Source organism: Macaca fascicularis, chromosome 7 (genome assembly GCF_037993035.2).
Source record: "Macaca fascicularis isolate 582-1 chromosome 7, T2T-MFA8v1.1".
In the NCBI taxonomy this organism is placed as follows: Eukaryota; Metazoa; Chordata; class Mammalia; order Primates; family Cercopithecidae; genus Macaca; species Macaca fascicularis.
The window spans coordinates 18486666-18629076 of record NC_088381.1 but is presented as its reverse complement, the minus strand read 5'-3'; the positions used below and the strand labels follow the sequence as shown (position 1 = coordinate 18629076).

General features: G+C 48.9%; 2 protein-coding genes across 8 annotated transcripts in view; both read left to right on the top strand.

The window, feature by feature from the left end:
* PLA2G4E (phospholipase A2 group IVE) overlaps positions 1-55343 on the top strand; it is a 64044-nt gene extending 8701 nt beyond the window's left edge. The window contains exons 1-20 of one of the 5 annotated variants that reach the window (XM_045395337.2): positions 16342-16440; positions 23609-23681; positions 29472-29608; positions 31228-31359; positions 32326-32366; positions 34744-34786; positions 36260-36323; positions 37199-37377; positions 37482-37568; positions 37924-37961; positions 40155-40290; positions 41858-41994; positions 44345-44567; positions 46972-47086; positions 47643-47780; positions 48755-48862; positions 49496-49699; positions 50878-51044; positions 52272-52455; positions 52917-55343. In XM_045395337.2, the coding sequence (XP_045251272.2) occupies positions 16345-16440; positions 23609-23681; positions 29472-29608; positions 31228-31359; positions 32326-32366; positions 34744-34786; positions 36260-36323; positions 37199-37377; positions 37482-37568; positions 37924-37961; positions 40155-40290; positions 41858-41994; positions 44345-44567; positions 46972-47086; positions 47643-47780; positions 48755-48862; positions 49496-49699; positions 50878-51044; positions 52272-52455; positions 52917-53137 (2523 nt within the window). In that variant the 5' untranslated portion in view covers positions 16342-16344 and the 3' untranslated portion in view covers positions 53138-55343. The other 4 variants (XM_005559276.5, XM_073995586.1, XM_073995587.1 and 1 more) reach the window with 4 other exon arrangements.
* Positions 55344-64308: 8965 nt separating this feature from the next.
* On the top strand, positions 64309-138504 carry EHD4 (EH domain containing 4). Of its 3 annotated transcripts, XM_005559275.4 has the most exons (6): positions 64309-64607; positions 82002-82178; positions 92941-93038; positions 118883-119295; positions 128850-129014; positions 135779-138504. In XM_005559275.4, the coding sequence occupies exons 1-6, from the start codon at positions 64372-64374 to the stop codon at positions 136313-136315; spliced, it is 1626 nt and encodes a 541-aa protein (XP_005559332.3). In that variant the 5' UTR covers positions 64309-64371; the 3' UTR covers positions 136316-138504. The 3 variants fall into 3 exon arrangements, with proteins under 3 accessions (XP_005559332.3, XP_073851684.1, XP_073851685.1); XM_073995583.1 differs by lacking the exons at positions 128850-129014; positions 135779-138504 and adding an exon at positions 122237-122577; XM_073995584.1 differs by lacking the exons at positions 64309-64607; positions 82002-82178; positions 92941-93038 and adding exons at positions 115885-115991; positions 117739-117879.
* Positions 138505-142411: the final 3907 nt, after the last annotated feature.

The following is a 142411-nucleotide window of genomic DNA, read 5'->3' as shown; positions in this document are numbered from 1 at the left end:
AATATATATTCAGTACAGACATTAGAAAATTTGAAAAATGTAATAAACATTCTCAATAACATCATCCAGAAATAACTTCCTGAACCCTTAATACTTCCTTCCAGCTTTTTTATAGGCATATATATAAATAGAAATAAATTTTCTTTATATATATGTATATTGATATAGGTAAACTTAAGCTTGTAATATAACACTTGTCATTTCTACAAAACAGTGAATAGTGATAACTTTTCTCTGCTATTAAAAACCAGGTTTTTGAAAATGGCTACATAACATAGCATCATATCATCTAGGTTGTTTCCAATTTCTGATGCTATGACCATTTGGGGTATGCTATGAACACCCAAAAGCCTGGAAAATATGTCATTGATACACAAATTACAATGATTCCTCTCCCCTCCTTGTCAAGTTGGCAGAGAAGTCAAGATTTCTCTCCAAATAGCCCAGAGAATTCCCATGGCCATTGTCCCCGTCCATGAGTCAGACCCCCCTCATTTGTCTGCTGACTGGAAACTTCACAAAAGACTCTCTGCTGACTTGTCCAGGCTAAAGAATGCATCTGTCCTGTCAGGAGCAACGGGGAGGGTCCCTCAGCAAAGGGACCTGGTGACCAAGTATCTTTCGATAATGGTACAGCTTTGTCCCTCCACACACACACAGAGCCAGTTCCCCACAAAGAGACTCATGGTAGCAAAGTGAGTAAGCATGAAAGAGTTTCAGTATTATTTCTGTGCCTTAGGTTCTGATAAGCTAAACCCTAATACTGAGTGCAGGACACTGGTCTAAACTTCCCTCTTTAGGGCACATTTCCTCTCTGGAACTCCCAGTGCATTTCCTTGTCATCTGACCTCAATGGGTCTCTTGGGGAGGTCTCTTTACTTCATCATATACACTGCAATAACTTGAATCCTCAATGAGGAGTCCGAGTCCCAACCTCTTTCCCTGTCCCCAGGAGGCTCGTCTGCTCCTATGTAAATTTATGGACGCAACTTGATTCATAAGGGAGGGTGCTGCCCAGTTCCACTTGCCAGTATCCAACACCTAGATGTCATGGATACATTGGTGGGTGCGAGTGGAGTGGAGGCACTGCTATTTCCATCCATCAACAACTTTTTTTTTTTCCTTTTATCCATCAACCACTGCTAAGCCCTATCCCTCGTTAAACCAAACAGGCAAATAACAACAAAATTTAAAATATTATGGGAATAATACCAAATCAAATATCTTTGAGGATTCGAACAAGTGTTTGTATACAATAAATTCCTGGAAATACAGTTGCTGAGTCAAAGGCAGTGCAAAGTTTGCATATTCATAAGATTACCAAATGGCCCTCCAAAAACTTTGCTCTAATCTGCATCCTATCACCAACATTTTACTGACTCTTTCTCACACCCTTACCAACACTATGTCTTATCAATTTTTTATCCTTGCCAATCTGATAAATGAAACGTGGCGTCTGTTTGTTGTTTTAATATAGTCTTTAAATTATTAGCAATGATCTTTTATATAGACTTATTGCATAGTCCATTGATTCCCAACCTTTATTGAACTTTAGAATCATCAGAGGAGCTTCTAAAATTTCCAGTGCCCAAGTTATATACCATACCAATTACATCAGAGTATCTGGGAGTCAGGCAACAATACATATTTTCAAAGATCTCCAGATGACTCCAGTGTTCAGCAAAGTTCTGACATACACATTACTACCATGAATTGCCTGTTTGTATCTTTTGTCAGTTTTTATGTTGTTTACGTTTTAGTATTTATGTGAAAGAGATTTTAGTTTTTTGGGAAAATTAACCATCATAAGTTTAGTAAATAATTTTTACAAATTAGTCTTGTATTACTGTGTATGTGTTTTGACATAGAGAAACTTAATAGCTGAAAACTGTATGGTCAGAATTATCCATTTGTTTTCCTTTATTGCATCTCAATTTCATATCTTGCTTTCTTACTAATAATGATAAAACAATACCAGTACATCTGGAATTTATTTTAGTACAAGGAGATATGGAACCAGCTTATTTTTTCCCAAATGACAAAATGATTATTTTTTTCAGAAAACTTATTTTTTCAACATAATTTATCAAATAACCTGTCCTTCCCCTATTAATTTGCAATGTTGTCATTTGTACATGTAAATGTCCTGTATGCACTTGGATTTGTTTCTGGATGCTCTAGGCCTTAAATACTGTAACGTGTGTGTGTGTGTGTGTGTGTGTGTGTGTGTGTGTGTTTTAAAGTTTTGTAGAATGGTGGAGGGGGTCTCACTATGTTGCCCAAACCGGTCTTGAACTCCTGGCCTCAAGCAATCCTCCCACCTCGGCCTGCCAAAGTGCTGGGATTACAGGCAGAAGCTGCCACAACTGGCCAAATACTGTAGCTTTAAAATACATTTACTAGATAGAATTAGTTTTCTCTCCTTAATTTTATCTGTTTTATAAATTCACTGAACATTTTTTCATTTTCATTTTTCTGCATATATTTTACAACTTTTGGTTAAGTTCCCCCAAAACTTCTGGTTGGAAATTTAATTGGTTATTGTACTAAATAAATAGATCAATTTAGGAAGAATTGATCATTTTATTTTCCCATTTAAGAACAATGTATGTATCTTAATTTTTTAAGCTGTTTTATGTCTCTTAGGAGAGTTTTATAGCTTTCTACATAGTGTCTGTGAATTTCTTATTTATTTTTCCTTAGGCTTATTTATTTTATTTTTCATTGCTATTTTGTATGTGATCTTGTTTTCTTCTGTGGCTATGATTTTTATGGAAAAATTAATATTTTTTACTTATTTATCTTTATAATCCAGTCTTCTTATATCCTGAATTCAAGTATACATATATATACATGCATAGCCAAATTCAAGTATTCATATATATATACACACACACACACACATATGTATATATGTATACTTGGTTCTATTTGGAGATATTCATTCTATTCTGTTGATCAGTCTGCTAATCAGTATACCAGTATCACACCATTAACAAAAGTATTTTTTCATGTTGGTACATTCTCTTTAGAGTTCTCTTTCCAAGACTACATAGAATTCAGTCATAGAAATATGCAATCATTTACTAATATTTCTTTTTTTTTTTTTTTTTTTTTGAGACGGAATCTCGCTCTGTCGCCCGGGCTGGAGTGCAGTGGCCGGATCTCAGCTCACTGCAAGCTCCGCCTCCCGGGTTTACGCCATTCTCCTGCCTCAGCCTCCTGAGTAGCTGGGACTACAGGCGCCCGCCACCTCGCCCGGCTAGTTTTTTGTATTTTTTAGTAGAGACGGGGTTTCACGGTGTTCGCCAGGATGGTCTCGATCTCCTGACCTCGTGATCCGCCCGTCTCGGCCTCCCAAAGTGCTGGGATTACAGGCTTGAGCCACCGCGCCTGGCCTATTTACTAATATTTCTACCAATATTGAGCATATAAGTGATTTTCAATTCTTCACCATCAAAAATTTTAAATGAAATTTTTGAACAGGTAGCATTTGTATTCCTGGTTGTGAGTTTCCAAGAGTGTAATTACTTGGGCATAAATAGTCTTGTAGCTTTGGAAAACTGCTGTATTTTCATAAGTGTTGATGGTGCTTAGATTAGACTATGGTAAGGGAGGTTAAGAAGCTTGCAGGCAGTGGGTGGGGGCAGTGGGTGGAGTCCATGAAGAGTTGGTCCCAAGAATATGGGTTAGTGAAAGTAAAAGATCTTGAAAAGATGCCCAAGATCCCTAATAATAAGGAAAATGCCTATGAAAACCACAATGAGATATAATTTTATATCCACTGGATTAGCAAAACTCAAAAAGTCAGATGATACCCCATGGTGTAGCCCAATGGGAACTCTCGTACCTAGTGTTGGAAGTGTGAATCAGTAACAATTACTTTGGAGAATGCTTTGGTAGTATCTAGTAAAATTGGTGATAATATCCCTTATAACCCAGCAATTTATTTCCTAGGAATATAGACACTAAAGAAACATGACGTGTACAAGAAAGCACACAGTAGCATTGTACTCCCTGCCCCCACACTGCTTTCAAGCCTCTTATCCTCCCTTACCATAGTCAATTCTAAGAAAGCTCAGAGCACTAGTACCGGTCCGTGGCCTGTTAGGAACTGGGCCAGACAGCAGGAGGTGAGCAGCAGGCTGGTGAGCATTAGCGCCTGAGCTCTGCCTCCTGTCAGATCAGCAATGCCATTAGATCCCCATAGGAGTGCAAACCCTATTGTGAACTACCTAGGTCACACGCTCCTTAAGAGAATCTAATGCCTGATGATCTGTCACTCTCTCCCATCAATCCCAAATGGGACCATTTAGCTGCAGGAAAACAAGCTCAGGGTTCCCACTGATAGTACATTATGGTGAGGTGTATATTTTATATATTACAGTGTGATAATAGAAATAAAGTGCACAATAAATGTAATGCACTTAAATCATCCCTGCCCCCACCATCCATTGAAAAATTGTCTTCCACAAAACCAGTCCCTGGTGCCAAAATGGTTGGGGACCACTGATCTAAGATATATCAATACCTTAGATATTACACATCGGAATATTACACATTATAATTTTTTAAAAAGTATTTCTTATTTCAGAGATTTTAAAATGGGAAAAAATATGTACCTTGGAATTGATGAAATACAGTAACAGCAAAAACTTAGTGTTATGGGATCTTTGGGGTGTCACTTTTCTGGCCAGAAACCTGTGGCTAGTGGCACCTTTGCCCGAGTTTTGCTTGGGTCCGCTGGGTTCGTTCTGCCCACTCAGCCTGGCAGGCTGCACTCAGCTCACACTACCAGCCTGGATCCCACACCTGCCAAGGGAGACTGCATGGAGCAGCAGTGGGTGTATGAGCAAGTGTGGAGTCTGGCTACATGCCAGCTGCTGCAGTGAGGTGGGCAGCTCCAGGTGCACCTCAAGCAGCTTCCACAGCTGGCTCCGGGGAATGCGGTGGTACCCAGAAGCTTGGAGATGCCAGGAACCACAGGGCCCCGAAGAGGGAGTCAGAGACCTGGCTCCGTGTGCTCCCAGGTCTGGGTTCCCTGAAGGGCCGCAGCTCTTCTCTCCTTCTCTTCACCCACAACGAAGTGAGCAAGGGGCATGTTTCAGCCCTGTTTGTGTTATAGTTCTTTTAGCCCCGCCCTTGGACAGGTACCAAGTTCTCGTCCTGTGACCAGGAAGAATGAGGTACACAGACAAGTGCGGGGTGAGAAAGAAGATGAGGAGCTTTATCGAGCAATAGAACAGCTCAGAGGAGACCCGCAGTAGGTAGCTTCTTTTCCAGCCAGGGTGTCCCTACCAGTGTTCAACTCCTAGCAGAGAGGAGGCCCTAGAGTGGGAAGCTCCCCTCAGCAGCTGGTCATCCTGATGACTGCCCTGCTCTGGCTGAGCCCAGGGCTTTGAGGGGAGGAAATGCGCGCACATGGGTCCATGGGCAGCCATGGGTGAGCCTGGAAAAGGTACCACAAGTTCCCACTCTGGTCTGCAGGACTGGCAGCCTGGCCTGAAGGTAGGGCCTCTCCAGGGACCCACCCCCTTCTGCCTAGGAGCCTGCCTTCTGCTGCCACCTATGGTGCCCAGGCTGTTGGTACCAAGGGGCACCTACAGGCCAGCACGGAGCTGCCCTAAGCCCCCCACCCCCCACCCCTTGGCTTCACCCCCCACCCCATGCTCATTGGCACCCAAAGTCTGGAGGGGGCTGAAGCGGCAGAGGGCTGGCATATCTGCACTGCCCCAAATATGTGCACCCCCGGTCAGGCTGCACAGCACCCGGCTCGGCCACAGGGTGCTCCGAGATCGGAACCGGCGCTGACAGCGGGGAGAAGCCAGGCAACGGGAGCAGGCACTTCCAAGCCTGCAAGGCCGGGAGGGCGGTGGTACTACCCGGGCCCCCAAGAGCACACAGAGGCCCAGGTCCACAGCCCAAACTTGGGCTGTTGCCTGCTCCCGGCTCCCGCCAGCTCCGTGGAGGATGCAGCCCCATCCGCCCCTCCTTCGCAGCCTGGGGCAGGGGCTCCCGGTACTGGCTGGGCCCCGGCCCGTGTCCAGGGCAGGGGCGACATGGCTACGAGCTCCCTCCTATTGCCCTGGCACCCAGGGGCGGTCTGGGATGGAGTGGATGGCAGGCCCTGGCCCAGCCTTTGGGAGTGTCAGGCTTGGCGGTCACCCAGATGCAGGGTGGACCTGGGAATGCGCCCCTAAGCAGCGCCGCGCAGAGCCTCCTTCCGAGGCACAGGAACACGGCATCCTTGGCGGGTGGGAGCAATGGCTGCCCCGCTGGCTGGTCCCCAAAGCGGGCACCGCTCCCACTTTCAGCCCTGGGCCCCAGAAGCGCGTCCGCAGTTCCGCCTCCCCGGGCCGCCCGCTCGCTGTGCAAGAGCAGCACCGCTCCAGGCCCAGTTCCGCCTCAGGACCGCGCTCTTCCCAATCGCGCTGCACCCCAGCTGCGCTGCTCCTCCGCCAGCGGGCGACCTGGCCCAGCCCCATCGCCGCCGTCCCCAGGGCGGTGGGCTGCAGAGGAGGCTGTCGGCCTCCTCCCCGCACCCTCCCTGCTGCGGCCCGTGATGGCAGCTGCTCCAGACGGTCCGCCGCTGCCGTCATAAGGAACAGCTTAAATGTCTATCACGCAAAAACATAAGTTGTGGAATAGGTCACAACTGTGAAAATGAATGAACCAGATCTATTCCTACCAGTATAGGTGAATCTTACAAGCCTAATGTAGAGTGGAGAAAAAAACATGTTAATAGCAGAATGGATATTTGAATGTTATCTAGCTTATACAAAATTTAAAAACATGTGAAATAATACCAAGTATAGCTTGGGAATACACACATAGGTAGAGAAAGAATAAAGAAATGCCTGGGAGTGATAGACATGAATTCAGGTTGCTTTTTAAAAGTATTAAGCAATATTTATGATACACAAAATGTATAGAGAATAATGAAATGAATACCCATGACTCCACTGTCCAGCTTAAAAAAATCACATTGGTGACAGAGTCAAAAGCCCCAGTGTGCTCCTTACCCAATCACTTCCCCTCTCTCTCTTCCTAGGGATAGTTTTTAACCTTTGGTTAAAAAATTAACCTGAAGCCCAAGTGCTGAGTTCATTTGCAAATTCTTATCCTGACTTGCATATGACATGATTTCCATTTCCTGTGGCTGATTAACCACATCCCCTGGGCCTGCCCCATCCTGTCTGCCTTTCCCTTCCTTCAACTCAGCCTTACTTGCTGGGAGAGCATGGTTGACTCTCCATCCCCAGCAGGGGAACAAGGGTGAGTCCCCACTCTCTAGCCCCTAGGCATGGACAATAACCAATGCTCTTTATCTGTCCCAGTTTACAGGTGTTGAAATGCAATGTTTCAGGTGCTGGTTGCTCCTCCCATGACTGGAAGAGGCTTTCCCTGTGCAGAGGATGTCACCAAGGCAGTAAGGTATGTGAGTGGTGGGTGGATGTATGACAGCGCTGACTTCAAGTGAAGGACAAATGAGAGAGCGGAGCAAATCCTGGAAATGAGGCGAGAAGAATGGGAAGATGAGAGAAGAAACTTGGAAGATTTCTTCCCCCATGATTCCCAGAAGAGGGCTCCTGAAGGCAAACGCTCAGACATGTGCCTCCCACCCTAGGTGTGCCCTAGAGGAGCATATGCCCTAATTTAAAGGCACAAGGGACTCAGTTCAGGGGACAGTGAAAGGCACGGCCCCTGTGATCCCCTGCACAGAACCCTCCTGCAGATGTGGCAGCCAGGCGGATCAGGAGTCTGTGTGGAGTTCTGTTCCGCTGCAAGTGGCAGAGTGACTAAAGCTGAATTCAAATAAGTTTAAGCAAATAAAAAACCTTTATTGTCTCATGTAACTGGGAAGTCCAAGGGGCATATAGGCTTCAGGCATAACTGGATCTAGCAGTCCAGATCCTGTCCTCAGAATTTTGTCTTCTCTCCTCTCAACTTTTTAAGGCTGAGTCCTTCCACATGGTGACAGAGATGGTGACTAATAACTCAAAGCTGACCTCTTCCTCTCTCTTTCCCAACATTCATATAATCCTTAAAAGGAGGAGGTAGAAGAGGAGGAGGCAGAGGAGGAGATTTCATTGTTCCTGAACCAATCACTGAGTCTAAGAGGATGAGAATGAGACTGGCCAGACTGGTCGGGGCCCACCTTTGAGAAAGGAGGATGATTCCCTGATGACAGCTGCATAAGATCCCAAAGGCAAACAGTGCTCTCTTATCAGAGAAAGGGGAAAGGGACTCTAGGGGTCATGAGTCCACTATACCAGCATCCCACATGCAGACACAGTCAACCCTTAACCTCAGGACTGGCTTATGTACTCAGAATCAGCACATACAGATTTTCTTCATATTCTCCAAAATGAAATCAGAAACTAATCAAATTATTTTGCCTCGAATAATTACAAAGCCTAGGAGTACTCTGGGTCTGGCATACCAGGTATGTCTCTACTTCCAAAAATACTTTCAAGAGAAATTAGAAATAAGTGATCTGATCATCCCAGTGTGCCTGGAACTTTCCAGTTTTAGCACTAAAAGTCCTGAGTCCCAGGAAACCCTTTAGTCTTGGACAAACCAGGATGTTTGATTACTTTCAAATGAGTCTTTGGTTATTGTTTGCGGCAGACGGTTCCTGAGGGCTACAAGGCAGGTACTACAGGGGGTCAGGTCTGCGATCTTGGAGCCCAGAGTCCTTCCCTCTGAATTTCTACATCACCAGAAAAAGGACTGGAACTCCTCACTCCCACTCCACCCAGTCCCTACACATACATGTGCACAGAGGGAAGCAGCAGCTGAGAGAGGTGAAGTGTTATTTGCACCTTGGCAAGGGGTCTCTGCCATGCCTCCAGCTCCCCTACACAGGACAGGAAGCCTGAGCCCAGCCCCACCAGGGCCCACTCTACCCGGGGCCAGGGGCTGCTTTACAGGCTGCGGGGAGGCCGCAGGGAGAGGGTTCCAGGTGGTGACTCCTGTCCCTCTCCTGCTCCTCACAGACCAGAGGACCCTCTTCTGTGTTTGGTGCTTGGTCATCCATGTGTTCAGCCTCACCCAGGCGCTGCCTAGATGACAGAAACCAGGACTGCAGAGTCACCCCAAAGGACCTGCCCCTCCCACCCCACCCACCCAGGATGTCCTTTGCCCCAGTGCCTCCTCCAGGTGCCTGGCATCTCACCATGCTGGCCCTGGAGCCCACCAGTCACCAACCAGACAGAGTACAGAGGCTGGGCAGGGCCCCTCCCGGAAGCCCTCATTGTGTCACAAGAGCCAGCTCAGCCACTCCTCTATTTCCTCAGTGCAAATTCTTTAACTCAAACCTTAAAACCAACTACATGGCACTGAAAAAATCCTCAGAGTATTTTGCCTTTACTGGCCACAAGACTTGCACTCATTCTTGTCTGGCAGGGCAAGCAGGGCTGAGGCTCATCGGGACAGCCAGAAACGGGGCTCCAGGACCACATGGCCAGCACCACAGGGCTGCTGACTTTAATCCATCTCCGTGCAACTGGAATTTATTCCCCAGCAAGAGCTCAGGGGCTTTCTTCTTCCTAAAGGTCAAGGCAAGAACACATGAGCGTCCCCTCCCAAGTAATCTCACACAACATATTCACACAGCACACTCATACAACACACACTCGCACACTTACACAACACACCACTCAGACACGCTCACAGCATACTCACATACACACCTGTTCTCACACTCACACACTTCTCACACACACACACGCAGTGGGGAGGAGTGGGGGAGTCCCCTGCCCTGGATCCTGCCAAGGACAGGCCACAGGTTCTGTTTTCACATAACCCAAATGCCCTCCCCAAAAGATCTCGGTCCCCTCATTAAATATCAGCCTATTTTCAGTTACTTAAAGCTCTTTCCTGGCTGTGTTCCTCCTTTCTAACATCAAACACAATTTTCAATCTGTGTCTTCCCACGAATCTTGCACCTTATTCTCTCTCTGTGCCCAAGCATGGTATAGCCTCACCGGGCAGCAAGGAACAAGCCAGACCCCAGAAATCAGTAGTGAGAAAGGCCTCTGAGGTCAATTGGTTGGATGGTCCACACCACGGCTGCCTCTCAGACTCACCTGAGACGGTGAAAATATACAGAGGTCTCCCCACCCGGTGTTCTGCCCATCCCCACACTGCCTTCCTAAATGCAAATGGACATTGACCTAAAGTCAGTAGGGAGCCGAGGCCCTCTTCAGCTGTGCTGTCCTTGTCAAACCCAGGATGTGATCTGAAGGCATCTCCTGCTCATGTCCCTCCCAGGCCTGACACTGTCCCTTCTGCCTCCCCTTCCCTGTGGGGTGGTGGGCAGGGACCCTTGACTCCAGGATTTGAACCAAATGGAGCCCATGGGGAATTATTTTTCTCTGTTAGAACTTGGCTAGAACCCAATTCAGTCAAAACATAGAGCACCAGTGAATGGCGTAGTATACTAGTCCATTATGCATTGTATAAAGGAATATCTGAGACGAGGTAATTTACAAAGAAAAGAGGTTCTGCAGGCTGTACAAGTATGACACCAGCATCTGCTTGGCTTCTGGTGAGCCCTCAGGAAGCTTTTACTCATGGCAGAAGGCTGACAGGGAGCAAGCATGTTGGGTGGCAAGAGAGGAACCAAGGAGGTGTTGGGAGGGCAAGTCTTTTTTAACAACTAGATCTCACTTGAACTCAGAGCGAGAACTCACTCATTACCACCAGAAGGCACGAAGCCATTCATGAGAAATCCATCCTGTGACCCAAATACCTCCCACTAGGCCCCACTTCCAACATTGGGGATCACGTATCAACATGAGATTTGGAGGAGACAAACATCCAAATGATATCAGGTAGACTCGAACCATCTGACATGGTTCTTAAGACAGTGGAACTAGGAGAAACCCAGCCTTGCTAAATTACTGCAGGGCTGAACTTGCCAGAAGGCCTCCCCTTCCCTCTCCCTGTGAAGTCTGGGAGTCTCCCAGAGGTGCCCTGGCTCAGGAGCTGATGTCAAGAAGCTTGGCAGAGTCTAGTTATGGGTGCTTGGTCAGCCAGCCTTGGACCAAGCAAATGTGAGGGCTGCCTGTTACAACCACCCCTATGTGGGAGAACCCAGGAGCCTGGCAGGAGAGAACTGTGGGATGGAGGAGGGAAAAGGGAAGCCAATGGGAGAAAGAGGAGGATGAAGGGAGAGGAAGAGAGGAAAATGAGAGGAGGAAAAATGGGAAAGTGCCAAAGAGAGGAGGCTCTGTGCGGGAGGCTGGGATTTTCAGAGGAGCCCAGATACGCCATCACTCTGTAAAAACGTCAATCAGACCCAGCCATTTCATGTCTGGAGATTTAGCCACAAGAAATGAAAACGTATATTTATGCAGAAACCTGCATGCAAATGTTTACAGCAGCTTTATTTATGATTGCTAAGCATGAAGGGAAGGAGCTTTGTGGCTGTGTGCGGTGGCTCATACCTGTAATCCCAGCACTTTGGGAGGAAGAGGCGGGTGGATTTCTTGAGCCCAGAAGTTCAAGACCAGCCTGGGCAACATAGTGAGACCCCGACTCTACCAATTTTTTTTTAATTAACTGGACATAGTGGCAAATGCCAGTGGTCCCAGCTACTCAGGAGGCTGAGGTGAGAGGATCACTGGAGCCACGGAGGTCAAGGCTGCAGTGAGCCCTGATTGTGCCACTTACTCCAGCCTGGGTAACAGAACAACACTCTGTCTCAAAAAGAAGAACGAAAAGAAAGAATTTTGCCCTTCAGCTGATGAATGGATAAACAAATTGTAATAATTTTACAATGGAATACTACACAGCAATGAAAAAGTAAACTCTTGTTACACACAAAAACCTGGACAAATCTCAAAAGCCTTATGCTCAACGAAAGGGGCCACACACAAAAGAGCAAACACTGCATGATTCCATTTATGTGAAACTTCAGAAAAGACGCACCTAATCTACGGCAACAGGAGGCAAATGAGTGGTTACTTGGGCCGAGGGGGAAGCGCAAGGCTGTGAGACCACCTCAACACAGATGGAGCAGGACTCTGATCTGGCTTAATGGGGGACGCCCAGAGGCAAAGTGAAGAAATGAATGAAGCCTGCCACCTGGCCTCCCACCATCTCCCTCTCACACAGGCCCTGCTCCAAATTTCTCCTCCTCCTCCACAAACGTGCAGATTTCTCTTTCCTGAGCTCTATCCCGTCGGGGCCCAGAGTGATAGTTGGAGAGCCTGATAATAAGCGTGCCCTGCTCTGGGAGCCTATAGTGTATTTGGAGAAAACTAAACCTGGTGGCCATTCCTTGTAGATAAAGAGGGAAAGGCATTGATCTGGGGCCTTTTGCAGGCTACCACTTGCTCCAGGAGCCCCATGATGGCTGATGAAGGTCTTCCAGCTCACCCTAACCACACAGTGCTGAGGGTCATTTGCTCTACTGTAGAAGCAGGATTTGCTCTCCTTCTTAAACTCTCTCTGCTCAGAAACCTTCCATGAGTACCACTGCCAGCTGAAGAAAGATTGTGATTCTTTCACTCCATAGCCATGAATCTCCTTAATCCCCTTCTCCAACCTTCATTCCTTTACTCATGCCACCTCACTTGAGAAAAATGTCCTCTCCCCTCCTCTTCATCTGTCAGGCCCATACCCTTCCTTCTTCAAGGACAAGTTCAAATTCTTCCTCCTCCAGGCCCTCTTCTGACCTCCCCAGCCCTGAGTGGCCAAGCTCTCTGAGCAGCTTCTTTTTACCTCTCTTCTCGTATATGACATGATTGTCCTGAGACTATTTGTGTGACCCTCCTGTCTCACCCCACTTAAATTGGGAGGTCCTTGGGCCAGCGACGATGTCTTTGTATCCCTGATGTTACTGTACTGTGGATCTCTTACAGTAAATCAGTGCCAGTCATGTGCTAAGTCCTTTATCTCATTTATTCTGGACAACCATCCCGTGAGGTAGAAACTGCTATGCTTCCCGCTTTACAGATGGAGAAACTCAGGCTTAGAGGGATAACCTTACCCAAGTCCATGTAGTTTATATGTAACAGAATGAAGGTACAAACCCAGGTCTATTAAAGTCTAGACTGCTATACCACGCTCAGTCTTGAGACAATGACGATGTCATCCTCCCCAAAGTGATGGGTGATAAGGAGTAAACTCAGTGTGCAGAAGGCTCTTGGCACCTCATTGTGTGAGCAAGAGAGTCCAGAGCAGGGAAATGAAGCCTGGCATGTAGCTGAAACCAGAGGCCACAAGTTTTAATGGCAGGAACTTCATGAAATGAGAAATATTGAACTGTGGATACAAGTGCTTTGAAAATGAAAAGGGCCAGTCACCATAGCTCATGCCTGTAATCCCAGTACTCTGGGACGCTGAGGCGGGCAGATTGCTTGAGCCCAGGTGTTTGAGACTGGCCTGAGCAACACGGCAAAACTCCATCTCTACAGAAAAAAAAAAATACAAAAATTAGCTGGGCGTAGTGACGTGTGCCTGTAATCGCAGTTACTCAGGAGGCTACAGTGGGAGAATCACGCTTGAGCTTGGGAAGCAGAGGTTGCAATGAGCTGAGATTGCACCACTGCATTCCAGTCTGGGCAACAGACTGAGACTCCATCTCAAAAAAAAAAAAAAAGAAAGAAAGAAAAAAGAAAAGCACTAAGCTGGCCCTTAATATTTTGTAAAGACAAAGCAAGGCAGAAAATATTCATGAGCCAGATATGTTGATGACGCTAAGAATATAAACATTACCTACACTGGGGTGAAGGCCCTTTCTTGTAATGTTTGTACTTTGTTATCTTGTCATCATGAAATAGAGTCATATTGAGTTTGTGGGCCAGAAGTTCTGGGACATCTCAACATATTAACTTCCGTGGTTGATTTTTTTAATCTCCTCTTACCCAGAGAAGCTATAAGACTTGTTTTACTTTATGTCATGAAAATTATATTCCTCATTGTACATTCATTTTAGGAAATTGGATTTTATTTATCAAGGAACATAGGCACATAGAGGAAGCCTTTTAAAAAGACAGTGCAGGCTGGGCACGGTGGCTCACGCCTGTAATCCTAGCACTTTGGGAGGCTGAGGTGGGTGGATCACCTGAGGTCGGGAGTTTGACACCAGCCTGGCCCACATGGTGAAACCCCTTCTCTACAAAAAATATAGAAATCAGCCAAATAGGAGGCCTTGAGGAATGCCCTGGTGTTTGGGGCTCAGCCTGGGCCTTATTTGATTGGGAAGAGTGGAGGAGTGGAAGGGATGGGGAGACAGGTGGGACCCATGGCTTTCAGGACAGTATAGTGCTATGGGTTGAGTTGCCACGGAAGTTCCTGGACTTAGCTTGTATAGCCTGTTCTGGCCTATCTCTCCCTTAACTTCCCACCCTACTTCCCCTGTCCCAGATGGTTCACATCTCACCTCCTAATTGATCGCTTGTTTCAACATCAATCATCCTTGCCTTCTTGAAGTTCAGCTTTCCTGCTCAAAAACCATCAATAGCCCCCCACTGCTTAGAGACTAAGTCCAAATGTAAAGTATGACCTTTTAGGGTCATGATTATGGGACCCTAATCTAGTATGGAATGAAGGGTGACCTCTGAACGCAGGGCAGACTGGATCAGTACCAGTCCGTGGCCTGTTCGGAACTGGGCCACACAGCAGGTGGTGAGTGGTGGGTGAGTGAGTGACGCTTCATCTGTATTTACAGCTACTCCCCATCACCTGTATTACCACCTGAACCCCATCTCCTCTCAGATCAACAGTGGCATTAGATTCTCACAGGAGCACAAACCCTATTGTGAACTGTACACTCAAGGGATCTAGGTTGCACATTCCTTATGAAAATCTAATGCCTGATGATCTGTCACTCTCTCCCATCACCCCCAGATGGGACCATCTAGTTGCAGGAAAACAAGCTCAGGGTTCCCACTGATTCTACATTATGGTGAGTTGCGTAATTATTTCATTATATATGACAATGTGATAATAATAGAAATAAAGTGCACAATAAATGTAAGGCACTTGAATCATCCCAAAACCATCTCCCGCCCACCCGTGGAAAAATTGACTTCCCTGAAACCAGTCCCTGGTGCTAAAAAAGGTTAGGGACTACTGCTGTAAACCATGGATCTTCACAAATGGGAAGGATTGTTATTGATCCTTCTAAGATGTCCCCTGTCACCACAGGGAAACTTGGATCTCTGAGCCTTTGAGGGGTTAGATGCATCTGGCTCTCCATCCACACTGTCAGCAACTTCAAGCTTGGGATTTCCTCTCTTAGTAGGATGTATACAGCAGATGCTTACTAGGTACATGAACTAAATTGAATTTGTAGAGTTTGCTGAGGGATATGGTGCTGAGTCTCCGTCCTTGGCAGAGGAGGGGAGGGCAGGGCAGGAAGGAAGCTGTGAGAGCAGCAGGCTAAGGCCTCTCCACTTTCTGGAGGGCCAGGCACGTGAAGAGATCCCACAGGTACCTCCAACCGGGTTCCATCCCTGCGTTCAGGCCCAGTCTGTCCCATGTTCAGATCTCATCCTAATTTCAAAAAAGCACTTCTATCTATGGGCCAGAAAAGCCGGTTGTGGGGCCCCAGGCAATAGCTCAGGCAGGAAACTCCCAGTGTACACAGTCAGGCAGCAGAGCAGGCAAAGCTGCCCTTGTCAGGCCCCTCAGTGAGCCACTAGGCTAGAGATAGGAATCATCTGGGAGGGGCAGGAGCATCCTTCAGGCTGTCCTGAGACCAGGCAGGGGCTGGACACACCCTCTCTCCACCTGGCCTCCCAGGAGGGAGGACAGGGGGTGGTTGCCCCAGACCCTCTTTTCATGAAATATTGGGCAATTATTTTCTTTCTTCACCCTCTAACTTTGGGAGCCCTGACCCTAGTCTCTTTGGGAGTTGTGGCCAGGGACCCCATGAAGCGACCCCATGGGCTTGGTATCCATGAAACTGAAGTGGAGTTGGGAGCGACGGTCCCATCCTCCTAGAGGGGCATCTATGAGCCATGACCTCTACAAGCTGAAGAGATAGAGCTTTCCCAAATTATGGCGGGCTAGTCCTACAGTCATGCGGGTCCAGTGTCCTCTTCTTGCCACCCACTGTGTCCTCGAAGGCCTGGTCATTCTGAGTGGCTGGGGGCTACGGACTGCTGACCCCAAGGCCCAGAGCCCTGCAGGTCCCTGTATTTCTATGACCTGAAGACCTGTGATTTCCTTGATATGAAGAGATCTAGGCCCAAGCACCGTATCTGTCTACCCACTCAAACCACTCCCAGAGCAATCCCAGCCACTGCCAAGCTGTGGCCAGGAGGGTGGAGCTCTGAGTCAGAGTATAAGTTACTGATCTTGCCACCCAGCTGGAGAGCTGCCGTGATGCTCCTGAGGCAGATGCCCGCCTGGGTCTCCCACCCCCTGCCAGACCCATGCCAAGCAGAAGATGGCAGGCCCTCGGCCACCTGTGCCTTGAAGGTGAGGGGGGGTGCTCCGTGGCTGGGGCCAGAGGCTGAGGGCCAGGGAGGCATGGCCAGGAAGTGAGAGGCAGGGGTAGGGAGCTGGGGGCAGGAGACGAGGTTCAGGGAGGGCTGGTAGGCATTGGACATCCCAGGGACCTGGGTTCGGGCAGCCTCATCCTAAAACCTGGGGGAAGTGGTTTAGCCCAGCTGCGGTCAGGGCTCCTGCATGGGTGGCCCAGCTGAGAGTACCCTCAAGCTTTTCAAGGCACCATGAAGTGGCTTGGGGCCATCCTGGGGCCAGGCTAGCACCCAGGGTAGACAGTATGCCGGGGGGATTCACATTTGGCCTGCCCTAATGGCAAGCAGGTATTAACCCTGCAAACATCCTAAGCTCCTATGCTGTGCGAGAGTATGGTGTAGTGTATGGTGAGAATTGGTGGCATTGTCAATCTGTTGCCATCAGCTGCCCACCTGGGTTTACAGTCAAGGTTCCTGGGTCTATCCAACTCCTCACAGCCTCACAGGGAGACCTCTGGGTTCATGGATCAGGTTGCCAGGGCTCTAGACCAACCCTGCCTCTGTTTCCCCATCTTGGCAATAGGGAGATGGCCTCAATGCTTCAATCTGCCATAGGGGCAGATTGAAGGGGCTGATCAGTCTGAAGGGGGCAGTGAAGGATCGTTAGTTGGCTCCTCGAAGGCAGCACTTCTTCCTCATTCCCCTCCCCAGGGCCTCCTCCCCAGCTCAAATTAAATCGTCGAATGACATGGGTGATGCCCTGAAAGTGCTTTGTCTCTTGGTGGGGCAGATGGAGACCCTGTTCAGTCTCCAAGGAGCCCAAGGCAGGGAGCTCTGTGCTGGGTGGTGGCCGGTGCCCCCGCTGCCCAGCCAGGTGGACACGGCCTCCTGGGGTGTGCCCTGGTTTCCCTGCAGCACTTGGGTGGCTGGAAGGGCCTCTGGCCAGCCATTGTTCCTGCCAATCCTTTTGAGCCTCCAAGAGCTTGGGCCAGGAGAGATCTTCCACAGAGGTGACAGAGCTTACCTCCAAGGGGGCAGTGAAGCAGCTGAGAGCCCAGAGCCCCAAGTGTGGCTTCATGAGCCTCTCCATGAGCTGCATCTGTCCCTGCGGGATTTCTTGCCCTGACCACTCAACTAGCCTGGTGATAAAAAGGAAAACAGCAGTAGTAGCTCCTTCCAGGTGACACTTAGTCTGGGATGTTGCTCAGAGTGGCTGGGACATATATTAGTGTCCCATGATGTCCCCTCCCAATGATCTCCTTAAAGGAGGGCCCACATGTTCTGGAAGACAGCACCTGGCTGGTCTAAGCTCCGACACAGGTGTTGCAAGGAACTGAAGGGTACACCCAGCTCTCTAGGGAGGAGGAGGTGGCATCACCCCGCCTGGCCTGACCTGAGAAGCCCTGGGGAGGGAGTTCCTGCAGGCTCCCCAGGAGCCATCTTCCCCTCTCTCCAGGCTCCCCAGACTTCATGGGATGGTTTGCTGAGGGTATGTCTGCCCCAGGATGGGCATCAGACCCACCACTTCTGAAACATGGTTGTCAGACCCTTCCCCAGACCCCACTCCCACCCAGGTGCCTGACCCTGGGAGCCCTTCGGTCATTAAGTATTCTTCTGACTGATTTGTGGTGATGGCTAGATTCTTGGGGTATAGGGAGAGCTCCAATGTGGAGGCTGAGGCTTTTCCTCCTGTCTCTGCTACTGACTAGTCTAGCATGTGGCCTGGAGCAAGCTGCCAGCTGGTGCTGTACATTCACGGTGAGAGCCAGGTGGATGGAGTGAGAGCCAGGTGGATGGGGTGCATGGGTCCTGGAGACCTGCGCCCAAGTCCCAGCTCTGCCACTCCCAGACTGTGTGAGCCTGTTTGAGATGTAATCTCTCTAAACTCAGCCTTCCCCTCTGTAAAGCAGGGATAATGATGCCTTCCTTGGCGGTGGTTGGAGGGTTAGATAAGAGCATATGCCCAGCACCTAGAGCACAGCCCAGCTGAGCCTGCCAAGAGCGGAGTCATACATTTTGTTCCCCACCCCCACCCCTGCTGAAGGTCATATCTATAAAAGCAGGGGTGGGAAGGGGCAGCATTGGATTACATCATAGCCAGTCCTGAGATTGAAGGGGCTGCCTCTTTTCCACATGAGCTGGCATGGTCCCCCAGTCCCCAGTAGGTCCCCAGGGGACAGTGGAGTCCTGGCAAGATCAACCCCAGAATCCAGGCTGGGGAGGGGGCTGGGACTGTGTGTCTGCAGCCTGAGCAGCGGGGCCCTCTCTCTCCCCTGGCTTCCCAGAAAACTGCTGTCCAGGCTGTCCTCCCCATCCCAGCTGTACTGGTTGTCAAAGTGGCTAAATATACCTCTGTACGGTTTGCCAAATAGTTCTTGCCTTGAGCTCCAAGTCCCCAAGTGCTCCCTGGTCCTTACCCCAGGGCCCTCCCAGTGCCCCCCTGAAGGATGAATGCCTGTCCCTACTCCAGGGCTGCAGCCCAGCTGGCATGGTGCCTGATCATGTATGTTCTTAAATACTTTGACTCTTCACCCTGATACCCAATCCCAGCCAGGGAATCCTGTTCTAGAGACGAGCTTGTCTGAGTCCTTAAAGCTTTGGCCCTTACCACAGCATGAGCAACCCTGTAAACATGGGTTCCTCGGCCTCCCTGGTTTCTGGTTCCCACACACACATCACAGACACTGTGCTTTGCTCTGTTGCATCTTTCCACTCTAGATTAATTACCTCCAGGTCATGAATTTTTGCTCATCTCTAGCAACACTGATCGAACAGATTATATCAGAAGCAAAATAGGTACATTCATTGCAACCCAAGAAGGCCATTTCTCATAGACCTGGTTCCTGGAATGATTCTGGGCCCCAGAGCTAAGTCCCATATTCCTGCTGCCTTCCTCCCGGCATGGCCCAGCTGGGAGGTCTCTCGAACCCCCTTCCCAGTCCCAATTCCGTGCTGGCAAAATGTGGTTGTCTCCTGAAAACTGGGTCTCTCCTGAAAATTCATGAGCTGGAGGGTGTGATCTGAGGCTTAAGTGGAGCAATCTGTGGCCACTGGAAAGTGGGGACCTCTCCAAGGACCTCACGGCTCTGATGTTCTCTAGGTGTTTAAAAAGAGAGGGATATCCTAGAATGCGTTGGTAGAAACAGCCAGTAAGAGTGCGGGCCATAGAAGAATTGTCAGAGTTTGGTGGTTATTTTTTAGCCTTGGGGAAGTGCTGAGTGAAAAGAAGAATCTGTCAGAAAAAATTGTTTTAAGGAGAAGAAAAGCAAGGAAGAGGAGATGAGGGCAAGCAACATTTGTCTTCCTGTTTGCCAAGTAAACAGATAATCCCAGTGGGAGAAACACAGGCTTAAGAGGTAGCATTGGATGTCTCTGATTCCAGCTGTGAGCCCGGCGTCAAAGGGCTTAGCCTCTGATTCTCTGTCTGTAAAGACGAGGCTAATAATAATTGCTTCGTGGATGGTTGTAAGGATTAAGCAAGATAATGTACGGAGAACCCATACACAGCACCTGCGTATGGCTGGCACGCAGCAGATGCCAGCTGTTATTGTTGCTGAGTTAGAGCAGGAAGAAATGGTTACCCGCATTGGAAGGCACTGAGGTTAGATGATGGGAGTGAACTTGTCCTGGAAGGCAGGACACCTGGAGTGAGGTCCCGAGGGAGAGTGTGGCTATGCCTTCCCTGCCAGAGCAGATATGGAAGGAGGCAGGTTGGGCCACAGGCAGCCCCTCCTGGAGGCGGGAGAAGGGCTGTGATGGCTGAGAGGACCACGAGACCTGGGTTCAGAGCCCTGAAACACTGGAATATCCCTCAGGACGGACTCCTCCTGGGTTGAAGCCCCCACAGCTTGGACTCTAGTTGCCCTCTGAGAAAGTGGGCCGGTGGGCACAGGTTTTGCCAAAACCGCTTGCTGGTGACAGTTGACCCTGCCTCCTCACCGCGCCAGCCCAGGGTGCATGCTGCGCTCAGGCAGAGTGAGAAAAGAGGAGTGAACCGTGCCTCGGAGGTCTGGCCAAAGGCCAAAGGCCATAGCCACGTCTGCAGCACAAGAAGAGAAGCAGTGTGCATGGCTTTTGGCCCAAATCTTCGGCTCCCAACAGAATGCTGTTAGAGCAAGTTATTGACCATGAAATGTTCAACATTGCAGAGTTGACCTCACAAAATAAATCTCCAGACCTATAATTGAGTGTGAGTTTGACTTTTGCCCTGATTTTGAGGCAGCTGTTGAGGAGAGGAGGAGACCTTAAAAGGAGCTAAATAACGTGACCTTCCCAGAATTGGCATTCTGTTGCTGATCAGAATTAAACCCCAGGGGCCGAGCACGGTGGCTCACACCTACAAACCCAGCACTTTCGGAGGCTGAGGCAGGCAGAATCACCTGAGACCAGGAGTTTGAGACTAGCCTGGCCAACATGGTGAAACTTCATCTCTACTAAAAATACAAAAATTAGCCGGGTGTGGTCGTGAGTGCCTGTAGTCCAGCTACTTGAGAGGCTGATGAGTGAGAATTGCTTGAACCTGGGAGGTGGAGGTTGCAGTGAGCCGAGATCCTGCCGCTGCATTCCAGCCTGTGTGACAGAGTGAGGCTCTGTCTCCAAAAATAATAATAATAATAATTAAGCCCCAGGAAACCCCAGGAAAGTCTGAAAGGACCAACATCAAAAGATTGCCTAGCCTGGGCAACAGAGTGAGACCCTGTCTCAAAAAAAAAAAAAAAAAAAAAAAAAAGGAAAGATAAAAAGATTGTCTCTGAGTGGTGGGATTATAGAAACTTTTTTTCTTCATACCTTGTTTCCCCTGTCCCCAATCCCAACAGTATTTAAAGAGAGAAGAATTGCATCCTCTTAAAAAGGTATAAAGCGATTCTGGCAACACGGAGTAGAACATGCAGGGTGGCGTGTCGAGGGTGCCAGTTCAGAGGCTTCTATAAACATAGACATTCGGTTGGTAGGCATTTACCAGGGGCCCAGGCAGGGAATGGATGACAACAAAGACTCATCTAAGCCCGGATAAAACTCTCAGTGAAGGGGCTTCAAGGCCTGAGATTCCAACAGGAAAGGCATGAACCAAGAATAGAACCAGGACTCCTGAAGAGAACAGGCGCGAGACTGCCCCTTCAAGGGTGTGCCAGCCGAGTGGAAATGCACCTCAGCTTGGCAGCCTTGGGCCCCTGGGGACCAGAAGAGGTTTCCAGAGTCCAGGAGTATGATTGATGGTGGGGAGACTTCTGCAGCCAGCGAGAGGTCGCAGGCCTTGACAGCAACAGTCTGTGGCCAGCTTGACCTGCTCTCCCCATCAAAGCCACTGGCCGCCATTGCCTTTAACCTCTCTGTCTCCGACTCGTATTCACCCCTAACTCCCTAGCATCTAGCATAGGGCCTGGCACACAATAGGTGCTCAAAAATATACTCTAGAAGATGATTCATTCATTCAGAGGAACAATCAGAGGGCTGGCACCCTCAGGGCAATGGAGGCAGGGCAGTGAGCACGCAGGCCCTGAGCTCTGAAGACAGGCCATGGAAGAGATGCCGGCCAGGAGAGGGGTGAAACGAAAGCGGCTCCCACAGGCTTAACGCCTGGGGCCGAGTGAACAGGCAGAGGGGCACTGGGAGAGAGCTGCGGTCCCTTGGTAGGCAGGAAGGGTGATCCCGCGACACTCTGCAGCTGCAGGGTCCGGAGAAGCTGGTGTGGCTGGGAAAGGTGGTTTCAGGGCCTCTGGGAGGCAGAAAGTAATGGGTCCAAGGGGGACAAAGTAGAGCAGTGGCTGCTGCAAGACTCAGAGTGCTGGGGCAGCTCGGGAGGGGCGCAGGGCCTTAAGGAACCACAGCCACTGCTCCGGACACTGTGGCCCGGGGAGGGCTCTGGGTGTTCCTTGAGGACATGGGCTTGAGATGATGGCAGAGCCCCCAGGAGGTGATCAGAACTAGAAGAGGGGTGGGACGGCAGGAGGAGCCATCAGCACCAAGGGGGCAGCGCTGGGGGTGTTGCTGCACCCCAGTTGTTAGGACAAGGTGCTAGGGGAGGGGGACACCTCAGGGCTCTGGTCCCCTGGGGTTATCGTGACCTGCAGAGGCGTCTGACAGGAGCCAGTCATCAAACCAAGGACTACTTGAGCTTTTGCCATCAGGAAAGAGAGGTCACCGCAGACCAGCCAAGACTCCACAAGGACCTCTTGTGAGAAACGGAGGAGTGGCGAGAGGCGGACTGTTTCCTGGGAAGGAAAAATAGAGTGACCAGAAGGACTTGCGGGAGGATACCCTGGGGAAGAGGCCCAAAGGGCAAGGGAGATGCAAAGGTCTGGGCTGGAGCTAAATAAGTACCAGTGGGGGTGATCCCCTGGCACATGGTCTCCCAGTGAGTAGATGTGACCGTGCATGATCAGTGTCTGTCAGCACCCCCTTCCCACAGCCACACTGTGCCTGCCTCCCAAGCAGGCTGCCATCTGGCCTGGGCAAGGGCAAATATCTGCACGTGGGACAGTAGGAGGAAAGTGCTAATAAGCAGTGAAGAAAGGAGAGGGAGAACACCTCAGGACTCCCTTGCCGTGGGCATTCATTCTGTGCATGGGGCTGGGACATTCATTCACTCACTTAATGCACATGTATTGAGCACCTTCTAAAAATGAGCATGCTGTAGGTACTGGAGGTACAAAGATGAAAAACCAGTCAGGGTCCCAGGCTCTCTGGAGCTTCCAGGACCTTCCAGGCTGAAGAACAGACAGAAACCCCAGCAAACAATGACAAAACAGCATGGGGAGCCTGGCAAGGTGGCTCACGCCTGTAATCCCAGCACTTTGGGGAGCTGAGGTGGGTGGATCACCTGACATCAGGAGTTCAAGACCAGCCTGGACAATATGGTAAAACCTCCTCTCTACTAAAACTACAAAAAATTAGCTGGGTGTCTGGCAGACATCTGTACCTCAGCTACATGGGGGGCTGAGGCAGGAGAATCGCTGGAACCTGGGAGGCAGAGGTTGCAGTGAGCCGAGATGGTGCCATGGCACTCTAGCCTGGGCAACAAGAGTGAAACTCTGTCTCAAACAAAAGACAACCAGCCTGGGGGTTGCTGTAATGCAAGTGGGGAGGCACAGAGGGAAAGTCTCCCCCTGAGCAATGGCCTTGGGGTGATGCTTGAAGACTGAGTCCTCTGTCCTCTCCTTCCACAGGAGGGGCTGTCTCCATGCCACCTGTTGACAGTGCGGGTCATCCGGATGAAAAATGTCCGGCAGGCTGATATGCGTAAGTATCCACTTCGTTTCTCTCTTTCTCCTCTGCTTACAGGGTCTGGATGGAAGAGGCCCTGGCTGGAGAAATGGTCAGGTGGATCCGTGTGTGTGTGTGCGCTCGTGCATGGTGTATAAGTGTATGTGTGTGCATGCATGTGTATTCTGTACTCAAGTTGTAGTTCAGACTTCGGGGTTTCTGTCACTCTTCCAGGCCCCTCATTCATGCTCTTCCCTCGGCACTACCCAAGAGCTCTGTTTGCCCACTGTCTCCTCCCCACTCTCTCTTCCTGGAATCGATTTCCAAGAGCACCAGCTCTGCCCACACAGAGCACTCCTTGCTTCTTCTTTCGTTTAGGGCCTGTTGGGCTGAAGTGGAAGGGGAGGTGCTTAGGCATCATGGAACCAGCTGCCAGGTGACTCCCGGAGCCCCTTCTCAAGACAAAGATCTGAAACGAGGCTCTGGGGGCCAGGCCAGAGCCCACAGTACCCAGTTCTACAGTTCAGCCCGTGGATGTGGCTTGACTTAGCAGGGCTGTTTGTGCAGTGCTGGTTCCTGGCAGCCCCAGCCTCCCACTTCATCCCAGAGCCTGCTGCATTTCCAGGCCACAGGGGTCAATGGAGGCATCTCAGTGGGCAGAATCCTCCCCACCCCTGTTTTGGGTGGCATTTTAAGACATCATGAGAACCAAAAGCCCCTCCCCACACTGCCCACCCCTGGCCCCATCCAGAGAGGAAGTTGGCCCCCAAGGGGGAAAAAGCTCTATGTCCAGGCCCCACAGGTAGGGAGCATCCCTGCTCACCGGTAACCACACAGGAATGACTCAAGGGCCGCAGGGATCCCCAAAGGCCAGGGAGGGCCTGAGAGGGGCAGAGAAGACACAGAGCCCTGAGATTGAGCGTACATTTTAACAAGAGGAGCTATCTATGTCCAGAGCGGTTATAGAACAATAGGAGACAGCATTTCCATCTTGTCACCAGGGAGTTTAGAGGCAGAGGAGAACGCTGAGAGCCGGGAGTGGCCAAGAAAAGCTGCACAGAAAACCTGGGGTCTGAGAGGGGCAGGGCCTGAGCATCTAGAGGCCTTGGGAGTCCTACCTTGGGGAGAGGCTGTCCTGAGGGAGGGAGCCACACCTTCTAAGCACCTGCCTGGTTGACCTGTGGCCAGACATCCACACACTACCTGATGCTCCCAACAACTTGACTGGAGGCCCATTTTGTAATGAGAGGTTAACGATTGCCTAAGAGGGAAGTAGGGTCTGATCCCAGGTCTGGAGAGTGTGGGAAGAGAGGAGGCAAGCCAGGTGTGGAGAACCAGGAAGTGAGGCAGAGGAGGGATTGGATGCCTTCAAAGTGTTGGGGTGCCTGAGGTCTTGAGGAAGAGATTGCATGACTTCCTGAGGGCTTGTATGCAGCTTGTGCTAGAGTGCAGGTGCGGAGACTCTGGAAACTTGTAGGAAGCTGTCACTCCAATGGAGGGCTAAGTGTGAATGGGTGAGTGTGGGAGGGCCCTGAGCCCCAGAGACAGCAAAGAGATCAAGCAGGATTCCAGAGACAGAGCCTCTGGAGAGCAACATGTCCAGAGCCTGCGCCAGCAGCAGTGGCTCCAGTAACCTCTAGTTTGGGTCTGTGTCTGCCAACTGGCCAACCAGAGGGCCAGGGACTTTTCCTCAAGCTTCTTGGGGTCTTTCCCAGCCCATCGGTGAACAATCTGAGGAGCCAGGGAATGTCCTCTGGGTCCGAGACGTGGCCACTTCTCTTGCCTTTCTTGTCCATACCTCGGTGGCCAATCGGACACCTTCCCACTCTTGGGCAGAGTTCACCCTCCTCTTTGGGACAGTCCAGCTCCCACATATCCACAGAAGTGCTTACCTTCCTCCAACTCCTTCTGCTTTTTCTTTTTTATTTTATTTTATTTTATTTTATTTTGAGACAGAGTCTCACTCTGTTGCCCAGGCTGGAGTGCAGTGGCTCAATCTCATCTCACTGCAGCCTTGACCTCCTGGGCTCAGGTGATCCTCCCACCTCAGCCTGCCAAGTAGCTAGGACTACAGGCATGCACCACCGCAAATGGCTAACTTTAAAAAAAAAATTTTTTTTGTGGAGACAGGGTTTCACCATGTTGTCCAAGCTGGTTTCAAACTTCTGGGCTCAAGTGATCCTCTGTCTCAGCCTCCCAAAATGCTGGGATTACAGGCATGAGCCACTACACCCAGCCCTCCAACTTCTTTTGAGATGTATCTGTCCCAGCCCCTCCAGTCACCTGGCTTCATGTCCCCATCTGCATGCCTGCACCTTCATGCCCAGACCGCCTATTGTCCAGGGCCCTTTCTTCTGTCTTCTTCCTGCCACACCTGCCACTCAGCAGGTGATGGGGTGTGAGGAAGGGCAGGCAGCTAGAGAAACAGGCTGTGGTCTGGCTCTACAAGCCTCCTCCTGCCTTCCCTACATGCTCATCGGGCAGGCAGGCTGCCTTTGGGCGATACCTGGTCCTCTTTGGAAACCCCCTTGTTTCTTACGTTTTCCTCATTTCCCCTGAGGAACAAGGCAGAAGGCACATGTGGCATCTCAGGGTGCCAGCCCCGGTCATGTCCGGTCTGGATTCCACAGTTGCTGCAGGCTGGGCTGTGTTGCTACCTTGCCCGGGTTAGATTAAGACTATCCTGAAGTCTTTTAGGTCCTGGGTTACTCTTGTCCCCAATTTTTCCCTTCTGGTTTGAATCCAAAATAAACAGCACTTCCATTTAGTCTTGTAACTTGTGCCTGAGTTTCCTAAAATTTCGAAGAGGCCGAATGGCAGTGAATACTCAGATTCAGGGCTGACTCCTCGATAACCGAAAGAGCCCTGGGCCAGGACGGAGGGACAATCAGGCCTGGAAACCTCCCACTGGTCAGGAGTTTTTGTTTCTCTTGGGAAAACGAATTAAAACCCAAACCAGCACCCCAAGGGATATCAGACAGGTGTCTCCAGAGGTATTAGAGAGACAAAGTTCTGAACATCTATAGAGATGATTGAGTCATCTCTGCCACCCACATTCCAGGAAAGGAGAGATGTCATTCAGATGACCAAGCCCTCTGTCACTCCACTAGGAACAAGGATTAGAACCTATCTGTGCCTAAGAAATCCCCATAGTCCATGAAATTCTCAGAACCAGGTCACAGTTGCCTAACCATTCATTGCTGGGGGTGGGCAGGGGAAGCAACTCTCTGCAAAAGAACTGAAAAAGTAGTGCTTGGAATGTGGGTGTCTGATCAATCTTGTCTCTGCCAGGAATATTTCTTTATCTTAACTAGACATTTAAGCCTTAGGCCAAAAATACTGAGTTTTTATTTAATGGGCTTCATGGGAGAATTTTAGGCATGGACTAATGATAGGAAAACAATTTTAGAGGGAAGGGACTCTTACAGGGTCCATTAAATTGTGCGTGCGAAGCGCGTTACAGAGCCAGTAGGTGTAGAGCTGGCCGGTCCCTGCCTGCAGGCTGCCAGCATACAGGAGACAGACCTGAGGGGTGTGGTCCAGGCCCGGGAGGAGGGGCCAGTGTTCTGGAAAAGCTAAGGGAGGGGTTCAAGAGGGCTGAGCAGGTCCCCGGTGAGTCTCCCTACCAGCAGAGCAATGAGACGCGCTGACCTCTTACCTGTATCTGCGGTGATGTATCTGTACCTGTATCCTGTGGCCACGTGTATAGAGACAGCTGAGTCTACCTGTTGTTGCAATGCAGCATAGGGGCGCCCCCCAGGGGAGGAACAGAGGACCCTGGGCTCAGGGGTACCTGGCCCAGACTTGGGTGCTCAGGGAAAGCTTCCAGAGGAGGTTCCTTCTGAAGCCCCAAGGGGCTAGCCAGGAGAAGGGTGGGTGAAAGTGGAAGAGTGTTCTGGGCAGAGGGAGCTACATGTACAAAGGCACTTTTGAATACAAGTGACTGTGTTTGGCTGGAGTCTGAAGTGTGAGTGCGTGTGTGTAAGTTTGAGTGCATGCGTACGCGTGTAAATGTGTGTGAATACGTGTGTGCACACGTACACATGCTCACACACAGAGGGCAGGGGTGGGGTATTAGGGAGGGTGGAGAGATGAGGCTGAGGTTGGGGAAGTGAGCAGCACAGCCGCTTTGAGTGGCTGGGACTCCTTCCTGAGGGCAGGAAGGGAGGGAGCCCCTGGAGGATCTTAAAGTGGGGAGTGGCACGGTCATATCTAAAAAACTCCCTGTGGCTTCTCTGTGGAGAAAATATCAGAGTAGGGCAAGACAGGAGATGGGAAGCCCATTTGGGAAGTGGCCCCAGAAATTATGGTGGTCTACACCAGGGCAGTGGCAGGACAGATGACAAGTTGGGGGGCCCAAGAGAGACAAAGGGTTAAATCAACTGAATGTGAGAGTCAAAGATGACACTGGTTTCTGGCCTGGACACGTGAGTGATGGTAAGGAAGAGCAGGTAGAGCATAGACGGGAAGAGTAGGGTGATGAGGTCATCATTTTCTTTTGATTCTGTTGGGTTTCAGTCATTCTTTTTGTCTGGATTAAGTGATTATCATGACATCTAAAGGGTAGTGTTATCTCACCTTTCTTCAATAGGAGGAGGGCTGTGAATTCCAATTCACTGAATGATGAGGCCTCAAAGATCAACCAGATTTCAGGGATGAAATCAGAAGCTAGGAACGCCTGTGATTTAGATCAGGGCTCTTGATTCTGATAAACCTTTCAGTGTGGTGACAATGTAGGGTGAAGAAAGCCCTGGCTCCACTCTCATCAGTGACTATTAATAATTAAAAACTAGTTTGAATCAGTCCTACTAGTGTAGAACTCCCATCCTCCCACCAGCTTAACTGTCGAGAGGATTCTCTGACGCTGGAAACTGTGTTGGCTTTCACCATTTCCTATGTATCTGGTGTGTACCCTGGGACTCACCCTCACTGACTGCCAGGAGAGTGACAAGGGCAGTCATGGCCCCTCTGTCTCCCTCCTCCCAGGTAGAATAGAGCAGGGAGCCAGCCTGGACTGCTATTTTCACCCTATTCCTTCTGCTGCTCCAGGTGGAAGACTTAGGAGACCTTCTGTCATTTTGGGAGGGCTTGTTGGAGTCAAAGTCTCTGTTCCTTCTCCAGAGCATATCCAGCAACATCACCCTTGGGTTGTTCATTTAGAATGAAAAAGAAGTACGTGGCCACAGAGGGGAGGGTTTCTTGGGCCATAACCTCACGCTGTAGATCAGGGTAGGTATGAAGAGCCTGGCTGGATGCAGTGGAGGCATTAAGCCATATGGAGATGGGAGTTCCTGCTCCTCAATCTTGCTGAATAGCTAGTTTCACTCAAGCCCTTGCCCACTGGGGCCCTTCTTCTTGACCGACTCACGAAAGACTGTTCCTTCTCAACCTCACTTCTCCGCAGCCCAGAGGGAGCGCTTGGCCCTACTTTGGTTTTCCTGGTCCCTGGGCTAAGACAAGAAGTAATCCAGACCCTTGGGGGCTGGTCTTCCAGATCTTACCTTGGCAGAGGGAAAACTGTGTGACCATACCTTGTCCCAAACCAGCACGTGTTTGCTCAGAGACAAGGGTGCTTCTAATAAGAGCCGGAGGCCATCTGTGTCTATGAGAATGGCCAGTGGGACTGGGTCGCTCTCTGTGAGATCCATAGCCTGCAGTCTGTGACTTCTTGGGGATCTGGGTCTCTGGAAAGTTAGACCCATGAGTGAGGAGAGGAACTGGAGCTGAGATGGGGCCTGGCTCTAAAAGAGGCTTGCCTGAAGCTCCCTTTTGACTCCACATGTTCTCTCTGAACCTGGATTGGTTCCATTTATCTTTCTCGGACAGTGAGCCAGACAGACTGTTTTGTGAGCCTCTGGCTGCCCACCGCCTCTCAGAAGAAGCTGAGGACAAGGACCATCTCCAACTGCCCAAACCCAGAGTGGAATGAAAGCTTCAATTTCCAGATCCAGAGCCAAGTGAAGGTGAGACATGGAGGACTGCACCTGTCTGCCCCGTCTGCATTTCTACTCCCCTCTCGCCCACTTGTCCTTCTCTTTGCCTCTGTGTTCTTATGCCTCTTTGTTTCTCTTTCTGCCTACTTCTTGTCCTACAAACCTGTCTTCCCACTTACCTACCACTTCCTTCTGCTTGTCTCATGTTTGCCCCTCTCTGAGTCTATTTATCTTTCTAGCTTTTTCTCCTGGTCTCTGTTGTCCTAATTGTTGCTGAAACTAGGTGTCTCTTAATCCAAAACTTTGTGTTTCCAGAGTCTTCTCCAAGCAGGGGAATACACAGAGTGGAAGAACCATTCTATTCACTAGGTCTGAGGCCAGTCTAATTCCAGCCAGAGGGTTCTCTGCCTCTTAAATTATTTTCATATTGCTTTATTATTTCCATTTCTTTGGGTGTGTATTCTTTTATTTGTTGAGTTGTTTCATAGGATTGGTCTTCAGATATATGATGACTCTAAGTTGAGTTCACATCTCCCACGGGATAATTATCCTTTGAGCATCCTGAGTTGTGACAGCCTCAGAAGAGATCCCTTAAGACAAATTTGGCCTCATCATAGTGGCATCAGCCCCAGTATGGAGGTGCTTGAGGCTTGACAGCTCCACCTTACTGCCTCCATGTTTTAAGGATACTTATTTATTTTTGTTACGTGATGTATCCTTTTTGTTTTTAAGAAGGGCTTTATACTTACTATTTTGTAAATATCTTTTCTATCATATATGTGAGTTTGGTAAGGGAGGAGGATTTGGATGTGGGTTCAGTCTGCCATCTTGAAATCAGAATTTGAGCTTCCTTTGGATTGTGGAGCTGCTGGGTTGGTTCTGGGACATACTTGGGTTTCTAGTAATTACAAGATCAACAATCACATCCAGTTGGGAACCTACAGAACCACCTTATGTCCACTAGATGTATTTAAGAGGCAGCCTCAACCCGCCTCTCCCAGGATCCTTGGATCAAGAGGCCTTGGAGATTAGTCCATGTCACCTGAGAACATTGACCTCAGAGTTCAGCCAGATGACAGGGTAGCTGCTTTGGGACCATCCATGAGACATTACCAGGGACTGATGAGTCAAAGGATAGAGTTCATATACCTCACCCCAACCCCACCAATTATCAGAATCCCTACAAGCTTTGCCACATCACTCCCTGGAGTGGTAGATGTTAGCTTCCCCCATCTGGATTTTCTAGCACAAAGGGGCTGTCTTCAGCGCCCAGGGGCCCAGTGCTGGCCGATTCTATATCTTGGCAGGGGTCTTGCTTGCTCTTTCCCATCCATCCTTCCCCTCAGGTGAAATGAAATCCTTCCATACTTCACAGGTCTCTGCCAAGCTTATAAAAGAGGCAAAATTCTCTAGTAGGAGAGTGAGAGCAGAGGCCAAGAAGGCTTCAGGGAGTTGAAAAGGAGGGAATAGACACTTTACTTCCTTAATTCATTTCCCTACAAATGTCTCTCACGTCTAAGCAGGGACTTCTGGGCTGTCTCCCATCCCCCAGACCTACCTCCTTGCTAGGACAGAGGTCAGGCCCCTTGTTCTGGGAAGGGGTCAATGCAACCGTGGTAACCAGACTGGCATCCTTCCTTCTCCCCTAGAACGTGCTAGAGTTGAGTGTCTGTGATGAAGACACAGTGACACCAGATGACCATCTCCTGACAGTTCTCTATGACCTCACCAAGCTCTGTTTCCGAAAGAAAACCCACGTGAAGTTTCCACTCAACCCGCAGGTGGGTGCAGGGGTCCCGGCCCTCAGACTCCGGCCTCATAAAAACCTCAGAGCTGGTGCTGATTCCCCAGGGTCTTCTCTGTGTACACAGTCAAGTTGAGAAAAGATGGTGCTGCTGGTTTAAATCCCAGCACTGTCACTCACTATGATGTGATGCCGTAAAAATAACTTCCTAAGTTTCTGTTTCCTCATCTACAAAATGGTGATCCTAATACCTACCACAGAAGGTTGTTGTGGGACTTAAATGAGAAACCATAATTCAGGCAACTAGCAGTATTCATAGAACACAGTACAGATGCAGTAAGCCTTGGTTCCCTTCCCTCCTTTTCTTCCCTCAGAGTCCCGTTGCTGGGATGGCCCCAGGAACAGAGGACAGATGAGGGTAAAGGCGGGCGAATCTGCAGATCAGAGACAGCCGGAGCTGGAGCCCCCAGGATGCTGTCCATTCAATCATTCAACCAGCACTTGAGTGCCTGCGAGGGGCCGGCACTGTTCCAGGCACTGGGTCCCCTCGGGAACTAGCATCCCTGCCCTCACCTAGCCCTGGCTTGCCTCCAGTTACACAGCAAGAGGTGTGAGGGACTCAGTGAAGGAAGGAAGGGGCTTTCTGAAGGCGTATCTCAGCGCTCCCTTGCCACAGGCACTGAGCCCCTTGGGAAGGCAGAAGAGCAGTGGGAAGCCAGGGAAGTGACAAAAAGGAGATGTTCTGGGGCAGAGGAATGCACATGCTGGGGCTGGGGGTCAGCTCCATACCTCGACCTCCCCTGGGCTGTCAGTGATGCTCCTGATGTCAAAGACCTGGGGACAGAGATTGGCAGAGGAGACCACAAGCGCACTCCATGGCAGTAGGCAGCCGTGGGGGAAGGACGGAGGCAGGTCCACAGGGGCTCTCCAGGAGGCAAAGGGTTCTGGTCAGCAGAGATGTGCAGACGCCACTCACAGCCGCCTTCTCTCCCTCCCCTACCAGGGCCTGGAAGAGCTGGAGGTGGAGTTCCTGCTGGAGGAGAGGTGAGTGGGCCCGGGCCCCGGGGCCCACCAAGGTCCTGGCCATCAAGTGGCTTCTGGGAATGAGCATTTCAGAGTCAGGTCAGCCTTTATGCTGCCCCACCCTCTTCCAGTCTCACTCCTGGCACTAACCCTGACTCTTCACGGTGCATCAGAATCACCTGTGAGCTTCTCCATAGTGTAGGAGCCTGGGCCCCACCGCACTTACCCAGTTCTCCTGCCCTCAGCATTGCTTTAAGGATCTAGTACTCTGGCCAGATAGCCTGCCAGGCCCCCTGCATTCCCAAGGGCGGCTTCTGGGAAGATTTCCTGCCACCATGGCGATGGGGACCTTGTTGAGGCCCAGCTGAGAAAGAGGTCAGAGCCCAGGGGTCTCCTCCTTGACCAGAACTGTTAGAACAAACACCCCAAACCCTGGCCACAAGCAGAGGCCACCCCCTCTGCAGCCAACTCTGGAACCACGTCAGTGGGAGGCTCAGGCCCATCTTGCAGGGTTCTTTCCAATCTTCTTTCTTGCCTGCTTGCCTTCCTTCCTCCCTCCCTCCCTCCCTTTCACCCTTCCTCCCTCCTTCCCTCCCTCCCTCCCTCCCTCCCTCCCTCCCTCCTTTCTTTCTTTCTTTCTTTCTTTCTTTCTTTCTTTCTTTCTTTCTTTCTTTCTTTCTTTCTTTCTTTCTTTCTTTCTTTCTTTCTTTCTTTCTCTCTCTCTCTCTCTCTCTTTCTCTCTTTCACTCTTTCTCTCTTTCTTTCTTTCTTTCTTTCTTTTCACTCTGTCATCCAGGCTGGAGTACAGTGGCACAATCTCAGCTTACTGCAACTTCCACCTCCTAGATTCAAGTGATTCTCCTCCCTCAACCTCCCAAGCAGCTGTAATTACAGGCATGCACCACCATGCCACGCTAATTTTTGTATTTTTGGTAGAGATGGGGTTCCACTATGTTGGTCTTGAACTCCTGACCGCCTTGGCCTCCCAAAGTGCTGGGATTACAGGTGTGAGCCACTGTGCCCAGCCTCAATCATTTTCAATTAGGAAAATGACCCAGGATCCTGGAGATATGACTGTGCTGAGGAGTCAGAGAACTGGAGGTCTGGACAGAGAGAACAAAGAGGGAAGGAAGGGAGGGAGGGAGGGAGGGAGGGAGGAAGGAAGGAAGGAAGGAAGGAAGGAAGGAAGGAAGGAAGGAAGGGAGGGAGGGAGGGAGGGAGGGAGGGAGGGAGGGAGGGAGGGAGAAATCCTGCCTCAGGCCGGGCAGAGTGCCCTGTAACTGGGCACTCTTCCTTCTTCTTCACCTGGCAGGGCTGGGCCCCCCATACTTGTGATGAGTCCAGGCACAGAAGGAGGATGACAGGTGGGAGACAGGACAAGAGGGTTCGTCAGCTGCCACTCGGAGAATCCTCTGCCTAGAGGATCTTCAAACTATGTGAGGGAACTTACTTCCCATCAACAACTGATTAGCAAATTAAGATCAACTTTATGTATTTCACATTGAAGAAAATCAAAGCTCTCCCCTCCAATTCTTGATTTGACAGGATTTTTAGAGGGCGGAGAAAGCTCCTGGGTTGAATTAGAAAGTGGCTTCCAAAATGAAACGTGGCACACTTGGTAATAAGAGTTGCTCTGGTGAAACCCTGTCTCTACTAAAATACAAAACACTAGCTGGGCATGGTGACACGCACCTGTAATCCCAGCTATTCAGGAGGCTAAGGCAGGAGAATTGCTTGAACCCAGGAGGTAGAGGTTGCAGTGAGCCCAGACCGCGCCATCGCACTCCAGCCTGGGCAACAGAGTGAGACTCCTTCTCAACAACAACAAAAAAGTTGATCTGGAGACACAGTCACCTAGGGCTTAATTTTGACAAGGGATGCTGTGGACCCTGCCAGGCTAACTGAAATCTTGGAGGCTTATGTTCTCAACTTTATAACACAAGGGCAATTAACATTCACCCTCTCGGCTGGGTCAGACTGTTAAATGCATAAGTTCGATAAGGCACAGAATGGAGAATGGATCATTTTTGCTACGGAAACTGTTGTGTCTGCTCTAGCTGGCAGGTTGCAGCCATTTCTTGCAACCTATTTATTCTTCTAACCCCATGCATTTGCATCTGGTTGGACATAAAAAACAGTTATCTTTAAAAACAAAAATTGAACTCTCCTACTCTTCTAACCTATAAATCTATTTTTTTCCTGGACATTCTATTTCAAATGTATGCCAGCTTCCTCCCTGACAACCTGTAAGGCTAAGGTTTCTGAAGCTAATATTTTTTATGAGAACAAAGAAGGCTCTGATATTCTGTTATTGACCCTATTCATTCCCTTTGTCACCGTTAGAAGAAACCAGTCAAGAATGCTAGAATTGACCAGGAGTTCTCCTTTTGTTTTTCAGTCCCTCTTCACCTGAGACCCTCGTCACCAATGGCGTGCTGGTGGTAATTGTCTTCCTGGGTTCCTGTCACTCCAGAGGCCACAGCTGGCTGCTGCTCTCAGGGGAACAGGACCAAGGGAGAAAACACTGGGCCCAGCTTGGTCTCTGTCCTATCCTGACCTCTGCAGGAGTTAGACTAATCGAGGCCAGCCAAATGGTGCACAGGCAGCACTGGGGCGTGAGCTGGGGCTTCTGTACAGAGGGAAGAGGTAGCTGGGACATCACGCTGGCCTGGCACTCCATATCCCAAAAGTGACCCTTCCCCTTAAGAACCTCCCCAATAAAAGAACCCACTAAGTGCAGCCTCCTCTCAGACTCAGTCTTGGTCCTGTACCCCACGACCCCAGTCATTCTACAAGCGCAATTTACCTTTTTTTTTTTTTTTTTTTTGAGATAAGGTCTCACTCTGTCACCCAGTGCTGAAATGCAGTGCTGCGAACTCAGATCACCGCAACCTCTGCCTCCTGGGTTCAAGCACACTGCCATGCCCAGCTATTATTTTGTATTTTGTATTTTGTATTTTTATTTTGTAGAGACGGAATTTTGACATGTTGCCCAGGCTGGTTTCAAACTCCTGAGCTCAAGCAATCTGCCCGCCTCAGCCTCCCAAAGTGCTGGGATTACAGGTGTGAGCCACCATGCCTGGCCTACAAGCACAATTTCTGTATTAAAAATTGTTTCATAGCCAGTCACGGTGGCTTATGCCTATAATCCCAGTACTTTGAGAGGCCGAGGTGGGGGGATCACTTGAGCCCAGGAGTTCAGAACAAGTCTGAGTAACATAGTGAGACTCTATCCCTATAAAAAAATACAAAAATTAGCCAGGCATGGTAACATGTGTCTATAGTCCCAGCTACTCAGGAGGCTGAGGTGGGAGGATTGCTTTAGCCCAGGAGGTCGAGGCTGCAGTGAGCTGTGATTATGCCACTGCACTCCAGCCTGGGTGACAGAGTGAGACCCTGTGTCAAAAACAAAAATTCATATTTTAGCTGTTGGTACAGCTATTTTAATTAAATGCATCCAGTGCCTCAGGGTCCAAGGAGACCTCTCCCTCAAAAAGAAGAGTCTGGGAATGTGTGGCAAAGGAGTATGGTCTGCCTCAGCACCTTGACAAGGCTGTTTTATTGGAAGCTCTCACTTTGAAAGCTCAGAGTTGAACATTCCCTCAGGTCAGATCCCTGACCTGCAGCTGAGCACCTGACCCCTAGTAAACTGTGACCGTGGGTCACAGTTTCATGGTCCTAGAACAGCTTCATAGTCCTAGAACAGCTTCATGGTCAAGTGTCCTACCTCTGAGTGAGATGGCATGCCTTGACTGGGTTCAGAAAACGTGGTCAACACACTCTGCATTCTCCAGCATCAGCCCAGCCAGACCAGTGCTGAATTTATCCTCTGGTCCTTCCTCTCCCTTCAGCCTGGAAGAGCAAGGAGGTGGCTGGTGCTCAGACACTCAGTGACCCTCCCTTGTGTTTTACAGTCTCGACAAGTCTCCTGCCTGGAGGTTCATGCACAATCCAGGAGGCGGAGGAAGAGGGAGAAAAGTGAGCTGTTCTGCCTTTTCTGCCTACTGGGGGACAAGGGGGAGCTGCATCCAAAGCCCATGAGCATCAGACTCCGCCTGGTCTGGGGCTTTCCTGGGCTCGGGGTGATCAAAAGCTTGGCCACAACTCCTCAGAATCATCTCACCCCCAGGGGTCACGAGCCCTGGCCTCCCAGCCTGCTCTGTAAAGGGCACGTTCTCCCAAGCACCCACATAACCTTGGAATGTCCCGGGTCTGGGGTCCCAGTGCTGGCCCCTCTGTCCATGCTTGCTGTGCCGTGCCCTGTCAGGACCTCAGAGTGCCTGGGTCAGTGAGGTGGTCAGCACCCGATGCCCAAGGCCCCTCTAACTATGTCCCTTCCTCTAGGCAGATCACAGCTCACAAACGGTCCTAGCACTTTAGAGCTGGCAGAGACCTAAGAGATCCACGAATACCGTACCCCCACCCTGCTCCCCACCCCCCAGCCCCGTGTTGCCCATGCAAGGCTACCAGACATGAGGGAAGGAGGGAGGATAGAAGAGGAATCTACCTCAAAACTGGCAGTGTGCTGAGGGCCTGCCTCCTCAGCAGTGGGCAGGTTACTTTGGGGCATCTTCTGGCAAAGCTGAGCCAAGGACTGGTCCTGAGGACCTTCTCAGCATCTCAAAGGGTTTTCTGGGGACTACATTTGTCCACATCCTCATAAACCTCATTAAAATGCAGGTTCCTGGGCCCTGCCCTACCCTCTAGATTGACAGTCTCTGGGGAATTTGAACCAGTGCCCCAGGTGATTCTAAACTCTTCCTGGACACCTCCAGATAGGCTTTTTGCTGGACCAAGTTGCGGGTGGGGAGTGAGAGGCTCCTGGGGTCTCACCCTCTTGTCCTCTCTCCCAGTGAAGGACCTTCTGGTGATGGTGAGCGAGTCCTTTCAGAACACCCAGCGTGTCCGGCCCTGCTTGGAACCCTGCTGTCCAACCTCTGCCTGCTTCCAAACCTCTGCCTGCTTCCACTACCCCAAGTACTTCCAGTCCCAGGTGCACGTGGAAGTACCCAAGAGTCACTGGAGCTGTGGGGTACAAGGCGGCCGACACTGGGGAAGGTGTGGGGGACTGGGGCAAGTGGGGGGTGCCAGAGGAGCCCCCCCAGCCCCTCTCACAGAACCCGCCCATCCCTCCAGCTTTGCTGCTGCGGCTCTCACAAGAACGGCCCCGTCAGCCAGCCCCTCGACTGCCTTTCCGATGGTCAGGTGATGACCCTGCCTGTGGTGAGTGCCTGGGTCTGGGAAGGGCCCTTGAGTTACTTTCCCTGGAGCTCCCGTGGCAGGGAGATGGGGAGAGCCTGGGGAGGGCACAAGAGGGAAGGTGGCTTGTGAGGGTCTCCCTCGGGCAGGATGGAGGAGTCTTGTGAGGCAGGAGACTGATGAGCTACAGTGTGGTCCAAAGAGTGTATGGAGGCTGAGTTGAAGATGGTGGGGAGATCGTGTCCAGAACAGAGAAGCAGGGATGGGGTGCCTGTGTGTACATGTGTGTGCTGAATGGGGTCTGGGTGACAGTGTGGATCTGGGGTCACTTGGCTCTGAATTGTCACCTCTGACAAGCTTTTCATCTTTCCCTCCCCAGGGCGAGAGTTATGAATTACACATGAAGTCTACACCCTGGTACAGTACTCACATTCTGTCTGTGCCCCTCACTCATTCATACTAGTGGGTGTGCAGTGGCATCTCACTGTGTTTTGATTTGCATCTCCCCTACGGCTGAAGATGTTGAACATCTTTCCATGGGCTGATTGGCATATCTTCTTTGGAGACATTTCTATTCAGATCTTTTGCCCACTTTTTATGTGGGTTATTTGTGTTTATATTGTTAAGTTGTAAGAGTGTTTGACATATGCCAGATACAAATCCCTTGTCAGATATATGATTTGTAAACATTTCCTCTTGTTCTATGGCTTATCTTTTCACATTCTTGGTGGTGTCCTTTGAAGCACAAAGGACTTTACTTTTGATGAAATTTTTTTTTTTATCTTGTCACTTGTGCTTTTGGTGTCATATCTCAGAAACCAGAAATCATTGCCTAATCCAATGTCCTGAAATTTTTATTTATTTTATTTTATTTTATTTTATTTTGAGATGGAATCTCACTGTCACCCAGGCTAGAGTGCAGTGGTGCGATCTTGGCTCACTGCAACCTCCGCCTCCTGGGTTAAGCGATTCTCCTGCCTCAGCCTCCCCAGTAGCTGGGATTACAGGTGCGCACCTCTACACCTGGCTAATTTTTGTATTTTCAGTAGAGATGAGGTTTTGCCGTATTGGCCAGGCTGGTCTTGAACTCCTGACCTCAAGTGATCCACCCTCCTCGGCTTCCCAAAGTGCTGGGATTACAAGTGCGCACCATCGCGCCCGACCAAGGTCCTGAAAATGTATTCCCATGTTTTTTTCTAAGACTTGTTTAGTTTTAGCTTTCATATTTAGGTCTATGATCAATTTTTAGGTAATTAATCTATACAGTGTAAAAGAGGGGCTCAACCTCGTTCTTTGGCATGTGGATATCCAGTTGTCTCAGCACCATCTCCTGAAAACAACATTGTTTTCCGAAATCTTGACTGTCAGAAATCAAGTGGCCATGATTTCTATTTACAGTTTGATTAGTTATTTGCCCTTGGAAAAGCTCTTTACCCTTACTGAGTCTCCGTTTTCCTCATCTGTACATTGGGAGAATAACAAGGATCCTATGCATCACTGGGTTGCTCTGAGGATCCAGCTAGACAGCACATGCGAAGTACTCAGTAATCCATCTGGCAAGTGGGATGCTCAGCAAATGTCAACTAATGTTATTGTTATTATGGTTGTTGTATTATTATTCATTCCCTGTTGAGGCCAAAGAAAGAATTATTTTCTAACAGCTGTGTCTGTAGCCCTGTGCTAGACAAAGAGGAGACATGATGGAAATCTCCCAGGCCCTGCCTTCAAGGAAATGTGGCTTTGTTAGTGAGCCAAGGCTCAGTTGCAAATGGTCAAGGTACATTCATCTGGAGTCACTGGGGAGCTGGGCCTCGGAGGATGCACAGGCTGGAGGTGGGCAAAGGGAGGACGCTTCTGGTGAAGGCGGGGGCTCTGGGACCTGACCCAGAAGCTTCAAGGGTAGTTTCAGGTGAGCTTGGAAAGGTCAGGCAGGGTCTTGGATGCCAGGCCAGGAGCCTGGACTTGTTTGGGGCAGGGATGTGATTAAAAAAAAGAACACAAGCATTGGGCATGTCACAGAGGCTCCTGCCCCACCTGCCTGCAGACCTGTGAGGTGACACAGTGAGATCAGGGATGTGACGGTTTTTGTCAGTTGCACACACACACAGCAGAATTGTTATTCTAGGAACAGGAAGAGCTCATTGAAGAATGTGAGCTCCATAGGAACAGGGAGTCCATACCGTGGGGCCTTGTTCAGAGGGATTTGGCAAAATGATCTCAGAGCCTCTTGTCACCCATGCCTGGTCCTAGGCTAGAGAAGCCACCTGGGGGAAGACTTTCTGGACCTTCCAGATGTGGCCGAGGAGACAGAGGACTCAAAGTGTCCCTAACCCAGTGCCAATGGTTATCTTTTGTTGAGTAGCAGCTCGCATGGTGCCGGCTAAGGCTTTGGGGGCTTCGCATTTGTTATCTCTTTAAGTGCTGAAGACAGTGCTGAGAGTTCAGCACGATTCGCCCCACTTTACAGATGAGAAAGTGGAGACCCACGGTCGCAGAAGTGGTCCCTGGCAGAAGTAGGCTTTGAGCCTAGGTCCAGTGGACCCTAAAGCTGTGTCTACTCCAGTGGAGATAGAGGCTGCAGGCCCACTACAGAGTCCTCTCTCCCTCCAGCCCTGAGATGCTGGACGTGCGGCTGGGCTTCAGCCTGTGCCCAGCAGAGCTGGAGTTTCTGCAGAAGCGGAAGGTGGTGGTGGCCAAGGCCCTGAAGCAGGTGCTGCAGTTGGAGGCGGACCTGCAGGAGGATGAGGTGGGTAATCAGGGGTGTGGCCAGCCTGCGCCCAGCTGGTCCTTCCAGCACCACGCCCTGCCAGCCAACCCAGGCCCTGCCCTGCCCCAGGCGTCACCTCCGTGGATGCTTTTACTGCTGAGGTACAGGCGTCCTGGTGAGAGCTGTGCTGGAAGTGATTCCGTTTTATATTCACAAGAGAAGGGGAGAGCAAAATGGAGAGAGAGAGGACAGAGCCCCTGCGGTGGCTAAAGGGGCCTTGCCCAGGGACAAAATGCCCTCCTCACCCCAGCCAGGAAAACATTTTAAGCTGTACCACCTCCTGCACCCCACACCTCCACCCAAAAGGCCTTAGGTCCTTCTTTCCCCTGTTGTCTCTCCTCTCAAACCTGCACAGGTAGACACCCCCAGAAATAACAGCGCTAGGAAGCTGGAGACAAACAACTTGTACTCCAAGGGTCAGCCCCTTCTTCCTGCAGGGGCAGACGGTGGGCCTCTGTCACAGCCCTCTGTTGCCTCCCTTGTGTGGACCAAGGCCCACAATCCCTGGGCAGCAGGCAAGCCCTCCAAGCGCCTGCCTAATGAGGCTGACCCGAGGTGAGGACAGAGACCTGGCAGGGTGCCCGAGGAGGACATAGTGCTTTAGCCAATGGAAGGCTCTTACAGCCCCCACTCAAATGAAAACAGATGGAGTAAGTCTCGAAAAAGAGCCCCTTTCTCCCTCCTTTTTTTTTTCTCCTCCTTGAGATAGAGTCTTGCTCTGTTGCCCAGGCTGGAGTGCAGTGGCACCATCACAGCTCACTGCAGCCTCCACCTCCCAGGCTCAAGCAATCCTCCTACCTCAGCCTCCCAAGTAGCTGGGACTCCAGGAACAAGCCACGACGCTGGGCTAATTTCTGTAATTTTTGTAGAGATGGAGTTTCCCCATGTTGCCCAGGCTGGTCTTAAACTCCTGGGCTTAAGCAATCTGCCCACCTCAGCCCACCGAAGTGCTAGGATTGCAAGCATGAGCTACTGTGCCTGGCCCTACCTTTAGGGAAACATTCCAGGGGTCTCTTAAACCTCTGTCGACCCAGAGCTGGCAACCCTGCTCCTTCCCACATCACCAGTCCATTGACTCTTGGCCTTGCCATACAGTTCCTGCTGAGCAGGCGCCATGTGCCAGGCCTGGTGCCTACATCAGATCCAGCTACAGAAGATGTTGGTTTCTCCCATTGTGGGATCGCACATTAGTAGAGTTCTTGAACAAGCTGCCCACTCCCCTCGGACCCCAGTTTTATCACCTGTTAACTGAGGGCTGGACTAACAGTGCTAAGAACTCTGCTAGCCACAGCTTTCTGTGATTTACCAAGCCTGTGTTAGGCTTCCGAGTCCTTCACTGACACCAACCACTGTGTGTGGAGCTGAGGTCTGTTTCTAGACCCACTGCTCCGTGGAAAGGCAGGTGTCAGGTGGCTCAGCGCTGCACTCCCTGCCCTCTGTAGCCAGCTCTGCCTCCTCCATTGTTCGAAGCTGCTGTCATTCTGTGTCTTCTCCCAAGCTTTGCCTCTGGAGCCTTCCCCAACCACCTGCCTCTGTGTCACCCCAGGTGCCGCTGATAGCCATCATGGCCACTGGGGGTGGAACAAGATCCATGACCTCCATGTATGGCCACCTGCTGGGGCTACAGAAGCTGAACCTCCTGGACTGTGCCAGCTACATCACTGGCCTGTCAGGGGCCACCTGGTAAGGAGACGTGAGCCACTGTCTGTGGAGCCCAAAGCAAGCTGCAAACAGGCTGGCCTGGGGTCTCAGGTGAAGCTCCTCCCCGCCGCCCAAAGACAGAGTTACTCCTGAAGCCTGGGAAGTACCCCAGGTGCAGCGGTGTGGCCTTGGGCATGCAGCTTGACCATGCAGTGTGTGTGGCCTTGTATCTTCACAGTGGGGATGACAACAGCTCTAACTTCATGTGGGGGGTGTAAGAGGCTCTCCCGCTACTAAGTATGCCAGAGACGCTGTATGCGCTGGCCTTTCGTGTGTTACTGTTTCCCTGGGGCTGTGGTATGGACCCAGGAACATGACCCCATAGTGCTGGGGACATGCAACGGGCAGGGCCCTGTGGCTGAGCTCCCTCCTGCTGACCCTCTGCTGGTGAGCAGGGCCGGGAGCTGAGCACGGGGTTCCCCCACAGGGAGGCCAGGGTCAGGTCAGCTTCCCCACAGAAGGCACAGTGCCTGTAGCCCACTGTACCTTTAGGGGCCCCCCAAAATAGGTTAATTTCTTTTAAAATCAGGATTGTTTCATTAACAAACTTATAGGTTGAAGAAAATGTTTTAATAAATAATATGAATACATTTGTCTTTATGTAACACAGTCATCAAATATAAATTTTAATTTTTTTATGTGGCCAGGTATGGTGGCTCACATCTGTAATACCAGCACTTTGGGAGGCAGAGGCAGAAGGATTGCTTGAGGCCAGGAGTTCAAGACCAGGCTGGGCCACCTAGGGAGGTCTTGTCTCTAAAAAAAAATAAAAAATAAAATAAAAAATAAATCAGTGTTTTTTGTGGGGCCCATCAAAATCCTCCTGTGGCCCTGGTTCAGCGTGGCCTATCAAGCAGGACCGTGTCCTGTCTGTGACTGGTGGGCCTGTGAGCCCCAAAGTCCCTTGCTGTGCCTTGTATACTGGAAGAGTTCTGAGTAGCCCCCATGTGAGCAAGTGGATGTGAATGGGCCTTGGAAAGCCAAGGGCTCCTGTGCCAGACACTTCCCCAGGGGGCAGAAGCGCCAGCCCAGGTGGGACAGAAGGAGCTGTTTGCCTCTGGCTAAGCACTGGAGTCACTGCTTCCTGTGGCTTATCTTGTGTCTTCCTCACAAAAACTATCAGGGAGGCGCTGTTGTTATTTTTCAGCTGGAGAAACAAAGTAATTCGCCAGGGACGCTCAGTTAACAAGCAGTGGAGTGGAATTTGAACCCAGTCATGGGCCCACATCCTTAACCTCCACGCTAAATGGCTGTCCCAGGTAGTAGGTTAAGAAGGTAACTTGCTTCCAGCAGGCTGAGGGGCACCTGTGTCCTCCTGGACTATTGTGCGATAGACAGAAAGCGGGAGGAACTCAGGCCCAGCCAGCGTGGGATGGGTGGGGCCCCCTGGCCTGGGGAAAACACAAGTCATATTCTTTTAAAAACTCATTTGCAATGGCTTCTGGAAGCTTTTTTAAAGTGTAAAATTAATGGGTGAAGCTTATGGAGAGCAGGGTGCTTTTTGTTGAAAAGTCTCCTGACCACCTCCCACCTTCCCAAAAACAAGTCCTGTGAGGGAAGAGGCCCGTTTCCTTCCATGTGAAGCCGCAGACTAGCTCCACTGCCAGGGAGGTTGTTCTCGGGCACAGAATGAAAAGGACCTTTCCCTGTCCTGACATAGAAAAGCTGGATCCAGGCCACAGACAGGCAGACTGAGGCCAGACCCAGGGCTAGCGGGATCACCTCTTTGTGTTGCTCCCCCTGCAACCAACATGTAAGTTAAGAAGAGAAAGGGAAATAAATCCTCAGTCAACATGAGAATTACAGGAATTAACGTGGCAGAGTAGAAAGAGCCAGGACCTGAAATCAGCCGAGGCTGGGTTTAAATGTGGGCTCCAGCATTTATTTTGTGCCACGCACTGTTCTAACTACCCCACATCACCTTCGCTCATGTAGTCCATCAGAACTCTATGAAGCAGCTACAATTATTGTAATTCTCCCCATTCCACAGACAGGAAAACTGAAGGGAACTGTGATTAAGTAGCTTGCCCAAGATCACACAGCTAGTGAGCGGCAGAGCCTGGCTTGATCCAGAATCTTCATCTTAACCACTGTTATGTCTGGCACACAGTGGGCATTCGAGAGCTGGTAGCACTTGTGATTATGAGTAATAATGTTCACCTTCCCCTGCTCCTCGCTGCCTGCCAGGCCTCTGCCTCACCCCTGCTCTCCAGGTTCCCCTCCTGGCAGGTTAGGGCTCCCAGTGGCCTGCCTACCTTCCCTCCTGCCCGGGTCCAGGACTGATCAGACAAGGGCCAGGGCAGCCCTGTCAGCTGTGCCTGTCTCTCTCCAGGACCATGGCTACCTTGTACCGGGACCCTGACTGGTCCTCCAAAAACCTGGAGCCTGCTATCTTTGAGGCCCGGAGACACGTGGTAAAGGACAAGCTACCCTCCCTGTTCCCAGACCAGCTCCTCAGATTCCGGGAGGAGCTCCGGCAGCGCAGCCAGGAAGGCTACAGGGTCACCTTTACAGACTTCTGGGGCCTGCTGATAGAGACCTGCCTGGGGGACGAGGTAGGCGCTCAGCTTCTCCCGGGCCCCACCCTGCCCTGGCTGATGCCTGGCTCTCTCTTCCTCAGGGGAGTCAGGACTTACACTGCGCACAGGGAGTTAGGTTAGACCTGCCGGAGTATCCTCGGGCTGGAAGACCTATCAGGTGTCGGAATCTACGCCGGAGGAAGGTGGTGGGATTGTCTCCCGTGTGCCCTTTAGAGGACGGCTGAGACCCTCATGTTGCAGGCAAACCTGCCTGGAGACAGTGCGTCCTCTGAGAGCCAGGCCAAGACACCTGAGAGGGAAAAATGGAGAGGAAGCTGGGGAAGACTGGAAAGCAGTGACGCCGTGAAGCGACTCACCCTAGGGGTGGGGAGAGGAAGAAAGGTCAGGCGGTAGCATCCCAGACCACGGCGGGGTCTGCAAGGCCCTTGGAGGGTCCTCCAGCCAAAGCTGGCTGTCACAGGAGTCCCGCGTCTCCCAGAACGGGCCAGCCTCAGTATCCCTGCGCCACTCAGTCACAGGAAGTGCAGCCTCAGCACAGACTCAGCTGTGGATTTCAGAGCACAGCAGCTGGGGTCCTTAGTCAGTAACACTCTCTGCAGTTAGAGGTCTGCGGGGCTCATTCTCGCAGCCACCAATGGGCCCAATGAGGTTCCTTCCTATTCTGAGATCCAATGATCTGACTAATACGTGCCCAGGAAGAGGACCAGCCTGTCTTGGGTGGCTGCTGCTGTGAGAACTGTGACCCAACCAGGCTGGTCCTTTTCCTGGACAATTGGCAGAGCAGAGGGATCCCCAAGGGGTGTTGTGATCCTGGACATCCGGGTAGGCTCAGCTGACACCTGTGCCCTTTAGGCTGCACAAGCCGAGATGAACCAACTTTTGCTGTTGCTTGGCCCCAAAGCAGAGCTTCCCACCTAACCTCTATCCAGGCCCATGTTTCTCTGTTCCACTCCAAAGGTGTCTGCAGAGTTCTGAATTCAAATGAGAACTTGCTAGAAAATTATTGCAGCAATTATTTTTTATACTAGTAGGTCCCATCTTCCAGAAAGCCAGACAGTTTGAGCAACTGAGAATGACTGGACCTTCATCTTCAATCTTCCCTCATTCCTTCAATTAAATTACTTGAGTACCTCCTGCGTGCCAGGAACTGTGCTGGCAAATGGGGATCCAGAAAGGATTTGGACATGGCTTCCAAGCCGAGGCGCCCGCCACTTCTGACGGATCCCACCCACCCTGCCCCTGTTACAACCCACCACCTAACCTGTCCTCCCTATGAAGCAGAGCAGGCAGAGGCCAAGGGCGTCGGCTTTGGGATTCAGGCAGGATGGGGTTGAAATTCAGGCCCTGCTCTCTACTATTCCTTAAGTGGGAATTACATCAATAAGTGCTAGTTAACATTTTCAACAATATTGTAACAATCGTGAGTGCCGCATATGATGAGGAGGAAGCACCGAGTCTTCCGACATCAGGAGTCTCAGCATTCTGGCCAGGACAGGAGCCCCTTTCCCGTGGGGCCCCTTGACAAAGAATGTGGACCGGCTCTTCCCTGAGCCTGCAGCTTTACTTCCGGGACAGTCAGCTCTGTGATGCCCAGATCTCTGGGCCCAGTGATGACCCTGTTTGCTTTCAAAGGAGACCCACATGTCATTGGGCATATGCATGTGTTTGCCATTCCATACGGGTTCTGTAGCCTTCACACACTTGGGTGACCGGGGTTGGTCACCCAGAAGTCAGCTGCTTGGCCTGGGGTCAGAGCCTGGGCCTCTAAGACCTGGATTCCACCTCGTCTGCAGTGGCTGACTCACTTTGGGAGGCAGCCTGTGGCCCAGGCTGATCAGCAAGGCTTCCCACTCTGGGGATTAGAGGGACCTCAGCCACTGTCTAGTGCTCAAGTCCTAAGTCTTTTGTTAAAAAAAGAAAAAAAGAAAAAAAAGAAAGGGAGAGGAGGGGAGCAGAGGAAGGGAAACTTCTTTTTCACCCAAGTTTTTACCCCTCAATTGAGGGAGCTCAACATGCCAAGCTGGTTGAAAAAGAAAATGGAGCTGCTAAAAATGGAGCTGCTCCAGTTCTAGCAGAGGGAAGATGATGGGGCAGAAGATGGGCAGTGCTAACCTCTCCCACCCCTTCCTCTTTATCGGCTCACCCCGGAGACCAAGACCCTGGGACTCTGAGGGACTGTCCTAAACTGCGGATCCAGTCCCGGCCCCTGTCTAGTGGTGGGCAGCCCAAGAAGGTGGTTCCTATGCCATGGGTGCCTTTTCAGAGTGATTTGGCTGGTGTCAGCTGGGGCCGGTACAGCGTCCTGGTGAGCTCAGGAGCTAGGAAGTGGCTGCAGGGGTCCAGGTTGTCCTCTCATTCTGCACTGCCTCCCTCACACCCTGGGCTGCTGCTTCTCTTTAACCATTTTGTTTCCTCACAGAGAAATGAATGCAAACTGTCAGATCAGCGTGCTGCTTTGAGCTGTGGCCAGAACCCCCTGCCCATCTACCTCACCATCAATGTCAAGGATGATGTAAGCAACCAGGACTTCAGAGGTAACACCAGTGGCTGGTGATTTACAAGTGTCGGGCGGGGGGGTCCCTTCTTGGTGGGCAAAAGCACCCATCACCTCCAGGTCCCCCAATCCCATCCATCTTTGTCAGCCTTTACATCCAGACTGTGCACACAGCTGGAGAAATCACCTTTGCTATCTCCATCTGCCCTGCTGCAAGGGTGAGGCCGACAGGCACCGTCTGCAGCTTCCCTGGGCATGTATTTGATGGGACTGGGGAAGACAAAGGTTGTGAAAGGAAGATATTTCTAAGCTGCCCAGAGGGAGACTCGAGAGACCTGCCCTGCTTCGGGGTCAGTTTTTGTCCCATTCAACAGGCTCTGAGGTGCAAGTGAGCCATCCCCCTTGCCAAGCTGAGCCTTGCCATGCCAGCAGAAGCCAGCCAAGGGTGCCCCCATGTGTCCTTTGGGGGAACTGTGGTCTCCCTGTCCCAGGCTTCCCAAGGCCGCAGCCAGTGCCTGCAGGCAGGAGGGGGGCCTGGCTGTGTGGACAGCTCCCTGGCCTGAGACTGACCCCCTGTCCTGCTGCTTCATGTGCAGAGTGGTTCGAGTTCTCCCCCTACGAGGTGGGTCTGCAGAAGTATGGGGCCTTCATCCCCTCTGAGCTCTTCGGCTCCGAGTTCTTCATGGGGCGGCTGGTGAAGAGGATCCCGGAGTCTCGAATCTGCTACATGCTAGGTGACTGCCTTGGAATTGGCGGAATGACAGGGGGCTGCTGCCTCAGCGCTGGGCCGCCCTGGGTTGGCCCCTGATTATGTGACACTCGGCGCACTCGCCAGCATTGCCTCATCCTAGGAGAGGTCCCATGTCACTGGGAACCAGAGTTGGTCGGGGGCCTCTCCCAATTTCCTGGTCTCCAGCAGTCTCCCTGCTGTCTGCTCAGCACCACACTGGGAATAGCAGACTCAGACGGAAGCTTCTGTAACTCCCATCCACTCCCCATCTGGCTTCAGGCAGCAGCATGCCTACTTCCAGTGGCCAACCCAGACCTGGGACCCGAGGGTCCAGGGAGACCACAGGGTAAGGGGCAGGGTCACCAGGGAAGCCTGGCCCAGCCTCCCACCCTAAGAGCCTCGGTCCTTCAGGAGCCCGGCCTACCTAATGCAGGACCCACTCAAGTTCTTCCCTTCAGAGTCTTAGCTGTGCCTGTCAAAGGGCTTCTTCAGAAACAGACCCACATTCACAGCCTGAACATGCCCTTATTTAAATTAGTTGTCTGTGCCCTCCCCTTCCGTCTATCCCAAAGCAACCCATCCCGGAAGATCCACTTCAGTCCCATCATTTCTTCCCCCAGAAGCCCCCAGCCCACGGTGGCCTCTCCTTCCCCTGAACACTTATGCCATTGAGCATGTGGTTTACAAAACTGTAGTCAAAACACTTGGGCTCAAATTCTGAACTCTGGCTTCTCACTCACTTGCCAGCATTAAATCCCTGCTGGGGCAGTGAGGGGAGGGAAGGGAAGAGCTGAAGGCTGAGACTCTCAGTCACTGTGTTGAGCTGCACGGGGAAGGGGAGAGGCACGTGGAAGTCCGTCCCACCTGCGGAGCGGCCAGGCTTGTGGGGGGCCGGCGGGGAGTGGGGGAATCAAGTATCAGTGTCTGTGGGGTCTGGGGCTGCGGGGTGGAGCTGCTCATGCTGGCCCTGGCTCCCAGGCCTGTGGAGCAGCATCTTCTCCCTGAACCTGCTGGATGCCTGGAACCTGTCACACACCTCAGAAGAGTTTTTCCACAGGTGGACAAGGGAGAAAGTGCAGGACATCGGTGGGTGGCCCCCGGCTTTCCCTCATGGCTGGGTGATGGGTGGCCCCCGGCTTTCCCTCATGGCTGGGTGATGGGGGCCCCCAGCTTTCCCTCATGGCTGGGTGATGGGGGGCCCTCGGCTTTCCCTCATGGCTGGGTGATGGGGGGCAGGGTGTGGATCATGAACCGAGGACGAGGTCCCCTGCCACATGTTTCCGCATCGTCCCCTATGGCCTAAGACACAGGAAGGCAGCTGGGGCTACAGTGTCTTCCCTGCCTGGAGGGGAGGGTGACTGTAGGTGAGTGATGCCTGTGCCAAGGCCCGGAAGCAAGGCTCCCAGCACCCAGGAGAAGTGAGGAGCGTAGGATTTATGGCAGTCACGGGTTGCTCTTTGAAACTCTTTGTCCTCTCCAGGACCCTTCTTACCTGTCTCGCTCCCTCTCCCTCTCTACTGCCTCCCCGCTTTCTCAATGTCTCTCACCTGGGTCCTCCTAACCCCAGTGCCAGGGCCTTGAGAGCCCAGCAAGGAAGGTATGAGCTGCTTTTACAGTGCTCACTCCTGGGTGCCAGGCAACCATGTAGGGGCTTCATGTGGGCAAACTGGGGACCCCACCTCTCATGACCTGCCCTTCATCCCTCCCTCGTCCCTGCAGAAGATGAGCCAATCCTGCCCGAAATCCCCAAATGTGATGCTAACATCCTGGAGACCACGGTAGTGATCCCAGGGTCATGGCTGTCCAATTCTTTCCGAGAAATCCTTACCCACCGGTCCTTCGTGTCTGAGTTTCACAACTTCCTGTCCGGGCTGCAGCTGCACACCAACTACCTCCAGAATGGCCAGTTCTCTAGATGGAAAGGTAACCCTTCCTGGCTACTCCTTGAGGCCTGCCTCCATATGGAGGAGGAAGATGTGGATGTCAAGGCTGCCATGCAGAAAGAATAAGCAAACTTCTCTGGCTGTGTTCACTGGGCCAGGCAGCCCTCTCCCCACGGTGTTTTCCACATTTGGTGGTGTTGCCTTGAACACTGTACGGGTCTGGCAGCAGGGAGTGGTGTGGGTACTTAACTCACGGCATCTGTACAGCAATTCTATACAGAATCTGTACAACAGTCCTAGCAGGTAGAAGTTGGCCCCATGTTATAGATGGGCAAACAGGGGGTCTACCTTTCTGCAGTTGTGCTCTGGGGGTGCCCTTTAACATGAGTGGTGCCAGGCACAGTGACTCATACCTGTAACCCCAGCACTTTGGGAGGCCAAGGCTGGAGAATCTCTTGAGTCCAGGAGTTTGAGACCAGCCTGGGCAATGTGGTGAGACCCCATCTCTTAAAAAGAAATTGTTTTTAATTAGCTGGGCGTGGTGATGAGCACCTGTAGTCCCAGCTACTTGGGCACTGAGACGGAAGGATCATTTGAGCCTAGGAGGTCAAGGCTGCAATGAACCATGATCACGCCTGTGCACTCCAGCCTGGGCAATAGAGCAAGACCCTGTCTCAAAATAAATAAATAAATAAAGATACAGTGAGTGGTGCCCCCTTGGAACTGGGCAGGATGGCCCAGCTCAGGAACCCAAGTGGTAAGCAGCAGAGCCAGGCCTTGAACTGTGGTCCTGAAGCATCAACTCAGTGCTGCCTCCTCTGCTGCTGAGGCTCTAAGACATTGACCTTCACCTTCTTCAGTATTTTAATTGGCCATGGCCTGCAAATGGCTGCTTGAGCCTGACCTGTTAAGCCTCATCCTCACCATCTGGGACCAATGCGACAGCTGACTCAGGGCCCAGGGTTTACACTATTTGTGGGTGGTCTTAAGCCCCTCATACTCCACAAGTATGAACATCCCATAGAAGACTAGCTAAAAGCCCAAGATAGCGCTATTCTTCCTCAGCCCACCCAGAGGGTACTGGAACTCAGTGGGCATCCTGGTCAGGCTGAAGCGAAGGACGCTCCAGACAGGGCGCTCTGTCCCCCAAGGTGCCTCTGTCCATTGGCTGAGGTCAGGGCACCAGGTGTGTCGGTAACGGGAAGGCTTGGCTTTCAGACACAGTGCTGGATGGTTTCCCAAACCAGCTGACCGAGTCCGCAAACCACCTGTGCCTGCTGGACACTGCGTTCTTTGTCAACTCCAGCTACCCGCCCCTCCTCAGGCCAGAGCGAAAAGTCGACCTCATCATCCACCTCAACTACTGTGCTGGGTCCCAGACAAAGGCAAGTGCGCAGCCTCCATCCTGAGCACGGGCTGCAGCCTCTCCTGAGATGGGCCCCGCCGTCAGCGGCCTCACTCGCTGTGAGCTGGGAAGAGGCACGCTCTCGACAACCCCCAGACAGCATCAGAGAAATCCAAGCAGCAGTCATGATGGGCAGCCAGACACCCAGACCTCATGGGCAGCCAGCTGGCTCTCACACACCGCGGGGCCCACATTGACTTAGCAAATTCGAATTTTACTCTTGCCTTGGAGCATTTGCCATATTTGGCAATTCTTCAGCTACAAAAAATGAGTTCTTAAAAATAACCTTAGTAGAGCCCATTCCATTCAAGAGCTTGTAATATCCTATTTTCAAAATGATCACAGTCTGCCCTCCCCCAGGGTATATGACCCTCCATGAATTACACTCAAGTGCTCTCAGGTGGGATGGAACAGTGGCGGGGAGAGGAGGGCAGTTGTCAGGACCAGAGGTTTGTATTTATTTTTACTTACTTTGGAAAGTTCTATGTGTATACAGTCCTACCCTGAAGCCAGGGGAAGGAAAGTGTAGACAGACCAACAGGACAACAGTGGAAACAATCTAAGTTTGTAAATGGGTAACAGTGCAGTTTCCTACGTGTGATCTCGTTTCCTACGTGTGATACACCAGCTCTCAGAGGGAGATGGCACAACTGCTATCATTTCTCATGTTACGGATGAGGAAACCGAGGCACAGAGAGACTTGCTTAAGATCGCACAGCTAGTGAGCAGAGGAACGAGGGGCAGAACTGAGGGGTTCTGACACTCTAAGGCAGTACTCTTCCTGAGACATCATGCTTTCAGAGATGCCCTTGCAGAGTCTTTTCTAGCCCTGTACTACTGTCAGCTCCAAAGCCCATGCACATCCCACAGGGGCCTGGGTAGCTCTGGCTGTGTATGGCCTGGTTCCAGTTGCCCTTCCAGGCTACACATCACATCCACCCAAGTCTGTGTTTGGATGGGAACACCATCGAAAGGGCTTCTGTCCATTTTACCTGGGGAAGCAGCTTGCAGCTGGAGGCGCGTCAACCTACTACCTCGGGCCTTTTGTCCTGACCTGGCTTTAGTCTCAAAATACCACACACTGGCAAAGCAGCTGGGGAACTGAGTTGTGAGCTGGGGCAATCAGGAAGCTGGGGCTAAGAACTCTGTGCTGCTTCTCCACTCCCACTCCTCCTAATGCTCAAACACACCCTCTGTGCTATTCCAGCCCCTGAAACAAACTTGTGAGTACTGCACTGTGCAGAACATCCCCTTCCCCAAATACGAGCTGCCAGATGAGAATGAAAATCTCAAGGAATGCTACCTGATGAAGAACCCCCAGGAACCCGATGCCCCCATCGTGACTTTCTTCCCACTCATCAATGATACTTTCCAAAAATACAAGGCACCAGGTGAGCTGCCTCTGCACTCAGTTCCCAGCACCCACTGCCCTTGGCCCGGGAGTGCCTTTAGATCTGTAGAGTCTGCTAAGAGCACTAACGGGGAAGCTTGGCTCAGCTCCAGCCTGAGCCAATTTTGGCTTTCACAAAGAAGGGCCCCTCCCCTTCCCTCACCCCCATGGGCTGGTAATGTCATCCCCTCTTCTGTCAGTCTTTCTACATTTTCTGACATTCAGCCATGTGCCCAGTACTGTGCTTGGTGCTAGGGCAATCCTCCAGTGGGCAAGCCCGTACCCTGCCCTGAGGAGCTTGCTGGTGTGCAGGTGTGTGTGGAGGGTGTGCGTGTGTACACATTTTCATGCAGGTGTGTGTGTCCGTGAGTGCAGGTTAGTGGGCCTTGGGGAGAGATGTGGCAACAAGTCATTCCAACCTAACATGACAGAGTCTATAACAAGTCCTCCTGCTGCCCGCAGGTGTAGAGCGAAGCCCTGAGGAGCTAGAGCAGGGCCAGGTGGACATTTATGGTCCCAAAACTCCGTATGCCACCAAGGAGCTGACGTACACAGAAGCCACCTTCGACAAGCTGGTGAAACTCTCAGAGTACAACATCCTGAATAATAAGGACACTCTCCTCCAGGCTCTGCGGCTCGCAGTGGAGAAGAAGAAGCGCCTGAAGGGCCAGTGTCCCTCCTAGGCCCCAGGGAGTCTCCCTTATTCTGTGTCAGCTTCTACCGCCAGAGGCACAGGACCCATCAGGGCTGACCAGGTTACTACTCAGCCAGCTCTGCTCTCTGGCAATGGGTGTGAGCAGGTTGGCCTGGGCTTTCTAATGAAAAATAAAAATGTTTAAAAGTTAAGAAAGTCCCAGAGAGAGAGAGAGAGAGAGAGAGACAGAGAGAGGATCCCTGTTGGGGTTTTAGACCCACTAGAGTTTCTCTAGGTGTTTCCCTATAGAGAAGGTGGTCTCATAGCCACAGGCTCCTACACGTCTGTGGAGAGGAAAAGCCTGAGGAAGAGGCTGGGCCCCCAGAAACCTCGACTCAGAGGCAGATCCCAGGGCCGGCAGCCCTCCTCTCTTTGCCCCCCACCTCATGTGGCAGGCCTAGAGAAATGCACAGGAGGACCTGAGGGCACTCTGCATTTCCCTGGAAAAACACTCTAAAATTTAAGGCGGTTCTAGTCTTGTGATTTTTGGTTTTTTTAGACAGAGTCTCGCTCTGTTGCCCAGGCTGGAGTGCAATGGCACGATCTTGGCTCACTGCAACCTCTGCCTCCTGGGTTCAAGCAATTCTTCTGCCTCAGCCTCCCAAGTAGCCAGGATTACAAGCACCTGCCACCACACCCAGCTAATTTTTTGTATTTTTAGTAGAGACAGGATTTTGCCATGTTGGCCAGGCTGGTCTCGAACTCCTGACCTCAGATGATTCACCCGCCTCGGCCTCCCACAGTGCTGGGATTACAGGCATGAGCCACCGCGCCTGGCCCTAGTCTCATTATTTTTATAGGCAATTATATTTCGTGATTTTTATTTTTATGAATCGGGGTATTAATAGGAAACATGAAGCTAGAAGATCTGGATGGAGCCCTAGAGATAAACCAGTCTCTGCCACAACAAACCCAAATAGGTGGCCGGTTTCAGTGGCTCTCTCCAGCTACTCAGAGCTCCAGGGCTGGTGATCCATGTGATCATGACCAGGCAGCCATGCCCAAGCATCCAACTCCAAAGAAATGCCAGGCAAAGCCCAAGTCTACAGTCCAGGTTCACCAAATGAGGATCTGGGATGGAGTTCAGCAAGGTCAGGCAGGCTGCAGGTAAATGAGGTTGGGTGCCAGGCGGGTGATGCATCCAGCACTGCCCACTCCAGCTGTCGGTGCCACTGACGACCCTGCTCCAAGACTGTCTCTCAGCCTCTTACCGCCCATCTCTCTGGCTGCCAGACGGGATTACTTATTTCTAATTGTAATTCCTTTTATCTGTCATGTCACCACCATGGCCAGTGATTCAACCTTGGAGAGTCACCCAGAGAGACTGAAACTAGGAAGCATTAGTCAAAAAGGACTAGGTTAGTCCTCAGAGGAAGAAGCCCATCCTTGAAGACTGCTTCCTAATGAATCTCTGGGAAAACCGTGGGACACAGAGAAGCCCAAAGTCAGCAGGTCTCCCTTCAGACTGGGAACGTAACCAGGGAAATGCATAACCGGAGCCATGGACAGGCTCGGGCTGATAGAAGGTGAAAGCAGAAAGGCAGAAAGACAGGAGGTCTGCAGGAAGCCCAGCAACCCTGGAAGGCGGAGTCCCCTTTCTGGGCCACCACGCTCCCTAAGCAGTCTTTGGGTTGTGAGGAAACCAGTGGTGACAGGTACCAAAAGTTTAGAAAAATTGGCCTCCGATGTACATCCTTGCTACTCAAAGTGCAGTGGGGAGCTGGTTGGAAATGTGGAAGCTCAGACCTCAGCCCAGCTGTACTAAATCAGAAGCTGCGTTTTCAGGAGATTCCCACCCCCATGCCCCCCGTGATTCCTATGCGTACTAAAGTTTGAGAGGCATGGATTTATGCCACTCCCTCCCATGAGCTTGGAAAGTATGAATCAGTGCTCCCTTGAGCCACTGATAAACTGAGCTCTGGACCTGCAAAACTGGTCCCCACCCAGGAAATGCTAACCTGGGACACCAGCCCTCCCCTCCACCAGAGCAACTGGCTGCCTCCACTTTGACATCTTTTCTTTCTGACTGTAACAGACTCTCCTTCAAGTACCAAAGAGTGAGCCAAGCAACAGACAGGACTTGCTTATTGTAAGGTGAAGGCAGCCACGCCTTGGATTCATCAAAAGTTTGTGAAATGAGGTTCATAAAATCATCATATTATTTGTGCATGGAATAAAATGGCCACATGGGTGAATGCTGCTGACTCATCTGCTTTCATTATCTGATGCTGCAAAATATGCATAACCCTGCCCTCATCCCTCCAGGCTTCCTCCTCTCCACTCCTGGGGGAGTGAGTAGGCCATTTCCATCCCATCCCACCTCTTCTCATGCAGCTTTGTTTCCTACTGCAAGGTTCTCTTCTTGTGGTGAGGTGCTCCTCCATTTTCATGAAGCCATGTCAACAACTAGTGGGGCACCAGCTCGTACAGATTCATCCTGTTCCAAGCTCAGGTATATTTCAGGAAACATTGCTTGCGAGGAAGCAGAGGCAATTAACACCAACAACGCACCTATTTTGTGCACAGCAAGCTGTAAACAGTCTCTGCTTTCCAAGAACTTACATTCCGGTTCGGGAGAAAACCATAAAAAGATTGTTATGCATACATGAGAAGTTAAATGATGAGTTGGCTACGGAAATGACTAAAGTGTCATCAACTCTGACAGGGCAAGCGCACGGCGTCCTGCCGAAGTCAGGGGAGGCTTCCTCCCCGGTTCCCTGCTCTCTGCCTATGATGAAGATGATGAAATTGACAAAATAAATGAAACCCCTCCCTCCTTGTCTCCGCTCTTTCTTCCCAAAAGAGCAGCCAGTACCCTACCCGCTCCCACACGCCAGTTACCCTGTCCCTGCTGCCTCCCCACGAAAACACTTCCCAAGGTCACCAATGGCCTCCTCATTGCCAGATGCACTGAGCCAAACCCACCAGTCCTGTACAGTCCTTATCTGACTTGATTGTTCTCAGTGTTTGCACCGCAGACCACTCCCTCCTTCTGGAAACCTTCCCTTCCCAGGACTTTCTTGCCAAAGCAGTTCAATTCAGTTCAGCTTGCAAATAACTACTGCCTGCCCATTACATGCCAGTCACTGTTGTAGGCACTGGGGCCATAAGAAGAATTAACAATTGATCCCAAACTTTAAGGAGGTTCCTTCTGGTCCCATGGGGGAGGCCCACATGTAAAACAGAGCCCTTGTGATATGAAGAGAAAGCTGCATGTTAGCTGTGTCCAGAAGACGCATAGGAAGGGCTCCCAACCCAGCCACAGAGGGCAAGAGGTCAGGTTCACTGAACACCTTCTGTCTCGGGTTTCTTCCCCTGGAAAGGTGGGAGCCCCTCCTCTGGTCTCTCTTTTAACTGCTGCCATTCCTCGAGGCTCCTTAGCTCTTTCCTCTTCTCACTCCGTACTCCCCTTAAGCAATTTCATTTATACCCAGGACTTCAACTACTGCTTCTAATTTGAAAATTCTTAAGCTTTTAGCTTTAGCCAAGCCAATCTCTCGAGTTCCCCATGAATTCTAGTTCTGTGCCTATTCGCAATGCTTTTGTCATATAACCTGAGGATCTAAAATTACAGTGGCTTAAACAAGAGAGAAAGTTATTTCTGTATTATCAGAGACCAAAGCTCCTTTCTGCTGTCTTCTGTCATCCTCAAGATTACCATCTGGTCCAATATTGCTGCTGGAGCCCCACCCATCATGTCCACATTCCAGGCAGCAGGAAGGATAAAGGAATCTGCGTTCTTGCTGACTATAAAGTGACCAAACTCGTCCTGGACTGCCTATTTCTGGACTTCTTCTCTGTGAAAAAGAACTAAACTTTTATCTTAAGATAGTAGGAATTACCAGCTGTTCCAGTTTTCTACTGCTGAGCATCAAAAGCCCTCAACGTATAACGACATAAAATAACCACCAGTTTATTATGCTCACAGATTCTGTGGGTCAGGAATTTGAAAAGGGCATAACTGCTCCATGTTTGGGGCCACAGCTCAGATGATCTGAACTGCTGGGGAGGACTCAAATGGTTGGGATCTGGAAACAGCCTAGGCTGAAGGGCCCACATCCAACGACTCTTTCACTCATGTGTCTGGTGCCTGGGCTGGGAAGTCTGAGAAAAATGAAAGGCAGTCCCAGCTAGGAGTGTCAATCAGAGCACCTTGGTGACCCCAGCATGATGGACTCAGGATGGTCAGTCTTCTTAAATGGCACGCAGGGTTCCAAGAGTGTCTGTTACAGTGGCAGCAGCATGGCCCATTATGACTTAGCCTCAGAAGTTACGTAGCTCCACTTCCATGGAAATCTACTGGTAGAAGTAGTCACAAGTCAGTCCAGATTCAAGGGGAGGGGACCATGAGCCCATCTCTGGTTGGAGGGCATGTCAAGAACTATGCAGCCATATTTTAAATTCCAGCTACAATATCTGAATCCTTAATATTGACCTTCCCCCTTGTCCACTGAGCACATGTCACATTTTAGGTTCTCTTGTGGCAGACTCCATTTCTGGTAACACATTGATTATTGGTTAGGAGTTGAATGTTTATTTCTGAAAAATGGTGGCTTAAACACACTCAGGTAAAAGACATCCACAGGAAGGCAGTTCAAGGCATTTCTGCAATTCATCAGGGACCCTGCTTCTTCTGGCCCTTTGCTTTATCCACCCTTATGTGGTCCTTGGCTTCATGGGCCAGGGTGAGCCCTGGAGCTCCAGCTATCACACCCATATTCCAGGCCACCAGAAGGAAGGAAAAAAAAGATTGAACTCCTTCTTAAAGGGACTTCCTGGAAGTCCCACACATCCTGCAGCTAACGTATCACTAACCACACTTGGTCTCATCATCACACTTAACTGCAGAGGCTGGAAGTTTTTGTTTTTTGCATGGGTGGCAATATGCCCACCTAAAAATCAGAGTTCTGCTGTGAAAGGACAATTTATAGGCAGCTAGCAGACTTCCTGTAAGTACCTCCTAGCCATCTCCACCTGTGTGTCCTATAAGCCCCTCCTCTGGGTAGTGGCAGTGACCTGGGCGAGTGGCCACATAGAAGGGCCATCAGCATGTGAGAGCACCAGGCCACGGCACCACTTCTGGTCTTGGCATGAGAATCCCAGGCCTTTAACCACTCTGCAATCCAGTTTTCAGAGTAAAACACTGGACTTGATCATCATTTAAAGCCAACCACTGAATGTGATCTAGAGCAAATCTTCTGACCATTATTACCAGCTTCCTAATTTCAAGCATGCATCCCATACAATAGATTTCCAAACAACTGATGGCATTCTCTTGTAGAACTACCTGTGATAGGATTTAACCTGAAAAACAACTGGATTCAGATGAAAGAGTGACTGCAATTGGGACTGTTTAGTCTGAAGAAAGAAAACCAAAAAGAGTAGCATGATTTGCAAACAGATGCAACATGACTATGGCGGGGAGGATCCACCACTGTCCGGCTTCACTGAGGGCAGAGCAAGCACAAGAAAGCTGCCACTGCCCCATGAATATGCATACCTACTATGTGCCCACAAAAACAATAAATAAGAAAAAAAGCTGCCACTGCCCCATGAATATGCAAACCTACTATGTGCCCACAAAAACAATAAAATAAAAAGCTGCTGCTGCCCCATGAATATGCACACCTACTATGTGCCCACAAAAACAATAAAGAAACCTGACACTGCCCCATGAATATGCACACCCACTATGTGCCCACAAAAATAAGAAAGCTGCCGCTGCCCCATGAATGTACACACTTACTATGTGCCTACAAAAATCATAAATAAACAAGAAAGCTGCAGCTGCATGAAGGCAATCAGGGAGCAAAGCAAGATGGGACCAGTGCCTCCTCTGGGCCAGGTGCTTTTAGGACTTTCTCTTTTTTTTTTTCCTTTTTTAAGATTAAAGACAGTACATTTTTTATTTCCTGATAATTTTTTCTGCTTTTATAACAGGAACATGATGACTATGTAACATTTGAAAAATGCTACCGCTTATAAAGAGGAAACTAAGATCATTTACCAGTCCAAAACTCAGACATCATTATTATTTGGGGCTTTTTCCTTCCCATCTTTTTCTCGGATACTTTAAACTTCTTTAAACAAAAGTACAAAAATCCTGTACGTCCACTTTAAAAGAAGTGTGGTAAAAAATACGCACACAATTTGCCATTTTAATAATTGTAAGTGTATAGTTCAGCAGTGTTAGGCATATTCACACTGTTGTACAACAGATCTCCACAACTTTTTCATTTTGCAGAACTAAACTCTATACCCACTGAACAACTCCCCATTCTCCTCCCTCCAGCCACTGATAACCACGATTCTACTTTCTGCATCTGTGAATTTGAGTACTTTAGAAACCTCATATGAGTGGAAGCATACAGCATTTGGCTGTTTGTGACTGGCTTATTTCACTTAGCACAATGTCCTCAAGGTGCATCCGTGTTCCAGGGTGTAGCATGTACCAGAATTTACTTCTGTTTTAAGGCTGAATAATATTCCTCTGCGTGCGTGTGTGTGTGTGTGTGTGTGTATGTTACATTTCGTTTATCCATTCATCCATCAATGGACACTGGCTTGCTTCCACCTCTTGGCTATTATGAATGATGCTGCTGTGAACATGGGTAGACAAATACCTCTTTGAGAGCCTCCTTTTCTTTTAGATATATACCCAAATTGGGGATTGGTAAATCATATGGTAGTTTTTGTTTTGTTTTGTTTTGTTTTGTTTGAGACAGTCTTGCTCTGTCACCCAGGCTGGAGTGCAGTAGCACAATCTTGGCTCATTGCAACCTCTACCTACCTCCCAGGTTGAAGTGGTTCTCCTACCTCAGACTCCTGAGTAGCTGGGATTACAGGCACCCGCCACCACGCCCGGCTAATTTTTGTATTTTTAGTAGAGATGGGGGGTTGTCATGTTGGCCAGGCTGGTCTTGAATTCCTAACCTCAAGGGATCTGCCTTGTCCTTCCAAAGTGCTGGGATTACAGGCATGAGCCACTGCACCCGGCCAGTAGTTCCATTTTTAAATTGTTGCAGAACCTCCATATTGTTTTCCATAGCAGCTGCATGTACATTCACTTTTGTAATCTAGCTTTTTTCCACTTAAAAATATATTCTGAGCATTTTTCCACATCATTAATTTTAAACCACATAGGAATCCATAATTTGCTTAACTAATCCTCCATGATGATAGATAGCTCCATGCTGACAAATGTCCTCTTAGATAAAAATTTACATTCATCATTTCCTCAGTATAAATACCCTCAGGATAAATTTCCTCAAGATAAAAATTCCTGAGTCAAAAAGTATGACCATATTTAACAACTAATCAAGGTGTAATCAACATATGATCAACTGCACATATTTAAAGTTCATTTATCCCTGAGTCCAGGACCCCTGGGGATACCAAAACCATGGACGCTCAAGTTCCTTATATAAAATGGTATTGTATTTGCATATAGCCTAAGCACATCCTCCACATACTTTGTTTCAAACTTAAAACGCCATCCATCATGAACCCATATACTTTAAATCCTACCTAGATTACTTATTATTAATGTAGATGATAAGAAAATAGTTGTTACACTGTATTGCTTAGGGAATAATGAAAAGGAAAACCGGTCTGTATGTGTTCAGTACAGATGCAACCATCCATTTTTTCCCCAAATATTTTCCATCTGTGGTTGGTTGAATCCATGGATACAGAACACACAGATATGGAGGATCTAATGTACATAACTTGATGAGTTTTTACATATGTATACAATGGTGAAACCATCACCATAATCAAGGTAATGAATAAACCCTTCAGCCCCAAAACCTTCTAGTGCCTTTTGCAATCCTTCCCTCTGCTCCTCCCCAGCTGGGTCATGTGGTAAGTGTATGTTCCACTTTTTGAGAAACTGCCACACTGTTTTCCAAAGTGGTTGTACCATTGTACATTCTGACCAACAATGTGTAAGAGTTCCAGTTGCTCCACATCCTCATCAAGATTGGCATGATCAGTCTTCCTAATTTTAGACATTCTAATAGGTATGTAGTAGTATCTTGCTGTGGTTTTAATTCACATTCTCCTAATGACCAACATTGTTGAACATCTCTTCATGTAATTATTTGCCATCCATACATCTTCTTTTGTAAAATATCTGTTTAGATCTTTTTTCCATTTTTTAAAATTGGGTTTTTTACTATTAAGTTTTAAGAAGTTTTTAAGTATTCTGGATACAAGTCCTTTATCAGATATGTGATTTGCAAGTATATTCGGTGCCTTGTCTTGTCTTTTCATTCTCTTCACAGTACTTTCAAAGGTCAGAAGTTCTCGTTTGATGAAATCCAATTTACCAACTTTTTTTTTTTCCTTTAAGGATTGTGCTTTTGGTGTCATCTAAGAAATCTTTCCCTAACCCAAGGCCACAACAATTTTCTCCCATGTTTTCTTCTAGACGTTTTATAATCTTAAGCTTTACATTTAGTTCTACATTTATATTAGTTTTATGTCTAGTTCCATTTTGAGTTAATTTAATGATGTGTCAATTTAGGTTAGGTTTATTGATTGTAACGAAAGTGCACTTGGTGCAGGATGTTGACAGTGGAGGAGGCTGTGTGTCAGGGAGGGTGGGGGTATATGGGAACTCTCTGTACTTTACGCTCCATTTTGCTGTGAACTTAAAACTGATCTGAAATTCACAAGTCATTATCACTTACATTCACTCTTGGTGTTGTACATTCTGTGGGTTTTGGCAAATATCTAATGACATGTATCCATCATTATAGTACCATACAAAGCAGAGCCACTGCCATAAAAATCCTCTGTTCTCTGCCTATTCATTCCTTCCTCCTCCCTAACACGTAGAAACTACTGACCTTTTTACTTCCTCCATAATTTTGCCTTCTCCAGAATGTCATAAAGATGAAATTGTACAGTACATAGCCTTTTCAGATTGACTTCTTTCACTTAGTAATAGGCATTTAAGTTTCCTCTGTGCCTTTTTATGGCTTGATAACTCATTTCTTTTTAGTGCTGAATAATATTCCACTGTCTGGATGTACCACGGATTATCCTTTCACTTACTGAAGGACATGTTAGTTGCTTCCAATTTGGGGCACTTATGAATAAAGTCGCGGTAAACATCCATGTGCAGGCTTTTCTGTGGATATAAGTTTTCAACTCATTTGGGTAAATACTAAACAGCTGATTTCTGCATCATATGGTAAGATTGTATTTATATCAGTTTGTTTTTATGTATTCTAAAAAAAATACATTGAAGCTTTTACTTTTGTCGTCAAATATGCCAGCCTTTTCTTTCATAATTTCTGTCCTTAGTGTTGATTAGAAAGGCGTTTCCACCCCAAAACTGTATAAATCTCTTGTACCTTCCTCTGGTAGTGCAGTGGTTTCATTTTATTTTTACATTTCAGTCTTTGTTTTATTTTGACACAAGGCAGATGTCTAACTTTATTTTCCCTTGGCTTTCTTTTCACTTCCCTAGTTACATACAATTCCCTCCAACTATGTGACCCACACAACAATCCCAAAGGAGTTTCCATTTTGCTCATAAGGAAACTAATGCAGAGAGGTAACTCATCACATTTAAAGTCACACAGCCATTAATTTACACAGTCAAGATTCAAACCCAGATCTTTTGTTCTCTCATACGCAAAGTATGGTCCATGGATGGGTAGCATTGGCTATACCCAAGAGCCTCTTAGAAATGTGGAGTCATGGGCCCCATCCCATACCTACCGAATCAGAATCCGCATTTCTGTTAGGTTGGAGAAGCACTGCAGTGTGTACTGTTTCCCCAGACTTAGACCACATCAGAGTCACCTAGGACATCTGTTGAGCTCCATCTCTCCTCAATATTTTAACTCAGTAGGTCTGGACTGAGGACTAGGAATCTGTATTTTAACAAGCATCCCAGGTCATAAATGCATATATGCAGGTGGCCCCATGGATCACACCTGAGAAATGCTCTAAAACAACTGAGAAATATTCCTAAGCTACAGCTGAGGACACAAAAGGTGATTATTTCCCCCAATCTCAACTTAGATAAGTGAGTGTCCTTTTAACCTAGAAAAGAAACAGCGAGGCCGGGCGTGGTGGCTCACGCCTGTAATCTCAACACTTTGGGAGGCAAGGTGGGCAGATCACCCCAGGTCAGGAGTTCAAGACCAGCCTTACCAATATGGTGAAACCCCATCTCTACTAAAAATACAAAAATTAACTGGGCATGGTGGTGAGCGCCTGTAGTCCCAGCTACTCAGGAGGCTGAGACAGGAAAACTGCTTGAACCCAGGAAGTGGAGGTTGCAGTGAGCCAAGATCGTGCCCCTGCACTCCAGCCTGGGTGACAGAGCAAGACTCCGTCTCAGAAAAACAAAAACAAAAAACAATAACGACGACAACAACAACAAAACAGCTAGGAGGTGACAATAACTCACATGTCAATATGTGGAAATAAAGTTGTAATAATGAGGATAATGTAATAATGAGAGTAATGACTAAATTTTCGGCTTTACAGAAAATCAAATAATGAAAACTAAGGGGAAAAGGCCTTTAGTTGATCCAGAATTTAGTGAGGGCAACATGGACAAGTAGGAGACACAGCTACTCAAATAGATTCCAGTCTACTTCCCCTCCTTAAGATTGTGTCAATTATGCCCATGAGCCTGGGTCTCTTGGCCTGTAAAATGGGCTCATACCGACCCGCCCCCGGGAAGACAGAACCTGCCTGTCCACTTTCTGAACTTTTCATCCCCAGGATCGACGTCCAGAGGCCTGAATGAGTAAACGTTCCAGCAGATGGAGCAGCCTCCGGAGGCTTGCTTTGGGCAGCTCAGATTTACCCGGAAGCCGATGCCACCTGGCCAGAGGTGTGGCTTCGGCAACCAGAAGGGGGCCCTGGGTATGACCGGTCAGTGCCACCCGGCCGGGGAGACACCATCGCCCCGCCCAGTCCTCCAGACTGACTCCGTCATCAATAATTCATTAAGAACCTCCTCTCCATTGGCTGACGCCTTCAGTCCTCCCTGGCAGAGATCCAATCAGGAAGGACCTGAGAGAGCTCTTGTGAATAGTGAGCGAGCGCGCGTGACGTAGCGGCCGAAGATTGGCTGTGGCAGCACAAGGCGGGGCCGGGTTCGGGCGGCGGCCGGCGCGGCCAGGGCGGCTCAGTGCGAGCCGGGTAGGGTCGAACCCGGAGCAGGGTCCCAGCCGAACGTGGACTGGCGGCAGGATGTTCAGCTGGATGGGGCGGCAGGCGGGCGGGCGCGAACGCGCGGGCGGCGTTGACGCGGTGCAGACGGTGACGGGCGGGCTGCGCTCGCTCTACCTGCGCAAGGTGCTGCCGTTGGAGGAGGCGTACCGCTTCCACGAATTCCACTCGCCTGCGCTGGAGGACGCCGACTTCGAGAACAAGCCCATGATCCTGCTGGTGGGCCAGTACAGCACCGGCAAGACCACCTTCATCAGGTACCGCCGCCGCCCCTCGCCGGGCTCCCGCCCCGCTCCGCCCTCCCCACGTGTGCGCCGCGGTCGGCCGCCTCCCGCCGCTGCCCCTCCCGGCCGGCGCGACCTCGGGGACCCCTCCCGGAGCTCGGCGCCCGTTGCTCTGGGCCCCGCCCCTGCTCGTCTGCCCCGCGCGCTGGAGGGTCCCGCGAACCCGCGCCCTGCGCCCTCCGAGCCCTCCTTCCTTGCGGTTCGGAAGGCGTTGCTCCCGCTGGCCTTGTCCCGTCGCCCTGGCCGGAGGGTCCAAGGGAGGGAAGAGGCGCGAGCCGTAATCAGCATCTTCTTGACGAGGGAGTGACTCCTAGGGATGGAAATGGGGGGAAAGGCGTGGAGTATCCGAACGGGCTACAGAGTCCTAGTTGGAGAGTTTGTTCAACTATTCATTTGTTTAACTATTTCTTGAACAAATGAATGGCAGCAGGAGAGGGTATCGCCCTGGTCCCCTTCCCTTGAGGTCTTTACGTGCCACCCCACAGTGTTGTGGGGAGGAGATAAAGAGGCAGCCTCCGTTCCGTTCGTGCACAGGTTCCGTTCGTGCACAGCCTTTAGCTGGCTGTAGGAAGTGAGCTGCGTGTAGCAGCCGCACCAGCCTGTGGAACTAAGGGGGAGTGTCATATTACTATTTGTTAGTTTCCATTTCTTACGTGGGTCATCCCCTCCTCGCTCATCCTTGACAACTGAAAATATTTGTCATGCTTACCGTGTTTCTGAAAGCACACAATCACTGTGCATGCCTTGTGGTTCAAATCATATAGTTTAATCAGAAGTGACTTTTGCTGGGAAATAATTTAGACGGAAACAGATTGCTTTGTTAATCACCTGTTTTATTTCTAAAGCAACCAGCATATGTAGACTCATTTTTTTTTGGTAAGAAGAACTTGTTTTTCTGACTTAAGCCGTGTATCAGTTGAAACCAAGTGCTGATCATTTAAGGTTTTGGTCCAAGGTTTTGGAAATTGTAACAATATCTTCATCATTTGATGTTCAACAGGTGTTCAGAAAACTGCATCTATATTTGGATACATGCCATTTCTGTTAAGTAGCGACCTCTTTTTCTCCACTCCAGTGACCTAAATAGTTCCTACAAATAGAGTAGCTGTCACTACAGGAAATATGTTAAATCCAGGCCTCCAGATACACTGCAAATGAATTCCGCAAAACAAATATAGTGTGTATTGAAATGACGTTCTAGACAATTAAATTGAGTATGAAGGAAGACCCAAAGAAAGTAAGTTCAAAATTGCTTTATTTGGTGCTTATGAATAAGATAAAAATAGAATTAAATATGTCACCCAAACACTCAAAATGAACCATAGCTGTATTACAGGAACTGGCATCTTGAAAGATGACAAACAGATGTCACATTTAAGGTCTCAGTTAGTTTTCAGGTACTTGAGATAATAGTGTTATGGCCAAGTGGTACAAGGATGGGAAGTGGTACTGTTGAAACATGCAAAGAGGAAAGGCATATATTTTTGTAATTTAGTGGTGGCATGTCCTCGCACCCTAGGCATTTCCTCCTGTTTGTCTGTGCTGTGAGATCCTTGTTGTGCCCAGCTGTCATCAGGGAGCACTTGCTAGATGCTGTGCCAACCTGGAGATGATACAGCCCTCTCTCTGCTCCCGTAGACTGGATAGCTAGCCAGCCTGATTATCAACTCACAGGAAGATGAACACAACTCACAGGAACATAAATTTATCTTTTGTATTTTTCCAGATTTCTCTCTCATTATATTCTCACTCTTCTGTCTGTTTCATTATTTGGAGAAATTTGTGGAATAGCTAAGCACAGTTTTATGAAGCGTTCTGAGATGTGATGCCTGGCAGCTACCTCATCCAAACTGGCCACCTCTCAGTAGGTGCTGGAGCTGTGGGCCACCGTAGGGTGAGGGAAGAATCACCTTAGTAGGAAGTCATTTGTTCTTGAGGCTTTCCTCGAGCTAAGTGGCTTTGTTGTTAGGCGATGTACACAAGGTAGACCAATGAGGTTAGAAGAAAATCAGTGTGGGCAGGAAGCTTGGTGAGGCCACAGGCGACCTGAATTGCTTTTCAGATTGGAGCTAGGAGGAAGTGATTTAGCACCCGGGAGGAAATCCCCAAACGAAAGGGCAGCTACCCTGGAGACTTGTGCACTTGGAATTAAATATCGCCCCAGACACTCAAAATGAACCGTGGGTTCATCTTGAGTGGAAGTGTTGGCCCAGGGTGCTGAGCATCCTGGATCCTGCCTTAGTTAGAGCCTGGTTAGTGGTCTGGGTTGTTTGCTTCTCGTGACTGGGCACTAGAAGCTCTTACTTGGCTGTAGGGTGTACCTAATCTACATAGCCATAGATTCTTATCTCCCTGGCTTCCTGCACATTCCAAGAGGTCACTGATGACACAGAATCTGTGCTGACCTGGTGGGAAGCTTCTCTTATTGCTGTTGGCTCTTCTACCTTTGACTGGCAATGAAGAATTGGCCAGAGAATGAGGGGAGATGGGCACGGGGAAAAGTGACCATGTCATCTTAGACTCTGTACTAGCCAAGGAAGCGTGGATATGGAGCTCAGCCAGGCTTGTGTCCAAAACTTGAGGAAAACAGATTTCAAAGATTCCTCCAGAAAATCCCTGGGCCCAGGTGCTGTGAAGGAAGACATTTCCACTGAAAAAGTATAAGTCCATTTGAAATGAAATCGAACTACACTTTTTTTTTTTTTTTTTTTTTGAGATAGAGCTTTGCTTTTGTTGCTCAGGCTGGAGTGCCATGGCACGATCTTGGCTCACGGCAACCTCCCCCTCCCAGGTTCAAGCGATTCTCCTGCCTCAGTCTCCCGAGTAGCTGGGATTACAGGCATGGGCCACCACACCCGGCTAATTTTGTATTTTTAGTAGAGACGGGGTTTTTCCATATTGGTCAGGCTGGTATTGAACTCCCAACCTGAGGTGATCTGGGTTATTTGCTTCTAGCGATTGGTCAATAAAAGACGCCTGCCTTGGCCTCCCAAAGTGCTGGGATTACAGGCGTGAGCCCCCGCACCCGGCCCCAAACTACACATTTTTAAAAGCTCCACTTTCTCCCTTCCTATGCTCTGTCCCCTCTCCCCAGAAAACTTATTCTAATGAGGAAAAAAGAGAGAAGTCACTCAAGAAACTATATAGGCTTTAAAAGGGTAGAGAGCAGGGAAATAAGGCAAGAAAAGAAATAAAAGACTCCCAGACTTGAGAGAAAAAAGTAAAACTCTTTGCAGATGACATGATCTTCTGTGTAGAGAATCCTAAGAAACCACTTTAAAACTATTAGAACAATGGGGGAAACAATAGTTCAACAAATGGTGCTAGGACAACTGGATAGCCACATGCAAACGAAACAGAGAATGACCGTTAGTGGGCATGGGGTTTCTCTTTGATGTGATGAAAATGTTCGGAAATTGGATAATGATATTGGTTGCACAACTTTGTGAATATACTGAAAACCAGAGGGCACCTTGTAAACGAATAAATTTTCTGGCATGTGAATTATATCTCAATAAAAAACCAAAACAATTCAGTCTTTCAACACTCAGCGTCCTATGATTTATTTAATTTTCATGATTCTGCAACTAGCACCAGCCAAGTCATTTCTGTATGTATGTGTAATAATTCAAAATAGAAATGGATGCCAGAAAGAAAACAAAGTAGAAATAAGCTAAAAGAACCCAAGGACAAAGGAACTAAAGAGTAAAGATGAGGGGCCAGGTGCAGTGGCTCACACCTGCAGTCCTAACACTTTAGGAGGCTGAGGCAGGTGGATTGCTTGAGCTCAGGAGTTCAAGGCCACCCTAGGCAACATAGTGAGACCCCATCTCTACAAAAATTAAAAAAAAAAATAAAAGGAGTAAAGATGAGGGAAAAGGGAGTGAAAGTAACCATCCCACAATCCCTATATGTTTCCACTAGTAATCTTGTCAGTGTATAAACATGTTCATTGTTCATAACACTCAAGTTGGTAAAATCAAAGTATGAAAAAAAATTTTAATAAAATGCTTGATACCATAATTGTGTTTAAAAACTTTAAATATTAATATTTAACTATAGTGTTAAATAGGGGAAAAAAGGGGCAGGGGTACATGTGCAAGGATGCAGACAAGGTATATGGGTGGTATGAAGGATCAAGAAGCTGGAGTGGGCCGAGAGGGTAAAAATGCCTTGGACATTAAAAAGCCTTTTAAGGTATGATTAGAACAAGAACAAGAATCAGGAAGTGATCGGCCCACTGCTTGGGCTCTTGCTGCAATATTAACAGAAAGCAGAACTACTCAGCTTCCTCCTTGTCTTCAAAGAAAATGCCCCAGAGATGGCAGAAGGGAGCCCAGCTGTGTTCAAGAGGGGAATAAAACCAACAGACTGAGGAACTCTCCCAGGGCCTGCCACAGGCGAGGCTCAGGAAATCTCTGGCCGGACACATGGATGAAAGAACTTGCAGTTCTGCTCAAAGAACTGTATTTGGTGACTTTTAAGAAATTGTGAAGAATATGAAAAGTATTGGAAAACTGGAAGCAGGCAGATGTTCTCATTTTCAAAAAAGAGGGGAAATGGATTCTGAATAGAAACAAAGGCCTGCTTCATTCCCTTGATAAGTTTCCAGACTCAGTAATTAAGGAAAAGGGAAGTGAAGGCATTCACTAACAGGCAGCCTGGTTCGTCTGTTTTTTAAAACATAAAATCTCACACAGAAAAACTATGGTCCTATTTAGTGGTTCTCCCACTCATCCAGGTACTGGGGCTCCTGAAAATCAATCTTCTGTCCCAAATACTCTACCCTTTACAGATCTCTCTAAAATATTGAGATATTTTATTTTTATAGAAAATTAGACTGTATTTTCAATATGCAATGTAAGATCACACCTACAGATGCTAGTGTTCATTTATTCAAATGATACTGATTTCAGGGTTGGGGCCAGCCATCACAGAAAAGAGTCAACAGGCCGCAGCTCTGAGTGACAACGGCTGTGACACTAGAAACACAGGGTGGCTGGGGGCATAGGAGGGTCCCCTCATTCAGGCTTGCGGGTTGGAAAAGAAGGCCTTCCTGAGATTGCAGCCTGAAAGCTGAGCCCTGAGGAATGAGCAGAGAATTAGCTGCCCAAAGAAGGCCAGGGAGTGAGGGTGGGGAGGTGTCAGCCGTGAGGCCCCAGTTTCTGGGGTAACTGGGGAGTAGAGCCATTCACTGAGATGGAGATCCAAGAAGAGGAAGGATGGGGCCTAATGATAAGTTTAGATTTAGACCTGTCATGTTTGAGTGGACACCAAGGTGGCGATGTCCATGAGGGGTGAGACATGGGTCTGGAGCTCAGGGGGATATCTGGGCCGGTCTGTTGACTTGGGAGTGTCAGCATTTAGTAGCCAACATCTGGGAAATAGAAGTCCTTGCACAGGACTCTTAAGTGAGAGGAAGCAGAGCTTGTGGAGACCCTGGGGAGGAAGTACCAAAGTGGTGGGTAATTGCCTGGGAGGGTAGTGGCTCAGCGCTGTCTCAGAGCTCTTTAGGTTGCAAGTGACAGAAATCCAACCAAAGATAGCTTAGATAAAAAGATAAGAACGTTTTCATGAAACCCATCAGACCAGGATGTGCAAGCTTCAGGCTTGGCGCAGGACTGCAGGAGACACACCAGGACTCTGTCGGCTCTGCAGCCCTCCTCATGTTGGGTTCCTTCTCAGGGGCGGGCAGGTGGCCACCTCCATTTCCAGCCTCGAATTCTGCTGACTCAGCAGCCCCAGTAAAAGTCTCAGGCTTGAGTCTCATTGGTTTGACCCTGGCCATATGCCCATCCCTGAACCAATCCCTAGGGGCAGGGGAATGCGATGTGGGGAGTGGGGAGGTCAGCCCCAACCACGTGGCCTGAGAGCTGGGGAAGGCAGCTCCTGAGGATGCTGCTACCAAGAAAAAAGGGGATGCGATAATGACCCCCACAAAAGCCAGGGAGAGAGGTGGTGGTCAGTAGTGTCAGATGCTTCCAGGAAAAGGACTGAAGCAGAACCAGTGCATTAGCCTTCAGGAGCCAGGTGACCTTGCCAAGAGGTGTGCCTGTGAGTGGTGGTGGAGGAAGTCAGATGGCGCGGGTTGAGGAATGAGTGGGATGTGAGGCATCAAATTCTCAGCAGCTGGGCCTGGGGGAAGGAGGCCTGGGCACAGGCATCACGGGGGTTTGGATAAAGACGAGCACAACCTCAGCAGAATGAAAAGTGGATGGAAGGGAAGCCGTAGAGAGGAAGCAGCTGGCATCTCAGAAGACACAGAGGAGGCAAGACTTGGAGCAAAGGTCCTGAAGAGCAGGGCAGGGAACTGCAGGGCAAGCGAGCGGGTGGGGGGCGAGGGTGGGTGGGGATGCACTGGCAGCTGCAGTCCAAGCAGGGAGGCACTGCAGGCCAGCAACTGGGCCAGTCGTCACGTCATCCACCTGCCAAGCAGCAACGGAGTACTGGGAGGAAGATAGGCGGGGAAGGCTTTTTCCATCCTGACATTATCTTCCCTAACTCACATTCAGAAGCTGTCTTATAAAAGATGTTCAGTATACTTTTCAAAACCTCAAACCAGAAGGCCGTGGTTCTTTCTACACGTGGCGATGCATCAGAATCAGTTGGAGGCCTTTTGACACGGATTCCAGGGCCCCACCTCAGACCTCCTGAGTCGAAATCTCGGTGGGTCAGGCTCTAAAATCTGTTTTTGTTTTTCTAAACCATCTCTCACAGTAATTCTTATGCACCCTCCCCTAGGAAACATTCGGGAACCATTGTTAGATGAAGTTTCAGTTAACGGAGGAATGGAAGAGGGTTAGCCTCAACCCAGAAAAGGGAGGCTGACTTTGCTGAACCTTCCATCCGTTCCAAACTCCATCTGTTAACATTTCTCTCAGTGACTTAGAAGAAGACATAGAAGTCGTGCTCACAAAACTGAGGATTATATAAATATAATTTAATAAATGGGGTTCTTTTTTGCTTAATATGATATGATGAGCATTTTCTCATGTCATTATATAGTCTTCAGAAATAACTTCAATGACTGCATCATAATCTATGGTACAGGTTGGAACATTTAGCTTGTTTCTGTTTTTATGCTGTTACACGTGATGTTGCAATGAACTGAACATTTTTGGCCATAAATCTTTGTATTTCTAGTTTTTTTCTTAGAATAGCCTAAACATAAATTAGTGCCTCAAAAAATATAGATAATAGGCTGGGCGCAGCAGCTTACACCTGTAATCTCAGCACTTTGGGAGGCCAAGGTGGACAAATCACTTGACTCCAGGAGTTCGAGATCAGCCTGGGCAACATGGTGAATCCCATCTCTACAAAAAATACCAGACTTAGCTGGACGTGGTGGTACACGCCTGTAGTCCCAGTTACCTGGGAGGCTGAGGTGGGAGGATCACTTGAGCCCAGATGGTCCAGGCTGCAGTGAGCCGAGATTGCACCACTGAACTCCAGTCTGGGCAACGGAGTGAGGCCTTGTCTCAAAAAAATATATATGTATATATTTTTTTCAGATTTATATATATTCCTAAATCTATGTATCTATCCTTTTTTAGGAAAGTTATTCCAAATTAGACTCCCACCAGAAATATGAGGATCAGTAATTCACCAAACTGCCAGTAAAACTAATTACAATGAATCTGATAGGAAAAAAAAAATTTTTTTAGATAGGATCTTGCTCTGTTGCCCAGACTGGAGTGTAGTGATGCCATCATAGCTCACTGCAGCCTCAAACTCCTGGGCTCAAGCAATCCTTCCACCTCAGCCTCTGGAGTAGCTGGGACTACAGGTACATTGCACCACCACACCCAGCCAGTTTTTTTATTTTTTGTAGAGATGGGATCTCACTGTACTGTCTAGGCTGGTCTCAAACTCCTGGGATCAAGCGATCCTCATGCCTCAGCCTCCCAAAGTCCAAAGGGCTGAGATTATAGATGTGAGCCATGGGGCACTCAGCCAGGACAGAATTGTTTTAATTGGCTTATTTCTTCCTAGTGATGTTGAACTTATAAAATATATAGTGGTCATCCGCATTACTTTGTGAATTGTCTGTGAACTTTGTCCAATTTTCATTTGAAGTATTGGTCTTGTTCTTATAAATAAATTTAAATATTTTTTGCAATAACAGATATCAATCCTTTGTCACAACTGTAAAAGTGTTTTTCCAGTTTAAAATTTGCCTTGTAATTTTTGTAATAATTTTTCCATGCAGATATATTTAATATTTGTGATCAAATCTAACAATTTTTCCTCTTTTGTCATATCTTTTATTTTTTGGTTAGAAAATCCTTGTTTATCTTAAGACTCAGGAAATTTTCACTCATATTCTTTTTTTTTTTGAGACAGAGTTTCACTCTGTCACCCAGGCTGGAGTGCAGTAGCACGATCTCAGCTCACTGCAACCTCCACCTTCCAGTTCAAGTGATTCTCATGCCTCAGCCTCCCAAGTAGCTGGGATTATAGGCCTGAGCCACCATGCCCAGCTAATTTTTGTATTTTTTAGTAGAGACAGGGTTTTGCCTCGTTAACCAGGCTGATCTCAAACTCCTGACCTCAAATGGTCTGCCCACCTTGGCTTCCCAAAGGGCTGGGATTACAGGCGTGAGCCACTGTGCCCTGCCTATTTTTAAAATAGGATTACTTTTTAAATATTTATCTTTTTAACCTACCTGGAAGTAAAATCTGTCTCATTTATATTTGTTGTGGGGTTTTTTTTTTTTTTTGTCTTTTGTCATTTTCTAACACTATTATTAAATAATTCTACCTTTTTCTGCTGTCACATGAGGCTTCCTCATATGCTAAGTTATTAAATACTATATTGGGTCTGTTAGGACCTTTATCTCTTGTTATTCTGTTTGTAAATTCTTATGCCAGTGCCATACCATCCTAAATATTGTCACTTTGAAATACTTTTTAATAGTTTTAGCTCAAGACCCTTCTGCGCTCATTACTCTTTATTTTCCAAATGCTATCAATTCTCATTTTCCGTCATTCTTTGAGAAGAACTTTCTTAGTTAGGTTCTTCAAAATAAACAAACAAAAAATTCCCACCGGGACCTATTTGTACTGGAACTACATTCTGTCTCTAAGTTACAGTTTTGTATTTGCTCTTCCCAAGCGGCAGCTCACCATTGCTTTAATGTAGACCTTCTTGGAAAAGTCATTGATTTACTCATGCAGGTCCTATGGAGCTCTTATTAATGTATTAGGGATTTTGTGCCCTGTTGCTCTTGTGAATGGGCTTTTTATTTCTCTTATTTTCTTGGCGGGATATTGCTGATATGTAAGGAAGCTACTGAGTTGTACATTTTTGTTTTATATCTGGTCATTTGACTCAAGAAGTTATTCTGACAGCTTGTCAGTAGATTCTCAGGTTTTCTAGATCGATAACTGTGTCAGTTACCTTCATGATTACTTTGTCCCCCCTTCTGTTCCATATTTCATAATACCAGGAAGTAGGCATTCATATCAAGCTTCTAATCTTAATGGTATTGCCTTTGTTATTTCACCTTAAGAGATCATGTCAGCTGGTGGCTTCTTATCTATAAATTAATTGCATTAAGAAATTATCTATTACTAGTTTTGAAAGGATTTCATTTAAATGATTGTATTTGGAGAAAAAAATTAAATGGATATGGAGTTTGTTAGATGCCTTTTAGCCTTTTCCTTTAACCTATGTTCTGTGGAATGCAATTGTGGGAGATTATTCATAAGTGTTCAAAGAAAATAAAAGGGTTCCATAGTCAAGTAACTTTGGGATATGCTGTATTCCATAACCTTCTCATGATAATTTACAGTGCTCCCAGATCAAAGAGTTTACAACCTAGTCTGTTGTCAGATTCCTAAATTACAAGTCACAACATCAAAAACACTCAACAAATATTCATTACATGAGTGAAAGACTGGAAGAACAAATAGGACTGTAAGAAACTGATTCGATTCCAGTAAACCTCCCTTCCCTTTCTTTCCCCCTCCCCCCAAAACAGCATGGAAGGTGGAGTGGAGCAACTTACAGGTAATGGCAGTAGGTAGATAGCAGTGTGCTTTCAAGCACATCTCAGCCCTGAGGAGTACAAATCCCATCCATTGCTGGAAAAATCACCTGAGATGCGAAAGGTTTTACCCAACAAATTCCAGTTTCTTGGTTCAATGACCTAATGTCCATTCCCTTAGTAGGCACAGCAGTTTCAAAGGTGACATCATCTGAACAAACAGTCCTGGTGATAATATGTCAATGATTTAACTAAAGGACAAATGAAAATAAAACTTAGTTTCCACATTTAAAATGTAAGTGAGGCTGGCATGGTGGTTCACATCTGTAATCCTAGCACTTTGGAAGGCTGAAGCGGGCAGATCACCTGAGGTCAGGAGTTTGAGACCAGCCTGGACAACATGGTGAAACCCCATCTCTACTAAAAATACAAAAATTAGCCCAGTATGACACCTGTAATCCCAGCTACTCGGGAGGCTGAGGCAGGAGAATCGCTTGAACACAGGAGGCAGAGGTTGCAGTGAGCCGAGATCATGCCACTGCATTCCAGCCTGGGTCACAGAGCAAGACTCTGTCTCAAAAAAAAAAAAAAAAAAAAAAAAAAAGTAAGTGAAGATCAGCCTAACTTAATTTTTCAGTAATTCAAAGGAGACTTTTTTAAGTAGATGAGATGTTTGTTCAGGAATGTTTATCTCAGCATTATTTATAACAACAAAAAATGGGAAGCTATTTAAATGCCTAACAGTTAGAAAATGACAAAATAAATTGATACATATTCAACTTAGAATAGGATGCAGCCATTAAAAATCATGTCTTCAAAGAATTTTTAATGGTATGAGGAAAAACTAATGGTGAAAAATCAAGATGCAAAATTGTTTAATCTTTTATAAAGGAAAATTACATTTACTGAAAAATGACAGTATGGAAATACATCCAAATGTTAAAAGTAGTCATTACCCTGTATAATTGTGGTCCCCTGTAAGCTACTTAACTTGCCATAAGCAGTTTTCTCCTCTATAAACTAGGGATAAAAATACCTGCTCCCATGGAAGTGAGGATGAAATAAGCTGAATGTGTGAAATGCATGATAAACTGTGCAGTACGGTTTCAGAGTAACCTGTCATTTGTTATCTAGAAGCAGTGGTAGTGCAGGTTGTACTGTTTTGCTAGGAAATATTTATATTTCTTGGCCTATCTTATAAGACTTTGGAAGTAATAAATTCTTGATTCTCCCACTTCTTTTCCTGGTGTGAAACACGAGGATAGACTGAACAATAGAAACTGCTCTTTTTTCTTTTTTCTTTTTTTTAAGATGGAGTCTCACTTTGTCACCCAGTCTGGAATGCAGTGGTGCGATTTTGGCTCACTGCAACCTCCGCCTCCCAGGTTCAAGCGATTCTCCTGCCTCATCCTCCCAAGTAGCTAGGATTACAGGCACACACCACCATGCCCGGCTAATTTTTGTGTTTTTAGTAGAGATGGGGTTTCACCATGTTGGCCAGGGTGGCTTCGAACTCCTGACCTCAGGTGATCCGCCTGCCTCGGCCTCTCAAAGTGCTGGGATTACAAGTGTGAGCCACCGCGCCCGGCCAGAAACTGCTCTTAAAACATCTTTCCAGGCTCAAATCAAATCAGAGTAGAAGGACTAACCCTTCCTTTTCATCCCCCTCCTAGTGAAATAGTGGATCGAGTAAGTATTATCAAGAAAAATACATTACATGAAACTTTCCAACACTTATTTTAAAAATGTTTCAGGCAATAGCAATGAATTGAACCCCCAAACTCCATGCACAGATGCCAAGGTATGCACAAACATATTTTAAGATCCCGTTTATCATCACACAAACCATTTTCTTTTCTTTTTTTTTTTTTTTTTTTTTTTGAGACGGAGTCTTGCTCTGTCGCCCAGGCTGGAGTGTAGTGGCATGATCTTGGCTCACTGCAAGCTCTGCCTCCCGGGTTCACACCATTCTCCTGCCTCAGCCTCTCAAGTAGCTGGGACTACAGGCGCCTGCCACCACACCCGGCTAATTTTATTTTTGTATTTTTAGTAGAGACGGGGTTTCACCTTGTTAACCAGGATGGTCTCGATCTCCTGACATTGTGATCCGCCAGCCTCGGCCTCCCAAAGTGCTGGGATAACAGGCGTGATCCACGGTACCCAGCCCACACAAACCATTTCTTTAGATTTGGCTTGAGAATTTAAAAATAATGCTCATACAACACTCAAAATATATGTGCCGTTTTATTTTTAAAATCTTACATTTGTGTATTTGTTATGATTCACAGGACACATTCCTGTAAACATTCCCAGTGGAACCCGTTGGCCTCTCAGGCTCTGATTTAGGGTGGGTGGTGTCCTCATAGGACTAGTAAGAAATCCTTCCTCTTAATAAACCACTTAACCCATTTGAGCCTTAGTTTCCTCATCTATAAAATAGGGATAGAAATAGTACCTGCCCATAAGGTAGTTAGGATGAAATGAGACTATTCTCCTAAAGACTTTAGCACATAACGAGTCGTCAAACATTAGGTATATTTCTTTAAAGTGTAGTGTTTGCCCACTACTCCAGGCACCAGTGCAACAGTCAAAATCCAGATAATGCAGGATGAATATCCAGGGGAATGAAAGTTTGGATATTGTGCTACTTAGATTTGTTTGGTTTTTATTCATTCTTAAGCACATCGTTGAGAAGATGGTGCTTGGACATGTTGAGAGTATCTCTGTTTTCAATATCTTGAGAGTTTTTTTCTTCCCCTTGTCATAAATGACATTCACTTCTATGAAGTTTAAAAAAAAAAAATCTAGCCTAAGCAATGAAAAAAAGAAGACACCATCCGTATATACTCTTGCATCAAAGTAGCTCTGTGAGCTTAGGCTGAGTGCTGCCAGCCAGGGTGCCCCAGAGCCACTTGGATGAGTCTGAACTGGGGACCTCATCGGACCAAGATAAGGGGATGTCAGGTCTCCCATCCACCCCATCATCCCTTCCGCCCAGCTGCTTGGAATCCAAATGTCTGTACCTTTTTATGTGGATGGCTTGGCTCGAGAACCTTGGAGCAATCACTGCTGGAATTGGCAGGCCTCTCCGAGAACACAGGAAAGGGGGAGCAAAGTGGAGCCAAGGACAAAAATCAAGTTCCAAAGCACAGGATGCCTGTGGAGGGGCTAATCAGCGCTGAATCACAGTGGTCTTCCTGTGTCCTCTTGTTCCTTTGAATTGTTGTTATTGCAGATAACACTGGAGTCTCTGAAACTCGTAGCTTTGAGAAAGCCTCTGAGGCACTCCCGCCGTGAGAAATGTCTAACACAGTTGATCAGGCTGTCCCGTGTGGCTGTGTGATTGACCCATTTATGCGCATCGCACCTCAGCATCAGCTCAGACTCTTCCCTTCCAGCTTGCTGTATGTGGATCCATCACTTCATTCTCCCTTTCTCCATGTCAGATACTTGGTGTCTTGGTTGTTCCAAGTTCCCTCCCTGCACTGACACGTACCTGCCTAGCCAGTAGTGTGGCATAAATGAGTCTGAGTTTCTGCAGTCCCCCAGTGAAAAATCTTCTTCAGGGCAATCAGCTTAGAGTGTCATATGTCAACTCAGGGATCTGCCGGGTCCTGCTTAGAACACCAGGGAGCTGGGGACAGTGTGGGACCCCAGGGTGATGGTGCTGTGCCTGATGTAAGAGCAGAAGCCTGGGGCCAGGAGAAAGGGACTGCAGGTACTGGGTCCTGTGTGGCCACCCTGGGAGTCTGACCAGCAACAAGCCATGTTCCTGCGCTAACCCTCAGTCTTGTCGCTTGTAGAGATAAGAGCCTGAATCAAATCATTCCTACCAGACTCCAGGTTTCCAAAGTACTGAGTATATAGACCATGCCCTGCAGGAAATGACAGCCCAAGAGAGGGGGGGGAACAAGCCCTCAAATAACGCCAGCACGAGATGTTAGAGGTCAACTCCGCAAGACCCCCATTGGAGTTTAGTTTTTACTTATTTATTTAGAGACAGGGTTTCACTCTGTCACCTAGGCTGGAGTACAGTGATATGATCACAGCTCACTGCAGCTTCGACCTCCCTGGGCTCAAACGATTCTCCCACCCCAACCTATTAAGTAGCTGGGACTGTAGGTACATGCCACCACACCTGGCTAATTTTTGTATGTTTTGTAGAGATGGGGTTTCTCCATGTTGCCCAGGCTAGTGTCGAACTCCTATGCCAAGTGATCCTGGTACTGCAGCCTCCCAAAATGCTGGGATTACAGGCACGAGCCACCGCTCCCAGCAAGACCCCTATTTTAAAGGCTTCTAACATATAGTGTCAAATTGCATTTTAGCGAAGTTAGACCAACTTATTCCCCCACCAACATATATAAGGGTGTTTATCTCACAGGACCCTTGCCAGCATTGAAGATTCTGAGTTTTTAAAAATGTGTTAATATGCTGTGTCTTTACTGGTATTTCTTTGATAGTGAAATTGAACGTTGAATGTTAACTTTGTATTACCTGTGGGAGAAAGTATCACCAAACAAGTTGATAATGCAAGCAAGCTTTGTAACAGTAATTCTTCCTAATTCTAGTTCTTCCTCTGTGTCTGAGATCCAGAGATTGATTTACCAAGGTCACAGTCAAAGGGGGACACCTTCAACTTCAAATTATTTCACATTTGAAGCACAGTTTAGAAATAATTTGTTGTTAAAGTTCTGTCCGATAGGGTCGCTACTTAGGAAACTCTGGTTTAGGAGTTTCTTACTTAGGAAACATCTGCTCTTCTTTAAACAATTTTTTTCATTTATATTTTTCCTTGAAACTCCTGTTATTTCAAAAGTAGTGGGATTTGCTGTACCAGTATAGAAATGAAACATCAGAAAGTAATTCAGGCGCTTCTCGACAGTGATGTCTGACTTCAGCACCTGTGCTGTGTGAGTGATTGTCCAGCTGGGGACTCACTGCTTAAATACGGTATCCGCATGCTCACCTCCCTGGCCTGGAATCTGGAGGGCCTCCTCCTGGCCGGGCTTGGTGAAGGTGCCGAGAAGGGCCCGTGTTGCCGCGAGCCACCCAAGGTGGAGCTCCACACCGAGCTCTTCCCTGAAAAGCACACGCTGCAGTTCCCGTCTGGTTCATCCCTTTTATCAGTGTGCATGGCCTTTTGTGGGCTGTCTTGGCCAGCCCACCGTTGCTGTTAGCACTGATTCTGGAGCAAAGTGCCTGTCAAGCTTCAAACCCACTCTCGCACCTCACATTTTCGTGGATTGCGAACTGTGTGTGCTGCGGGGAGCCTGGCGACACTGGCTGCTGTTCTCCCAAGCCCCTCCCTCCCTAGCAGTCTCCCCTCCCTCGGTCCCTCTTACCAGCCTCCAGACATGGCCTCATCCAGGCCACAGGGCATAAAAATCCAACTGGACGTGAGGGGAGGCAAGAGTGTGATCTGGCTTTGAATTCCAGCCTCGCTGCTGAATGACTTCACACTTGAGATCCCAGAGGGTCTGTGAAACCTAAATTCCACATTCACGTGCGTATGTGGAGTCCACACGCTCTGGATATGCTCCACAGAGGCTGGAGTTTCACAGAGTGGGCCATCCCTCTCAGTAACTTTTACCGGTATTGCTCAGATTTGTGTGGAATGTGTACGAATTGATCAACATGAATATTTCTAGGCTGTTAGGGACACAAAGGTTTTGATTGAGAAACTTTTGAAGATATTTGAAAAATTATATCTGAACACATTTTGAAACGGTAGCACCTCCTGAGCCCAGCTTTCCTCCAGGGCGAGTAGGGAGAGCTGGCCCTTGTTGTCAGGGTGGCCGGAGGGCCGTGCAGGGGGACTGTGTGCAGAGCTCTTCCCCTCACCTGAGAGGAAATGGGGATCCTCATGCCTCATGCCCAGTGCTACACCCTGGGATGAGGCCCTGAACTTTGCTTTGCTTTTCACCCCTGAGCAAACCAGTAACTCAAGGCCATTTCTGAAGACAGTGGAAGCTCTGGAGTCCGACTGCTTGCATTCCATTTCCACTCGAACATCCATGGTGTGACCTTGGGCAAGCCGCTTGGCCTCTCTGATACCCCATTTTCCCACCTGTAAATAAAACGCGGATAATGTCATCATCCACCTCACAGCGTGAAGTGAAACGATATAGAAGGCTCGGTGCTGCACCAGGATTATAGCGAGCACCAGTAAATGCCGTCTGCTATTAGCAGATTCTTTCTCTAAATTTAGAGATAAAATATATCATCAGATAGATTTACTCTAAATTTAGGAGACATATTTTAATGGTGTATCTATTCTGGGGTGCCACAACTTCACAGGAACAAAGAAACTTTGAAGTTAAAACTAGCAGTGACATCAATTAAAGGTGTAGAATATAGCCCGTTAAGGTTGCTAAACAATTTCAGTTTTAGGCCAGGCGTGGTGGCTCATGCCTGTAATCCCACCACTTTGGGAGGCCAAGGTGAGTGGATGGCTTGAGCCCAGGCGTTCAAGACCAGCCTGGGCAACATGGTGAAACCTTATTTCTACAAAAAGTTAGCTAGGCATGGTGGTGTGTGTCTGTAGTCCCCGGTACTTGGGAGGCTGAGGTAGGAGGATTGTTGGAGCCCAGGAGGTTAAGGCAGCAGTGAGCTGAGATTGCAGCACTGTACTCCAGCCAGCCTGGGCAACAGAGCAAGACCCTGTCTCAAAAAAAAAAAAAAATCAATTTTATTTCCATAGAAAACGTAGTTCTAAATGGTGGCTTAATTTCTCATTCTTTTAAAGGTGGGAAAATTGTGTTTGGCATTTGATAGAATTCAGCACTTTCTCTCCCTGGAAATAGTCACAGATTGTGGGCTTACATTGGAATCATTCAGAACTTTTTAGAAACAAAGAAATAGTTTAGGACCAAATAGATTGTTAGTCGCAGGAATGGGGAGCTGCAGAAGGCCATGCAGGTTTTTTCCCTTGAGCCCCTTCAAGGCTTATAAGGCGAAGATCACCCTCCTGGCATGGTTGGGACATGGGTCTGCTCTCATCACCTCAGACACCTTGCAGGGCCCATAAACAAGTCATTGTAGTACACATGCTGAGCACCACACTGGCAGCAGGCACAGGGCACCCAGGGACCACAGAAGAGGTATCCCCACATGCAGATCAGGGAGGCTCCCCTAAGGGATGTGCGCCTGAACAGAGCTTCCAGGAATCCGCCCAGGAGCCAGCACGCTACACTTCTCTTGGGGTAGCGTCTGTTGCATCAACAGAAATGCAAATGAGGATCACTGTGCTTTTCTTGGGGGTTATGTTTCTACATTTTTAAATGATTATGTAAAAAAAATGGTAATCACAGGCAGCTTTCTGGCCTCTTACTTTGTGACAAGATGCTAAGCTTTCTCTTCTTCTTCCCTCTCCCAGATACCTACTGGAGCAGGATTTCCCAGGCATGAGGATTGGTCCGGAGCCCACCACTGACTCCTTCATCGCTGTGATGTATGGAGAGACTGAGGGCAGCACCCCAGGGAATGCTTTAGTCGTGGACCCCAAAAAGCCGTTTAGAAAGCTCAGTCGCTTTGGAAACGCTTTCCTGAATCGGTAAGGACCAGCAAGCTGCCATCTTCGGTCAGGCTGTTTAAACCTGTTCTTTGAATTATTGCCAGTTACATATAAAGGTTCAAAAACAGAAGAACAGAGACTGTCTACTCTAGAAGTCATAGAAAATATGTTTATCATATTAAGATATTTGAAAGACTATCATAGGAAATGATCATTTATGCCTATTCTGGGTAACTTGAGAGGGTAGAGCTAATGCCCAGGATTGGACATTATAAGGCTGCACAGGGCCAGGTGCATGGCTCGTGCCTGTAATCCAGCACTTTGGGAGACCGAGGTGAAAGGATTGTTCGAAGCCAGGAGTTTGAGACCAGCTTGGACAACAAAGTGTGACCCTGTCTCTGCAAAAATTTTAAAAAGTTAAAAAATAAAAAGGCTATACAGTATAAGGAAAAAATTTCTAAGGATTTGAGCTGCACAGAAATGGATTAGGCTGCCTTGTGAGGCAGTGAGCTCCCTGTCACCGGCAATGTTAAGCGCTGGCGAGACGGACATCTCTCAGGCATGGTGCGCTGGGCTTCTGCAGTCAGAGAGCTTAGCCCAGAGGACCCCTAAGCTTCATCTGACACTTGGGTTTTATCTGCTGACTCCAGGACAGGTCCCCCCACCTCCCTGGCTGACCCTTTTGCTTCTCACTCCCAGCTGTGAGCTGTTTCCTTATTTATCAGAGCAGGGCCAGGGAAACAGAGTGAAAAACATGGAAAGCTGATTTTCTTACGTGGTCTTTTTTTTTTTTTTTCACTCTGTCTCCCAGGCTGGAGTGCAGTGGCACGATCTCGGCTCACTGCAACCTCCGCCTCCTGGGTTCAAGCAATTCTCCTGCCTCAGCCTCCCGAGTAGCTGGGATTACAGGCACGCACCACCACACCCAGCTAATTTTCATATTTTTAGTAGAGACGGGGTTTCACCATGTTGGCCAGGCTGGTCTCAAATTCCTGACCTCAGGTGATCCACCCACCTTGGCTTCCCAAAGTGCTGGGATTATAGGTGTGAGCTACCGCACCCAGCCTACGTGGTCATTATTTTATAGATGTAAAGTTGTGGGATCGCTGAGGTTCTGCCTTACTTGGAGATGTGTTTTATTTGTACTCCTCCCATAACCTTTCATTAGAGTTCCCAGTGGAACTGAGGGCTGCTGGGGGTGGGGAGGACAGGCCGGCTGGTGCCCCTGGCTGCAGCTCTGCCCTTTCCCACTGGATCTGCCTTCCTTCCTCCCTCCTGCACCTCCTATTTGCTATCCCTAGCCTTTATGTAATGCTTTTCTCTTTTTTCCTATCATCCCCCTCCCACCCCTCCATTTCCCTCTTTCCTGGGTCTAGCTTTCGTGTGACTGATTTGGGGGAGTGGGTTGTAGGAGGCACAGAGCTAGGGAGGGTCATCCAAGCCTCTTTAGGGAGAGGAAGTAGGATTAGAGCTGACAGACCACATCTCCTTTCTAGAAGTTTTTAAAAATAGGAACGGATCCTCCCAGCTGGCTGCTGTCCTCCCAAAGGCTGAAGCACCTCATCGTGCAGCTCCAGGGGCACCATTCACGTGGCTGAGGAATGAATGATGTGCTGGATGCTGTGCACTGGCTTGGCCGAGGGCCCCCCAGGCACCTCCGCAGGTGCCTTCTGTGGAAGTTGGAACTCTCCGGGGAGCTGAAGTCTCCTTTAGGGGCTTTTTGATGCTCCTATTGCAAATCAAAGAAAGTATCCAGGAAGCCTGGCAATGGGATGAACAGAAATGTGCAGGTGATGTGGAAGGAGTCCCAGAGAAGTTCCGTCTTATTACTGATGGTGATAGGAACACTGTCCAGGTGATTTTTTCCAACCTGCAGGGCTGACTTTTCTAGGAGGAGTTTACTCTTCAACTCCAGAGCTGCCTTGGGTGGCACCAGAGTGTCTCACTGTGGGACAGGAGGTTGAGCCCTGGGCGGGAGAACCCCAGAGGGTCAACTCTCCAGATCTCTCAGGACAGAGTGGCCCAGGGTGGAGGGGAAGTAGACCAGAAGGGGAGGCCCCAGAAAGTTCAAGGCACAGGGTCTATCTCTGTGGAAGGCTTCCCTGGGGTCCTCTGGTTTCACTGCCACTGCCCTTTGTCTGAGGCTCTTTTTGCCCAACAAAGGCTTAATGAAATAAGCTGCCACTTTTTTCAGATTCCCACTTTGTGACGTCTGTATTCACAAGGGAGAAACCAGGAAGAGTGGTTATTGGCTTGTTTTATTTTGGCAAATGATTTACTTTCCTAACAAAAAAAAAAAAAAAAATTTGAGTACAGAAAAGAAGTGTTCAGGAATGATTTTGAATGGCAAAGCTCATGTCTCAGAATTTAAAACTTGCTGAAAATAATTCATGTCTTATAATAAAAGCAAGTGTCAATTGAATTCAGAATAACACATAGAAAAATAATAGCAAGGCCGGGCGCGGTGGCTCAAGCCTGTAATCCCAGCACTTTGGGAGGCCGAGACGGGCGGATCACGAGGCCAGGAGATCGAGAGACGATCCCGGCTAACACGGTGAAACCCCGTCTCTACTAAAAAATACAAAAAAACTAGCCGGGCGAGGTGGCGGGCGCCTGTAGTCCCAGCTACTCGGGAGGCTGAGGCAGGAGAATGGCGTAAACCCGGGAGGCGGAGCTTGCAGTGAGCTGAGATCCGGCCACTGCACTCCAGCCTGGGTGACAGAGCAAGACTCCGTCTCAAAAAAAAAAAAAAAAAAAGAAAAAGAAAAATAATAGCAAATAATTATATGGCATTTATGTGTCAGGTTCTGTTGTAGACTTGTATATTAGCTTTAAATCCTCACAGAACCCCTGTGACATGGTGCTACTGTTATCCTCAATGGAGGGGGAGGAATCAAGGCATAAAGAGGTTACTTTAATTTCCAGGGGGTCACTTCACCAGTAAGATCAGTGCTGGGATTGAAACCCAGGCTGGCCAATGAACAGTACGATGTTTGGACTGGGAATCACTGCCCAGTGTCCCCTATTTAACTCGTAAGGCTGTCCCTAATATAGCCCTCCGGTAATGATGATGAAGATGGCAGTGATTATGTCCCCAGTCATCACTTACATCATTTCATGTACATTATTCTTTTGAGGTTGATAACAGACAATACTGTGGCCAGTCTACAAATGAGAAAGCAGAAAGCAAAGACATGACTTGCTCAGGGAGAGGCCATCAGGGAGAGACAGAGAGGGGATCGGAATCCAGGTTCCCCTTCTCCCCTGTCCTCCACCCCACACCTCTGCTCAGCACCAGCCAAGAGGAGTTTCTGTCCTTCTACCAAGTGTGTGTCAGGCTCACATGTAAGGGACATGCCTCATGTGAACTCAGCTACCTGAGAGTAAACAGCCTGATTAAGTAGTATCCACAGGACAGCGCCACACAGCAGTTATTCAAGAAAGAGTCAATTAGTTAGGGCGTTCAAATGTGTGTACATAATTATAGCTTCCCTCTGGGAACAGCACAGGGTTAGCACTAGAGGCAAACCTCTTTTCACATAGCATACTTCCCTGGGAACTAGGTCAAAATGTAACACCAAGTAAAGAAAATTGCTTGTTTTCTGTGGAGAACTTTCTCCCCCAGGCAGCCACACCAGAATCTCCCTGCGACAGGTGACAGGTGACAGGTTGTCATTACCTGGCCTTCTCCTTAAGGAGTGCTGGCTTGGGCATCTGCCCCCAGGGACAACACCCTCCACCATTAAGCAAAGCAGCGGAGCCTGAGTCAGCCTCCCAGGCTGGCGTCTAAGGAGTGACAAGGGGGTCTATGGTGCATTTCTGAGAAATGAATATAAATTCCTAAAAAGGTGTATATTAGAGAAATTCCATACTTGAACAATAAAAGGAGTTTAGTGTAGAACACAAAGAGTTCTGTGGAAATGGCTGTAGTGGGACATTCTGAAACTCTAACAGACTGCTGTGCTCAGGACGAATTCCTCAGCGGCCGTCTGGGAGCTGCTCTGGGGAGGTGCTTGTTGACGTTCCAGAGGTTGCTATCAGGAGGCAGTTGCCCCCCACAGAGGAGGAGACAGCCAAGGGCACCCAGAGCACTGGATCCTCCGAGATGCCAGGGTACTCGGGTCAGTCCAAGAAGTGCCAGGCATTCACTGGGGTCTGACATTTCCCCCTGCAGTCTGCTTTTGAATAAGATGTTATGTTATTTCTCAGTCTCCTTTTCTAAAAAATGGTAATGTATGTATTTTCAGATTCAGCTAGCTACAGACATTTTTAGTCTGGGATCTAGTATTATTTTAAATTGTTGTCTTCCACAGAAGAAATTCTTAATCTCATGTACTTCGTCATTGCCTCTGTTTCTTTCTGTGAAAAAAGTTATTTTTCTGTGAAAAAGTCACGTTTTCTGTGAAAAATAACTTGAAACTTCCTTTTGAGCTGAAGGAGTGTGAACAGCCCTTCCAGGTCTCAGTCATTTTATCTGGGCCTGGTGATGGTGATGATAACCCCTGTCTGGTGTTTGAACGGTGATTCCCCCATCATAAAACACACAGGTGTCTTACTGGGCTTGTACTCCATTTGTTACTTCTGTGTTTGTAATTAAGTGAGGCTTACTCAGTTTAGCTTTTGAGTTTTGATTTCTTTTTTTTTTTTTGAGACGGAATTTCACTCTTGTCGCCCAGACTGGAGTGCAGTGGCGCAATCTTGGCTCACTGCAACCTCCGCCTCCCGGGTTGAAGTGATTCTCCTGCCTCAGCCTCCCGAGTAGCTGGGATTACAGGTGTCCACCACCACGACTGGCTACTTTTTGTATTTTTGTAGAGATGGGGTTTCACCATGTTGGCAAGGCTGGTCTTGAATTCCTGACCTCAGGTGATCCACCTGCCTCGGCCTCCCAAAGTGCTGGGATTACAGGTATCAGCCACCGTGCCTGGCCGAATTTATACATACACACACACACACACACACACACACACACACACACACACACAGGGTCTCACTCTGTTGCCCAGGCGGGAGTGCAGAGGCACGATCACAGCTCACTGCAGCCCCGACTTCTGCTCCAGCGATCCTCCCACCTCAGCCTCCCGATTGCTGGGACTACAGGCGTGTGCCACCATGCCCAGCTAATTTTTGTATTTTTTGTAGAGATAAGGTTTTGCCATATTGGTCAGGCTGGTCTTGAATCCTGAGCCCAAGCAATCTACCCACCTTGGCCTCCCAGAGTGCTGGGATTACGGGCATGAGACACTGCACCCAGCCAAGTTTTGAATATTTCACAGTCACTATGTACCACTGGGAATTTTTAAAAACTGACTTACTAAAGTTCACAGCATCAGTCCAAGCACGTGCTGCTCCCCCAGCCAATTTAGCTGCAGAAATTAAGGATAACAGGCTCTTGCCAAGAATCACTCTTGATTCACCAGCAAAATAGTTTTTTTTTTTTTTAATCTGAGGGAATAACTGGGTTGTCATGTGCGTGTGTGTTGTGGTTCATTTATCTATAATAACCTTGCTGAAGCTTTCCCCATTCTTCTTTGACCTCAAGATTTGTTGGCCAGCCACGGTGGCTCATGCCATAATCCCAGCGCTTTGGTAGGCCGAGGCAGGCCGATCGCTTGAGCCCAGGAGTTTGAGACCCACCTGGGCAACATAGCGAGAGACCTTGTCTCTGAAAAAAAATTTAAAAAATAAAAAGATTGTGGTAGTTCCCTGGGTGGTGGTTCCGTGGTCACTAAACCATTGTTCTTTTTTTTTGAGACAGAGTCTTGCTCTGTCACATATGCTGGAGTGCAGTGTCATGATCTTGGCTCACTGCAACCTCTGCCTGCCAGGTTCAAGCAATTCTCTGCCTCATTCTCCCGAGTAGCTATGATTATAGATACCCACCACCACACCCAGCTAATTTTTGTATTTTTAACAGAGACAGGGTTTCACCGTGTTAGCCAGGCTGATTTGAACTGCTGACCTCGTGATCCACCTGCCTTGGCCTCCCAAAGTGCTGGGATTACAGCATGAGCCGCTGCACCTAGCCTAAACCATTGTTCTTGACTGGCAGCTGCCTGTACATTTCTGGTCCTGACATTCCAGAAATGCCTTTCTCCCTGGGCTCAGGCAGACCTTCCTGGCTGGGCCATTGCACTGGGCTTTCCCCTGTGGCAGTCAGGAGGGGATTTATAAAAGTACATATTTAGGTTGAACCATATGAAATTGGCAGTCTTAAACCATCTTTAACCTTTAAAAATGGTAATTAGTTTCAATCTAATAGGGCAGCCGGGGCTTTGCTGTGATCTGGATGTGAAATTCAGTTCCTGATTCCTCCTAGGCCCTGGAAGATAAGATCAGCCATTTGTGGTAGGACCATATAATAAGAATTATTACAGTTCAGTTGTCAAAGTCTTTTTGTGGGTTGTGTCCTATTTACCGTGCAAATTTAGGAAGTTATATTACCTCTCTGGTTTTACCTTCATCAATAAAGTGGGCTGGGGTGAAAGGAAGTACTTTGAAACAATTCTGTACTCTCTCTGTTGTAAGCTTAGGTTCATTTGAACCTAATGGCAAACCTGGAAGTCCACAGGACTGGTAGAGTTGCTCAGAGAGGTTTAGAGACCCGTGCAAGGTCAAGGTCTCAGAATGAGTGAGTAAGGGAGACATCTAGAGCCCAAATCTCCTACCTCCTGCTCCCCACCCTGACACTCCACACCACTAGGTAGAGAGCAAGCCACACAAGGAAGCCCCTTTGGGGACGAGTTCCAGGGCTGTGGTACGTCACCCCTTTGTTTTAGGATGTTGCCCTGTGCATGATACGCCACACAGCAGTGGTTCCAGTGTGTGCTGTGGTAATAGTAATAGCAGCCGTGGTAATAGTAGCCCAGGAGTGAAGAACCTGGGCTCTGCAGTCAGCACTCCCAAGTTCATGTCCCGGCTCCATCACTTCTCAGCAAGTTATGGCGTGTGTCTTCTCTGTGCCCAGTCTCCTCCTCTAAATGCAGAGGCTCACAGCCCTACCTATAAGGCTGCAGTAAGGCTGGAGTTCATGTGCATGGAAAGTACTTCAAACTGTGCCTGACACCCAGTAAGAGGTCAGGAAATGTTTGTGCTATTTTATTATTATAATGACTACAGATATTACTGTTTTGTTGAGGAATCAAAATCAGTATTAAGGTACTGCCTAGTTCTTCTAAAAGTCTAGTTTTTAAAATGCTAATCATTTAATTGGAATGTTAGTGTGGGGGAAATTTAAAGTAATCTCCTTGCCCCCCCCTTCTGTAGATATGTATGTATGTATGTATTTAACTGAGATAGGGTCTCGCTCTGTTGCACAGGCTGGAGTGCACTGGCACCATCAAAGCTCACTGCAGCTCCAACCTCCTGGGCTCAAGCCGGACTCCTACCTCAGCCTCCTGAGTATCTGGGACTACAGGCGCATGCCACCATGCCTGGCTAATTTTATTTTTTGTAGAGACAAAGTCTCATTATGTTGCCCAGGCTGTTCTTGGACTCCTGGGTTCAAAAGATCCTCCCCACTCAGCCTCCCAAAGTGCTGGGATTACAGGTGAGAGTCACCATGCCTGGCTTTACTCTCTCCTTTTACTGTGTGGCAGGACTCCTAGCAGCTTGCCTGAGACCTCATAGCCCGGACCATTACTTTATTCCCCCTCTGTGCTACCCCTAGCCCTTCCTTAGATGTGGAGAGGATGTGGAGTTGGGAGTGCCAGCCTAGGATCTTCGGTTGCTCCCTCTTCTCTTACTCCAGAAGACAACATTTATCAGGTCATCCTTGGGTGAAGGCCACTCACAAAAGCCGTGTGAGGCTCCTGGATTGAACCAGCACATGTCTGCATATTTTACATGAAATGTAGAAGGCAAGGCACAGATCCTCCTTGTGTTAATCTCCCCAGGAAGGAGTAGGAAATCCATCTTGGGACAGCAAATCTGTGCTTGGAAACATTTCAATAAGCCAGGCCGGCCAGGGCCGTCTTACTGGGTGTCAGGCACTGTTTGAAGCACTTTCCGTGCACACTAACTCCAGGCTCACTGCAACCTTCCAGGAAGGGCTGTGAGCCTCTGCTTATAAAGGAGGAGACTGGGCGCAGAGGAGTCACATGACATACGTGGCCAAGTCCCACGGCTGTGAATTGATGGGGTCGGGACATGAACTTGGCAGTGCTGACTGCAGAGCCCAGGTTCTTCACTCCTGGGCTACGACTGCCACTGCACTGCTTTTATACACACAACAAGTACGTTTGCCGTGCACCTCCCTTTCTCAGAGCAGAAGCGTGAGGCACGATTGCTAGAACAGCATTAGGATTTTTTGTGATCCCAGCATAACTTCGTAGGAACACATTCGTACGGAGTTGTCACCTCGCAGCATGAGCGTGCCACCACAGGGTCTCAATGCTCCTTTCTGTTCTCTTGCCTGCCCCTCACCCCTGGACACTGTCTTTCAGGGAGCAGAGTCCAGCTGTGCACACAAAACCCCAGCCGCCCACTCTTGGGGTGGCCCAGCCAAAGCTCTCCCTCCCCCTCCCCACCCCCCTCCTCCTCGTCCTTTCTTTTTCAGCCCTCCTGGGCTCCTCGCTTTGCCCCCTTGTATGCCGTGTGGTGATGTCAGTGCATCTCACGGTGGCTTGCTCTGTGGCTGCCATGCCTGGCCTCTGCTGTCATGTCAGGAGGCCTGTGGAAAGGCTGTTGCCTTACACACAGGGAGTGAACAGTGTGCAAATTTTGAATCCCTCTGTTAGCCTCACCTGAGAATCTAGGGGGTGGCTGTTTTGGAAAAATGGATATTGAGTGTGAGCTTGTGATTTGGGGAAGAGATCAGCCTCTCCACGGGAATGGTTTGCAGAAAATTGTTTCACGTAGGTGTGATGTGTTCAGCTCTGCCAGATGTCTCGGGCCATGTGGTGGAAAGGATGGGACGGCACTGAGAGACAATCATTCCTGACGAGAAACGAGGTTCACCACAGATGCGCTCAGAGCCCTGTTCCTACCCCACTTCTAGAGAATTGAATAATGGCACGGTGGGGTTTTTTCTGTGAACTTACAAAGAATGCTTGGTGAGCCTCATGTGCTTTATTCACACAAATCTCCCCGTGTCTGGAGACAGGTAGAAATGGGGGGGCTTCTCTTCCACTAACTTGACCCTTTACTTTTAACGTTATGAGGTTTTTAACTTTGTGGGTTAAGTTCCACCCCACTGACATCAGAAATAGTAGGTTGCGGTCTGCAGCCAGCATGCATAGCAGCATGGCCTCAGAATGTCATAACTGCTTTGTGCTTCAACTTTTCCATCTGCAAAAGGATCTCAGTATCTTTTCCTATATCTTCCTGGGCCGATTTGAAAATGTAGGAAAGACTGTGTGAAAATCGTGTCCTGAGCCCCTTCAGAGAAAGTGATTTTGAAATGTCAGTATTGGCCGCTGTTACCCAGGGCTGTGCTGTCCACATGTGCGCTGTGGAGGCTGGCCAGGCCTCCCTGTCCTGCATTCCCAGCATTTTTACTTTATGAGTAATCCCCACCACTTCCCCGCCGCACGGAAGAATTGAGGTTTTAGCTTTCTGCCCACACAGACGCAGATGTCAGCCATCCATGGTAGCGGAAAAGCAGAGGCATTCTACACTTTCTGCCTTAAACATACACGGCGCCTCACAACGGTCCAGCCCAGGCCCTGGTGCCCAGGGTGGAAGTAACAAAGCACTTCCTACCATCACTTGTAGAGTTATTCAGTCTGAAAGCTAAAAGGACATCGCCAGACCCTGTTGGGAAGCCACCATTTTCACGGAGGAACCTGAGACCCAGAGCAGGAGGCCCTCACCCAGAGTCCCATAGCAGATTATCAGGAAACGCTGGGCAGAACTTGAACCCAGGTCTGCTTATCCACAGGCTCGATTTTTCCTCCCCACTCTGCTTCTGTCGGGTGGATGCGAGGGCAGTGACTACGGGGAGAAGGGACCAGGATCAGGAGGAGGAGATGGTATCAGGCAAGTGAGGAACAAGAGAGGCCTAAAGATGCTCAGCCAGGGCCTCCCCTAACCTGGTCGCCTCACCGACTCTCCAGCTCCCCTAGACTCCTAAGCACCTGGAGGATGTTGGGTGTCACAGGTGCCTGCCCCTCCCTGGCCCTAAGGCCATAGGGGACACCAGGCTGGAGGCTAAGTCCCTGGGGCATCAGATGGGGAAACAGGCCCCAGTCCCTCCAGCTGTCATGCTTGGGAATAGGCAGGGAGCTTGGGGCTCTCCAGCCCAGTGGGGCAGTGCACCCTGAAGAAGGCAGGGATTCCCAGGGGGAGAAGCCCAGGATGCTTGGGCAGGGACCAGCATGGAGCGAGGAGAGGTTAAGCCCATGGCTTTGGCGCCAGGCTGACCTGGGTTTAAGGCACTGCTCTGAGTGACCCTGAGCATTACTTAACCTCTCTTAGGTTAAGGATAATTCCTTCACCTCATGAGGTCAATATGAGGATCAAATGAGAGGATATTTGTAAGATTCCTACATGTTCAATAAATGTTAGCTAAAATCAAAATGAACAGAAAGGCGTCAGGTGGCAGGTGGCAGCAGGTTCCTGTGCACCTCCCATACCTGTCCCATGGGCCAGCATCCGTTCTCTGTGGCAGGACGGAGGTGCTGTCAATCTCCTCCAAGCTCCTACTTCACAAATGACTTCATTAGCCATCCTCAGTTTCTGTCAGTCTCCTTCAGATCCCCCTTTACAGATGTCAGTAAGCCCAGAGAGGCCAAGGAGCCCCATGGTTGGAGCACTCTGCGATGTCCAGTTTCTGACCCCTCCTTTGATCCGTCTCTTCCAGATTCATGTGCTCACAGCTGCCCAATCAGGTCCTGAAGAGCATCAGCATCATCGACAGCCCCGGCATCCTTTCTGGGGAGAAGCAGCGCATCAGCCGAGGTTAGTGCCTGTCCCCGCCCTCCCCACCAAGTGCTGGCTGAGGCCCTCTCTGCTGTGAGCAGAGGATTTCTGTCCCTGTCGTATTCTGTCTGTCCTCCAGCACAGCTGTTGGGCAGCTGAAGGGACCCCAGATGTCAACCAGGAGTTCATAGCATCAAAGACTCTGCCCCTCCAGGGGCTTGTATTCTGTGAGAAGATGTTTGTTGACTTACACATGAGTAAATGAAGATGAGGAGTGGGGTGAACACTGGGAGGTATCAGGGTGTGAAGGGACCTGCCTTGGCCTCGGGTTGTTGGGAGAGGCTCCTGGAGGAAACAGCACTGGCTGTAGGATCTGAAGGAGGAGTAGGAATTACCTAAGGGAAGCTCTGGGGTGGGGAGAGACTGAAGCGTTCAGAGGGGATCTGTGAAGACTAGAAAATGCTTGTGCAGAAGAGGACATCTGGGCTTCTCCAGCCTTCACAAGACAAGGCTGAGGCAACGGCTGCTTCTAGGCCTGCGCTTTGTAGTCAAAACGGATGGGTCTGCTGAGCACGGTGGCTCACGCCTGTAATCCCAGCACTTTGGGAGGCCGAGGCAGGTGGATCAGCTGAGGTCAGGAGTTCGAGACCAGCCTGGCCAACATGGTGAAACCCCATCTCTACTAAAAATACAAAAATTAGCTGGGCATGGTGGCGTGCACCTGTAGTCCAAGCTACTTGGGAGGCTGAGGCAGGAGAGCCGAACCCAGGAGGCTGAGGTTGCGGAGAGTGGAGATCACACCGCTGCACTCCAGCCTGGGCGAAAGAGCGAAACTCCGTCTAAAAAAAAAAACAAAAACAAAAACAAAAAAACAAGTGGGCCTGCTGTCTTCCTCTGTCCTGGAGGAAGGGGGCATCAGGGGCAGACCAGAGGACAGAGTTGACTTATGGAGAAGAAATGCCTGATCGGGAGGGTCAGGATGGGTTCCTGCCATCACAGGTCCAGAGGCAGCTCAAGTCATTCCCTCACCCTGCCCCTTGAAACAAAGGCGGGTTGCTGGGAGGGAGGAGATGGAGCAGGTGCATCGCTGCCTTCACTTCTGGCTGAGAACTCTTCACAACCGCTTGAACAGCAAGTCGGTAGCACCACGCTGAGAAGTCCGGGTGTGCCAAGGTTGAGCAGAAGCCTGTGTGGGGTCGCGGTCACAGGTTACAACCAGGCAGTGAACACCCCACAGCTCACAAAGCACAAGTGCAGTTACATAGGCCAGCGAGGGTCCCGTGACAGGGGTCAAGAAAGGGATTCCGAGGCCAATAAGCCCTCCTTTCTCTTGGCATTTTGGGAATGCCATCTCTGCTGCTCCGTGGCCCGCAGAAAGCTCAGGGCTGCGCTGAGCCAAGGCCTCCCAGGGTTCGCCTGCTGTGCCTTCACTGTTTCAGTCAGGGACTTGCCAGGTATGGAGCGCCATTAAGGCCACCCTTCCCCTTCCCAGGCCTCCAAGAAACTTGCAATTATTTTTTAGAAAAAAAACAGGTTAATGCTATTCTTCTCTCATAAATATCTTGTTTGCTTTATTTTCTATTAGAAAAGTATGGATGTTTGTTGCAAAGGATTCAGTCAATGAATAAGAATGTAAAAAAAACTCACTGTCACAGATAACAATTATTCATGGTTTTCTCTCACTTCTTAGAGACTTTTTCCTATGCATATGCAAACACATTTCTAATAGAAATGGGATTACCATGCACATTTTCTACAACTTGATTTTTCCTCATAACAGTCTATCTTGGACATCATTCCATGCCAGTATATTCAGATTATTTCATTTGTTTTAATAGCTGCTTGGGTTCCATTAAAGGGACATAATATAGCTCATTTTGCGGATTTGTGGACATCATGATTGTTAATACTTTTTTATGCTTAGTGCTGTATACGGTCATCTTTTTATGTGTATCTCTATACCTCAGTGCCAATCAATTTTTTTTAAGAGTCTGTTTAGGAGCATTAATTTAGCCCCAGAAAGGTTGCTCTGCAGATAGTATGTTTTGTTTTAACAGGAAAATAAAGCAGGCTCATGTTCCACAGCTATTCTGAGCCGCCCATGTTTCACTACTTCTCCATTTCTGACTGAATATGCTGGAGAAATATGTGGTCTTGGTAACTCTTTCTTTTTACCTCTAAATTTTAAGGCCTCCAGGTTTTGACTGCCACCATATGCATTTGTCCTCACTGGTAGGCCTTTAGCCAACTCTGTTCCCCCGTGTGTTGCAGCGTCTCTCCTTTGCTTAGTAATCGTGTCTTTCAAACTGTAGCTCCCTTACGGTGGAGTTGACACACGGATTAATGCTTCCAAAATGCTTTGAAGATCAGTTCTTTGTATCACTTTATAATATGATCTGACTCATATCCTGGTCTGACTTACTGTGGCATGTACTTACTCACATCCTATACACAGAAATAGCATATAGGTTCTAGCCAGTCGGCGGTCCCTGCCACACTGATGGACACAGCAACAGGTGGGGAAGGACCCAGAGCCACAAGCGATGACAGCACAACGGGCCACAGCCGTGGTTCCCAAGCCCGGTGCCACACAGTGTTAGGGGCACAGCTGGTGGTGAAAGTCACTCAGCTGACATTTTCAACACATTTACCCCAAAGAATACATAGTGTTGTAAAGCAGGTTCAGCTCAAACGATCGCAAACAGTGCCACATTCTCACATAGGCTCACACCTACACCCAGCTTCATAAGACCAGCTTCGTAAGACCACAGCCCCACCTTTGCCAGGAATTAACGTCAACATGGGATAATAGACTGGGTACAAATTGTGACCCCACAAGATGTTTAAAGCATCCCCCACTGACTTCACTGGCAGGTCTTTGCCTCCTTTACGGGCCTCATGCCTGGGAAGGAGGAAAGGTGGCCACTGGTGTGCTGCCCTCCAGTGCTCTGCCTTTCGCCTTTGTGCAGTTGATGATTAACCCTCAAAAGCTGAGTAACTGGCTGGGCACGGTGGCTCACGCCTGTAATCCCAGCACTTTGGGAGGCCGAGGCAGGAGGATCACTTGAGTTTAGGAGTTCGAGACCAGCTTGGCCACCATAGTGAGACCTCATGTCTATTTATTAAAAAAAAAGAAATACATAGCGTTCCAGGGGAGTAAATGTCATCTAAATCTCCTGTTTAGGAACTGTATAAATGAAACCCTTGAGGGCAATTGATTTTGGAGCAATTTTTACTCTGCTACTCCATGTGGAAGCTCCTTACCCCTCAAATGTTCCTTAGTTCAAATTACGGTTAGCAGAAAGTCTTCTTTTTTTTTTTTTTGAGACGGAGTCTTGCTCTGTCACCCAACCTGGAGTGCAATGGCATGATATCGGCTCACTGCAGCCTCCGCCTCCCAGGTTCAAGCGACTCTGCTGCCTCAGCCTCCCGAGTAGCTGGGAAAACAGGTGCCCACCACTACACTCAGCTAATTTTTGTATTTTTAGAAGTGACGGGGTTTCACGATGTTGTCCAGGCTGGTCTCAAACTCCTGACCTCAAGTGATCCGCCCGCCTCGGCCTCCCAAAGTGCTGGGATTACAGGCGTGAGCCACCGCACCTGGCCATTAGCAGAAAATCTTTAAGGACAACAGACTAGGTTAGTTTAGTTACTAACCTGTAGTTTTCCTGGCTGACATGAAGTGTTGAATTCTCATCAAGCAAGGATAAAAATGTTCTCATATATTTATAATAATAATATTCTGATCAAGTAATAACTTCCCAAAAGTCCTACAAACTTTTCTTGATTTCTTTTCTTGTATTTTAGTAGCCAATGAAAGAATGTTTGGATTTCTGCGGTTTTCTAAATTGCTTTCTTGAAGTGTGTAGGTAAATCTGAGTTGGTTCACTCTTCAGAACATCCTTTGCCCTTGACCATAGTAGCCAGGTGTTTGACTCTGCGATGAGAAGAAAGAGCACCTTTATCCACGCACATAGCATTTTCCTTCCCACTCGACCTCTTATCATGCTGGCCCCTGAAATACTGTTTCCTAGAATACTATTGAGTCCATGCTGAACCTAAACATAATCTAGGATTTATTTCTAGAGTTAGCATGAACACAACTGTGTTCCCAGCTACTTAGGACAAGCCTCTGGATTCTGACTCCAATCGTAACATCCTTTGAAAAATTATAATGTAGCAACTGGTATGCTTGTCCATCTATTTAGCACATGGCATTTTCAAGGTGCTGTTTATTCCTATGGTTTCTTGAGAATATGAGGTTTTGTGTAGCCTTCAATAGACTTGATTTTGGTAATAAAAATAGTGCAGCTTTTCCCTTTTAAAAATTTAAATAACTCTAGAAGGAAAAAACTCTACATTTTGTAACAGATCGACTTATTCTCTCAGGAACAACAGCTGTCAAATGAAAATTCGAGAGTGTCTTTTCCTGATGTTTAAGCCCTTGCCTCTTAATCCCAGCCTATTCATTGTAAACCAATGAATAGAACTGAGAAGACAATGAAAAATAAAAGGACAGAAAACGCCCTGCTAGTAAAAGTTGGAGACAGTAATAGTACATGAAACCGGGAGGATCTAACTGCACTTCAGATGACATGACAGGCAATAACAGAAGCTCAGAATCACTGATTACCATTTTAACATTTATATACAGACATCTTTAAGTCTCCCTAGGCCTCAAGCATCAAAAAGGCGCCTGAGTAGTGATACAAACAGGAACAGGCTGTTTCAAGGGTCTGCTGACACAGCTGAGGGGCTCAAACGCACTACAGGTTGAACATCTTTAAACTGAAAACTGAAAATCCAAAATGCTCCAAAATCCAAAACTTTTTGACGTGATGCCACCAGTGGAAAATTCTACATCTGACCTCCTGTGACGGGGCACAATCCAAACTTTGTTTCATGCACAAAATTATTTTAAATGTTCTATAAAATTACCTTTAGGCCATCTGTAGATGGTGTCTATGAAGCATGAGTGAATTTTGTGTTTAGGCTTGGGTCCCATTCCCAAGCTCTCTCATTATATACATGCAGGTATTCCCAAATCAGAAAATCTGAAATGCAAAGCACTTCCGGTCCCAACCTTTTCGGATAAGGTTTCCTCAACCCATATCTCAGAAGAATCGACAGAGCTAGGAAACGGGGCCTGGACATCCAAGCTGTGACTAAGAGGGGTGCAGAAAAAAATGAAAAAGGCACCAATAGACCACAATGAGGGAAGTACAAACGCATCTACTTTTGAACTTTGAAGACAAAAGACCGGATTTTGAAGCTTGCCCAGGAAAGGAGAGAGAACAGTTACAGATGTCCAGATAAGAATGACTTCCCCTCTCGGCTTTGGTAACAAGAAGGATTTGAGAGGAAAACACACACATATGCAAAAAAAGGAATGACAGGCAATAACAGAAGCTTTTTTCCTAAGAGACCAGGAACCCTCAGTTCCCTTCCTTTGGTCTATGTGTCTGTCCTTCCGAAGGGCTGTTGTTGATGAGAGCCCGGCTGGAGAGATGGGCAAGCTCGCTGGCCAGCCAAGGCAGGGTGCTGTGGGCCGGTGTGCAGATAAAGTGAGACGAAGACATGACACTCTTACCACAGCCTCTGCCTGGGGCAGAGTCAAGGGAGAGAGAACCGTGGCTGCCCTTCCTGTCGGTATCTCTTCTAGACAGCAGAAAGAGTGTGTGAAACAACAGAGAGAGATATGTGAGTTCAGGGCCCTTGGAGGAAAGGGAGCTGTGCGTGTGGCTGGAACACGGCTCCACGGCAGGTGGGTGCACGTGGCAGTAGACTCGAACTTGTCCTGAAGGCCACATGGAATACTGAGGGGTAGGAGGTATGGGAGGATGTGGTAGAGAATTCTGTAGAACAGAACATGCAAGCCACAGGCTCGATCATGAAGCCATTTTTGTATTTAGAGTTTGCATTCAGTGACCTGACTGTGAGCTTTGTCTGGATTTGGCAGTGACAGAAAAGTGTCCATCCCTGGAGGGGGGGCCCAGCCCTGCTGATTTGTTGGCAGATCCTGTTTTCCAGCCAGGGCTAAGGCCGGTCTGAGGCTGGGTTGTGAGGTCCTGGACATCACTAGCCACTTGGGCCTCTAGCAGGAAATCCTGATTTCTTTTTGTTTCGGGGAAGTTTTGACAAACGCATCCAGACTCCTTTTCCGCTGGTGCCACGGGAAATTCCACACCACAAGTGTTGCTGCTTCCGGCCCTGATGTGAGCATATCACCACCATGACTCACAGCAGCATTCGCCAGCCCTGGCAGCTATTTTGAGTTTTTGTTAATGTATCAAATGCATTATTGATTGTGAGAAATGACTGTTTTTATCTAAACTTGAAACCTAGTCTTTTACATGAAAAGAAAAGTTTTATTTGATGGGGAGAAGGACACTTCACTTACTTTGCGTATAGAGCATTTCATTTTTATGTTTATGATATAAAACATTTCATGGGATATCTCAGACATTGGGATACAGAGATTAATCAGAGAAAAACATTTGCTCCTTACTCTTTTGAGTAATAATAATAATAGTTAATACTCTGATAGTGCATTAAGTGCTTTCCACATATTATTAACTCATTTGCTCCTCACAAAAACTCTGTGAGGTAGGAGCAGTTATCCCATTTTATAGAAGAGAAGACTGAGGCACAGAGAGCTTAAGTAATTTGCTGACAATCATGTAGCAAGTATGGTAGCTTGTCTTAAAAGATGCTGCCTCCTCCCACCACCACGCCAAGACCTGTGCCTCCCAGCATTCGTGCCTTGGGAGTTTTCTGTCCATGCGTCTGGATTGACCTTCTAACTCACTTTTGGTTAGTAGAATTCTGCAGAAGTGATACTTCATGATTTCCTAAGTCTAGGTCATAAGAAGCCCTGCCGGTTCCACCTAAATCTGTTCAAGTGTTCATTCTGTGGGAAGCCAGCTGCCATCTAAAAAGTCCAACAGTAGTTGTCATACTGTGACTGAGGCCACCATACTGTGAGGGAAGCCCAAGCTAGCCACAAGGAGAGGCCAAGAGGCCCAGGCAGCCTGCTTGCCTGGTCCAGCTGAGCTGTGAGTGAAGGGGCCATCACAGAACCAGCTCAACTGGGCTGTCAGGTGACTCCAGCCCCAACTGCCATCTGACTATCACCTTCTGACAGACCCCAAGCAAGAACCCAACTGAGCTCAGTCAACCCACGGAACCACGGAGAAAATAGAAGTTATTGTTTAAGCCACTACATTTTAAGGTGGCTGATGACCAACATAGCCAACAAGTGGTTGAATGGGATTTAAACCAGGCCGTCTGGTTCCAGAGTACATGCTGTTAACCACAAGAGACGTGGATGCAAACCAGGGCAAAATGCAGCTGCCAGCCACACACCTGGAGAAGGCAGCAAACCCCATGAGAAAATGTAACTGATGCTTTCCCCCAACAACATCAAATCTTCTATTTTTTTTCCTTTAGCAATTTTTGGTGATAATTTTGCTTGGAAAAGAGTACACACTACCTTGCATTCTCACTCATAGGACAGCGGAAAGGCGAAAGAGGTTTTCTTATGTCGAATGTCTGCTGTGCACCCCACTCTGCTAGGTGCCCCCTGGTCAATTTCTTAAGCACCTACTATGTGTCAGGTACCAGGTGCCTTAGGTTTCACAGCAACAGTGAGACCTCATGGCTGCCTTCATGAAGCATGCACTGGGGGAGATAGAGGAGCCAAAACACAAAACAAATGCACCTGAAACAAAGACATGTCCCACAGCAAGGGATGGGCAGTCAGGGAGGGCTCTCTGAGGAGGTGGCATTTAGGCTGGACATAAAGAATGGAGGGTTTGCCTGGCAGAGAGTTGGGGGAAGAGCTCTGCAGCAGGAGGAGCTGCATTGGCAAAGGCAGAGGGTAGGTGAGACCTGGCAGGTTCGGGGAAGGCGGAGGCTAGGGAGCAGCCAGGAAGTGGTGGGTGATGAGATCGGGAGGCCCCCCTGCCACCTGCTATGAGCTGTAGGCCCTAGGGAAGTGCATAGATTTTTCTCTGAGAGTACCAGGAAGCCACTGAAGGATTGTCTCTTTCAACCTTCTATTGATTACCTAGAATTATTAGGAATGTCCAGGTCTTCCTGTACTTGGCAGGAACAGCCCTGGGCCTGCCACTGAGTTCTCTGGACGCGTTTGGTTGCTGGTTTTTCTCTTCCCTTGGGCCATGCGATTGCTGTCATTTCCTTCTGTGTTATACGTATGGCATACGTGTTCTAGGCCAGCCTGTCCCTGCTGCTCCTTTCTGCACTGGAGTCCACACGGCTGCAAATGATGCTCAGAAGACTAGTGCAGTGAGCCCCAGGGTCCACAGACAGTTATCACCTGGGGAGCTGTTAAACTGCTGCTTCAACCAGGCAGAAGGGCTCACACCTGTAATCCTAGAACTTGAGGCCGAGGTGAGAGGATCACTTGAGGGCAGGAGTTCCAGACCATCCTGGGCAACATAGAGAGACCCAGTCTCTACAAAAAATAAAATAAATTAGTTGAGTGTGGTGGTGAGTTCCTGTAGTCCTGTCTCCTTGGGAGGCTGAGTCAAGAGGATCCCTTGAGCCCAGTAGTTTGAGGTTGCAGTGAGCTATAATTGTGCCACTGTACTCCAGCCTGGGTAACAGAGCAAGACACCATTTATTTAAAAAATAACTGCTTCCTGGTACACGGTTCAGGAACATATGGGCAGGGTCCAGAGGGTTCTGATACGGGGGGGCCCATTTTGAGGAATCTGGGTTAGGGCTGAGCCACCACTCCTGAGCCTGTCCCTCCTACATACCCTGCCATCCCCAAAACAAGTGAAAGAAGGGGCTGGCAAACTTGGAGAACCTACCGAAACCGACCTGGGCTTTGTCCTGCATCTCTGTGTGCCCCAGTGTAAAGGCTGCCCTCTCAGAGAACAGAGGGGAGGACTTGAATGAGAGAGATGACAGGGTGGGGCAGGCTCTGTGACTAACCAGCCTCCTCCCAGGGCAGGGCTTTGGAAGGAAGCAGAGGTGGCTGCCCCGCAGGAGTCACCAAGTGACCCGGTCGGCCTCATGGGCGTCTGACAGGGAGGGTGCGAGGCCTGATGCTGGGTCCTCTGCCTGTGCCTCACTGCTTGCAGGAGCACCCCCGCCTAGCCCACTTCGGAAGCTAGGATTTTTAGAAACCCCTAACGAAAATAAAGAAGGAATGCTTTTTAAGTTTTCAGGTACACTTTGAAACATTTAATAACCTTCCCTGGTGTTATGGGGACGTTCCTGTTACACAGCCTCAATCCCTGTTGCTAGAGGTGGTAAAGCCCCTCTCCCTCCTAATCACTGGGCACCAGTGGAGAGCCCCCAGCCTAGAAGGTGGGAGGGAAGGATTATAAATGCAGGATTCTAGGTGGAAGAGAGGTAGTAGGCAGTCCATGCCGAGAAACACTGGCCAGGCACGTTTCTCCCTGTCCCCGGCTCTTTCTCTCACCAGCTAGGCGACCTGGGCGAGTTACTTCCCCTCTTGGAGCTTCATTTTCCCCTGCTCTAAAACAGGGGAAAGTACTTTCTCTCGGACAGCGGGATCTTACAAGGATCTGAATGATCTGTGTTCATACCTAAGCGCTCCATAGATATCAGCCGTTCCTGTTATCTATGAAGCACAGAGTGGGAGGGAAACAGCAAAAGGCCCTGCCCAGGATACACAGGTGGCTCGAATTCAGGTTTCATGTACCTGTGCCCGGCAGGCATCTCGACCATCCATACAAGCCGGAGGATGTGGAAACGCTGAAAATAACAAGGCTTTCAGGGAGCATCTGTGTTTTCCTTAGAAAGACGGAGGGAGGTGGGGAGATGCAGGCACACTCCTGTGGGCCCTGGAGGAGGCTGACCTGAGCTTGAATCCCAGCATGGGGCCCTGTGAGCCTCTTTCCACTTTCATAAAGTAAGGGAATTTTCCTTCCCAGGGTTGTTTTGAAGATACCATGTGTAAACCATTTAACGTGGATCATGATTAATAACTGGTGATAGGGGCGGTCATGATTCATGTTATAGAACTGGGGTGGTCCCGGAATAGACGGGCCCAGCTCAGAGGGCCCGCTCGGCCAAGCGCTCAGCATTTCTCAGGGGAGGGCAGAGGATGGCCGAGTCCTGGGACTCGGACAAGGACCTTACTCTTCAGGAGATCAAAAGCAGGGGCGGTGAGGGTACATGAAGTATTTGGGCCTGACCGTAGAGGTATGGAAAGCCATGAGAATGCAGGCAAGGACTGGAGCTGGGAAACCTGCTGAAGAGAATGACCCGGGAGTGGTGTTCTGTGGCTGAGGGGCCCGGCTTCTGTCACTCCTCCAATTCTTTTTGCCATAATCCTCTTTCTTGTATCTAGGGCTATTTCTCACATGTGCCCTGATGCAGTTTCCTCAAGAAACCTCCATTCACCTGTAATCTTAGTCTCTTTCTCAAAGTCACCTCCAGCTGGAATCCAAATCAAGATACAAAACACAGATCAGACCATGTATGCAGTGTTTCGCCTTTTTCTGAAGCGCCCTGCAGTGGGTACGTGTGTGTGTGCTTGGGACAAAAGGCTACAAAAAGATAGTGAAGATTGTCCCACCCATATCCCCCAGTTTCTCTCCCAGAGCAGACCCTGTCTGCAGACCCTGGGGCTCCTCCCAGCTCACCCACCCACTCCCATGGAGCCCTGGCAGGATTCACTCCACTGCCCTGTGTTGTGATTTTCCCACTTGTAGTAAATCTTGGAGCTTGTCCTTGTCTGTACTTTGGAGCTGCCTCCCACAGTCCATCATATAGATGGACCAGAATTAATAGGTGGCATCCTTTTGGTGGGTGACATTCAGGCTCTTCCTAATCTTTTGCTGTTACAAACAGTGCCACAGTGGATGTAGACAGGTTAGCATGTATAGTGCAAGTGTATCCAGTTGGCACAATGTGCAAATGTATCTTGAAAAGTGCCGAGTAGGGAGGAGCTTAAAAATAAAGAAATTGCTGGCCGGGTGCAGTGTCTCATGCCTGTAATCCCAGCACTTTGGGAGGCTGAGACAGGCGGATCACAAGGTCAGGAGTTTGAGACCAGCCTGACCAACATGGTGAAACCCCATCTCTACTAAAAATATAAAAATTAGCCGGGCGTGGTGGCTCACGCCTGTAATCCCAGCTACTCAGGAGGCTGAGGCAGGAGAATCACGTGAACCCGGGAGGCAGAGGTTGCAGTGAGCCGAGATTGCACCACTGCACTCCAGCCTGGGCGACAGAGCTAGACTCTGCCTCAAAAAAAAAAAAAAAAAAGAAAAAAAATCACTGAGTAGATTTCAAGTGTTCTTACCACAACAAAACAAGTATGTGAAGTAATGCATATGTTAATTAGCTCAATTTAGCCATTTCACAATGAATGCCTATTTTATTTTGTTTTATTTTAATTTAATTTTACTTTATTTTATGTTTTATTTTATTTTGAGACAGGATCTCGAGGCTCTGTTGCCCAGGCTGAAGTGCAGTGGCATGATCACAGCTCACTGCAGCCTTGACCTCCTGGGTTCCAGTGATCCTCCCACCTCAGCCTCCTGAGTAGCTGGGACTACAGGTGCATGCCACCATGCCCAGCTAATGTTTTGTATTTTTTGTAGAGATGGGATTTCACCTTGTTGCCCAGGCTGGTCTCAAACTCCTAGGCTCAAGTGATTCACCTGCCTCTGCCTCCCAAAGTGCTGGGATTGCAGGCATGAGCCACTGTACCCAGCCTCAGTGTATACATATTTCAAAACAGCATGTTGGACATGATAAATATATACAATTTTTCTTTATCGATGTAAAAAAATAAATGAAATAGAGACTAATCCAAAAAATGTGCAGATGTAACTCTAAGATGCATTCCTAGAAGTGGAATTTTGGAATCAAAAGGAACTGTGGTCTTTTTATGTTAGCTGGTGCCAAAAATGCCACTGTAGAAGGCATGCCCGTTTACACGCCCACCATCTCATTACAATTCTAATTTTCATTCCTCATGGTTAGTGTGGTTGAACATCTTTTCATGTATACCTTTCTAAAGTATTTCCTTTTCTGGAGGTATTTGACTGTTTTGAAATACTGTTGGTAACTACATGGACTTCTTTTAGCAAATAAGTGAGTCATTTTTTTTATAAGGAGCCCCGTGTGGATTCCCATGGTTCCCACTGACTGGGTCTTTCTTTCCATCTGTGACATAAGCCCAGAAATAACTGTCTCTGAGTAATAGTTTGGCTTGAGGAGCCGGTTAGCTGATAACTTAATTGCTAGAGCTGGTCTGCAGAGCTGGCTGTTGTCCACAAGCAAGCAGGACACTTGTGCAATGCCAAGATGTTTGAAAAGAGGAACAGGGCAGGGCGAGGGGCAGGGTCTTCAGGTCAGAAGTTGCTTTCCAGCCCTTCTTGACCCCAGTTGTCATCCCCTTGGTTTAACATTTCTCTTTAGAAAACTGTAACCTGAAGAAACATTACCTTTGCCCTTCTGAACCACAGAATGACAAGATGCATTGTCACGGTCAAAGCCTTGTTTATAAATGTTTGGCCTCATCACATTTGGGTGGAGTCTGTTGGCATTTTGCCTCAAGAAAATTCAGTGCAAGTAATGTTTGCCAAGCTAACTCCGTCTGATTTATAGACATATTGTATGAGACTTTCTTGGCTGACTTATACACAAAGCCCACTTGAAAAATGAGGAATGGACAATTTCCATGTGCGTGACACGGGATTCCTGGATCTGTTCATCCTAATATATAACAATATCAGAAGGTTAGATGGGGTGACTTCTTAAGCATCCTTGGAAGTCATTCATTCCACAACCCTTCCTCGGATAGTTTCTTTCAGTATAGAGTTGTTTGGAATTGGATGACAATAAGTTAAACTTTAGGGCAACTAATTACACCTATAGAAACATTCAAGGACCGGGTGCGGTGGCTCACGCCTGTGAGGCTCACGCCTGTAATCCCAGCACTTTGGGAGGCCAAGACGGGCAGATCACGAGGTCAGGAGATCAAGACCATCCTGGCTAACACGGTGAAACCCCGTCTCTATAATAATACAAAAAATTAACTGGGCGTGGTGTCGGGCACCTGTAGTCCTAGCTACTCGGGAGGCTGAGGCAGGAGAATGGCGTCAATCAACCTGGGAGGCGGAGCTTGCAGTGAGCCGAGATTGCGCCACTGCACTCCAGCCTGGGTGATAAGCGAGACTCCATCTCAAAAAACAAACAAATAAACAAACAAAAGAAGAAACATTCAAGGACCTTCAAATCTGCCCAAATGCTATAGCACATGAATCCAGTGGAAGGGATGTAATAAAATGAAACTTATGGTTTGATTATGGTGTCATTTAGAGTTGTTCATTCAGTATTCCTGTAGCCATCTGAAGGGTCATCTTAGGCTGGCACCGTAACTAGTTCGTGTCTGTACTATACAGATGCTGAGCTAAATCGATTTTCCTGGGAATTTGACTTTTTATTTCAAAGAAGCTTACTGTTTGGAACCACCCTATATAGCTAAAATTTAAGATCCAGAAAGAATCCTTATTGATCATCTGACTCACAGCTATAGAAACTGAGGCCCAGCAGAATGCAATGGTTAAGCCAGGCTCCAGGACTTACAGGATTTTCTTGGTACGTTTTTTACCAACTTCCCTCTCCAGCAAAGAGCCTAAAATGACTGATGATACCGAGTTGCTGTCTTTCTCCAGGGCTCAGCCTTCTTTAAATGGGCCTGCTTCTTCATCTGATATTTCATCTGAGATGGAAAGTGAGATACGAAACCCAATTTTCCCTTTCACTTGGTCACATGCCCAGAAGCAGCAGCGTTCAGTGGCCTGAGTAATGGCCTGGAACCTTCCTCTGTTCCCATGTCTGTGGCGTGGCATGAACCTGTGAAATGGGGCTCTCCCGCCCTTGCCCTGGAGGGGCCTTCAGGGACAAGTGGCTCACCCATCTGTTATTGTCACAACATCCCCCAGAGGAAGGAGGGACAGGCTGTGAGGTTAGCTTGTTTATTTTATGAGGAAACAGGCACAGAAAAATTAATTTACAGAGTTTTGGGCAAAATCCCAAAGGAACGAGGAGTGGGAAGAGCAGAGAGCAGATAAACAGCACAACGCCGTCCCGGGCACGCCTGGTTCTTGCTTTTACTTAAATTTTGGTAGGTTCAGTGGCCACACCCACTTCAGGCTAGGAACCGGGAGACAACCTTCGGGGTTTTCTGGTAGCCAGTTACATTCTCCGAGAGGTGGCCATTACCAAGCTGAAAGCTTTGAGGTGAACTCACATCCAGCCTCTGCAAAAGGAGCCTGGGAACCTGTGTTCCCTCTGGACAGTCTCCCAGACCGGGTTTGGTATCAGCCCCTCCCCGCCACTGCCCTGCGTCTGGTCAGCTGGGGAGAAGGGGGCAGGGAAGAGAGAAGGCCGGTGGAGCAGAACCATTCATTCTGTGGCTTATTTTGTCATCAGCAGTTCCCATTGCTCCCGCTGATTGGGGGCCGCCTCTTCCTCGGGGGTGTAGTTGCTGAGATACTGCTTCCCCCTCAGGGTGGTGCTCGGCACACCCAGCACAGCCTCTGGCAGGAAAGTGCTGGAATTACCTTCACCAAAAGCGCCATTGTAGAAGAAAAAGAACAACCTCCTCAATAATAATGCAAGTGGGCCAATCATTTTTACAATATGCATAGTTGTTTTCTTGATATAAAAATAATATATATTCATGGTAGAACACTTAGAAAAACACAAATCGAAAAGGAGAAAATAAAGTACAGTCACCTCTGATTCTACCATCCTGGTGCACATATGGTGCAGCGCAGTGGGTGAAAGCACAGGCTCTGGGATCCGAGACCCTGGGTTTGAATCTGGGCTCCCCTGTGAAACAGCTGTGTGCCTTGGATCGGTTATTTAACCTCTCTGAGTCTTTTTTCTTCCCCTGTAAAATGGGGGTAATAAAAGTACCTACTTCATGGGATTGTTGCAGGGATTACAAGATTGTAGTGATAATGGAGCTCACAGGGCAGTGCAGGAATGTAGTAAGAGCTAAGTAAATATTTACTGCAGTTATTGATTTATAGCTATCATTTTGCTCTCAGCCAGGAGGACTTTTTCAGAAGCAGCCTTTTCTAGTTGCAAAGTAAACTCAGCCTGGAAACAATGCAGAGACTCCTTGCCCTGAAGTGACTGTTATTATTAACTAAAGGGACTCTTTTCGAAAGTGCATTTATAATAAATACCTGATTGATCCCAGGTAGTTGATGTTTACTTTGAGATGATTTACACTTCCCCACTTAGTAACAACCCTTTTTAGAAACGCATACCACTATTTAAGCAACTAACCCTGCCAAATTGCTAAAAATCGTTACATTTCTTGTTCAAGTGAATTCACTTGATTAAACCAATTTTACTGTATTTTATTGTGATAAGAACACTTATGAAATCTACCCTCTTTACACATTTTTAACTATCCATTACAAGCACAATATGGCTATAGGCACAGTGTGGTCCCACAGATCTCTAGAACTTACTCATCTTGCCTAACTGAAATTTTATGCTGGTTGATTACCAAAGCCCCATTTCCTTCTCCCCACAGCCTCTGGCAGTCACAGTTCCCCTCTCTGATTTTGTGTGTTTGACTATTTTACATGTCTTATACAAGCGGAATTAGGTATATCTGTCCTTCTGTGATGGGCTTATTTCACTCAGCATGTTTTTTTCCTCAAGGGCCATCCATGTTGTTGCATATTGCAGAATTTCTTTTTTAAGGCTGAATAGTATTCCACTGGGTACGTACACCACATTTTCTCTATCCATTCATTCATTGATGGATGCTTTTGTTATTTCTATATCTTGGCTATTGCCATTAAGTGTCCATCAATGAATGAATGGATAAAGAAATTATGCCCAAAATGCTGAAGTCAACATGGGTGTGCAGATGTCTCTTCAAAGTCCTGATTTCAGTTCTTTTGGACAAATACCCAAAGTGGGATTGCTGGATGATATGATAGTTCCATTTTTAATTTTTGGAGGAATAAACCAAATGTATTGAACACCTACTGTGTTCGGTAGTAATTCCAGGGCTTGTAGTGGTGAATATAATACGGAGTGGAGTCTCTACCCTCAGCATTTCTGTCTTATAATCAGCAAATTTATATACCATTTCAGAGTATAAGTGCTACAAAGGAAATTCATTAAAGCCGTAAGACTCTGTCCCCCAGGAACCTGATTTGATCGTGTGAGGCATCTGCAGTGGGCCTTTGGGTTACACACACAGTGAAGACTTGGCCCTGCTCTCAGGCTGCGACAGACCCCATCAGGAGGAAACAGGAAAGGCAGTTCTGTTCACTGGGTGGGGAAGGCCACCCAGAGGAAGGTGCCCCAGAGGGATGAGTGGCTGTAGAAGGAGAAGAGGCAAGGGCATTCCAGGCAGAAAGAAAGGCCTGGGCAAGGGTGTGGAGACAGGGAAGTACAGGATGCTACTGGGGAATAGCAAAGAGCCCAGTGTGGTTTGTGCAGTGGAGACGGTGGGGCTTAGTAAGAGACTATGGGCAAAGGTTGAGAGTTGAGGCAGAGGCTAGTCATGGAGAATTTGTTCTGTAAACATTTATTTTAGAAGTAATCAGGGACACTCACAGTTTTGGAGATTATCTCTGAGTTCTAAGAAGGGATGGGGATCATTTGAGGGCTGGATTGGTGAAGATGGAACCTGGATTGGTGAGGATGGAACAAGAAGGCACTCTTAGTGCCTGTCTCGGGCTGGCTGCTCACTGCACTGGGTGCTGGAGGGACACAAAGGTGAACATGAAGCCAGGAGAACCTGGGGTTGCACATACAGAGCCACACAGAAAGTGCTGGGGGCAGGGGTAGGAATGCCCACATGGAACTGGAGCTGCTAACTCTGGGAGGGGTGGGCAGGGCCTCGAAAAGAGGAGAGATTTGAGCAGAGTCTTAGGCAGTGTTCCGTCACCACCACAGGCAAGTGGCCCTGCCCACCGCAGGAGTGGGAGGAGGGACATGGCAGGAGGGGCCCGGCTGCATTTCTGCCTGTGCTCCATTGCCTTGCATCCTTTCATTAACACACATCTATCTTCCTTTCTTGCTTGCTTGCTTTCTTGCTTTTCTTTTCTTTCTTTCTTTCTTTTTTTTTTTTTTTTTTTTTTTTTTTAATATAGACAGGGCCTCACTCATCCAGGTTGGTCTTGAACTCCTGGGCTCAAGTGATCCTCTTGCCTTGGCCTCCCAAAGTGCTGGGATTACAGGGCTGAGCCACCACACCTGGCCATAGACACACATCTTGTTTAAAACTCGTAATTAGAAACTTGGCTCTAAAAATAAATTTAAGCATTATTTTTATCTTGTTGTATTAAAAATAGACTGCCAAATTTGACCTGAGCCAGGGAGCAACTGTTCTAACCCCTTATACCATTTCCTGGTGGTTCTTTCTCCGGCCAGGATGGAGGACCACAGTTTCCACAGGGGCTGTGACGGGAAGCCCTTGATTGGGTAGAAGGGACTCCTTCCTTCCTGCCCCCTCCCTTTGTTCCCAGAACGTGGAGCCGGGAATGCCAATCTGGGATCTTCCGCAGGGCAGATTCTTTCTCCTAGTTCCCCAAGCTGTGCAGCTTTTGGGTCCTTTGGCAAAGAAAGAAACTATATTTTGAAACAACAGGACTGATTACATCTCTTTTTTGTTCCATACTAATACAATTTTCACTGGAAGGTCTTAAAGAATTGAAATTTCTATTGCATGAATAAGTATTGAAAATATACTGAGCTAGCCGGGCGCGGTGGCTCAAGCCTGTAATCCCAGCACTTTGGGAGGCCGAGACGGGCGGATCACGAGGTCAGGAGATCGAGACCATCCTGGCTAACACGGTGAAACCCCGTCTCTACTAAAAAAAAAATACAAAAACTAGCCGGGCGAGGTGGCGGGCGCCTATAGTCCCAGCTACTCGGGAGGCTGAGGCAGGAGAATGGCGTAAACCCGGGAGGCGGAGCTTGCAGTGAGCTGAGATCCGGCCACTGCACTCCAGCCTGGGCAACAGAGCGAGACTCCGTCTCAAAAAAAAAAAAAAAGAAAATATACTGAGCACTGTGGGATGGTTCTATGGTTATGTTGAGTCCTTCGCCCACAACACACACTCGTACGTGCAAACACACATAGGTCCAGATCGGTCCATGCCCCAGGCCACGTTGCATTGTGCCTAGCTGAAACCAATTCTCACAAACTCGGAGCATTCTCACTCCTGATCTGTCACCATGAGAGGCTCTCATCACTTTGGCCAGAAATCAGGATACAGGTTAGCCGCTTCGAGTGGTTCTTCAGGCCGATTTCCTCTGAAGCTTTAAGACTTCTACCTTAGCTTCGTTCATCTCCATATACAGCCAGCTTAGGTATGTAGCCCCTTGATGAACAGATTTCAACTTCCTGGTCCATTCAGCAGTTTGTGGAGATGTGTATCTTTAAACAAGTTTAGCAGCCTTGGGTTTTTTCTTTCTTTTCTTTCTATTTACTTTTGCTTTTTAAGTCAATTTTGTAGAAGTATAACATATGATTAAATGCACCTTTTTTTTTTTTGAGATGGAGTCTCTCTCTGTCACCTAGGCTGGAGTACAGTGGTACAGTCTCGGCTCACTGCAACCTTCGCCTCCCGGGTTCAAGCAATTCTCTTGCCTCAGCCTCCCGAGTAGCTGGGATTACAGGTACCCGCCAAAAATTAGCCTGGCTAATTTTTGTATTTTTAGTAGAGACAGGGTTTCACCAAGTTGGCCAGGCTGATCTCGAACTCCTGACCTCAGGCAGTCCACCTGCCTCGACCTCCCAAAATGCTGGGATTACAGGCATGAAAAATGCATCTATTTTATCTAATTGTACAGTTTGGTGAATTTGACACATTTGCATACTCATGTGACCACGGCCATCATCAAGTTATAGAAACTTTCCATCACCCTGAGACGCTCCCTGTTTGTCCGTCCCACTCACCAGCTGGGCTCCTGTCACAGCCAGCCACTGCCTGCTTTCTGTCACTATAGTTTAGCTTTGCCTGTTTTAAAATCTCATAGGAATGGAATCCCCCAGAAAGCACTCTCTGGTGTCTGTCTTCTTTCACTCAGCATAATGTGTCTGACATTCAGCCATGCAGTTCATTCAGCAGTTCATTCCTCTTCACGGCTGAGTGGTATTCCACTGAATAGTTGTGCCACCGTGTATCCATCCCATCCCGTTGAGGGACATTGGGATCATGTCCAGTTTGGGGCTTATAGAAGTGTGTCCCTCGGTGACCGTTCCAGCCACGTCCTAGGCACTCCATGATTACTCACCAATCCATTTTTCACTTTTGTCTTTGAAGTGTCTTGTAAAATTCCAAGATGTTCAGTGTACTCTCAATGTCCAGAGACATGTGTTCCAAAAGATTGTTTAAAGCCAGTATTGGGAATTTTGAACAGATTTTTTCACAGAAAACATTCAGTCCTCTCAGAAGCATTGACTGAGACCTTCTCCTAGTCAGCACTGTTCTGGGCTGTGACCAGCAGGTAAGAAGGCCTACCCTTATGGCTCACAGCCCAGCAGGGTTATAGGACTCCTGTAGGATCCCAGAAGAGCAGGGGCCGCTTCTCAGAGGACACAGAGCTTGGTCTCAAAGGCTGAGTCTGAGCTGTTGTGTCTCTACCCAGCACTGAACACCAGGTGGATGCACCTATGAACTGGGCTGTCTGTAAGAACTGAGCAATGCACATCCAGACCAAACACAGTCCACTCAGAATTGTAAAAACACTATATAGGCCAGGCACGATGGCTCACACCTGTAATCCCACCCCTTTGGGAGGCCGAGGCAGGAGGATCACCTGAGCCCAGGAGTTTGAGACCAGCCTGGTCAACATAGTGAGACCCATCTCTATAAAAAATTGTTTTAAAAATTAGCAAGGCATGGTGACGCACACCTGTGATCCCAGCTACTTGGGAGGCTGAGTCAGGAAAATTACTTACGCCAGGGAAGTCAAGGCTGCAGTGAGCCATAATCACCCCACTGCGCTCCAGCCCACATGACAGAGTGAGACCCTGTCTTAAAACAAAGGTCAGGTGTGGTGGCTCACGCCTGTAATCCCAGCACTTTGGGAGGCCGAGGCGGGTGGATCACGAGGTCAGGAGATCAAGACCATCCTGGCCAACACATTGAAACCCTGTCTCTACTGAAAATACAAAAAATTAGCCAGGCATGGTGGCTGTGCCTGTAGTCCCAGCTACTCGGGAGGCTGAGGCAGGAGAATGGCATGAACCCAGGAAGCAGAGCTTGTATTGGGCTGAGATTGTGCCACTGCACTCCAGCCTGGGCAACAGTGCATGACTCCATCTCAAAAAAAAAAAAAAAAACACCACTATGCAGACCAAACAAAACAGCAGCTAAGCACCACATTCAGTCTGAGGCCTGTTGGTTTTCAACCTTGTTCTAAGTGATCGCTTCCTTCACAGGCCTATTTAGCACAGCGTAGCTAACCTCTAGTGTTCCTGGGAACCTAACCACCCTCTAGTAGAACCTTTGGAAACATTCATTATTCTCATCCTTCTGGGTACAAACGTGTGCCCTGTGTTATCCCAGCCAGCATGGGTATGTGCAGGACTTTCCTGAGCTGGGGAGTGTCTGTGATTAAAATCATAGATTCAGTTGAGGAGCAAGCTGGAAGCTTTAAGACCTGCTGGTAGGAAAGGAAGGCCACTGGGCTTCTGTGAGTCTGCTGCTCCATTGACCGCAGATGAGCAGTGTTTTTGTTCCCTTGGTATCTTGTTATCTTCTTCTGAGCACTGATTCTCTCACTCGTCAAGCATTGGTGCACTGTCACCTTCACCCTAAATAATTTTCTTTCCTTCTATAACCGCAGACTGTGCTTCTCCCACAAATATTTCTTGCATCCCCACTGTGTGCCAGGCACTGGATACAAAGATTTTTAAAATAACCAGTAGATAGCATTTTGGACCGCTTTCTAGATGCCAAGGTGATTCTAAATGCTTCACTTATATGAACTCTGCAGCTCCTGAGGCCTGTGGATACTATTATCAGTCCTAGCGTAGCCCTAAGACACTATTATTACAGATGAGGAAATGAGGCACAGAGAGGTGAAGTAACTTGCCCAAGGTCACAGAACTAGTAAGTGATAGACCTGGGAAGGTCCCAGGCAGTCTGGGTCCAAGGCCCACGTTGTCCACCACTATCTTGTGTGACCATGATGAAGACATGGTTCCTATGGTTAGAGAATATATAATCTAATGGGAGAGACCAGCCCATCCCTCTGATTTTAATACCCTGTGTGAAGTGGTGCCACAGGCAGCACAGGCAAGGGAACTCAGGATGGGGAGCAGTTGAGGAAAGCAGAGTAACCATAGCTCACATTTGCTGAAAGTTAACAAAGTCTCAACACCATAAAAGCAGTTCTCATGTAATTACTTAACAACTCGATCTTACAGGCGAAAAAAACTGGAGCTTAAAGTTACATAATGTCTAACTTAATCAAAGTTGGCCCAGATATTTTGAAGAATGACTAGGATTTGGGCTGGATCTCTAGGCCCGGTCTAGACCATAGAGGAAGGGTTTGCCAGGGTCAGGGCCCAGCATGGGCAAGAGCAGGGAGCTTGGGTGAGTTTTAAAATCCATCTTCAAATAAGCATGTTTCAATTCTGCATTTCCTGGACCTGTGATGCACCACCTAAACATCTATTGGTAACTTTTTGAAATAAAAGGAAGTAATACTCCTTTAAATGTATTTGATTTGTTTTGTTGCTTGCCAACCAACAGGAACATAAACCTATCTGTACAATTCCCCCACCCTGGTATTGAGTCTAGACAGTGATCCTCAAACTGCACCACGCATTGCAGTCATCTGGGGAGCTTCTAAGTGCAGACCGCCAGGCTCAGTCCCCAGGGTTCTGATTCAGTGGTTCTGGGGAGGGGCCTGGGAGTCTAAATTTTAGCAAAGCCCCTTATTTCATTCCAATACAGGAACAGGCTTTGAGGATCAGTGGTCACTAGGTCCTTCTGAATGACTGTTTTCCTTTAGCAGGCAGACTAAATGATATGTTGGGAGTTAGATCCGCTGGGATTTTTGGGTAGCTAGGTCTTTGGTGCCTGAGTCCTCCATGATGCAAGAATCAAGCAGACCTATTCAGTCTTAGGAGGAGGAAGACTCTGACACATGCTACACCACAGATGGATCTTGAGGACCTTCTGCTGAGTGGAAGAAGCCAGGCGCAAAAGGACGCTTCCATGAAGTACCTAGAATAGTCAGATTCATAGAGACAAAAAGTAGAATGGTGGTCGCCAGGGCTGGAGAGAGGAAGGGAGAATTCGTGCTTGATGGGTTCAGTTTCCATTGGGGAAGGTGAAAGAGTTCTGGAGCTGGGTGGTGGTGATGGTTGTACAACAGTGTGACTTATTTAATCCCACTGTGCAGTACACTTAACGTACTTACAGTGGCAAAATAATCCTGACTTTGTAGGGGGAGGTGGTAAGCAGACCAGCCTCTCCCAGCATTGATCATTCCTTGCTCTCTTTTGGACACGGTGATTTCTACTCCTTTGACTGTGTTGCCTGATGTGTGACAGGCAGTCCTCTTACACCTGCTCGGGGACAGAACAAACACAGCTCTGCCTACCTGTACTTCTCGAACTGTATTAAGCTCTCATTGTTGCTTTAACACAAGAAAATATGGATATACACCTGTTCCTACAGACATGAGTATTGGCATCACTTACAGTAAACTTAAATCTGGCAACTCTGTTCCTAATAATTTTTTATTTCACTATAGCATTGAAATGGAATCTTTTTTAAAAATACTTAACTGTTGGGAACTCCAATTTAAGTTAAAGTTTAAACACAAGTGTTGCAATCAAAGCTAACCATTCAACCCAGGCGGCCCTGAGAGGAAGAGAGACTGCATCTGCACGGCTGGGTTGGCGCGAGCACAGCTAGTGACAGCTGTGTTTCAGTTTGGGCGGCAGGTTTCTTTCGGAACTGACAGTAAGAGGTATTCCGAAATCTTAAATGGGGGTGAGGGGAGGATTGTTTACCAACTGTGGTTCTCTCTTTGTGTGTGTGTGTGTGTGTGTGTGTGTGTGTGTGTGTGTGAGACAGGGTCCCACTCTCTCACCCAGGCTGGAGTACAGTGGTGTGTCCATGGCTCACTGCCTCAAACTCCTGGCCTCAAGTGGTCTTCCTGCCTCAGCCTCCCAAGTAGCTGAGCCCACAGCATACGCCACCACGCCCAGTTAATTTGTTTTTATTTTTTGTAGAGACAGGGTCTCACCATATCGCCAGGTGGTTTCAAACTCCTAGCCTCAAACAGTCCTCCCGCCTCTCCCTCCCAGAGTACTGGGATTACAGGCATTAGCCACCGCGCCCAGCCCTATCATCGCTTTCAATAGCAAACCAAAGAAGCTGATTCTAACTAATTTAAGCAGGAAAGAAAATGTTTTGGAGAATTTTTCACAGGATCAATGGGAAAGTTGGAGAACTAGGCTTAGAAAAGAGTTAGGAAGCCGCCGCCACCGTGAATAAATTCTTATTTTCCCTGTGTCTTTGTGTCATTTCCCTAAGGTTCAGCACTCCTCTCTGGTGGAAGGAGGTGAATGTCTAACTCTAGATCACATGCCTATGCCCCAGCTTGCTAAGGAATGGGGCCAGGGACTCTCTGCCACACCTTCAGCCCCACAGCCCGTAAAGGATACCCCCCGACCCAACAGGAAGGGTATTCAGCAAAAGCAACTCAACGTTCACTCCATGTGCACCCTGGACGCAGCATTTTCTTTGATTTGTTTCTGAACCTTCAGACACCCCAGCTGGTCGCTAGGAGGACCACGTGGGTGAGTGGTCAGGTCAGCATGGTGAATCAATCATCTCTCCTGGAAAAGCAAGGCCCCATGCAGGTCCATCTTCCACCCCAGCAGGGTGGCTCCAAAGCATCTTCCCGGCACCCAGCGAACAGCCAGTTCATTCATCCTCTGAGGACCTACAGTCCTGTGGGCTAGGGCTGTCTGTGCACACGTTTGTCTCAAATGACGGTAGCACTTTGTGTTACCCTAGGGGGCAGTTTGTTCTGGCCTTTCGGGACAGAACTCAGAGTGAAACCTTGACTCTAAATCTTTGCATACTATGTGTGACCCTGTCAGTAGGTTTTTGATTTTCCTCTGACCTAAACTGGCTGTTGACAGCAATGAAAATAAACTCTGGCCCACATTCCGAGAACGGCCTTTGTCTTCCTTATCCCCGAGGAGTCAGGGAGTGTGCAGTGAGACAGAACAGAGAAATGAAAAGCATGAACTGGAAGTATCCACGCGTGTGGCGGCATAAACACCACTTTCCGAACAGCGGCCTCCTAGTGGGGGGAAGGACTCGGGGAGGGGTGCACGGGGGGCTTCAGCATTACCGAGTGTCTTGTTTTCTTTATGAAAAATGGACCTGAATCTAGTTGGCTTGTTCAGCTATTCCTCTAACACCTGTTCTTCAAATGCATGGAAACCTCAGTCCACAGACCCTCTTTATTTTCACCTAATAGATTGTTCCCCTCAGATACTTCCTCCTCTGCCTTAGATCCACACCTTCTCCACCCCCACGGCCAACCAGGGTCTCACAATCGCCGTTGACGTTTTTGTATTTGTGCTATAGTCTGTATCCATGGATGGCTGAGTATTTTGTATTTTAACATTTTACGTGAATGTTACCATGCTGTACATATCCTTTTGAAACTAAGTTTTTACTCTTGTTCTTTTCTGGAGATTTGCCTGTGATGACAAGTGAAGATCTCGATCCGTCTCACCACTGTATTTTGTTATCTGAAGAAACTAGACTTGGTTTTAAAACGTATCTGAAACAGCAAACAGAGCAAAGTGTCAACATTTGTTAAAATTATGTGGCAGGTACATCAGCATTTATTATATGACTTATAGATGTTTATGTATGTTTGAAAGTTTTCAAAATCTAAAAGAAGAGGGGAGACAACCCCTAGCATGGGGGTCGGGCAAGGTGACATCTCAGCACTAGCTGGGCTAGATTGAGACTCCACTTCTGCAACTAATGAGACTGAGATGAAAAGTCAACTTCGTGGGCTTGGCCTCCTCTTGTTTGCTTTTCGTGGGAATCTGCCTCCCTGGGGAAAGGCCCGAGAGCCTTGACCTTGGGCTAAAGAGTGTTTACGCAGCTGCATGATTTGTGGAGCTGGCCAGAATAGGCTGAACAGAATTTGCTGTGGGCCTGGCCATTTTAAAAAAAGAAATTGGCAAGAGACCATTTTACACAATGACTGTGAGATGTAATATTTTAAAAATATTTATAATATACCTGAGCTATAAATAGTCCAAAGATAAATATTCGATTACAACACCTGCTGGGCCAACGTTTGACCTCCTCAGCACTCTACAAACTTGGGTTAATTGAAGGTGAAGCCTCTTCTGTTATGCTTACGGGATACCCCATGGGACGCCAGGTGGCCTCTGGTTCTCTTTCTTCTCTATCTGGGCTTTCAGAAAAGTGAGACTTTTCAGAAGTAGGATCTTTTGACCCATGGCTTGTGTTTTTACAAAACCACTGATCAATTTTGCCATCAAGCAAAAGGTCTGTATTAGGTGAAATAAAACACTCATGAGGACCAAATGAAATTGCAGATATGGAAGTCAGCAATTACCAAAGCGACCATGAGCCCCATTCTATTTCCCCCGTCCTCCTATGGAAGGGCTCCCCAGGTCCTTCCCGCCCAGATTCATCCAGACCATGATTTTCAAGTCACCAGGCCTCCACTGCCTCCAGGTTGGAGACAGGGCTGTCTCGCTGGCAGCTGCTGGAGAGCGAGACTGTTCCTGAGCCCTCCAGGAAACATGTCTCCTGCAGCAGTGGCCACACTGATGTGTCCTTCTCTCCACCCAGGCTATGACTTCTGCCAGGTCCTGCAGTGGTTTGCCGAGAGGGTGGACAGGATCATCCTGCTCTTTGACGCTCACAAGCTGGACATCTCAGATGAATTCTCAGAGGCCATCAAGGCCTTCCGGGGCCAGGACGACAAGATCCGTGTAGTGCTGAACAAGGCCGACCAAGTGGACACGCAGCAGCTGATGCGGGTCTACGGGGCCCTCATGTGGTCCCTGGGCAAGGTCATCAACACGCCAGAGGTGCTGCGCGTCTACATTGGCTCCTTCTGGGCGCAGCCCCTGCAGAACACAGACAACCGCCGGCTCTTCGAGGCCGAGGCCCAGGACCTCTTCAGAGACATCCAGAGCCTCCCCCAGAAGGCAGCGGTGCGCAAACTCAATGACCTCATCAAGCGAGCGAGGCTGGCCAAGGTAAGCCAGGAGACGCCCTGCACAGAGGCCAGGGCCTGGGACTCTGCTCTCTCCTCTCTGGAGGCAAGGTGGGTGGGAGGAGGCTCCGTTCCAGAAGGCTTAAGGAATGAACACGCCCTAGGTTAAGAATACAGCCGCAAGGTCAGGTGGCCCTGCCGACACCCTGGCTGCTGGCCCTGCACTCCTGGGCAGGTGACTAACGCTGTTCTCCAGTCTGTACCATGGAGCTAATAAGAGCACTTCACAAGGCGTTTATAAGGACTTGGGGTGACAGTTTGTCAGTGTGACAGAGCACTTGGCATAGTGCCTGGTGCACAGGGAGGGGGGCAGTCAGAGCACCCGCTACATGGTAGCTGTTAGGATATCAGGACGATAGGAATATAACCAGCCAAACCTGAGAGAGGTGGCACTGGTGAGACCAACAGGATGCTGAGAGGCCACTGCTAGTCCCCATGCACCAAAGGCCAGTGTTACCTCCTGGATCCAGGGGAGCCCTGGGGAGAAGTTTGGCTCAGCCTTACCCTTGGAGTGTGCTGGTTTTGGGTCACAGCCCATCCTCATTCTGGGCTGCGGGCTGTGAGCCTGCAAGCCTGGGCTCCTGGCTCCCCGGCCTCATAGCTGAGCCTTTCAGCAGCCCCGGGAGTGTGTGCCCAATGGGGCAGTGAGAGGCGACCTGCTGACATCCCTCAAGTGGCAGAGTCAATTCATGTCTCCAAAGAGAGAAAAGCATATCCCTCCTCCAAGAGAAAATATGAGAAAAAAAGTGGCTCTTTAAAAAATATGTGCATGTTCCATAAAATCATTGTCCTCTAATGCTGGAAGTGTCCTTAGAGTTTTGTTTTGTTTTGTTTTGTTTTGTTTTGAGGCAGAGTCTCTCTCTGTCGCCCAGGCTGGAGTGCAGTGGCCAGATCTCAGCTCACTGCAAGCTCCGCCTCCCTGGTTTATGCCATTCTCCTGCCTCAGCCTCCCGAGTAGCTGGGACTACAGGCGCCCGCCACCTTGCCCGGCTAGTTTTTTGTATTTTTCAGTAGAGACGGGGTTTCACCATGTTAGCCAGGATGGTCTCGATCTCCTGACCTTGTGATCCGCCCGTCTCGGCCTCCCAAAGTGCTGGGATTACAGGCTTGAGCCACCGCACCCGGCTGTTTTTTTTTTTTAAGATGGAGTCTCGCTCTGTTGCCCAGGCTGGAGTGCAGTGGCCGGATCTCAGCTCACTGCAAGCTCCGCCTCCCGGGTTTACGCCATTCTCCTGTCTCAGCCTCCCGAGTAGCTGGGACTACAGGCGCCCACCACCACGCCCGGCTAAGTTTTTGTATTTTTAGTAGACACAGAGTTTCACCGTGTTAGCCAGGATGGTCCCGATCTCCTGACTTCATGATCCGCCCACCTGGGCCTCCCAAAGTGCTGGGATTACAGGCATGAGCCACCGCACCCAGTTAGTCTAGTGAAGCTCAAACCTGGCTGATCATCAGAAGGAACATACATTCCTAGGCCCTGCCCCAGAGCTTCAGAGGTAGGGGTGTGGGTGCACACATGGCCATGTGTGCATATGCATGTGTGTAAACGCGTGTGTGTGTGTGTGGAAAGCTCCCTAGGTGATTGGCTACGTGCCAGTCATGGTGTGGACGCTACCACGAGTGCTCTGGGGAGGGTGACTACATGCCTGGCCAGGAGGCAGGGAGGGCTTCCCTGATGGTGACAGCCGAGATGGGGACAAGCCTTCCTGCTTCTTGCTGCTCGTTAGCAGCCTGTCCTCGTGCCGCTGTGCTCACAGGGCAGCCTCTCGCCTGGGTGAAAACGAACACCTCCCTGGCTGCTGCTGCCCCTCACATAGGACCTTGATGTCCTGTGTCCCTCTCTGTCACCTGTGTCACAGTGCGTGTGCACGCATTCCTCCCATATGGCTCAGCTAACCTGCAGCGGCGTGGTGCTTGTGTGAGTCACCCTTCTTTATACATTCTTCCTGGTCCGAGTGGCTTCCTTTCCAGAACTACAAGCCATTTGTGTTCCCGTTCTGCAAGGCAGTTGTGCTAACTAGTTTGTAAATCCACGTACGTGCAGCTCTCCTGAAATGATTTCTCCCTCGCCCTTGTCCTGGACCTAATACTTGGTAGCAGGAAGGCTGTTTTTCCGCTCGGTGATCCCTTGGTTTGTGGTGTTTCCTTTCTCCAGCAGGTACAACTGAACAACCTTCGGGGTATGTGACACCCCACATTATTTTATAACCACAGTTGGTGACTCATGTCATAGGCTTTGCAGATTTTGAGATTTTTTTGAACTATTTTTAAATGCTCATGTACATTCTTCATTTACCAGTTATTGCTGAGGACCCAGTGACTGGAGATGCTGCTGTATTCAGTCATATAAATAAATAAGGCCAGGCACAGTGGCTCACGCCTGTAATCCCAGCACTTCAGGAGGCCGAGGGGGGCGGATCACAAAGTCAGGAGTTCAAGGCCAGCCTGGCCAACATAGTGAAACCCCATCTCTAGTAAAAATACCAAAATTAGCCAGGCATGGTGGCAGACACCTGTAGTCCCAGCTACTCAGGAGGCTGAGGCAGGAGAATCACTTGAACCCTGGAGGTGGAGGTTGCAGTGAGCCAAGATTGCGCCACTGCACTCTAGCCTGGGTGACAGAGCAAGACTCTGTCTCAAATAAATAAATAAATAAGGAGCAGAAAGCTCTTGGAAATACCAGGCACCTTAACCCATAGAGCTTCCCTGCCATCCGTGAGCCTTGGGCCCTCTGAACGGGCCAGCGTGGCCTGGGTTTGCAGAGGCACAGAACACTGCTCTGTATTCTGACGCCGTGAATAATGAAAACCCTTGTGTGGATGTGGGGAGTGGGGGACGACAAACTTGCTGAGCTTACTTGTAGGAAAAAGGCTTGTGGGTTTTTCCTCCTAAGAATAGTATCTGGCTTGTTCCTTTTCACAAAGGAAAATGTTTGAAGTACGGGTATTTGCAGCCAGAGCTTCTCAGTGCCAGTCGCTCGTGGGCAGTGCCATGCTGAAGAGCGGGGACAGGAAGCGGGCTCACCCGGAGGAGAAGCCGGACTCAGCACGGCAGCCTTGGCCGCTAACTCATGACATTGACCTCATACCACCTGCAGTTCCATGTTCCACCACTGAACTTGCTTCTGCTTCAATGGACAGAGACTTACCTGAGTTTTTCTTTTCGGAGTGTTTATATTTCCCAAAAGTGCTTTTATTTTGGTTTATGAACCTTTCTCTTGATCCAGTTTTCCTTTTTCACATCAACAGTGTTCCAAAGCTCTGTAGTCTGCCTTACGTGTGTTATTTTGTTTGATCCTGTTGACAGCTACACAGTGGGCATTTTTGTCCTCATTTCCTACCTGAGGGAACCGAAGCTCAGAAAGCTGAAGTCATGTCCCCAAGGCTTCACAGCCTGTAAGCTGCAAAGTATACATTCAAACCTCGGTCAGTGTGACGCCTCAGTCCAGAAAGCAGTCACCTGAAATCGGGAGTGGATGGCAGCTGCAGTACCTCCTCACATGTGTCCTTGTTCTCTGCACTGATCTGTTATTCTGTTTATTCTGTTAAAGTCTCCATCCACAGAAACCCTACAAAGTTTAGGTTTATCAAGCTGACACTTTGAAAACATGCAAAGGGTAAGTTTTCAGATGTCAGCTAAGAGGCGTCAAGTCTGAGTTGGGTTGTGGAGTATGTTTATTTATAGAACACCATAATGAACCAGGATTCATGGCCCATCCAGATAAAACAAGTGCGTCATCATTTTAATCAAACTCCAAGTGTCATAAAGGTGACATTTTAATCACGTGAAAAGTAGATACTCTTCCCAAAGAGCTCTTGAAGTTTATTTCCCTGCTTTTTCTGTTTATATATTTTTTTCACAACTCTGTATTTAAGGAATAGGAAACCTTTAGAGTGGGTTTTTGGTTAGCCTCAAAGATCACTTCTTACAGTCTCAGTAGACATCCTTCTTGGAAGGCGGCTCACACTCTGAGATGCCAATCAGGGTTCGTTTCATGATTCTTTAAAGGAAGCTATTTTGCGAAAGCTCAAAAAAAGGGTTTGGAAAATATCGTTTACTTTTATTCAGCTATAACTAAAATAGCCAAATTAAAGAAATTATACTCGTACAAATCCCAAACAGTGCAAGTTCACTGTCAGACCCCACCCTTTAGAAACATAATGCCCAAGAATAGGAAAGGCTGTCACCCATTTGGAGATCTTTGCTCAACAAAAATGAGGCAACATTTGAGGAAGAAACAAGTAAAACTGAGAAAGAAGAGGAGAGCTCAGTGATTCTCAAAGTTCACTTTAGTTCTGTGGAATTTAGCTTATTCTTTCAAACATAGACTCTTCTCAGTCACATGTGATGTGCAGAGCCTGGCTTTCCTGTCTGTTTGCACTGTCAAATTCCTTCTATAGGCCGGGCACGGTGGCTCACGCCTGTAATCCCAACACTTCGGGAGACCGAGGCGGGCGGATCACTTGAGGTCAGGAGTTCGAGACCAGCCTGGCTAACATGGTGAAACCCCATCTATACTAAAAATACAAAAATCAGCTGGGCGTGGTGGCGGGCGCCTTTAATCCCAGCAACTCAGGAGGCTGAGGCAGGAGAATCACTTGAACCCAGGAGTCAGAGGTTACAGTCAACCAGGATCATGCCACTGCACTCCAGCCTGGGCGACAAAGCAAGACTCCATCTCAAAAAAAAAAAAAAAAAAAACCTCCTATAAAGAAATGACACATTTTTGGTGCACCAAATGGATTCAGGCTAAAGTGTGTGAGAATCATGATATGATGGATCATGAAGATCGTGGTATTGCCTAGTCCTCGGCAGGGCTCTAAAAATAACTCAGTCAGCAGCCCTGAGCTCCTGTGGACGTGTGTGTGTCAGTGCTTGAGCCCATAAATGGAAGCCTGTCTCTTTGAAGGTTGACCTCAGACGACTGTGTGGTCCCCTCCAGTCCCCTTTGAGGCTGCACAGAATTACTCATGCCATTGGAGCCAGTTTTGATCTGAACAGCATAACAAACCCTTGCTCAAGTGGGAACACGTCAGCCGCCTTTCTCTGCCTCTCACAGTCTCACACTCTTGTTACCCCATGGGTTCATCTTTTGGGTCTCGGGCTTATTAACTGAATTTTTTATATTATCATAAACCCACTTTATAAACGTGCTGATACCCTGGCTTTAAATACTCTATGCAGGTTTCCAGAGCTGGGCTTCCAAAGCCGCAGATCTCCAGCAGGTCGCGTTAAGTTTGCGGATGAGCGTGGCACAGGCGTCACCATGCCTTCCCAGCCCACCTTCCCCCACCTACTGCCTGATCCTCACATTCCATGAAGCTTTTCATTCCAGCACTGGTCACTGCCAGCATCCAGCACTCGCTGAACTTACCCTCCAAGCCCAGAGTAGATGTGGCCAGTATCACTCTTTAGTATGTGTGTCTCAGTCTTGGAGACACACACACACACACATCATTGGACGCAATTAATGAGACCTGTGTCAGAGTGAAAGTGTGAACTACATATGCATTCGTATACATTTAAAGGGGAGGACATTCCTTTCTGCTTATTGAGTTATTAGCCTAGAGAAAAACTCATTTGTCATTTTGATCCTTTTGATTTCCCCCAGTCATCCCCGTTAGATGCCTTGGGGCTTCTGCAACTTTACACAGGGCAAAGGATGACTTGAACAAGATACGAATGTTCAGAAGCCCCCAGGGGTCAATGTAAATTAAACACTTGGAACCCAAATTCATTTTATTACTATTTAAATAGAGAGAGTTTATTAATTATTTGGTAAGGAGTAACCAGCCAGGAGCCCTCTCGCGCATTCTGCACCTCCAGCTGTTGGTCTTTGGCCATTAGTTGATAACAAGTTGCATTTACTCTTCTTTCTAGTGAGCAGAGTGCATTCAAATGCATGGCCTCTGCTATTCTCATAATAACTCTGTGAGCTGAATGTTGCTGTCATGTCTAATTTGTGGATGAGCACGCTGAGGCGGAGATCCCACGCCTGGCCCCAAGTTGCTCAGTGGGTAGGCAGTGGTCACGGGGCCTGAGCCTCATCTTCCAGCGCTAGGTCTAGTCCCCCTCTTCTCTTTCCTACTCCTCCTCTTCCCATTTAGTTTTATCTCGGTATAAAGGTCAAAAGACCCGTGTGTTTCCACCTCCTTCCCCAGGGACAACCGCCAGGTCTGGTCCTCAGTCTGGCATGTATTTGGAGACACCTTTGACACATAAGTGCAGGAGTGAGCTCTGGAGGCTGACTGTGAATTTTAGCCATTCAGGCTGTCCCGTCTGTTTACCAGACGACTTTAGAAAATGACAGGGTTCCATCCCGCCAGCAGCTCGCAGTCTTCACCCGCATTCCCACGTGGTGTCCTGACGTGTGTGTGCCATCACTGTGTCCGTGTTTGATGTGTGGGGAAAGGGAGAATAAAGGACCATTCCAAAGCCTCTCAGTGAATTAGACACGATCAGAAGTCAAACCTCAGATCAAAGTTTTCCAAACTCATTCTGTGGGACACAGTTCATTTTCAATTCCAGATTTTGAACAACTTCAGTAAGATTATGAATGCATACCCACAGGGAGTCATTAGTTCTTTCAGGATAGGAATGAGGCACTTGGATGCTAGTGCCAGCTCCGCATCTGCCAACTAGCTGTGTGACCTTGAGTGAGTCACATGGATGTCCTGGGACCAGGAATTAAATTAGATATCGGGGGTCACTTCCAGATTCAGTACTCCATGATGCCAAGAATTATAATTTACCTTGTGACTTGATGAATTTATTTATTTATTTATTTATTTATTTTGAGATGGAATCTTGCTCTGTTGCCCAGGCTGGAATACAGTGGGGCAATCTCAGCTCACTGTGACCTCCGCCTCCCGGGTTCAAGCAATTCTCCTGCCTCAGCCTCCCGAGTAGCTGAGACTACAGAAGCACACCACCACACCCAGCTAATTTTTGTATTTTTAGTAGAAGCGGGGTTTCACCATGTTGGTCAGGCTGGTCTCGAACTCCTGACCTCAAGTGACCCACCTGCCTCAGCCTCCCAAAGTGCTGGGATTACCAGCGTGAGCCACTGCACCCAGCCAACTTGATGAACTTCTGAAAGCAGGTCCGTGTACAGAAGCTGGCCCTGGGTTATTACCTAGGACGCACCAGGAAGGGCAGGAGGCAGGTGGATGTGCAGAGGGCAGGAGGCAGGTGGATGTGCAGAGGCAGCGTAACAGGAGACTTCCACAAAACAGGCTAATGGAACTTCCCAGAAGTGGAGGCTGGGGCCGGGAGCAGCCGCAGTGTGAGCAGGTCACCTAAGGGTCATGACTCAGGTGGCACCAGGCTGGTGGAAGGAGGAGGGAGTTGAGACCTGGCACGAGATCAGCCCCAGGTTTGTCAGGACGCTGGAGGGCTAGTGTTGGGGCAGCCTCGGTCATCAGCCAGCAAACACCACGAGGCCTGAGACGGAGCAGGTGCCACTCAGTGGGTGGAGGGTGCGGCAGGTGCACATCAGCTGAGTTCAGTGCAGGTAAAGCGGGCCCTGGGCACCAGGGAGTGTTCAGGAACAGTGTGCCCAACTTTGGGGGCGGGGGGCAGGGACTGGGCGAGCAGTCAGACAGATGAGTGGGAACTAAGCCCTCCCTGAGTTGGGGGAACGGGCAGCTCAGAGGTACCTTACTAGTAGGTGGTGAGGGGTCTTGGGAAGCCCTGTAGGGGCCTAGGCAGCTGCTCCAGGGCGGGGCCCCAGGGCAGAGAAGGGGGGTGTCTCAATAAAAAGCCCTTGTGTTTGGGAAACTGAGCAGCTGTGGGGGCCTCCTGCTTCCCTTGGGGTGGCTCCAGGGTGGGGTGAGCCTGAGCACAGAAGAGAGAGTACACATAGGTATACACAAAGAATATATACATAGGCCCAGTCCAGAGTTCCTTGCACCAAGGAAATGATGCGAGGACAGCTGGTGAGCAGCTGGTTCTCCCTGATGGAACATGGCAGCCCCTCCAGTTTGAGGGTGCTCCCCCAGCCCTGGCCCTCCCCAGCCCACCCACACCAAGCCAGGCATTCACTGCTGGAGGCAAAGGAATTGGTAGCTTACCACTTGCTCATCACAGCCTCAGGAGCGCGGTTAAAGCCCAGGGTTCTAAATAACGAATCCCAAACTTTGGGTTTCTCTAGTTATCTCTAAGAATCTTGTAAATCATTTCAGTTGTCTTCATTTGAAAAATAAGGACATAAACAAGTTTGCTGGTGACAGAAAAGTTTAGCGTTCTCTCTCCAAGTCCATCCTCTCAGCGGTAGCCAGGCTGCACAGTGTCTGCTTCTGTTAAACGACCCTTGTGCAGACGGGAAGTTGGCATTATCTGACCTCAGCATGTCAGACCTTGCATTAGGTACTTAGGTTAGCGTCCGAATCCTCGCAAAAGGTTTTTGGCTGTGTCCAGCATGTGTCCACACACGGGCCCTCAGCTGAGCTACAGAACGTATCTGCTTACCCCCTTTATTTAATTTCAACTTCCACAAGATTACAGTAGAAGCCTGTTTTCTTCAATTACTCTGGAATTCAAGATGTACAAAGAGGCCGGGCACAGTGGCTCATGCCTGTAATCCCAGCACTTTGGGAGGCCAAGGTGGGTGGATCACCTGAGGTCAGGAGTTCAAGACCAGCCTACCCAACATGGTGAAACCCCGTCTCTACTAAAAATACAAAAATTAGCCGGGCGTGATGGCTCACACCTATAATCCCAGCTACTTGGGAGGCTGAAGCAGGAAAATCGCTTGAACCAGGAGGTGAAGGTTGCAGTGAACCAAGATCGTGCCGTTCCACTCCAGCCTGGGCAACAGAGCGAGATTCCATCCAAAAAAAACAGATATACAAAGAGAACTTTTGTAGTGAACTTTTCTCAATATCCTGAAGCTGGAAATCAGTAGAAGAGTGGAAATGTTAAGGCCAGATTCTCTCCCCTCCAATGACAGACCCCAGGCCCCAGTGATCAAGGTTTCTGGGCTCCTCTCCCAGAGGGATCTTCTGCCATCCAGCCTGATCCCAGGCAGCTGGTCTTGTGCAGAATGACTTTCGTTCCGCCTGCAGAGATCTCAGAGTCTAAACCTCCCACAACGGGGGTTATGGGAGTTCTCATCAAATTGTTCACTGGGTACAGATTTCCATGTTGATCAGCCATTGACACCAGCCTCCAGTTTCATTTCCTGGTGCTCCCAGGCACCAGCCTGGTGAAACTTTCTCTTGAGTATTCTGGTTAATTGCCAGAACTAAGAGCTCTCCCACCCAGGCCCCACCCATACCACTCACTCCCTACAGGCACCAGAATTGCCACTCAGAGGCACAACGGAACAGTAACCGTAGAATTTCCCCAAGTCTGGCCGCATTCCAGCCACCCTTGGACAGCTGCACTCCCCCTGTACCCTCCCCTCCTCCTGTGCTTGGGACCTGGTCTGTGTGGGTACCTGCTATGTGTTATGATGGAGTTAAGATGCGATCTTGTTTGTTCCTTCTCTGGTGCAATTCTAAATGACACTTCCCTGCCTGATCTGTACCCCTCCAGGTGCATGCCTACATCATCAGCTACCTGAAGAAGGAGATGCCAAGTGTATTTGGAAAGGAAAACAAGAAGAGAGAGCTTATCAGCAGGCTACCGGAAATCTATATTCAGCTACAGCGAGAATACCAGATTTCTGCAGGGGACTTCCCCGAGGTCAAGGCTATGCAGGTACTGGGAGCCCCTCACAATGTCATGGGCAGAAGGTGGAGATGCAGTGCCACATTGTCTGACTGTTTGCTGGAGACACATGAGGGTCTCATGGTTTAGGATCAAGGAGAATGCGCCTTCCTAATGGTGATCCATGATAATAGGCTATGAATAAAGCAGAAATTGTCTGTCTTCCAAAATGAGTAAACAAAGGAGACACATGGCCAAAGGCAAACGAAGCTCCCATGAGAAAGTCAGGTGAGCAGCCCTCTCAGACTGTGTCCCAGGAGGCTGGTTGGTGTTGCGGTGACACTGCTTTTTGGAATCCCAGAACCTTGAGGGAATCAGAGCTGGGAGTGGCCTTGAGGGTCACCTTGGGCGGCCTCCTCCAGCCCTGCCCGGACCTGCCCCACGCTGTGGGATTATGTGCTCAGGCGGCCTTGCTGCTGCAGGCTCAAGGGCTCCAGCAGGGGCTGTGGGGCTCTGCGGACGCTGCTGGACTGTGTGGGCACAGGGAGGACCATGCTTAAAGGCTGGCGCTGGGCAGCCGTTGGCCCGCTGTCAAGGCCTCTCTTGAGTTGTGGCCGGGCGGCTCTAGCCAGGCAACAACGGGTGCTGCATTCAGCCGCCCCGGCCCGACCAGCATATCTACCTGTCCGTACTGCTATTAGATGAGTGTGCCCTCACAAGCGAGGCCACCCGTCTGGCGTCTGGGCTGACAGTCCTCACAGAGCCAGGCTGGCTGTCGTCTTATCTGGTGCAGGGACCCCTCTGCCCTGGGGGCCACAGTCCTCTCTGTAAAGCAGGAGCCACAAACTCAGATGCCTGCAGCCACTACCCAATAACACAAACAGTGGAGCAGGCCAGGCGAAAGAGAAACTCTGTCACCCTTGCTTCCTGAAGTTGCTACAGTGCCTCGCCGCGGGGAGACGCTGCTCTTGAGCCCTGGGGCTCTGCAGATTCCTCCCTTGCCAGGCCTCTCCTGCTGGTCCCCTGTGAGCCCGATAACGTAGAGAGCAGACTCTGGAACCAGAGCTACTCATGACAAAGCTAGCCTGGGATGGCCAGGTCAGAAGACACCCAGGGTCCTCTGAGCTGGGGGAAGGCAACAAGGAAAGCATGATCTCAGGAGCAGCCGTGGCCCACTGAGATGGAGGATACAAGGAGGGCTGAGCCTTTGCTGAGAATCACCTGGAGTCAGGTCTATGCCCAGTACCTTAGCACCACTGAAGGTGGGTGAGCAAGCAAGTGCAGGATCCAGCCGGCCACTCCAAGTGCTGACATGGGAGCAGGCTCTGTGCAGGGTCTGCAGCCAGACCAGGTCTGTCACCCCAAGGGGAATGTGGCAGTGCCCAGGCAGGGATGCCTGCAACCCCAAAGCCCCAGAAGGGGTGTTACAGTATGCTAATTAGCTCTTTTAGTTCTGCATAATGTTAGCAGCTCAGTCACCCTCTTACCCTGCTCTGGCCCATGGCTCTGGACCAGCTGGGCCCCACCACTACTTCTGTTGAGTGGCATGGCTACCCTCCACCAGTGAGGGCGGAGGGCCAGTGTTACAGCCTTTCTGGGTATCTGCATTTGGTGGGTCCCAAGCTCTTGTCCCACATCCGAGAAGAATGAGGTCGTGCTGACAATTGAAGGGTGATGAGGGTGGAGGATTTTATTGAGCAACGAAACAGCTCTCAGTGAAGAGGGGATGGGAAGATTGGGTCATCTCTCCCGAAGTCAGGTCATCTCCCCAGTGTGGCTGAGTCTGGGGTTTTTATAGGCACAGGTTAGAGGAGTGCATGCTGATTGATTTGTGAGTATACAAAAAAGATTAAAACAAAGGCATCAGTGAAAGGTGGGCATGACAGTGTAAAAACAATTAGGGAAGGGTAGGTATATGTAAAATAGGTGAAGGGTAGGGATCAATCAAAGAAAAGCAGCCAAATGGGAAGACACGTTCTCAGTCTGGTCTGTGGATTTGACTTGTAGCTTGGCCTGCAGGCTTTAAAATGCCTTTGGCTTGAAGATAGAGTTTCACTGGAGACCCGCCCCTGTCTGCCTCAGCATTTGTCTGCCTCCTGCTGCTATCACTGTTCTAGGCCCCTGGAATAAATCAGAAAAAAAAAAAAATGAACAAATGGGGCTGGACATGGTGGCTTATGCCTGTAATCCCAGCACTTTGGGAGGCCGAAATGGGAGGATCACTTGAGTCCAGGGGTTGGAGAACAACCTGGGCAACGTAGTAGGACCCTGTATCCATTAAAATATTTTAAAATTAGCCAGACGTGGTTGGCTCATGCCTGTGATCCCAGCCACTTGGGAGGCTGAGGTGGGAGGATGGCTTAAGCCCAGGAGGTCAAGGCTGCAGTGAGCCATGATTGTGCCACTGCACTCTAGCCTGGGCGACAGAGGAGACCTGTCTCAAAAAACAGAAAAAATGAACAAATGGAGGTAAAAATAATTGACAACAACCCCATTGTCAGGACACATGTTTCTTCTTACAGTATGAGCACCGTTGTGCTTCCATGTAATTGGATTATCTGATATCTGATATTTAGTATCTCTCTCCCACATAAGTCTGCGGCTCCATGAGATCAGTGACCCATGCCCTGTTCACTGCCATATCCCCAGCATCTAGGACGTAGTGAGTGCTCAGTTAACACATGCCGAATGAATTGGTAAGTTAGTGTAAGGCCATATCACAGCAGGCTCTCAGGCCCTGACCCAGCCTCGATTCCCACAGGGCTTATAGACCAGGGGTTCCCAGTGCCAAGGCCTGGAAGCTGCAGGAAGAGGCCTTCTTGGAAAGTAAGCTGAGGTCCAGTCACACCACCCGATTCCTTCAGAGAATCCCCAGGAATAAGGCAGCATGGAGCCTGTCAGGAATGCTCAGTGACACCTGATACTGTAAGCTACCTTGCTGTCACCGGAAGCTTTGAGGGGCACATATGTGGATTAGGGCCTCTCCCATCCCTGATACTGTTAAAGTCTAACATCCTCTACAACATAGGCCTTGACAGAGAGTGGGCATACGCTTAGACGTGACCATATTGTGATCTTTGCACAGATCAGGGTCACACGGAGAGTTTGCTGATGCCAGTATAGGTTGCTGTTCTCCCTGTTCTCTCATGGAGCCAGCTAGTCAGAGTGACTCTTAGCTGTAGCAGTGAGAGGAGCATGTATTTTGAAGGCTCTTCCCTGTGCTGGGACAGGCCCTGCAACCCACCTGTGTGGCTGCCGGTGCGTTCCTGGCACACTCTGGGGAGGGACCATGACTGACAGCACAGTGTCAATACTGCAGGACGAGATGAGCGCCAGAAGGGCCACCGTGACTGCTGACTCTGATCTTCCCACTGGAAGGAGAATTTGGACCCCTCAGCTCATGAGTTGGCAGCATTTCAACAGCAGAGGGCAGCAGAGTCAGCCCCGTCTGCTCAGACCCTCCGGTGGATTTGCAAACTCTTCTGGTGAATGTTGGCAATTAATGAGCAAGGGACAGCCCTACCGGAGACGGGGGCTGGGAACGGACCTTTGCCTCTTGAGAGGGAGCAATTCCAGGGTCCTAGCTCAGTGGATACAACTGTCGATGGGCAAATACCTTTAAGTTCCCCAGTGTGTATTCATCCCAATAAGAACTATTTTGGACTCACCCTGGCAGAGGGCAGGGATGATGATGGTTTGGTGCTGATGTCAGGAGTGACATGATGATGGTTTAACTGGTGCCCCCGCAGTCCCCGGTCAAGCCTGGGGGGGACCACAGGGATGAGAATGGAGAGTTTATTTCCTGCCTGCCTCCCAGGACGGGAATAACTGCTGCCTCCTGTCCACCCCGCAAATATGCGGCCGCTCCCCCGCCAGTTTTCCAGAGCTCTGCAGTCGGAATCCACGGCCCCTGCAGGCTGGTGGGAAGTCTGGGCAGGCATCACCCTCCTTTGTCTGCTGGACCAGACACAGGGGCTCTGTGTGCGCTCCGAGCACAGGCTCATTCTTAAGGAAATAGGGTAGGTGTTCACGCACCCGGGGAATCCAAACTTGTTGAGCCAGCAGCGCCGGGATTTTTGTGGGGGATGCCTGCTCTTCCACCTGCTTAGCTTTCTCTTTTCCATCTCCTCGGCTGACTGAGATGTTGGTGGTAGGAGCCCGCAGTGCAGGCCGCATTGTTTGGTGCTGATGTCAGGAGTGAATGCTAGTCTGACTGCGTTTGAGAGACCCGGCCTGCAGTACCCGCTGCTCTGAGCTGAGCAGGGGCCACACGCTGGGTTTGCACGATTCAATGGCTGCTGACGTTGCTACCTGAGAAGAATGTCAGAGTCCCCTCCCTAGAGAAATGTCAGCCCGTTTAGCTGATATTTCTCAGCTCTGTCCCCCCACCGTCTACCACCCGGGAATCCCCTTCCAAATGTCAGCCCAGAATTCCTGCCCTGCCACCCTAGAGACCATGATTTTGATTCTCTATTGGAAACAACCTGTGTGTCCAGCTACAGGGGACAGGGTAAATGAAGAATGGCCCAGCTCTGCAGTCTAAGTTCAATATTCTGTAGCTGTTAAGAGAAAGGTTATGTAAAAATTAATACCACAGAAATATATGACATATTGTTAACAGTATGGTATTGTTTCAGTGTGTGTGTGTGTGTGTGTGTATGTGCATGCATGTGTGTGTCTGTGTGTATGTGTTAATGGCTAGAAATGCATGCCCAGATATGCTAGCAGAGATTTTTGCCAGATGATGAGATTATAAATTATTTTAAATTTTTAGTTTTGCTTACCAGTTTTTTCTCAGTTTCTCAGTCAGAAAGCATATTTATGATAACACCAAGTTTTTTTTTTTTGTTTTTTGGTTTTTGTTTTTTTCCCCTAGCAGCGTGTCACATTGCTTCTGTCCAAAACAGCAAGGTCTGACTTTTCCTTGCAAATCTCCCTGCCTCATCTCCAGAAAACTGCACACCTGCATGGCCTGTCTTTTGGCCCCCTCTAGAACTGTACATACAGAAATACTTCACACATAAAACCTACCATACCTGGAACATTTCTGCATTTGTTTGATAAAACTACTGTTGAAGACATTTTTCATCAGATCTTTGAAGCTCGTCATGTAAAGCTCTAGGTAACTCTCACAGTTCAGGGCCACGGAAAGTTTGTCTCTTGCAATAAACAAGTGTTTTCTCTCCTTAGACAGTGAGGGTCCCCAGGGGTCCCCCTGGGCAACTGAGCTCTTCTCCATATCCAGGCAGTAGTTTTCCTTAACCTCAGCCATCTGATGTGATTATTCCCTTCCTCTCCCTCACATATATATATAGGTCTCATGCCCAGGCCGGTCTTGAACTCCTGGGCACAAGCAGTCCTCACACCCTGGCCTCCCAAAGTGCTGGGATTACAGGTGTGAACCACCGAGCCTGGCCGCTCTCCCTTTTAATGACTTGGCTTTTTTCTTTCTAATGACTTATTAATTTCATGTTATCCTTTTCACTGTGTTATGTCAGGTCCTTTTTTAAACAATTGGAGTGTCTGTCCTCCATTACAACATAAGCTCATTTAAAGCAGGAACTATGGCTTTTCATATTTATTCTATATCCCCAAGCCCCAGAACAGGGGCTGGTGCAGAGTAAATGACAAATAAAAGTTGGGCAGGTGGGTGGATGGATGAATTGTTGGCTGAATGGATGGATGGAGGGTTGATTGAATGGATGGATGGTTAGATAGAGGGTTGATTGGACAGGTGGATGGATGGACGGATGGATGGAGTAACCAAGGAGAACCAAGGTAGGAAGGTCATTTTCTTCAGTGCCGTCCACAGAGCCTCTGTGGCATCCTGTAGTCTGCCCCAGCCTGGGTGGGCAGTCATGTTTACCAGGCCCCCTCTAGAGCCTGTGCTTCTGCTGCTCTGTGGGCTGACAGGCTGCCTCGCTCAACAGGTGGAGCTAAGACCTGTCCTGACCTGGCCAGTGATACTCAGGCCTACTGGCTACGTGTATTCCCTCGGGCTCCCCAGCCCTACTCCCTGCTCTTACAAGTTCCAGCTTTTGCTTACTTGTCCATATTTTTGAGATGACAGTGGATCCATGATGATTATTTTTTATGTGCAAGGTCTCCATGGCCCTGCCTCGATACCTTCCTGGGGTAGCGTGGGTGCTCCTGGTCAGGCCGTGCTTGGTGGGGCTGGTCCTACAGGGTTCCTGTTGAGTAGACCCCTCAGCTCATTCATGAGAGGTTAGAGCCACTGAGAAGGCGCCCTAAACTACATTTTTTAGGTGCTCTGAAAACAAGGTATTTAATTAATTGTTTTACATAAATACAGTCCTTCTGTCACAGCTCTGTGTTCCCACTCGGAGAGCATTAGCGAAGAGCCAGGAGACAGGGACTCTGCCTTGCCTCTGCCAGACAGCCCCTCACAGCTCCCTGGAAAATGGGGTTCTAAATGCCTGCCCCTCCTTCCTCCCAGGATTGCTGTGAAGATCGGCTGAAGTGTGTGGTGAACTCCCTTGAGAAATAGAATACTAGCTCTAGAGCATTTTAAAAAGGCAGGTGAAAAAAGGTTTCTCAGAGTCCTCAGAGGTTGCTGTCACTCGTGCGGCCACCAGCGGAGATTGGCTGCCGTAGGAAAACACCTGTTTCTTGTTCCAAAAAAACCGCTCCTATATCTGGTACATTTGGATACGGGAAGCTCCCAAAGAATGCACTCCTGAGTAGTGCATGGTGGGCGTCTGCCCGGGGCAGAATTAGTCTCCCTCCAACGGCCCCCAGCTGTTTCCCCCTGAAGAGACCGCATGTAACCCATCCTGTGGTTTGTCCTTCTGCAGGAACAGCTTGAGAACTACGACTTCACCAAATTCCACTCGCTGAAGCCCAAGCTGATCGAGGCAGTGGACAACATGCTGAGCAACAAGATCTCGCCCCTCATGAACCTCATCAGCCAGGAGGAGATGAGCACGCCCACGCAGCTGGTGCAGGGCGGCGCCTTCGACGGCACCACCGAGGGCCCCTTCAACCAGGGCTACGGGGAGGGCGCCAAGGAGGGCGCCGACGAGGAGGAGTGGGTCGTGGCCAAAGACAAGCCTGTCTACGACGAGCTCTTCTACACTCTGTCGCCCATCAATGGCAAGATATCGGGTGTCAACGCCAAGAAGGAGATGGTGACCTCCAAGCTGCCCAACAGCGTCCTGGGCAAGATCTGGAAGCTGGCCGACTGCGACTGCGATGGCATGCTGGACGAGGAGGAGTTCGCGCTGGCCAAGCACCTCATCAAGATCAAGCTCGATGGCTACGAGCTGCCCAGCAGCCTGCCCCCCCACCTCGTGCCACCCTCGCACAGGAAGTCCCTGCCCAAGGCCGACTGAGGGGCGGGCCGCAGAACGGGGCGGGAACTGGAGGACCCGGGCCTCAGGCCTGCTCCGCCACTGACTCACCAAAGGACCTTGGGCAAGGCACTGCCCTCTCTATGCCTCAGTTTCCCCATCTGTAGAATGGGGAGGGTGGACACTGGAAACTAGATGACTTCTTTCACCTCCAAAATTCCCTTTGTTTCTATGAAAATATTGGGGGTAGGAGGGTGGATTAGGAGATTGAATGGTTGAGAAGAAAGAGAAATTGTCCAAAGAGTCCTCAGAATCTGCCTGGAGCATGCATGGGGATGGGCCTGGTGCGTCCCGGGAACCCCAGGAAGGGAGCCGGGGCTTACGCGGAGTGGCTGGGTCTTCAGGCTGCCTGGGCTGTTCGTTCTCATGAACGACTCGGGAGCAGCTGTCTGGCCCTCAGAGGGCACCAGGAGGCAGCAAAGATTATCTTATTTATTTTATTTTGTTTTCTGCTATATTTAGAGCGGCAAAAAACAGAGCAGAGGGTTTCTGCTGTCTCCAGACTGTCTACCAAAGAGAAGGCGACAGATGCCTCCTGGGCTTGGAAGGGGGATGCACTGTGGATCCCCCATCCATTCTGCAGAGCAGGCAGCCAGGCCCCAGCGTGCGTCCGTCCCACTGCCCCGATGACCACCTGGTCAGCCCTCCCAGCCTCCCCTCCAGGGGGCTTTCCAGCAAAGCCATATTCGGCTAGGAATTTGGAACTCACAATCTTTATTAACCCCTGGCAAAACTTCCTGTTTGCACGTCAAATCACATTGAAGCCTGAAGATGAGCTTTTCTTACTAGTTTTTCCAGTAAGTAATAGCAGAACCCACGTATCATACTTAAACTACAGTAAGGAAAAGAGGTGGTTCTCTGCAGTGATTGTTTAGTGTGGCCCTCAACCGGTAAATATCCCCAAGTCTCCTTGGTGGGTGGCAGGATTTAAATTCAGCCAAATCCTGTCCTAGTGTGTGCAGTGTCCTCGGCCCTATAGACACAGGTGAATGAGGGACCAGCCCTGCCCTGGGCTGTTGAGAAGAGATCAGTCCACCCAGAGTTAGACATTGTTTTTGTAGAAAACAGGCATTTATTATATTTAGGGTTTTTTTTTTTTCCTTACAGGATAAAAGCCCTTTATACAGAAACAGAATGGAACCTTTCATATAAAAGCTTTTCTTTAAAGGCTGTGTGGTTCGTATCATGAATGCCTGTCATGAGGCAGGATTCGGGCACATACCTGTACTTTGGCCCCAGAGTGTGCTCTCCCCAAATCCCCTGAGTAAACCTCTCTGGACCGCTGCTCAGACAACTATGTCAGGTGCCTCCCCCTCTGTGGGCACCAGCTTGGGGAGGTAGGTGCCATCCACCATTATTTATGCAGGAAGAGACACAAAACAGCGACAGCCACATGGTACGGGGCACCAGAAGTGAGTGAAATCAGAACCGTCCCACCGAGTCTTCCAAAAGTCACATAATTTTTTTTTCTGTCACCTGCCTTTGGTGACAGGGTCAAAGGCACAGATTGAAAGAGAAGATCTTGACTTGGGAGAAGCATTTATATCCAGATGCCCACCCTCACACTCCCTAGCTTACTTTCCACATAATTTAGTTTTAAGAGAAGGAAATGCATAATGTGGTTTTTAGTCTTAGCAAGCACTTAAATTCGTTAGATGCATAGAAAAGAACCATTTATCATTTTATTATTTTTATTTTTATTTTTATTTTGAGACGGAGTCTCACTCTGTCACCAGGCTGGAGTGCAGTGGCACGATCTCGGTTCACTGCAATCTCCGCCTCCCAGGTTCAAGCGATTCCCCTGTCTCAGCTTCCCAAGTAGCTGGAAAAACAGGCACGCGCCGCCACGCCTGGCTAATTTTTCTATTTTAGTAGAGACGGGGTTTTACCATGTTGGTCAATATGGTCTCCATCTCCTGACCGCGTGATCCACCCGCCTCGGCCTCCCAAAGTGCTGTAATCTAAGCAGACAGTTCTGTAAATGCGTGAGGACCACCTGAAGTCTGCAACCACAGTGGAGGTCACCAAAGGGTCAACTGAGGAAGGGAAGAGGGAATTCACTTGACCAAAGGCTTAGAGATGCCCAGGCAAGCTGATTTTTCCATCCAGAATTATCTTGTTATTTAACTCTGCTCAATTGTCATATATAAACATGAATTTATATCCATGTATGTCACATGAGTATGTCGTTTTAAAACAACGTGTACGTATGTAAGTTTTGTCTGGATACAGAAAGCTTCTTTAGAGGGCAGCAGGTTGAGGTCTCCGATTTCTCCGTGGAGGGAAACCTCTCAGGCGCTGTGACCTCCCTGCCCCTGCGCCCTCAGGTGGGAGTGACGTCAGGCAGCGCGGTCCTTTCCCTGCTGGCACCTGGTAATGTTCTTGGAAAGAAAGAAAAAAAAAGGGAAATCATGTGGCCACTTTTCTTAATATCCTCTTACATGAAGTCATTCATCATGAAAAGTTGACTGGAAAAGAACACACTAGAAAATATTAGGGATGGTGACCAAGTGAGGACTTGTATCTTCCCAGGACCAGTACAAAGTTCTGTGAATGTGTCCACACCACCAGCAGTCTCCCCACCCCACACGGCAGGGCGGCAGGGCCGACCCTGGGGCCTGCTCACCGCCACTGTTGCCCTTCCTGCACCACCCCAATTTTCAAAGAACCTCTTCCCCAGAGTGTTTATGTATAGGAGGGAGGGTGGAAGTACCTAAACTCTAGAACTACAACATCTAAGAAGCTGAGGCCCTGTTTTCTACACAGCATATGGTATCGCATAACACAAACCTTCCGGTCTTGAGTTTAAAGGGAAAATGAAAACTCCAGCCTATTGCTCCCACAGTCTGCTTCCAAGTTGTCAGCCTGCCAGTGAGGGTCTCCTGATCCCGTTTGTAAAGAAACACTGCACTAAGACTTGGGAATCTCCCCAGCTCCCAGGGAGGGGCGGCACACAACAGCCTTCTACTGCGGCTTCTACCTCCTGCACCGGTCCCGCAGCATCTGTCCATTCTTGTCCGAACTCACCGCACTTGGATGGCTTGCGGGCAGGGTCGCTTTTTGGGGGAGGGTCATTCTTTCAGTTGGCTTTTGGTTTCATTTCTCCAGGGCTGGACCTGGTTCTCTTTTGAACACTTGTCATGATGTGGCAAGAGCGTCTTTGGATTTGGGGCTGTGGTTCACCCGCGGGAGTCACAGCTGCGGCCTGGACCTTTCCGCCTCGCACCCTCACTCACCCCCTTCATTATGCCTGGAGGATGCCTGAGACGATTGCCTTCAAGATGAGGAAAGTGTTTCACTGTTTATTTCCTCCATGGGATGTAGCAGGCGAGCATGCTTAGGACAGAAAACCACTGAGTACTCAGGTAAATGTGGGCCTAATACAAGAGTGTATTGGGTTCCAGTGTTGGTTAATCAATGCAGTTAACACACAGTGCTTCCATTGTTTTTCTTTTTGTAATCTTATTTAGAAGTTTCAAACAAAAAGACACAGTCTGCTGATCAGTACACATGGAGCTGCCTCTCCCACTGGCTCATTTTCCAGTGGCTGCGTGCTGGCCTCTCGGAGCAGAGTGTGGATCCCTGGATCCAGTTTGAACTGGGGGAAAAGAGTTAGGGAGAGGGTGTGCCTGTGACCCCCAACTCTTCCTGTGGAGAAAAACCCAAAATGTGGCTGCTTCAGAAGGAAAGCAGCCCCATCGGGTGGGGGCAGAAGAGGGTAGGCAGCAGAGGCCAGGTCTGCAGACGAAAGCCCCACCTCAGAGTGGTTAGAAGCCAGGACAGCAAGGACTCATGGAGGTGGCTGCTTCACAGGAGTCCTTTCTCCAGTCGTGCTAGGGAGGAGCCCCTGCCTGGCCAGCACTGCCCCTGCCTCTTGCCGCACCTCGCCAGTGTGCCCTCCCCCCGCCCACCACCGTAGTAGGCATCTGGCTTTTCTCACCAACCCATCTACCTTTTTGGTGGTCCAGACCTAGAGTCCTTGCAAGTACTCCTCCTCCCACCCTCACTTCAAGTGAGGTTTGGATGAGATAGACCACATCCCCCTGGTCACAAATACTGGTTCAGGAGTGGACATGTGGGCCTGTTCAAGCTGATGAGAGCCAGGACCCCCAGACTTCTGTTACAACTCTTGGGAGAGAGATTCTCTCTTCTCTGAACCTTGCAGTATATAGAAATGAGCCTATTGATGCAACAACATAAATGGCATTGAGAGGGGTGTCCAGAGCTGCTGGGGTCAGGGGAGGGAGGTCAGCCTGGCAGAAGCCACCTTGTGGAGCATGAAAATGAAAGAGACCTTGAGAAAGGCCAGAGGAATCCAGGCCTGTGGTGACATTTGAGCTGCTGGATCAAACTTCACCTGAAGTCCTATTCCTACTAGATTTCATTTTTTCCACTGTGTGGGCCAATGCATTCCCTTTATACTGTTTAAGCCAGGCATGGTGGCTCACACCTATAATCCCAGCAACTCGGGAGGCTGAAGTGAGAAGATCGTTGAGGCCAGGAGTTCAAGACCAGCCTGGGCAACATAAGAAGACCCTGTCTCTAAAAAAGAATTAAATATAGATAAATAAATAAGTAAATAAATAATAAAAATATATTGTTTAAACCAGTTTCACTTGAGATTTTGGTTACTTGCCACATAAATAATCCAAACTTTGTTCCGACCCACAAGGTTCTCATTTCACCAGGGGCTACAATCAGACATGGTCAAACAGGAGCCAGTCCTTGCATTGTGTGCAGTGGCTTTAGCTGCCGTTGAGTTAGAAAGGAAGAAAGGCAGTCCACAGCCCCCGCCAACAACTTCAAAATGCCAATCTCTGTTGAGGACTATGTGCGAAGCACCACGCAGTTCAGTCCGTCCTCCCGCGCTCACAGCATCACCCAGGACTCCGTGGGTTGAGGGTCTTACTAGGAGAAGGAACAAGCTAGTCTCCCTAGGGTAAGCGGGTGGGGTGAGATTGTTTCTAGAAGAAACAGGATTTTAACTGTGTCAGACAGGATAGGTGAATGTGGATGATGGAGAGTGGGAAGGGACATTCGAAGCTGAAAGAACAGCTGAAGCCCAGCCTTGGGGCAGAAGAGCTCTGGTCCTGCTCAGGAAATGGTGAGTGGCCCATGGAGAGCACCCAGAGTGAGGCAGGCAGACTGGCCTGGTTAGGTAACCTGGCGGGCTTCAAAGTCCTAGCTGAGGCAAGGTCTGGCAAGTCTGAGTTTTCCTTCCCAGGCGGTGGGAGGCTTCACAGGCGTGAGCAGAGCTGCACTGTGGAAAGGTGCGGGGTGGTGGTGCCTAGGCTGCCGAGTTAGGGGGTCGGTGACAAGGACCCACAGGGCAGTGAGGGCAGAAGGGGGACGCACGGGAGGACCACCACTGCAACTGCTGAAAGCAAGGAAGGAGCGCAGGGCGTCTGGAAGCCAGCCGGTGCAGGAGGGGCCTGGCAGGGAGAGGACAGCAGGAGAGAAAGTGTCCCTCAGACGCAGGGAGCTGCACCCCACCCGAGACCACGGCACCTCTCAGCGTCACCCCTGACTGCCTGCAGTGGGCCCAGGCGGTTCAGGTGTGACTCCCTAGCCCAGCTCTCAAGGACAGGCTCAGCTGCTGTCTTACTGTGGGCTGTGGCTGCCAGGAGCACCTCCCTGAGGAGTGGGCTGTCGCTTCAGAGACTCCGGGGCTACTGGGAGACACCCACAAACACGCACCCCAGCCCACACTGCTACCCTGAGTTTAGCCACAGGCGGGCGAGACCACCAGAATTAGAACCTGCCTTCACTCTGGCATGCAGTCCACGGCTGCTCGGGGAGGAAGGGATAGACGCCCACCAGCTCCCTGTGCACCCCTGCCTCCGAGCCCTGGGTCACGGCCAGCTCTGTGGAGCCCAGAGTTAACACCATGTCTCTCATTTTGGAGGAGACTCCACAGCCCCAGCAGTTCCAGGTCGCCCCTTCCTCCGGGGAGCCTACCCTTCAGCCCCAGGCTTGGCAGGCTGCACCTCTGGCAGGGCCTGGAAAGCCAAGCACAGGGTGTGTGAGGCCCTCAGTCTATGGGCTGTTCCCTGGGGGTGAATGAGAAGACCATGGCCC

Coding starts and splice junctions, on each gene's coding strand:
- EHD4 (XM_005559275.4), top strand. CDS start 64,372: ATGTTCAGCTGGATGGGGCGGCAGGCGGGCGGGCGCGAACGCGCGGGC. Junction 82,179..92,940: donor GGAAACGCTTTCCTGAATCG/GTAAGGACCAGC, acceptor CGTCTCTTCCAG/ATTCATGTGCTCACAGCTGC. Junction 129,015..135,778: donor CCGAGGTCAAGGCTATGCAG/GTACTGGGAGCC, acceptor GTCCTTCTGCAG/GAACAGCTTGAGAACTACGA.